At 41.3% G+C, this 138,325-nt stretch overlaps 15 protein-coding genes across 20 annotated transcripts; 8 read left to right on the top strand and 7 right to left on the bottom strand.

Moving 5' to 3' along the window:
* Window positions 1–3,906: 3,906 nt before the first annotated feature.
* LOC140378284 (B-cell lymphoma/leukemia 11A-like) lies at window positions 3,907–36,519 on the bottom strand. The gene is made up of 3 exons (XM_072464055.1): window positions 36,049–36,519; window positions 33,892–34,281; window positions 3,907–8,817 (listed from the first exon to the last, which is right to left on the bottom strand). Exons 1-3 carry the CDS (start codon window positions 36,101–36,103, stop codon window positions 6,845–6,847), a joined length of 2,418 nt encoding a protein of 805 aa, XP_072320156.1. The 5' UTR covers window positions 36,104–36,519; the 3' UTR covers window positions 3,907–6,844.
* Window positions 36,520–37,658: 1,139 nt separating this feature from the next.
* On the top strand, window positions 37,659–47,243 carry cep170ab (centrosomal protein 170Ab). Its single transcript, XM_072462591.1, has 19 exons — window positions 37,659–37,759; window positions 39,026–39,168; window positions 39,241–39,330; window positions 39,412–39,490; window positions 39,637–39,695; window positions 39,808–39,970; window positions 40,043–40,183; window positions 40,402–40,833; window positions 40,908–41,278; window positions 41,455–41,583; window positions 41,651–41,777; window positions 41,883–43,337; window positions 43,441–43,675; window positions 43,788–43,896; window positions 43,973–44,107; window positions 45,241–45,329; window positions 45,498–45,591; window positions 46,045–46,096; window positions 46,194–47,243. Exons 2-19 carry the CDS (start codon window positions 39,064–39,066, stop codon window positions 46,430–46,432), a joined length of 4,104 nt encoding a protein of 1,367 aa, XP_072318692.1. The 5' UTR covers window positions 37,659–37,759; window positions 39,026–39,063; the 3' UTR covers window positions 46,433–47,243.
* Window positions 47,244–49,158: 1,915 nt separating this feature from the next.
* pld5 (phospholipase D family member 5) lies at window positions 49,159–61,812 on the top strand. 3 transcript variants are annotated; one of them, XM_072462226.1, is made up of 10 exons: window positions 49,159–49,342; window positions 57,679–57,815; window positions 58,052–58,229; window positions 58,397–58,517; window positions 58,901–59,028; window positions 59,881–60,078; window positions 60,281–60,432; window positions 60,902–61,067; window positions 61,164–61,259; window positions 61,325–61,812. In XM_072462226.1, exons 1-10 carry the CDS (start codon window positions 49,184–49,186, stop codon window positions 61,559–61,561), a joined length of 1,572 nt encoding a protein of 523 aa, XP_072318327.1. In that variant the 5' UTR covers window positions 49,159–49,183; the 3' UTR covers window positions 61,562–61,812. The 3 variants fall into 3 exon arrangements, with proteins under 3 accessions (XP_072318327.1, XP_072318328.1, XP_072318329.1); XM_072462227.1 differs by having other exon boundaries at window positions 58,409–58,517; window positions 61,164–61,254; window positions 61,320–61,812; XM_072462228.1 differs by lacking the exon at window positions 49,159–49,342 and adding an exon at window positions 52,390–52,676 and having other exon boundaries at window positions 58,409–58,517; window positions 61,164–61,254; window positions 61,320–61,812.
* Window positions 54,757–56,432, bottom strand: LOC140377248 (E3 ubiquitin-protein ligase TRIM39-like). The gene is made up of 2 exons (XM_072462597.1): window positions 55,876–56,432; window positions 54,757–55,791 (listed from the first exon to the last, which is right to left on the bottom strand). Exons 1-2 carry the CDS (start codon window positions 56,430–56,432, stop codon window positions 54,870–54,872), a joined length of 1,479 nt encoding a protein of 492 aa, XP_072318698.1. The 3' UTR covers window positions 54,757–54,869.
* An 882-nt stretch (window positions 61,813–62,694) lies between the features above and the next one.
* ccdc88aa (coiled-coil domain containing 88Aa) lies at window positions 62,695–73,837 on the top strand. The gene is made up of 29 exons (XM_072462231.1): window positions 62,695–62,757; window positions 62,843–62,934; window positions 64,224–64,314; window positions 65,204–65,273; window positions 65,347–65,405; window positions 65,469–65,552; window positions 65,641–65,778; window positions 65,876–66,030; window positions 66,455–66,536; window positions 66,665–66,823; window positions 66,894–67,040; window positions 67,115–67,256; window positions 67,519–68,076; window positions 68,145–68,350; window positions 68,427–68,621; window positions 68,723–68,838; window positions 68,913–69,051; window positions 69,129–69,299; window positions 69,365–69,526; window positions 69,601–69,878; window positions 69,962–70,105; window positions 70,174–70,360; window positions 70,437–70,582; window positions 70,656–70,748; window positions 70,873–71,066; window positions 71,473–71,553; window positions 71,960–72,193; window positions 72,286–72,351; window positions 72,749–73,837. Exons 1-29 carry the CDS (start codon window positions 62,695–62,697, stop codon window positions 73,756–73,758), a joined length of 5,262 nt encoding a protein of 1,753 aa, XP_072318332.1. The 3' UTR covers window positions 73,759–73,837.
* A 544-nt stretch (window positions 73,838–74,381) lies between these two features.
* On the top strand, window positions 74,382–78,052 carry mettl26 (methyltransferase like 26). The gene is made up of 6 exons (XM_072462230.1): window positions 74,382–74,693; window positions 75,066–75,228; window positions 77,466–77,525; window positions 77,600–77,667; window positions 77,736–77,814; window positions 77,890–78,052. Exons 1-6 carry the CDS (start codon window positions 74,425–74,427, stop codon window positions 77,944–77,946), a joined length of 696 nt encoding a protein of 231 aa, XP_072318331.1. The 5' UTR covers window positions 74,382–74,424; the 3' UTR covers window positions 77,947–78,052.
* Window positions 78,053–78,137: 85 nt separating this feature from the next.
* Window positions 78,138–79,966, bottom strand: wfikkn1 (WAP, follistatin/kazal, immunoglobulin, kunitz and netrin domain containing 1). Its single transcript, XM_072463610.1, has 2 exons — window positions 79,721–79,966; window positions 78,138–79,643 (listed from the first exon to the last, which is right to left on the bottom strand). The coding sequence occupies exons 1-2, from the start codon at window positions 79,964–79,966 to the stop codon at window positions 78,138–78,140; spliced, it is 1,752 nt and encodes a 583-aa protein (XP_072319711.1).
* Window positions 79,967–81,818: 1,852 nt separating this feature from the next.
* Window positions 81,819–85,355, bottom strand: LOC140377844 (ras-related protein Rab-40C-like). Its single transcript, XM_072463452.1, has 6 exons — window positions 85,098–85,355; window positions 84,957–85,017; window positions 84,814–84,874; window positions 84,547–84,624; window positions 84,235–84,457; window positions 81,819–82,786 (listed from the first exon to the last, which is right to left on the bottom strand). The coding sequence occupies exons 1-6, from the start codon at window positions 85,249–85,251 to the stop codon at window positions 82,491–82,493; spliced, it is 873 nt and encodes a 290-aa protein (XP_072319553.1). The 5' UTR covers window positions 85,252–85,355; the 3' UTR covers window positions 81,819–82,490.
* A 671-nt stretch (window positions 85,356–86,026) lies between these two features.
* Window positions 86,027–87,925, top strand: zp3c (zona pellucida glycoprotein 3c). Its single transcript, XM_072463611.1, has 8 exons — window positions 86,027–86,546; window positions 86,613–86,719; window positions 86,786–86,889; window positions 87,050–87,224; window positions 87,287–87,410; window positions 87,484–87,572; window positions 87,653–87,729; window positions 87,795–87,925. The coding sequence occupies exons 1-8, from the start codon at window positions 86,043–86,045 to the stop codon at window positions 87,923–87,925; spliced, it is 1,311 nt and encodes a 436-aa protein (XP_072319712.1). The 5' UTR covers window positions 86,027–86,042.
* Window positions 87,926–88,307: 382 nt separating this feature from the next.
* LOC140377621 (inositol 1,4,5-trisphosphate receptor-interacting protein-like) lies at window positions 88,308–90,030 on the bottom strand. The gene has a single exon (XM_072463100.1). The coding sequence runs from the start codon at window positions 90,021–90,023 to the stop codon at window positions 88,323–88,325; it is 1,701 nt and encodes a 566-aa protein (XP_072319201.1). The 5' UTR covers window positions 90,024–90,030; the 3' UTR covers window positions 88,308–88,322.
* A 5,526-nt stretch (window positions 90,031–95,556) lies between these two features.
* calhm1b (calcium homeostasis modulator 1b) lies at window positions 95,557–98,032 on the top strand. The gene is made up of 2 exons (XM_072463092.1): window positions 95,557–96,137; window positions 97,383–98,032. Exons 1-2 carry the CDS (start codon window positions 95,583–95,585, stop codon window positions 97,887–97,889), a joined length of 1,062 nt encoding a protein of 353 aa, XP_072319193.1. The 5' UTR covers window positions 95,557–95,582; the 3' UTR covers window positions 97,890–98,032.
* A 992-nt stretch (window positions 98,033–99,024) lies between these two features.
* LOC140377658 (RING finger protein 122) lies at window positions 99,025–105,256 on the top strand. 4 transcript variants are annotated; one of them, XM_072463137.1, is made up of 7 exons: window positions 99,028–99,736; window positions 99,923–100,307; window positions 102,036–102,186; window positions 102,934–102,976; window positions 103,444–103,485; window positions 103,770–103,852; window positions 104,408–105,256. In XM_072463137.1, exons 2-7 carry the CDS (start codon window positions 100,283–100,285, stop codon window positions 104,526–104,528), a joined length of 465 nt encoding a protein of 154 aa, XP_072319238.1. In that variant the 5' UTR covers window positions 99,028–99,736; window positions 99,923–100,282; the 3' UTR covers window positions 104,529–105,256. The 4 variants fall into 4 exon arrangements, with proteins under 4 accessions (XP_072319240.1, XP_072319241.1, XP_072319238.1 ...); XM_072463138.1 differs by having other exon boundaries at window positions 99,028–99,227; window positions 99,311–100,307; XM_072463139.1 differs by lacking the exon at window positions 99,923–100,307 and having other exon boundaries at window positions 99,025–99,227.
* Window positions 105,257–105,324: 68 nt separating this feature from the next.
* Window positions 105,325–116,114, bottom strand: pdcd11 (programmed cell death 11). Its single transcript, XM_072463141.1, has 35 exons — window positions 115,885–116,114; window positions 115,625–115,771; window positions 115,370–115,540; window positions 115,135–115,296; window positions 114,942–115,062; window positions 114,683–114,858; window positions 114,300–114,407; window positions 114,023–114,232; window positions 113,819–113,943; window positions 113,680–113,740; window positions 113,457–113,603; window positions 113,119–113,370; window positions 112,912–113,037; window positions 112,620–112,814; window positions 112,300–112,470; window positions 112,004–112,217; window positions 111,757–111,906; window positions 111,580–111,692; window positions 110,973–111,472; window positions 110,833–110,895; window positions 110,662–110,755; window positions 110,497–110,586; window positions 110,318–110,420; window positions 110,071–110,245; window positions 109,911–109,967; window positions 109,717–109,839; window positions 108,408–108,530; window positions 107,839–108,001; window positions 107,564–107,674; window positions 107,344–107,484; window positions 107,028–107,278; window positions 106,247–106,415; window positions 106,015–106,168; window positions 105,721–105,886; window positions 105,325–105,646 (listed from the first exon to the last, which is right to left on the bottom strand). The coding sequence occupies exons 1-35, from the start codon at window positions 115,984–115,986 to the stop codon at window positions 105,475–105,477; spliced, it is 5,406 nt and encodes a 1,801-aa protein (XP_072319242.1). The 5' UTR covers window positions 115,987–116,114; the 3' UTR covers window positions 105,325–105,474.
* Window positions 116,115–116,241: 127 nt separating this feature from the next.
* On the top strand, window positions 116,242–117,494 carry atp5md (ATP synthase membrane subunit k). Its single transcript, XM_072462900.1, has 4 exons — window positions 116,242–116,349; window positions 117,050–117,145; window positions 117,223–117,319; window positions 117,392–117,494. Exons 2-3 carry the CDS (start codon window positions 117,062–117,064, stop codon window positions 117,310–117,312), a joined length of 174 nt encoding a protein of 57 aa, XP_072319001.1. The 5' UTR covers window positions 116,242–116,349; window positions 117,050–117,061; the 3' UTR covers window positions 117,313–117,319; window positions 117,392–117,494.
* Window positions 117,488–121,204, bottom strand: taf5 (TAF5 RNA polymerase II, TATA box binding protein (TBP)-associated factor). The gene is made up of 11 exons (XM_072462899.1): window positions 120,789–121,204; window positions 120,299–120,521; window positions 119,889–120,204; window positions 119,646–119,809; window positions 119,333–119,468; window positions 119,128–119,248; window positions 118,926–119,055; window positions 118,636–118,800; window positions 118,374–118,551; window positions 118,028–118,205; window positions 117,488–117,946 (listed from the first exon to the last, which is right to left on the bottom strand). The coding sequence occupies exons 1-11, from the start codon at window positions 121,198–121,200 to the stop codon at window positions 117,732–117,734; spliced, it is 2,238 nt and encodes a 745-aa protein (XP_072319000.1). The 5' UTR covers window positions 121,201–121,204; the 3' UTR covers window positions 117,488–117,731.
* Window positions 121,205–138,325: the final 17,121 nt, after the last annotated feature.

The raw sequence follows: 138,325 nt of genomic DNA on the forward strand, positions 1-138,325 counted from the left end.
CTCTCCTCAGACAGACACAGCTACCCTCCTGGACGTTTCCTTTCTGTTGGCCTGCCCCAACAAAGGTGCTCAGTCATGTGAAACCTAATCTCCAGTCCCCCCAAAACCTCACCTTTGACCCCTTCAGTCTTCACAGAGCCAAAGGGGGAAGGGAGCTAGGGGGCAGGAAAGGGAGGCTTTTGGAAAAGGTCACATTCCCGAAGACACTGCTGTGTACCCACGTGTGTGTGTGTGTGTGTGCAGTCCATTATGTGGTTTCTGCTCCGGCATCAGCATGTGCGTTTGATTCGACAGGAGAAGAGAATCGACCGTGCTATCAACAGCTTTGTAAAAGTTGGAACGTCATGTTGGAGGGGATTTTACAATATATCAACCACAAGTACGACATTCAATATTTAGCTGGCCAATTGGTATGTTTAAAAGTCAAAATGAACCTAAAACTAAGACCCAGTCTACACCCAGAAGTAAGAAGGGTTTAGCTGAGAAAAATAAATACGGACAACTCACTCCAGCGCTCTAAACCAGAACAGGACTATATCCCAAATCATCAATTACTTTTTTGTGACCTAATGGCTTAGCTTTTATGTCCTTCCAGTTGCACTCAATTATGTAGCTCAGAGGTGTGGACTTGCAAGTCGTGTTAGACTTTGATGACTTGAGACTTGAGGTCATAAAATGGACTACGACTTGTGATTTGTGACTCGACATGGACCTGAAGACCAGAGACACAGGACTTGACTTGAACTTGGAGCCCTGTGACTTTAGATGACATGATGTTGCTCCTTCAAAAATGAATGTGTATCTTTATAGTCATTACCCATGTTTGATTTGAAAACACATCTTAACTATTTCTTTGTCTGTGACCAAGACATTTTTTAACAACAAAATATTTAAAAATATGAGCTATATTCAGTCATTTTTTGATTGATTGAAAGGACTTGAAACTCAAAGCACAGGCCATATAGACTTGACTTGAACTTGTGGGTCACAGATTTGGGACTTGCAAGGACTTTGTCTCAACTTTGGCTTGAGTGTGCAATGCTAAGGTGTCTTGCTGAAGGACAATGAGAGTGGGTAGAGTGAAGAATCCATATTAAACACCTGTTCTCCATCAATCCAAGTTTAACTTAAAACCTGAATATACATTTTGACGGACAGATTATGTTAACTTTAATTTATAGAAGCTGATGGTAATTGTCATGTTAGACAGAAATGAAAAAGTATTTCCCTATACTGTTTCCAGAATCCCTTCAACAGGGAATCTGTGAGGTTTCTTCTCCCAACAATCTTAACACTAAAACTTGATATTGTGTTGTCTTGTTGGTGAGGGAGCGCATTGAGCCCTGAAGCATTGCAGTCTAATAGACAAAACACAGACTTTGTTTTTCAGCCGGGCCAGACCTGTAAGTCTTGTCTGGGCAGCGCTCTCCTCTTCAAATGCGTGTGTGTATGAAGCGCATGTGTGTGTGCGTATGTGTGTGAGCGGGTGTCAGCTGTCCAGGGTGATTAGTGCTTTTATATTGTTCCAAAGAGGCCGGACGAACGAGGGCCCCTCTTCACTGCGCTCGCACAGCTGCAGTCTGCCTCTCAAGCTCGTCCCTTCCTCGCTGAACTGTAACATGGATAGGATGATGGGGAATCACCAAACTATCCAAGGAACAGGGACGCTAATTCCAGGTGGTATGACAAGGACCATGCCGATCTCTAGCTTTAGATAATTGTATTTTGCTGGACACAATCTCAGTGGAAATAGAGGAGATATTACTCATATACTGTGCACAGATTTGTCTCTTCTGGGGGTCTTCATTGCCAATTATCAGTTATTCAGTTTGCAGTTAATTACATTTTTTCTAGATCAGATACTGAATAACGAATTTAACCTGGACGTAAACTGTAAACTATGACTTGAGCAAGAACCAAACCAACTGTAGAACAGGAAAACCAGGATTTATCTCTCCACTCATTGTGCCAGTTTTGTTTAAGGTGGCAAAGTATTAGAGATAATAATCATAAACATGGACATAATATCTGTATTTAAGTTAAAAGCAAATTCCACCATAGATTTATATCCTGTTCTCAGTTAAATTTGATGTTATGGGTAAGGTGGTGATGTCAGTGTGAACGTACGCAGAATAGCTTTTAGAACAGGCCAGAGTTTCTTATGATTTACATGCAGAAAAAGTGAAATCGGGGAATGATTGTTCTTGGACAGGATTTCCCAGGTCTCCCTGCTTAAACACACAGGCAAGTCAACAAGACAACATTGACAGAGAAGGAAAGAGGAGGGGGTTTTATCTGTTTGTGAACTAGTTTCGATTAGCATAATGAACTAATAAATTATTGCCCTTCAACAAGGGATCTTTGTATCCCCCTAAGACAAGGCCGAAATTAATTTTACAAATGAGCAAAAGGACAGTTATTCAGAGGATGACGGGAGATTTAAAGCCCCACATAACAAACTTGTTTCACTTTGTTGAAAGAGTGGTGACTGTTGCCTTATGACTTAAGGCCATATGGCCACACAAGGAGAGGAGGAAAGGGGCAGAGGACGCAGGCAAAGTCCAGCAGTCTGTTATGGGAAAACTGTCTGCAATGCCTGGGTTGTTTTTTGGCTAGATTTGTAGCTGGCCATTGTTGCTCTCTTGACATTGAACTTGGAGCAGTGAGAGGGGGCTGGTTGGGTCTCAAACATTGGTCGTGTTTTGCTGTCTGCGCCTCTCTCTCCCCACACCCTCCCTGAGCACACAGAGCACCCCCCACTTCCTCACAACTCGCCTTTATCTTAACTGTCAACACCTGGCCCGAGCAGGAACCTCTCTGTATCTGTGAACTTTAATCTGGCCCCGCTCAGCAAACAGCGCCAGGCTTGGACAAGAGAGCCATTAGTCTGTCATGTCGCCCTCAGTGCCTCCACAACACACCAGGAAATGGAGAAGAGAGAGGGTCAAGCAAAAATAGAGGAAACAAATTGAAATGTAAAAAAGAATAATATAAAGTTGCATACATCTTGAAGGAGTAAGAACATACCAAAATAATAAAGTTACCTAACAACCCTCGTAAACAGTGTTTGTTGTAGAGTCTGACAGCAGCAGGAAGGAAAGAGAGTGTCCTGCAGGGGGTGAGACTCATGGTCCAGCATAGATGTGAGTTTAGCCAGGACCCTCCTGTCCCCCACCTCCTGCACCGAGTCCAGAGCACAGCCCAGGACGGAGCTGGACTTCTTGATGACTTTGTCCAGCTTCCTCCTCTCCCTCTCTGTGATGCTGCTGCTCCAGCAGGCCACACCTACAGGAGGGCTGATGCCACCACAGAGTCACTCCAACAGACCTGAGTCTCCTCAAGAGGTAGAGCCGACTCAGTCCGATGATGGCAGAGTCATTAGAGAACTTCTGTGAGTTTTCACTTAGGTCTGCAGTGTAGAGGGTGAAGAGAAAGGGTGTGAGGAAGGTGCCCTGGGGCCCCCCACACTGCTGGCCTGGGTGTCAGATACACAGTCCCGGGCTCTCACAAACTCGGGTCAGTTTGTGCGTTAGTCCAGGATCCACTCCGCCAGGTCATAGTCCACTTAGTGACGTCCATGTATATGTTTTGTTACCTTCCAAATTTGCTTTGTAGTCAAAAAAAGATTATACAGATGAATCTATAGTGCACTGTCCTAAATTGAATAAAAATGTTGTGTCCTAATGGAACCCCACTCTTAATTAACTGTAATATTATGCATGTCCTTGGGTTCGTAACTAAATACTAAATAATTAAATGTTAATTTTGGCCTAAAAACTGAAATAAATGATTTGTTTTCCAAAAGTTTAAGAGAGAGTAATGTCTGCAGTTGAAGCATGTGGAGACCTGACACCACTAAAGTAAGTAAGTAAGGCAAGAATAAAGAACAAAAACATTCAAAATATATGTGTAATACTTCTTTTATTTGAGACAAAATGGCTGAGTGACAGAATAATGCAGACAAGAGCTGAAAATAGAGTGGTATCTCCATAACGGAAAATAACAACATTAAAAAGTCAAGCAACAACTCATTAAGATTGGTCAATGACCTTTGGTCATCAAACTGAAAGCCATCTGAGTGACAAAAGGAGTGGCCTGGTTCAGCTGTGCTCCGTTCACAACAGAGGACCGTGTGTGTGTGTGTTATAATAAATAATGTCGACCAATGATCAGTCAACTTCAAGTTCAGGACAAACAGATCACAGGATGAAACAATGTACCACAAAATTATTCGCAATGACTCCGTACCAAAATGTCTTTGCTTGTTCAGAATATGCCTTGCATATGAGATGTACCATCATTAATTACAAAGCACCTTGGTTTGTTTGGCAAAGAAATAAAATGTAAACGAAAATCAAACCATTTTTAGATTGAAGATGAATCGATTGCATATGACAAAAGTGTGTTTTTTTTTGTCTGAATGGCTGGAATGTTTTAGGTGAACAGTACAAAGTTGGCTACCAAGAAAACCCAACAATAGCTTGTGATACTGCATATAAAATGGCAGGAGAGAAAAATATATATAAAACAAACTAAACGATATGTACAACCACCTGTTTTCCCCTGGTGGGGTCACTCCAGTGGGACTGCCTGAGGAGGCCATCACATGACCTCTCACCCCTGGAGATCGCCACGATTTATTTTCAAAAACATACGTATTTTCAAGCATACAAAGTATTCACACTATATTATCCTGCCAAATTAAGAAAATATACGGTGGCAGCTTGTTGGGTTTTTTTTTCACTACAGAAAAAAGGATACATTGAAACCTTGAAAGAGTACAGGCAAACAGTAAAAAATACAGGCTCCAACATAAATACTATAAGTGCCTACACTAGTGAACATTAATTTCAAATACCATTCTAAATACAGAAAGTAGACCATAAATGTGATGGACCATAGGAACAGACAAACGTGTGCAGTTTCCTACGTCTTTAAGTTCTCTCTATATATTCATATATCATAAATCTCTTCCAAATTCAAATTTTATGTTCAACCTGAAGACGTGTGTATAGTAAAGGCAAATAAAGATGAGACATGTTCATTACAATTCATTACACTGTGAGCAAGTCAAGGCCATCACCAAGACAAGAAAGAAAAACAGCACTAAACAATTAAAAAAAAAAACTTAAATAATGATCTCCCCTAAAACAGACGTTTTCAAATCCACAACAAAAAGTACCAAATAAAGTCAATTTGTTATTCTGTACTGAGCGCTTGATGTCTATGAAGCAGGATATTTTTATGGCGTTCCTGCATTATACCATCATAAGCCAAGCTGGGGTTGGCTCAAGACAAACATGGCTGGCAATAGTTTCAAGTCTTCTTTTTCTATGTTTTGTATTTTCAAATGTAAAAGTAATGACACCACACTAATCTGTCAGCATGAGCAGGATTTCCCTTGAGCGTCCAACTGTAAACTGGGAACATTAAACAGTGCACATATTTAATACCAGATGTAAACCTGGTGTTCATTTATACTCAACCGGCTGTACCTCCGATTAGAGAGACAGATACAGAGACAGGCAGAGTCACAAGTGCTATCATTAGTAATGACAGGGATGGAGATTCAATATCAACATGAGGACTAGAGCTTTGCTGCTCGAACACAAATGAATGGATGAAAGTTTCAAACTAAACTCATTTTTTGACATTTGAAGTGGATTAGATTATTTCCAATAGGATTCAATATAGGAGTTATTTAAAATTCCTAATACTAAAACAGTAAAAGTAAGCGCTATAAGGATATAACAATTGAATTGTAAAGACACCAGGTTACCCCACACCACCCACGACCCTGACCCTCAACCCGAGCCCACCCCCAAAGAAACGGTCTAGCTTAGAGCAACTATAACCCACTGTGTGGTCTTCAAGTGACTGCTGCACCAATGCTGATGGGGGCGACACATACATTATACGGAGCTAATAAAAACAAAACTTTAATTTTCAAAGAGAAAAATTAAGAGCTTCATGTTGGTTAAATGACTCGTTAAATGAGTAACCAATAGGAACGGTACACTTGCACCAAAATGAAAACCTTAAAGAAAAGTTAACTACATTTTTGAGCATGTAATATGCAAGCAAACATAAAGAGGAGCAATGAGTCAGGCAGAAGATGATTCAACAGAGAAAAGAGAAATCACTGTTTAGTTTGAGCTGGTTCTGTTGCTCTGCTCAGACACTGTATGTTGGACAGGTGCTTGATGCAAGGACCTGCTTTTCACATGTACAAAGTGGCCTGTATTAATATATAGCTGAAACTCTCGAGCTTATAGCAAAAAGGAGGGTTAGCTAATTCAGGTAAAGGCACTCTCAGTTGTCATTTCACACCATATTGTTCATGTCATTGCAGTTTTGAAGAAACAAGTATTTTATGGCGCTAGTACCTAGCATCTAATAGGCAGCCCAATTTCATATAAAGGTATATATATCTCAATCTTGCATTGAAAATCTTTTACAAAGAACGTTTTAGTGTGACCCTGCTTTTTGATGTTTTGACTTGACACTATCCAATATGTAAAACACAAAACTGTACATGATATGTAAAACAGTATGCACTGTATGCAGCATGGGTTCTCATAACTATTTTTTTGTTGAGGAAAACAAAAGAATCAACAGCTACACTAATATAACCAAACCCACCAGCCAAGGACAATTTCTCTCTAAGTAGCCAAAACACACTGAGCATGCTGTCCAGTTACAAAAAATACAAAACATGTAAATTATTGCACAATAGAAAGGCTCACTGTACTGCCCCATTGATGGATCATGCATTCAGCTTGTCCAATCTGGGACGTTAACGGGGAAGTATATGTCCAACCCTGTCGCCCACTCCCCTCTTTGTCTACTCAGACTTAATGTCATTAGCCAGAGGCCGGTCGCTGTGCCACTTCTTCATGTGTTTCTCCAGAGTGCTGTAGACACTGAAAGGCATGTGGCAGATTTCACATTTGTACACATCTTTACCCATCTGTCCGTGGGTCTTCATGTGGCGCGTGAGCTTGGAACTCTGAGCACAGGCATAACTGCACAGTTCACACTTGTACGGCCGCTCTCCCGTGTGACTGCGCCTGTGCACTGTCAAGTTACTGCAGTTTTTAAAGACTTTGCCACAAAATTCACAAGTGTCACTGCGGCGACCATCTTTTGAGCTGGGCCTGCAGTTTCCACTGCCCCCGTGGGGCGTGCTGGCCCCACTGCCTGTGCCGCTGCGTCCTGAAGTGACACGCTCCCCATCCAGCTCACCAGGGGGAGTAGAGAACCGCAGACTGCCGTTCTCCGATGAGTGCTCGGAAGAAGAGGCAAAGGGCGATTGTCTTGAGTCCCCCCCTGAAAAGCTAAGGAAGGGGTCTTTGAGTTGTCTGGAGGCAGCGTATCCCGCTAACCACTGGGAGTAGACATTGTCGGTGTTGGGGATGGTGGGGGTGGGTGGGTCAATGTCTTTCTCCACTTTGATGCGTTTAGACAGAGGACTGAGAGAGCCAGGACTCACGCCTCCTAACAGTTTACGTGAAATACTTTCAACTGTTATTGGCCCAATTCCGTTCATGGGAGTAGTGGCTCCGTCCTCAGCCCGGTCAGACTCCATGGCTGAGTCCTCGTCTACCGGGTCCCGCAATGAGTTCCTGCGATGAGGGTGCAGAGCTTCACTGTTCTGGTGGTGCCGGGCCCCCTCCAGTCTCAGGGTGAACCGGTAGTCGTTTCTGTCATCACTTTCAGCAACACGTGGCTTACTCTCCATCTCGTCTTCCTCCTCCTCTTCTTCCTCCTCCTCTTCTTCCTCCTCCTCCTCTTCCTCCTCCTCTTCCTCCTCCTCCTCCTCCTCGTTTTCTCCATTCTCTGCAATCAAACCGTTGTTTTCATGCTTAAACTTGGCCACCACAGACTTGAGTGCATCTGTAGCACTGTTCATAATGTCACTGGTGCCGGGCTCAGGTGAACTGGTGGCAGACAGACCATCCTCAGACTTGGCATTCATCAGGGACTTGTTCTGGCAGTGGGTTTTCATGTGCCTCTTCAGTTTGCTGGCTTGGGTGCAGGCATGGTTACACAAGTGACACTTGAAGGGCTTCTCCCCAGTGTGGCTACGTCGGTGAACAATTAGGTTACTCTGGAACTTAAATGTCTTTCCACAAAACTCACAAGACTTCGCCTTTAGGGGAGTACCTGGTTGGACAGCATTGGAGCTGGCGTTGGGGGTGGAGTGGGATCCAGAAGGAGACTGCGAGGTGGACAGAGGAGGTGTGGCTGAGAACGGAGGCTTGGACCCAGGCTGGAAAGGTAAAAGACGTTGCATAGGGTTAGGTCTGTTTGGGGAAAGAGGTGGAGAAGCGCCGGCTGCGTTTCCAGCCAGCTCTCGCAGACGTCTGGAAAAGTCCATGGTTTGAGGAGGCTCGAGGGGCACAGAGTTTAGCCTCATTACTCTGTCGAAGGCGCTAGGATGGTGAGTGGCCAGTGCCAGGTCATCAGGGCTCAGGTGATGTCGAGGAGGAGGGCTGAATAAAGGTGGAGTTCTGGGGTAACGTCCCTCTCGAGGGGTGGAGGCAGAGTCCCGTCCTGAACCAGAACCTGGCATCCTCAGCAGACTGTACGGACTGCCTTCAGCCAAGTGGACAGCATGCATGGGAGGCTGAGATGAGGCACAGTCACCCCCCATCCCAGGAGCGGTGGCCACGCGTGGAGTGAGTGGGCTCCCTGGCTCACTCTCCAGGTAGATCCGAAAACCATGAGTGTTCTGTGCATGTTGGAGCAGGAACCAGGCACTGGTGAAGGGCTGCTTACACGTGGTGCAAGTGTAACTGCTGGGTTCATCTTTATCTGTGGGGCAAGAACACACAGAAGATATGTGTTATTTATTGTGACATTAAATGTTGTAATGTTCAGGTGTTTAGTATGACAAAAATACCTTTTTAGTATGTCTATATTTTTATTCAAATCAATATTCTATTCCATGTTATACCTCTTGCTTAAACACACATGCACAGTAAGTTATGTTTTATATTAAAAACAACCCCAACATAAGATTGAAAATAGCCAATTTGTCAGTGAGAGGGAAAGACTCACATAATTGCCTTTGAATGGCACTTATAAAGTGACCTGAGATTTGCCTCACAATGCCCACCTAATCTCATTAAACGCAGTCTTCCCTTTCTGGCACCTTGTTTACAGAATCAGAGAGGCTGAAGTGGGAAAAGTATCTGATACTGCATATTAATAGGGGGAGTTACATGTTAATAAATTGTCGAAGCATTTATCGTCAAAAACAGTAACGTCAAAAAAGACCTAAACTGTGTACTTATTGGTTAAATAAATATTGGTGTGTGCGTGTGTGTGTGTGTGTGTGTGTGTGTGCGTGCGTGCGTGCGTGTGCGTGTGTGCGTGTGTGTGCGTGCGTGCGTGTGCGTGCGTGTGTGTGTGTGTGTGTGTGTGTGTGCGTGTGTGTGCGTGTGTGTGCGTGCGTGCGTGTGTGTGTGTGTGTGTGTGTGCGTGCGTGCGTGTGTGTGTGTGTGCGTGTGCGTGCCTGCGTGCGTGTGTGTGTGTGTGTGTGCGTGCGTGCGTGTGTGTGTGTGTGTGTGCGTGTGGGAGGTTCGCAAAATGCATTTCAAGCATTACTTTTCTATTTCTGATATTTCATGCTTTATGGATTTATTTAAATCCTCTCGGGTGAATAGAAAAGGGGAAGGGGAAAGCAGAAGTGAGATATATGCAAAATACGAAGCATCCGTCACTTGCAAATGTGCTCCCTCTTTCATCTCTGGGCTTTATTATCCTTTCTTCTTTCTATTTCACTGGAGGGCATTTTTCTCGAGACATTTGTACACTGCACCTAAACCGGAGCTGCAGCGAGGAGGCAGCGCCAGCAGATTGTGTTTGTGTATGCACAATGCCTACAACACTAGATGGACAGCCGTGCATGTTTAAAGGCGGCGATGGCGAAAAGACAAAGAGGTGAAGACGCGGTATAGATGCTGAGGTCTGAAAATGGAGGAGTAGCAGATGAGCTGTCTACTGTTGTGCGCTTGTCCTTTCCATTGAGTGTCCACAGCCCCCTCCGAACCATCTTACTTAAAGACCAAATCGCAGCATAAAATGTGCACCCAATCAAATCTCCGCAAACCTTTTTCTCTTGACTGAAAAGAGTTGGAAGGGGGGTGTATACTAGTAAATTATGGATCATTACAATCTGCAAAAATTACAGTTAATTGCTGCCACCTGCAAGGGGCTTTGACCCACTATGGAATTTTTCCATCATAAAAAAGCCATTTGTCCGTACACGTTTTTGGTCTTGGTTTTCATAAGCACAAATAAAATGTGCCCACTACATTGGCTTTAGTTCAGTGTGTACAATACCATTATGCATGTGCTTAGAGGCTTGTTTCGCTCATAAAACTGCAATAATCACGCCCTTTCTCTTTTCATTTCTTCCTGTACACATTTCCTCGTCTTAATGGGCAGAAACAAAACACATACATATAAAGTGCAATACAGACTTTTTAGTTTTTGTATTTTGTAAAAGAGAAGTGAGAGATGCCAAAGGGGCAAACAGCTGTGTCCGTCAGAGAGAAGAAAGCACCAAGGCATTATGGAAGAAAAAGAAGTCGAAAGAGTGAATGAAGTGTAGCGTGAAGGAGACACTTCCTAATGACAACCTACCACATGTTTGAAGGATGCCACTGCCACCAAACAGCACTTCAAAGGCACTAGTCGATTCATTTTCTTACGTATCAAAAGCAGAGTGACCGCTTCTGTGTAATCACGTCCCATCTCCGGGCATTTGGCTAACTGTCCTCATGCCAAAGCAGAGGCAATAATTGTTATTCCTTTCCTGACAGGGGACAGGCTGATGGGCATCTACAGCCTGACCAAAGGATGCCCACTTTCACAACAATGCCAGAGAAGATATCTAAATAAGCCCACTATTGTCTGTAATAGCTATCCTCAAAGGAACGGAGAGACAGTTTTCCAAAGGCGAAAAAGACATTCTGACAAAGCGTTTGATGCTCTTGAAGGTTTTTTTTTTTTTCTTCCAGAGAGCAAAGAAAAAGAAAGAGTGATCTTGTACAAACTAGTCTGTCCTCTAATGGAATAAAGGACATCCACATGGTCTGGCCTTCCTGTTCTATAGTTCCCCTTTCTATGGCAAGTTTGAGCGCTAGGCCTAATGCTAGATCTCTAGGTTCCTTTGAAATAGGATCAGCAGTGACGAGAAGCCACAATGACAACCCGGCTGCCATTTCAGAGGGATGACTGAAAGAAGGGACTTTAGGGGAAGAGAGAGTATTGCAGGAGGTAGAGAAAAGCGGAGACCGAAGAGGACAGAGCTGATGGGGGATTCCTCTGTTGGAGAAAAGTAAAGACTCGGATAATCAGAACAGAGGGAAGACACGCAGCAGAGAATAGTAAAGGAATAGGGGGTTATAAAGACTTGTTCAAAGCCATTTCAGCACATTGCGGCACAAAGCGAAGCAGGGGGAGGCTATTACAGTGGCTAACAGAGAGAGATGTCAGGCAGAGAGAATATGATCTGGGTAGTGAGGAGAAAAGCTCACAAAAATCACAGGCAGACTCACAAAGGTCCTGAATCCATATAGGGTAGTACTCTGTAAGTTTATAACAGCACGGTCAAAGTGTTTGTCAAAGTTAAATTAGAAAGATAAATTATCCACTAATATAAAAATTTGAGTTTATTATTTATAGTGGCTCTTGCTTTGTATATATATTTGTTTTTAAATGTAATTGTGTGTAAGTGTGTTTGTTAAATGTTATTATTTGTTTTATTGGAATTGTCTGTATATCTTGTCTGTTTTCCTTTTTTGTTGTGTTAACAAGGCGCTCTTGCAAATTATAGCTTGCTCTCAAGGGCCCTTCCTATATAAATATAGGTTATAATAATAGTAAAAAAAATACTGCAAAGAGCGGATTTTTTTTTTAGGAAAAAAGTTACGTTGTAAACTTTTCTGCACTTTTGTGATTCATTATACAGACTTCACATTTGTCTAATAAGTGAAAACATGTTTTAACACATTTATGTTGGATTGACATAATATAGTGGGACTATTGCTATCGAGATACTAAGAAAATATATATTGAGACATTTTTTACTCAATATCGCCCACCTCTACTCACTAACACTAGTCAAGTGTTAAACAACAATCAAACAACTTTTTTTGAACAAACTTAACAAACTTCCTTGACCTTCATGTTTTGGTTTGTCCTTGAGCAGCCCATAACCCTTATATGTGGCTCTCTGTGATATTGGTCATTTAGCTAATGGAGGAACAAGCTAACAGGATTAGCTCGTGGTTCTTCCAACAGAAGAAGACGTGAAAAGGACAACACAAGGGGCGCACACAGGGGGACGCAGGATGTCACTATCCGTGCAAATATATCGGTCGCCCTGTGGCTCCCTCACACTACCTGAGAGATGATTATGCTAATAGCAGGTCTTTGCCAATATTCATAAGTGTTTATAGGTGTTGTACTGAGTGCTTTGGGAGGATGGAGGCTTGTCAATAGGATGGCTTTTGAGGATGCCTGGACCGCAACTGCAGTTAATGTGATTACGGCCCTATTTATGTCATTAGGGTATTCACAGTCAGGGATTGGACAGAGGTGAAGGATGAACGCAGGGGCTGGAGGAGAGGCAAGGGCTGGAGACAAGGCTGCACTTGATACAGACGGTAATGGTGAAGAAATTATAAAAGGGACTAAGTGGCTAAAGAGTGGCGCTACTCAGGACTGTGCAGTGTTCAGTGTTGAACAATTTGAATAATAATGATTTATTTTTTAAAAGCTTACATCACAAAAAAGTCACCTCAAAAGGTTGTACAGAAATGCAAAGTCACGACATAACAAGGAAGTACTCAATTTTAAAACATTCGTAAAAAAAATCAAAGTACCACGTATAAAAGTCTATTTTATATTAGATTTAGAGTAGGTGTTTGATGCTATTAAAGAGTAAAATGTGGTGATCTTCATAAAGAACTGATCATTTTCTGAATGTTTCCAGCTTTTTATATGTTTATTATTGTTTGTTCAAAGCCAGGACTTGACCTCAAAACCATCACGCAGGATGTCACCATGAATATGCTAAAATAACCCCTAAAACCATCCAGAAAGTACTTTTTTAGCCCTTTTCAAAAATATAGTGGAGTAGAAAGAACTGATACATGCTATCAGATGTAGTGAAGGAGAAGTATTAATTGTGAAATGTACTTAATACATACTAAAGGTTACAGTACGTTTACTTTTGTACTAGTTACTTTCCACCGATGCATTTCATTATATCAAGTTGCTCAAACTGTGCATAAACCTCCTTTAATTTTGATTGTAAATTGCACCTGATACCCATCTTTTCCACAATTTGGGTTAGGACTGACCACAATAAGCTTCCCCAAAGTGGCCTGTCAACTGATAATGCAATATTTAGATAAATAAATCTTGTTCTTGAGACAAAGCCGGTTGTTGGAAATACGGTTTACTGCACAAAGGGCAAGCAATAGAGAACAGGCCTAAATAACCTTTTGCTAGTTCCCAGTGTGGACCCCGGGCCTGTACAGCTCTGGCTAGTGTTTGAGTTAAACATTGCGCAATTGGATGAAGCTGACCACTATTACTGCACAAACTGTACAGGGAGACACTAAGTAGAAGTGCAGGCAAAGAGGAGGGGGGCAGATCTGCTGATAAAGACAGTGGTGGTCTTTAGGCGACTGTGCCCAGAATAAAGTACATTTCTGGCTGTAGCTTTGTCTCCAATTGGACTTTCTGACTTCTTACGTTTCCTGTTCCCTTCTCCTTGTACTGAAAGTCGATAAGAGCAACAGTGGAATGTAGGAGTCCACCTGAACCGCTAAGGAGCCATTACTGAGGTGTAAATGAATGCATTCTCCCAACACAATAGACAAACACTGTGTCTTTGTATGCTTGACCCAGATGTTTTGCAATATAGTCTTCTATGTAAAGTATGAATAGCACAGTTAGAGACCATTTATGGGAAAATCTGTTTCATGTGACAAATGTGAAATATTATGGTGAGCTATCAACCATAATTGATGTGAATGTAACTTATTTTTTTGAACATGTTATGTTCACTGACACAATGTAATTTTCCTGGAGCAGGAACCTTCACACACATTTTAAGGAAAATAAATGGCATGAACAATTCATAATTAATAGTTTGTAAAGAATGAGTCAGGCTCAATTAAGGGGTTAAGGTTTAAAATCAGGGTTGGTGTATTAATTTAAAAAATACTAAGCCTGAATCATTCTTAATAAACATTTGTTTATGATTTAAGTCTTGGTTTATGCTTTAATAAGAGATATTTTAGTTTTGCCTAGCTTTTATTTTCTAGTATATTTAATGCAGTGTGGTCAAACTGTGTTGGACTTGAGCGTATGTAAACATATAACACATAAGCAACTATCAATTAATAATCATGTGTGCTTTGTGTTTGCTTTTCTGTGTAACCCGCTTCTCTTTGATGTTTTCTCAAATAAACTGCGTTTGAACTGACCATCATATTGTGTATGCATTCTTCCATTTTCACTGACCGCATCTGGACACTTTGTGCTTGGCTGCAGACCTCACAATAATCCAGGCCAGTTGTGTTTTACATGTAGATCATTATTTCCTCTGTGCTTAGACCAGCAACACTGGGAGTCCGTATTCTTGTTGTTTCTCATCCCAACTAATGGTACAGTGAAGAGACCTCTGGGTATCTAAGCATAACCAGTCTAATTAAATGGGCCGATGCTTATGTAAGTATCCATAGAGATTATTTATTTACACAGGCTCTGCTTCATGGGATCACTAGCAGCTTAATGTGCAGTGAAGTGGGTATTTAATAAAGGACCCAAATCAAATAGTCCGTGTCAATTTTAGCTTGTGTCCAGGTACACGGACTTAATCAAACATGAGCTATTTTTGGAACCATGTCCCTGCTGGGAGTCTCTGTCTTCAGAGGGACAATGTCCAGAGTTCTGTCAAAGAAAGATATTTCAATTGAAAATAAACTATATAGATCAAAAATAAACTAAACTAAAATAATGATTTATATTAAATGTAGCATCAGAATTGCAGTATTTTTAAAGAAGATGGTATATAGTCGTATATAATCTATGACACCAGAGGACCATTATTTTATATGATCCAAAACGACTTGATAAAAGAAACAAGTCCACTGACTTCCTGTTAAAAACTATGGTGCGTCACTGTAAACGCCAACACAACAAAGCAACAAGCAGGAGATCCTTTTCTCCATTTGAGCCTAAATGTCTACGAAATGCTGGTGAATCCTATGTGTACTACAAATTAAGAAAAAAAAGGGTACAGTACAGTTAGTATAGAGCAGTGGGCGTGTATAGGGGGTAGGGGAAAATAGGCCTTTTTGGGGCAATGGAATGGATCAAAGAGAAGGAAAACTACTATAACACCACTTTAAAAGCCCTTAAAAGTAGTTTTTCGCTTAATGTGTGCCGTGTGAGTAGATATTGTGTACCAGGGCACACATTATGCAAAAAACTACTTTTAAGAGCTTTTAACCATGTTATATTAGTTTATCGTTTCAGAGTTGTATTTGGAGTGATTTATGTCTGTTTTGGACATTTTGTATTGTTTGTTATCTGTAAAATATGGATATTAATATGATGGCATTTAATATAAATATCTAACTATAATAAGTTCCAAGTTTTTGCCAAAACAGTTTTAATTTTTGGGCTGAAAAAATGATTTTAAATTTCAAAGAAATACAAGTTGAATGTTGAGATTACATGGACATGCTACAATACAATATTCTGATGCAAACAGTAGCTGTCTCTCCTCTGTGCATCTTCCTTGCCTGAAGTGCACGGACCAGATAGCCTCCACGAGACACGGGGCCAGCAGGCAGAGCCACACTATCTCTGCACAGCTCAGCTCATGACAGGCCCGCGTCCCGGCAGAAAGGATGGAGAGGGACCAGCGAGGTCGAGCAACAACGCATTTCTGCATAAATCTCCCCATAGATAGCATCAGGAAAGCAGAAACAGGGGAAAGAGGTGGGCAAGCGGCACAGGATGATAAGGCCCCGGGGCAAGGCATTCAACACTGTCAAAACTGTTTCATCTCTGCCTATTGGATGAGTGGAGCGCGTTATGAGCCTGCATACCATTTGCCAGGACAAGATCCAGCTTCACCAGAGCATACGCAGACCCTGATCTGACCTTCTTGCTTTAAAACCCACTCCTTGGGTTTTACAGGCAGCGAGGGAAATGGACAAGGCAGCCTGAAAATACGGCCATGGAGATTAGATGTTTGCATTTCAATCCCTCCAGAGCAGAGCCTTTGGAAAAGATTCAGCAAAGTCCCCCACAGTGAGTTTTAAATATGACTCGCTTTTCTATCGGCAGCCATTTAGACGCCTACAATAGAGGCAGTGTGGCTGGAGAGCTCTTGGTTACAGCAAGTGTTAATTGTTTTTGTGAATTAAACAAAAAACAATTGACTCTTTCTAATTTCAAGGTGAAACTACCCACTGAGCATACACAACATACATATTGAAGCACTTTGAATTGCCTTGTGTATGAAATGTGCTCTACAAATAAACTTGCCTTGCCTTACACAGTCAGAAACACAGAATTGAAACTCAAATGAGTAAAAGGCATTTATAGTTGTTCTTTACAATAAAAACACAAATAGTATTTCCGTTTTTTCCTAAATTATTATGTACTATATAAAATTGTCTCACACATTCATACCCTTTAGGCCAGATAATGTTTTTGTTCCTTATAAATTGATAAAATGCTCTTAACTTTATAACTTTATCTTGAATTCTTCAGAAAGAGAGAAAGATTTTAGCTTTCTCAAAAAACTCAGGCACAAAACAGGACTTAATCAGAATGATAATGTGTAAGTGGCCACAGGTCATATGATGGTTCATCTGAGCACAGCAGTAGTACATGTTCATAAACTAGACAAAAACTGCATTACATCAAGACATAACATTGATAACAGAAGCAGACTAGTTATTTTATTATTGTTCTTACATTGCACCGCTACTTGTTGGAACTGCCTATTTCTGCTTGGAAAGACAACTTGTGATGACCCTGACTGTTTGTTGCTCAACACATCTGCAATGTCCTGCCAGGCCCACAAGCAAGGCCCATCATTTAGATCACAGCGAACAAAGGCTGTTTTAAACATGCAGTTATTTTTCACTGTGTCCCAGCACCTCGGGGTGAAAGGACCAGGGCATGTGAGCTCAGGCCAACCATAGCAGCTCGTTCTGCATTGGGGCCGCGGGGCTTTATGGAGGGACAGTGCACTTTCAAACAGAAGGGCCAGTGTGTATGAGTATCCCGTGGCCCGGAGCTGTGGAGGCTGAGGGTTGAACACGCGTCCCTTCTGCTGTGTGTGACTGTGCGCGCGGCCTTCGAGTGGTTAAGGAAGCATCAATAGCTGGACTCTTTAGATTCACAGGGTATCTTTGGGTCAGATGTTCCAGCAAAATCCATCTTCCTTAGTTAAAAGTCATAACGCACAATCAAAGTTCTTTTCTCTGGCAAATAATTTCCTCTTAGCGTGAAACAATTAAAAATATTCTTTAATGGGGAATTTCCTATATGAATTTGTCTTATCTTTCAACGTCAGCGAGGCAATTTGTCAGCCACGGTACAGCGTAAAGGGATCTTTTTTTTTTTTTATCTATGGAGCTATAACAACATGTTTTAGGATAAGGAAGGGAAAGCGTAGAGTTTGGCATTATCTTTCTTTCTTTCTGGCTTCTCTAGACACATTACTGGTCACTGCTGACTCATTACATGGCAGAATACTTTGAGGTCGACATCATTTCTTTAAAAACTTGAAACTTGTACTGGTGAATACAAGACATTTTGTACCAAGCACTTAGCCACTAACCGTGAGACCTTTCTGCCCTCCCTCATTCCCTTCACCCAACCCTCCATTCCCAAAGCCATTATTAATTCATCGAGGAAAACAGTGCTAGGACACTTTTCTACTCGAAACGCTTTCCAAATCCTGATTAAAATTGCAAAATGGCCTCCTGTTCAGTCCTAATTCAACCCTTCAGGATGATCTGAGAGAAGCAAGGAGAACTCGACAGAGCACGGCACACAGTTTCCTACAAATGTTTCCTTTAGTCTGCTTCAATAACTGCATTAACTTCAGGTCACTAAAAACTAAAAGTGAGGAAAATTTGAATTGATTATATATATTTTTTAAGTATTGAGGAGTAAACGGGTAGTTATATTAAAGATCAACCGTTTATGTGCTTGGCAATGCTAGGATCAGCACTATACAGTTAATATATAGCTAATATAGATTATTGTTGCACATAAGTCAAATTCCATGTGTATGTCAATATGTTGTGACAGTTAACTTTGTGGCATTGTAAATCCCTATAAGAATAATGTTTAACGCAGCTGCCTGTTCTCAGCATATACCCATGCTGTCACTGGCCTGTTAAAATACTTCAAGTACAGCCCTCTAACGTATCTTCTCCCTGGAGGTGTGTCAGGAGCATGTATATAGGTCCTAGCATTAAAGAGCGTGATATTAATTAAGGTAAGCCAACCTGTAGGTTACTTTGTGCCCAGCTGTAGAGCATAAATCAGGCTTTTAACGAGGCTAGGGCCTAAGATCTCAAACCGTGCTGGAATGCTACCTGCACAGCCATGCCAAAAATCTGTCTGGGTCCAGGGCTCCTATAGATCACTATGTTTATAAGGGGGGCTATAGCCACCTACCCCGGGGATGGAAAGAGGGGGAGCGGCACAAGGAGTGCAGAGGGAGGGTGGCAAAAGGAGAGCAAGTGCTATTTCTACTGGGTCACTGGGTTTACCTTAATGCATTGTGTATGGAGCCTATATGCCTATATCTTTAATATATTATAAGCTTCATATGTGGGGGAGAAGAAAAAATTCCAAATCAGACAGTACCAAATTATAACAATACACAATAATAAATTCAGAATATACAATATACACAAATTCAGAAGCAAGGAAATTGCAAAAACAAAAAACCTGACAGACTAGTGACGACGTGTGAAGCTTGAGTTGAGGACTGGGTGAGTACGTGTGACAGAAGGATTTATTCTGGACAGCTGCAGAACAAGACACACACTGCTGGACCGACAGGTTGAACCCTAGCTTCAGTCCACCTCAGAGCCATCTTTTTTGCACAAAAAGCTCTGCGACTCAGACATTCCTCAACAGGCACTGGCCTGTTCATTTTCTAATAGAGCACCAGGAGTTTTGCAATTCAATAGCAGTGTCTGGACAGCTTAGCTGCTAAGTAGCAGCGTGAAGTGTGAAAATGTGGATTAATGACTTATTAAGTAAGAGCTGGAGCCAGATCTCCTCTGCATCACCTGAGGTTTAAGAGCCAGATGTTTGTGCATTTCAGACAATTAAACTGACTATAAAGATTTTACACAAGGAAATGCTGGAGTTTACTCTTTAAAAAATGCCCATAGAAGGGCAAACCTAGCTCTTTATGCTGATGCAGCCTAACATTCATTTTGTTAAATTTGTTGTACAGTATGCATGGTACAGGACATGTGTCCTCTTCTCATGTCTCTTATAGAGTGACAGGAATGCAGCTCCTTTCCCTGGCAGGGCAGACTCAGGTTCTCGGAGCTCCTGCTGTTTGGAAGGAGGCTGACACTGAGGTCACCAGGCCATCGAACCCAACGACTGCTTGTGTTGCATTCCCAGAAATGAACTTTGGGTTTGCACAAGGTCACACTGTAAAGCCCCTATAAAGCCCCTATAGGATCATTCCATACATGTCCAGCTGATCTGTTCTGGAGACTGTCCCAGAGGTGAAAGTGCCAGGGAGCACTTTAGATGGCCCGACGGCTATCTCCTGTACCTGACTCCTGCGCATAAAGACATAAAAAGATATGTTTGCTCTTAAAACACATGGCCTTTATTACTCTCGTCCGGTTTCATCACCTTCGCGGCACACAGAGTGCCGCTGATGAAAAGAGGAATTAAGGGCAGTGAGAGAACAAGGATATTATCTGGAGGGGAAGTGCAGTAGGAGCTGTCAAGAATGGTGTAAAAACTTTGGAGAGCTGAAGAAGAGAAAAACAAAAGCGCACTGGACAGCCTCACACTGCAGCGGCCCATTCTAGATTACATTAGAGGCAGCTGCTGCTTTGTGTGGTTTCATGGCCCATGCCCAAGAAAAAGCTGCTAAAATTTCACTTAATCTGCTGCAGAAACTCAAGTGTCTGTCAGCCACTCAAACACGGGGCCTAAAAGCACCCTCTCGGATAACTAAGGCAAAATATCTCTAATAACATCTCTCTCAGTGGATGTAGAAGCAGACATTTTGTACATGAAAAAAACTGTCCTCACTGAGGTCCACCGTCCTTCTGCTCCTCCTTTATCTCCACCTCCTGTTCATCCTTCCAAGTCATTAGCTTATTATGGTAATCACTAAAACTATGATGAGTGACCCGAAATTTCATTTAGCCTACTTTTAACACCAAATGACAACGCAGCTGGCACCATCAATTTATTACAATCAGCAGTCTACATTTTAGACTAATAACAAGATGTCCATAATTGCTCAAATGCGTTTGTTAAGTGCGACATTAGATAAAGTTCTACATTTTAATCACATTGAAATAATATGATTCTTATATTTGGTCATCCTTGTATGTAATAAAAAAAAAAACGGAAGCTATTAAGTGGAATCTGAACACTCTACAGCAGTAACTGACACAGAGGACCAAGGCTCAGAAGAGTTTAGACTCTGAGTGACTCACACATGTCTGTCCACTAAAGTGCAGCCTCTGAGCACAGATGAATGCAACACATTTATTTCACATTTAGAGTTTGAACTTAAGTGTATTTACAATGTTTAACAAGCTGCTTCTCCAGTAAAAAATGTAAATGAAAATGTATATTAGAATATATCAGAAGACAATTAGTGGTTAAATCTTAATACTTATTGTTTCTGTGAACTTAGGCACATATGAACTTTCAAATGTCAAATAGATAAATGAGTTCAGTTCAATTCAACATATTTTTGTAAAATCCAAAATCACAACAGCAGGGCTATACAAAGTTTTTGATTTAACCAATGAAGAAAATTAACCAAAATTCACAGGAATGGTCCCCTGTCCTTAGGCCCTCACACTCCACTGGACACTCATTACTTTACATCAAGCTACTATTCCCTCATTCACATACAGGATCTAAATTGCAATTTGAATGGCTGCAATTATCAGATTGCAAACTGTTTATGATTTATTTTTGCATCGATATTTGTTCAAATTAGTTTCTAGTATTGATACTAGTTATAGATCGATTAAAGACAGATTTTCAATACTTTTGACAACCCTAACCACTACTCATTAGATAATGTTAATGAGCGTACTTCAGTTTGTGTTTGAGTGACAGTTTGTGTTTCATTCCAGATTTAATTTCATAATTAATTTAATGCAACTTATTTAAAAAAGTATTGACATTGAGAAGCAAGACAGAAACACTAAGCGGCACTAATGAAGACATAGCTAACAGTGTTGGTGGGAGGAGGGGGGCAGGCGGGCCAGGGCAAATTAACCTTTTTAATTGGAGAGTAGTAGCCCTCTTTGGACCCTGCAGTTGGATCCAGAGTGCTGACAGATGATGCGAAGGAAATGGCAGGCCCATTACAGGCAATCTGGCCACGGCACTTGGCAGAGAGCAGCAGAACCAGAGCCTGGGGAGCGCGGGCCACGTCCAGCCCGGGAAGAAGCTGCCAGATCTGGGCACGCACTGGCACAGGAGGCAGGGCCCACCTCAATAAAGGTATAAATGGAGAACAGTTATCTTGGCACGTTGAACTGCAGGGTAAAGGCCTGTCATAAGGGCTTTCTAGTGTGATAATAAACCACTACCTGGACAAAAAAGAGAGGTTTGAATGAAAACCAGTTCTGCAGGTCTGAAAGTGAGACCCCTGTGCAATAGCACTTCTAATTTCGCTCAAGTTCATCATGTCTCTGCTATGAGGGAGAGATAGGTCGAGCATGGATAGTTGCAAAAGCTCTGTTTACGTCTGCCATAGGAAAAAAAACATCAAGGTCAGTGAGTCTTGCAGATACATTCAGCCTTAAGGAGACACCAGGACTTAGACAAAGCTCAAGACATGAAGTCATATGAAATGGCTCTTCTGTTCCACTTATTTCCAATGCCGAATTAGTATCTAATTTCAACACTAGTTTTAGTATCAATTATTATCTGATTTCCAATACTTTTGACAACCCTCCTTTCTGTACATTATATTTTGCGTTCTATAACATCATTTCAGTACTTATACAGAAAATAAATATTTCATATCATTTTTGCACCAAACCCCGCACTGCTATTTGAAGCAGTGTGGAATCATGCTGTGTGTGGTCACGGCTTAATCCTGTTTTACCAGACTCTCACCGTAACATCTCCACCAGGTCAATATAGTAGAGGGAATCGTTTTGTCTCCATACTTTCTGTGCATTTGCTGCATTCATTGTGAGACATGACCCACAAAGCAGACATGCACTTTTGCGTTGGCCATAAAAAGTAATACAATGGGTGTCTGCCTGTCTACAAACTGCTTATATATACACAGTTTACGCTTACAGAGCCTTATGTATTAACTCAGCCCTCATCTGCCACTGTCCTCTCACTTTCCCTTTGTAAGTGTCCATAAATGCACATACGCATACAGACCAGACACATGTCCGGAGAGAGCAGACTACCATCTGGGAGCAGTGGCCAGCTTTGTCTCAGGGGGTGAAAGCACAAGTGCGACCCCCTCTTCAGCACGCACACACAGGCACAGAAAGCATGCACAAGGCCCTAGCATCGGCCCCCGCCTGCCACCCCCCCTCCAACTGCTCCAAGTGTGAGAGCTCTTCTCATACAATCTGCACATATACATATGCAAATGTGCAGGGGGCATCGTCACACACACACACCAGCAATATATTTCACTGGCATTAGCTCCAAAGTAGCCACGCAGGATTTTTTGGAGAAGAAAACATGGTTCTGAGAAATAGAGCAGGAGCTGGAGGGCTGGAAGAAAGACCAAATAAGTGGGAAGATGAAAAGAAGAACCTTCTTTATAAATAACAAATTAATGTGAGCATGTGTGAAATACATGCAAAGCAAATGCAAATGGGATTGCATGCATTTACATGGGCCCACATATAAACATGCACACAGACACGCACAGATTCATTATCCATGTTTGCCCCCCAGCATGCGTGTTATAATCCAGAGAAGAGACTCTCTATTAATCAGCAGACGCTGCTGACACAAGATGCACCAGGAGTGTCTGAAACAAACTTCAGTTTGAGCAGGAGGTCCAGACAGCCCACATGACGCTCTCCAACCCATGATCAGTCTGTAATGATACATGTCACTGTGGGGCATGATCGATCTGCCAATAAATAATACAGCTGCAATTATGCCAAATATGATTATTTTTCCTAACAATATAACAATTTATAAAAGCTAAGGAAAACTAAATTTGTGTGGCAAATCAATTCAGATATGCATATCAAGCAAATCATTCTACATTGCCCCCACAATTGAATTAAAACAGAACAATTTAGGACAAACCGTGCGATTACTGTCGTATTTAATATTTTATACTCTCACACTATACTCTTCAGCCTCCTTAAATGCTAAGGTGACTCAGATGCAAAGTGTATGTGAGTGTATATTGATTATTTATAACTTTTTTCCTTGACTGATATAAACATTTTGACATTATATTCCTATTTCTGCCATACTATATCCCATGACCTTAGTATGCTTAGTAGGTCATGGGACGTAATGCACATAATGGACTTAGTCCATTATGTGCATCTTCCAGATCAAATTCTCTCCTCCCACTTTTCACAATTCTCATGTTTGCTGTAATGTTTTCAGAACACAATAGCAGACGCAATGTTAAGCTCATGTTGCCCCATCAAGAGTGGAGCAACACACAACTCTTCCCGCCCTGTTTACGACCGGATCCTTTCGTCGTTCCCTCCGTTCCCACGCTCTCTCGCTTCTCCTCCCTCTCCTCTGCATTGTCCTGCGGCCTAACAGGTTAGAGGTGCGCTCTGTTTCCTTGTCTTTAACAGTGGCCACAACAGCAGTGAGAGGAGAAAGAGCTTGTCTGTGAATCTGCTCTTAGGCCCGCCAGGCTAACCACTCTGAACTCATTCTGACACAGGTGAACCAGAAATGTGTCCTTCTTCGCCTCTGGACAGAAAGTGAGATGGTGGCGTTTGGTCCCCAGCGGGCAGGTATCAGAGGTGTGTGTGTGTGTGGTGTGTGTGTGTGTGTGTCTGTCTACCCAGACCTTTGAGGCCTGGACCATTGCCAAGTTCATCTGTTAATGGACAGCTACGAGAGGCCGGCCCTTCCCCCTCGCTCCCTCTGTTGTGTGTGTCTGAAACAGCCGCGCCTGCTCACGACCCCCCCTTAACCTCCCCAACCCCCAGCCAGGCCTGCCCAGATACAGACCCTTGCCTTCCCTTCGCCTGAAAGCTATATCATTCCCTTTCTCCCACCCACCTCCCCCTTCCCACTGCCCCCTTACACTATGTGCGTCTCCTATTCAAGATAAACACTGTGCTTCAAGTTCAGGGGACACCCAGGGACCCTTTAACAAAGCCATCTATCATGCTGTCTGTCCACAACTCCTCTGGCCATAGCGGACCATGCTGCTACTGCCGCTGCTGCCGCTGCTGCCGCCGCTGCCGCTGCTGCTGCTGCTGCTGCTGTGATGTCTCTCCACACTCACACAGAGTAGACACACACTTCAGCCTGCAGTTCAACAACTTGGATTTACTTTCAAAGTTTGTCAGTACAGTCTGCCCATCATGTCAGAAAACTGGAGAAAATAGACCCGTGCTTTCCTCCTAATAAAGCTTTTTTCTTCCTAAGCCCACAGCTCGAAAGCTCACAATGGTTTGGAGAGCAGGACTCCACTGACCCCTCACAGTCCCCTGAAGTCACACACTGCAGGATGATTAACCAAACTGTCAACAGCCTAATAGTCTGGGAATAAGAGACTGAAGGTCCAAGAACTCACTGTAAACACTAGACTTTATGAATGATATATTATGACTATGGGAGACAGCAAGAAACAGTGGTCTTGCAACATTTCAGCAGTAATAATTCACATCATTTTCTGTATAGTAAGTGCTACATGGACAGTATCTTCTTATAGGAAAACTCTGAGCTAAACTGTGCTATAAAAGTATACTTTTTAAATTTTCTTTTGGACTCTTAGTACAAAAAAAAAATAGAGCCCTAATTAGAGGTGGGCAATATATCAACATAATAAACATAAACATTGATAACATTATAAATGTTGTTTGAACAATGTTTTGAAGCGATGCAACATTTTAGTATCACGGGTATCGTTTTTGTCGATTGACGCAAAAAAGTTGTTGTTGAAAACATTTAAACAATGTATAAGATTACATTTCTGCACTTTTGTGAAAAGTTTTTTACAAACAATTCACATTTATCTGAAATGTGGACTGTTTCAGTCCCTTGTCCTCCTCTTTTGGGGTGTCCCTGTATGACACGCCCTCAGCAGCAGCAGCAGAGAGCGAGCAGCACCAAAGGCCCAGCAGCTGTCCTCTGTAGCCACTGTGAGAGGGAGGGGGGGAATGGCCTGTCGGTTTTAGCCCGCTAAATTATCCATTAGATGTTATCAAGTTGTAGCAGGGCGATGCCATTCTGCTAGGAGGCATCAATCTTTCATAAGTCCCAGGCATACAGGCGTACATTGGGATGCACTGGCAAGACCCTCCCCATCACTCCCAGCACTCCACCCAGCCAACACAGAGCACTGCACGCAAACTTGGACATGACCACACAGCCAAGAGGACAGTCAACAGATACACATGTACAAGACAGGTACACACAACTGCACTCAGCTGTACCTCGGCCCCAGGAAGCAAGCAAGTCTAACTTCCCTTTTAGAGACCGTTCAAAAACAAATCATTTGGAGCCACAAGATGATTTTGGTGTTTTTCTGGCCCTTGTGCTTCTTCTCCATTCTCTGTTTGCCTTGTCTTCATCACCGCCTCTCTGGCTTTACTCGGCCTGGCAGGCAGCAGGGGCAGACGTGTTCAGAAAGCACTCCGGTAATGGGCTAATCAAAAATGCAAAACAATTGGCAATTACCGCGTGGGGCCCTAATGGTCATTAGAATTTACAACAAGGTAATGAACTGAGAGTCAGCTCAGTGCATGCATATTCATAAAGCAATCAGGCCTTTGAAGATTAAAGAAGCGCTTCAAATTTAAATGAGGGTGCCAGCATGTTATCAGTGAGATTCAGCCTGCAAAAGTAAAGGGTGCCTGGGACAGGAGAGTGCATTTATGAGCCTGCGCGTGTGTGTCAGTGAACGTGTGTGTGTGTGGGCGGGTGTGTGTGTGTCAGTGAATGTGCGTGCATGCGTGTGTGTGTGTGTGTGTGTGTGTGTGTGTGCGTGTGTGTGTGTGTGTGTGTGTGTGTGTGTGTGTTTGTCTATGTGTGAGGGAGAAAAGAGGGTAGGGTCAGTTCGGTGCGGGAGGTGCAAGTATGTGTGTATTTATGCATGAATGCTCAAGTGATTGTGTTGGCTTGTGCCCGCATGCTTTCCGTGTAAGAATGAAAGCACAGAACTGTACACCACTAGCCTTGCATTGCCTCAAGTGATTCTAATACCCAATTTAAGACATTCTTAAAAAATGAATGAACAACCCTATCTCATGATCATCATTTAAGTGATGTGGGATTCAAATGTGAGATCAAATGTACAGTTAAGCTATTAGGCGGCAATGAGCTCTTAAACACAAAGCCCCCAAGGATTATGCCAACCTATTAGTACGCATGCATAAAGAACTACAGCAATGCAAGTCGGATATCTCACACATACACAACGCAAAGCTGCGAGTTTTCACAAGTGTAACGTCAGACGCTGGGGCCCGCTGCGACTCCCTATCTCTCTGGGCGCAGTGATAAGGCTGGCGAGACACAGCTGTAGTCGACCACCCACCCACATTACAAAAGGCACGCACGTATTCTGGCTCTATCGAACACACCCACAGACACCCGAGCAGTGAGAGGCCAAGCCCACTTCTGCAGAGGGCTGTGGCGAGACAGATAGTGCAGGACTAGATAGTGACCAGAGCCTGACGGGACGCCCTTGTCTCAGACGCTCTCCCATGGCCTCAGCGCTATCACTAAGACAAAGCAATACTGGCCTGCCACTGCACAGAGGACAGAATGCACAAGATTAGTCACAATACAAGTACAGGGTGAGAAGACTCTGAACTGATAAAAGTTTCATTGTGGGTAGTTTGTGGGAGCTTATTTGAAAGAAGAAATCTCAGAAAAATTTAAAAAAATATTTTGTTAATGTTGTATTGTGTGTATTTGTTAGTATATACATAACCACTTTACAATCAAACCGGCGGAGTCTACAGGGTTATAAAAGGGAGAACTGCAAAATAATGTATTCACACTGCTTTGTAGTCAGGTTGTTCTGGACTAGTTCTGCAAGATTAATTGGAATCGAATGAAAATCGTAGTTTGAATGGATGCAATTTGCAAATCGCCAAGACTGCCATTTTTTTCAAGTTCCATCATTTATTCCATTAACACCTTGTCTTATTGAAAACTGCACGCTCTGTAGTTTAGATCTGCATTCTGAAATTTGTCTTAATCTGTCAGCTCATATTTCACTAATTTTGTCAATTCTTCTGTGTTTAAGTTGTGATCTTTGAAAATTAAATTAAAACTACCACCGTATATTACTTTAGAGCACCACAGTACAACACAATACATTTTTAACTGGACAAACTGCTACTTATGTTTGTGTCCAATCACAAAGTGACTCAGAAGCGAACATGCAACTATATTTCTATTGGGGAAAAAATCATCTCTTTTGTTAATTTCTGGAAACTAAAGGTACAAGCTACAGCAAACCGCATTTAACACTTTTCACCAATACTAAATCAGGGTCAGAACTTTTCTACAACAAGAGTGATCTGGCAAGTAAACATACATAGTGCAAACCTATTAACAAATCTAAAGCATTGAAAGAGTATTTGAAAGACCCTTGTAATGTAACATTTCTACTCTATATTTCTCTGAACACCAACCATGTTCCACATACACTGTACATCTGCCACACTAACTTTCTCTGTCATCTTTGTTTGCCACTTTCTAAACTACAACTGTGTCAGAGCGACTTTCTTTCCCCCTGTTTCTTCCTATTCTGTCTAAAAATAAAGTCATTAACCTGCAGGTGGTGGAGCTGGTGCTGGCGTGACAGGCCCTGCCGCTGTCAGATGACCTGCTGCCCCTGTGATGTGACTGGCTGCCACACTATTGACAAGACGACAGCACAGACACGCTTAGCCACGAGGATACTTTTTCATCCTGCACCGCGCCGCTGTGGACAAACAAGCTTGTTTCTGTTGGGCAGCCTCATTTGACAGTACGAATTGAAAAGACTTTGGAAGTGTGTGTGTGTGTATGTGTGTGTGTGTGTGTGTGTGTGTGTGTGTGTGTGTGCGCTCCAAACTTGCTCTATAGCCAACTGCGAGTGAGTGAGAATGAGCTTGAGAGGATGTTGGAGGCTTTTAAGAGGTGTAGACATCTTAATGTGGCCAAAAAGTATGAGTTTTCAAGTCCCCAGAGATTACTAAGGGCGCTTTGAGGAGAAATGGGGACAGGGAGAGAAGGGAGAGAGGAAAATACAGATCATATGTTTCTGACAGATTTCATCAAGTCAAAACACACTGTGAGGCCACCACCGCAGTGCAACAAACACGAAACAAAAGGCAATTGGCATCAGTGTCTATGCATCCGAGGGGCATACAAAGAGCAGGTGTGTCTGTGTACTCTTGTGGGTAGGGTTAAGTGGGCGGACGCTGCTTGTGTTGTATGTGTGTGTTGTGAGCATACTTGGACTAGCCTCCACCTGAATGGCCCGAGGCGGTGGTACCAAGGCTGTTAGAAGACAAACAGACACACAGGAAGCACAAGCAGGAGCCCTGAGGACAGCTCACACACACTGCTGCATACCTGCCCTTAAGTACACACTGCCTGTCAGAGGCAGAGACAGGAGAAAAGACTGGACCTGGAGATCACAGCCAGACAAGTCAGCAGAGCCAAAGATCTATTTGAAAAATGTAAAGGGAGCAATTCCACTAAACAAAGCAAGTCAAATGCATTTCTACACTGCATCTGTACACTTATTTTTTGATTAAAAAGAAAATAAACTAATATTTTGAAAATGAAAGCTCTAAACTGGACTGCTGGTGTTCACTTTTAAGGTGGCCATAACAAATGACATCCAAACAAACTGAGACTATGTATCACCAAAACAAATCTTGCGTCTCCTTTTTGTAGTGTTAAACCGACTGACTTGGCAAAATGTTTGTACTTGTGTCCAGGCATGGGAGGGGCAGTACCAACAACTTCACAGGGAATTGGTCTAACTTACCAACTTTAAACTTTTCGATTTATAAGCATCGCAAAGATGTATAACTCTCTACCAATTCCCCATGTCTCTTGTAAGTTCAAGTACAACGCGACAAGCTTTGAGTTCACTTTTCTTCCTGTTGCTAAAAGCCAGACATAAACCTCCACCTCGCTATAACTTCTGCTTCCTGAATCCACAAAATCTCACTTTAGGGCTCAAATACTTCATACCTGCTAACACACAAAAACACATCAACGTTCAGAATATGTTTCCCTCTGGGCCGGGTCCTCTGTGCCAAGTCTGGCCTGGCATGGTCCACAGAGGGGTGTCCTGAGGCGAGGCCTGCCAAGTCAAAGAGCCTTTCATGTTCAGCCTGTAAGCCCAGGGTAGTAAAGCTTTAACAAACAGCCGATACATGCACACTCCTCTTTCTAAAACGCACACAGCATGGCTATAAACTGTTTAAGTGCTCCAAACCACACTCTCCACATATTCACATAGTTCAATGATGTAAACAGTGAACCCCGATTGCAGCCAGAGCCATTAAAGCTCAATTCAACAAGAAAGAAAACCTTGACCTGTTCCTCTACGCGGCTGACTTTTATGTGTGTTTATTTGGCTTCTGAAAAACAAAAATTTCCTTTATGAAAAATACATCCACACATCACTCAATAAAGAGCGGTGCAGCAAGCCAAAAATAGACTGATCTTATCACAGTCAAGCTCGACTGTAGGATCAAATTAGAATCAATTTAGCGGACAATGGGGTGCTTATGTAGAAAATATTAGCCAGTGTCCAATAATTGCAATAGCCAGCATCTGCGCCTTTTCAGTATCAATTAAAGTGATCACAGAAACAAAAGGCCCCCACCACAGGAGAAACCATATGCCAGAACTAAGACTGGCAATAGAAAGAAAAGAACAATATAGCTACCACAGAACCTCAACCCCCTCCGCTCACAGACTGGCCACACACTGCCCAGCCCCCCAGGTCTGCTCGGCCCGACACATATTCACCGTGTATATACTTATGAAAGCACGACGGAGGGGGGGTTCGGAGAAAGGTGGCACGGTGCCAATAAGGAGCCTGCTAAATACCTTTGTCTTCACTATAAACATGGACGAACAGAGGCAAGCCACTACAAGAAGAAATATTCGTCCAGTACAGTACAGTAAGTGTTGCACAGAAAAACGAGGAAAGGTGGTTAGCATAATCAACTCAGTATTGATTGGGAGCCCAGGTTACACCGAAGGTCGGAGTGGGAGTTTGTGGTGGATTTAAGCGGCAACAGTGGTCTAAAACGGTCCCTTACTAAAAAATGGATGTTATTGCTTAGAGTAAAGGCAGTAATATGATATATGTTAAAGTCAAAACAATAACATTCTACAACTACACTTCATGTCCCTTGATCACTTGTAAAAAAAATGAAATAATTCCAAAATGTGAAAAAAATACATCTGATTCTCACTAATCAACTTTCTTTCGGTATGAGTATGTATTTTATAGAAGTTTAGGCACTTAAGTAGACCCCCTTTTACCGTACATTGTGGTTTATGTGAGAAACTGTCATCTGCTCTTTTTTCTGGGCCATCCATAATCTGGAGACAAGCGCTGGTTCCCTATGCATATCTTAAATTGTTTATCATGCAAATGATGGCACACAGGCAGCTCTGCCCTCTTGTAACGGCCCAGGGCTCCAGACTGCAGCCCATAGCCCCAGCTGCAGCCACAAGGCCACCAGACGCAAGTAAGCCGCCCCAAAGAGGGAGTGAATAAACCCACGCCATCTTTACGTTCAAGCAAGCCTCACTAAATATGTAATGTATCCACATATGTAGTGTTTTAAAATGTAAGCATGCTGTTATTTGTATATAATAGTGCAAGGATGAGTGTTTTGAAGAGCGTGTAGTGTGTACCTAGGAGTGGGTGATATTGACAGAAATGTATATCTCTATGTTTTTTTTGTATTATCTCGATAACAATAATATTCAGACCGGATCATTATGTCGCTCCAACAGAAATGTGGAAAAAAACATTAGTTGGGGCAAAGGTGAGATGTTTCTAAAATAAATCATAAAAGTGCAGAATATCTTTTTATCAGCTCTTTTTGTTTTTACTAGAAAGAATTTACCCAATAATAAAATGTTTGCATATCTTCAAAGCAACACGTCACAATATTATCTAAATTCCGTTATATTTCCCACCTCCATGTGGGACCACCTCCATACCATAACATGGAAATATATTTGATATATAATGACTAAGTATGTCACTAGCTAAGTAAAAAAAAATTGAAAAATGGCAAATCAATTACTAAAATATGTTTTGGACAAGCACGCACAATTACAGGGTGGAATGAAAAATATATTTGCATTTAAGACTCAAATTTCTGAAAAATTATTTGGAACATATTTGGAGCTTAAATTATTGCCATTCCTTTATCGTATTGATATGAATTGTGTGTCCATTGATATTGAAATTAATTATAAGTTTGCAGTACATGGAGCAGCCCTAATGTGAATTAAGATGCATGTTGTTTGTGTCATCCTTGTACGGAGCGGGTGAGAGAACATGGCAGCAAACATATGGGCATCGGGGTGGCGTCCTGGCACCGCTACTCTGGATCCATCAATCTTGGCAATTGAAAAAAGAAAAAAAGAAAGTGGTGGGGGTGGTAATAGCTTTTTTGCATTTGACTGATTTGATCTATGTTGAAGCTGTATCTTATTTCTCCACAGCCTGCTAATCCAACACACTATTCATTTATTCATGAGCAAAATATGTGGTTGGAAATATAAAGTCTATAAATAAAAGCCTCCTTACAATGCTACTGACCTTATGATATCATGTGAACTGCTGATGATCTAAATGAGCTTGTTCAAACATCTGACAAGGCCGAGAGGCATAATAACCGGTGTGTGTGTGTGTATGTGTGTGTGTGTGTGTGTGTGTGTGTGTGTATGTGTGTGTGTGTGTGTGTGTGTATGTGTGTGTGTGTGTATGTGTGTATGTGTGTGTGTGTGTGTGTATGTGTGTGTGTGTGTGTGTGTGTGTGTGTGTGTGTGTATGTGTGTGTGTGTGTGTGTGTGTGTGTGTGTATGTGTGTGTGTGTGTGTGTATGTGTGTGTGTGTGTGTGTGTGTATGTGTGTGTGTGTGTGTGTGTGTGTGTGTATGTGTGTGTGTGTGTGTGTATGTGTGTGTGTGTGTGTGTGTGTGTGTGTGTGTATGTGTGTGTGTGTGTGTGTGTGTGTGTATGTGTGTGTGTGTGTGTGTGTGTGTGTGTATGTGTGTGTGTGTGTGTGTGTGTGTGTGTGTATGTGTGTGTGTGTGTGTGTGTGTGTGTGTGTATGTGTGTGTGTGTGTGTATGTGTGTGTGTGTGTGTATGTGTGTGTGTGTGTGTGTATGTGTGTGTGTGTGTGTGTGTGTGTATGTGTGTGTGTGTGTGTGTGTATGTATGTGTGTGTGTGTGTGTGTGTGTGTGTGTGCGCTTGTGTGTGTGTGTGTGTGTGTGTGTGTGTGTGTGTGTGTGTGTGTGTGTGTGTGTATGTATGTGTGTATGTGTGTGTGTGTGTGTGTGTGTGTATGTGTGTGTGTGTGTGTGTGTGCGTTTGCGTGTGTGCGCGTGTGTGTGAGGTCCAAGAAGTGCTAAATGAACTCATGAAAAGTGGTCATTCTATAACAGGATGCGAGCAAAACGTAGGGTTGTCCATCTTTAAAATGCCTGACAAATACAGCACAGAAAGGATCATTCTTCTCACACTCGGCTGGAAATTGCCTCGAATGAAATCAGAGCGGCCAGAACAATAACGGCTATTTGCCACATGATATTGGCTCAAGCTAGAATTAATAAACACTAAAATGGTGCTTTGTAAATCCGGTCATGAGGGAAGCGAGCCTGTTTGCGCTCCAGTGTCATTAAGCCCCAGTGGACGGCCGACAAGCACAGCAGCTCTTTACCGAGACCTTAATTACTCAAATCAAAGAAAAACACTGACAATTAGTGACTCCACAAATAAACGCCGCTTTCTTGACAGCTTGGTGTAATTACATTCTTTTCAATCTCTTTTTAATTTTAGCATCGGAGTGAGTGTTCGCAGGCACATATTTGCGGGAGCTGGAGATATGACAGGGTAATAAGCCAGGGAGGGATAGAGATAGGGCCCTCACTACCACATGAGAGAGACGGACGAGGCCACAGGATCGGAGCACATCTGTGAGGCAGCACCAAGACCAGCTATTTAGTTGCTCCTCTCTCGTAATCTCTCTTTGTTTGTCTATTTCCATGTCTGCAAATGTTTCCTTTTCTCACAATCATTTTCAGGGAGGCTGTTCTTCATGTGGTGGAGCATGGCTCGCTCTAAATGCGGTGTGTATTTCCTAACACTTGTTACCACCATTCTCTGATGCTGGCTCTTTCTTTCTGTTGTTTACCTGTTATGTGCTCTTGCTTGGGGATTATTCCTGGCAGCGGTGCGGCTAAACAATCCTCATGGCGTGGCGACACTTGAACAGCCACCTCCACGGGGTGGCATGCTCTCCTGGGGTGCAGCTGTGTCCGTGAGTGGGACGAGGACGTGGACATGGGCGAGGCGAGGGGGGAGGAGGGCGGCCTGTCCAGAGGTTTGTCTGCACACAGGCTCCCGTGGCACTGGCGTCTCTTATGCTCAATGAACAACAGGATGTCTGACAGGGGGAAGCGGGAATGACACTGGCCGCACGTGAGCAAGTCCTGGTCCCCTTTGAGAGGTTCACCCTGAGCCACTCCGAGCCTCGCGGAGTCCTGCGAGTCTTCATCTGGTGGGACGCCTGAGAGCGGTTCAGCTATGTGGATGAAAACAAAGCAGAAGTGAGAAAAGGCTACTCGGAATAATGTGTCAAATACAGCGTCAAGGAAATAAGGTCACACATTGTGAAGTGCAGAAAAACTTTTAGCACACTTCGATAAGGACTAACACAATGAGCTCGCAGGCAGCAGTCAAACGATTAAGTTGCTTGACCCTCTTTATTGTGCTGCCAATCTCGCTTTTTTAATGAACCTAACACCTCTGAGAATCAAAAAATAGATTCTAATTTGAGTTCAAGATGATTGGACCCCATTTCGTTAAAAGTGCTGGGATCTTATGAACCAAGGTTAGACATTGAGGGGTTGGATGTGGAGTAGGTCCCTGAAGTACACAGGAGGAGAGAGCAGAGGGAGAGTCTGGAGACGAGGAATATAGCTTCGGTGTAAATGGCATTGAGCAGCCGACTGGGATGCGGAGATAAGATGTGATGTATTCCCGCAGTCGGTTGGAGCTTTAATTCAGAATCAGGTCGGACGAGAAGTTTAGTGAGGGATGTGCTAGAGAGACCCGGCTCGGCAGCGTTAAAGATGAGGGAATTTTCTCCTATTTTACTCCTGCTTATCTCAAACCGGCTTTGACACAGAACGAGGCAAAGTGTCTAAAGAAGGGAAATATTTCCTTCAAAGTAATCTGACTTACACATTATTCATATTTATAATATTACAATACTTTGACGTTTAAAACATATAAAGTTAGATTTTTATGACAGTTACTGCTATTAAATAATCTGAATTGATCAACCACTGAATAAACTCTGAATGATAAAATAAGGGACAAAATATTTAAGATTACATACAAAATACACTAAAATACTAAATGAATCCTACCTAGAATATTTATTGAGCGTTCAAACTTGAATCTGTTTATATATTTCAAGTCCAGATAACTTCCCATGTTATAACGCATGAACATTATGGGGATCAAAATATAGAATTGCTGTTTGTGGCTGTGCTGTGTCTATCAGCATCAGTGGATCAAGTTCAAGTTCATAAGTGGGACATATAGCGTACACACAGTGCGCCCCCTACTGGCTGCACGGGTTCTGACGCGTGCACTGGACTACTACACATGTAGATACAAGCAGGAGACGCCACTGGCCCCGACACTGCTGCGGCATGAGCACAGAATCAAGACAAACACAGTGAGACACCAAAAGAACAAAACGGAAGAGGAATAATGAATAACTGAATAACTTTGCAAGACAAGACATTTCTCACTCCATGTGCACTTTCCAAACATAAACAGTTTCAAGAAGTAAGACTCACTCAGGAACTCGTAAAACCAAGAGATTTCCCTTTGGGGTTTTGTAAAGAAAAACGAAATAGATACAGTAACTTCTGCACTATGTCTATTATTGACTAGTAAAATAAATAATCACGTTTTATCTAAGTAACTTAAAAAACTATCACAAGTATTTCATGCGTAAACGTAACTGATGTTGGCACTATTAAACTTGTTGCCTAACATATTTAAATACATGTAAGTTATAAAGGTTCAGAAGAAGAGACCACCTTGTACCTTATACTCCAGTCTAAAGTTAAAGGCGTTCATAAAGGCAAAGGTCTCTGGCCCTAAAGAAGAGCCATTTCATAACCAAATCACCTCTGAGTGAGCCTTCTTTAAAACACAACATGTTCAATCTTTCTCTGTGGCCTCTGGTCAAGTAACACAGCAATAGAAGTAAGTTGCAAAGTTGCGGCACACGAGGAGAGCAGCAGCAGAGGTGCGTGGAGCGTCCACTTACGTGAAAAGTCCCGTGTGCTCAAGTGCTGGGGTTTGCCTTGCTTACGGCGAGACATGTTTGAAAAGCGCTGGCTTTTGAGCTGAGTTCACATTGGGAAATCCGTTCCTACGAGGGAAGACTCCAAGTCAAATATCTTCATTGATGCGAGTGACATCCAGAAGGTGTTGAAAAAGAGAAAGGAGAAACGTGGAAAGTGCGGCTCAGGCAGCGGGCGAGGCGCGCGTCTCTGTCCGTGCGGGGCTCCTCATGACTTTTTCGCAAAGACGGAGAGAGTGATGAGGGGATATATGGCAAAACCCCCTCAAAGAGCTGCAAGTTCAAGTGCGGACGTGACGTTCTTGCGAACTTGAACGACAGCAGACTGACGGACTGAGGCGCAGAAAACATGGGCAGGGCGAGAGCGGCCAGTGGGAGGGGGACGAGCCGCAATAAAAGCCAATGGACACTCATTATGGACTACCTATGGAAGGCAGAGGGAGAAACAGCACAGGGACCCCGAAGACACCAATGGACAGGGGGGGGGCAGGGGGCGGGGCCAAGGCAGAGAGAGAGAGACACACACAGAGAGAGAGAGAGAGAGAGAGAGAGAGAGAGAGAGAGAGAGAGAGAGCTTCATTCATACAGTGCCATAGCCATTATTATCAGGCCTACGATACTCATGTTAAGCAATCATATCACAAACACCAATACATCATTTACTACAGCTTTTAGGCAAAAGGTTAAGCTTAACTTTGGTCGTAACTCTAACCCTCTCTGTGGGTACCTGACAATTTAGCTCTTGAGTATCATCTTAATCACTTTCAGTCTGCTTGACTCCAACTTTAGGCGTACAAGGGGGAAACAGGCTTTGTTAGACAGGACAACTGAGCCTGAAATGGGGAGTAAATGCAGTAAATTGTCACGGAGCCGGGATTTGAACTCAATCTCAAAGAGCCTGGCAGTGGCATGTGTGCTGCCACTCTAACCACTAATATGCTGTTCCAAGCACTAATGACTTTACATTTTAGCGGGTATAATTACTTTAGAGCAGTTTACTCATCCCCTCACTTACAGCCTATAGTCATAAATCAATACTGTGGCGCCCTCTAGTGGTTTGTCTGAATGCAATTCCAACAGTGTGTGGTTTGGTCTCAGGCCTGTGGGTGGGTGCGTTATAGTTATAAAGTGACATTGGGCGTTTGAGTGAAGTCAGTTGCCTCAGCAATGGACCAAATCAAAATAGATATCTATCAAAATAGACTGTTTCAATATCTTCTATTGAAACAGTCTTAAAAAAGTTCTTCAAGTCAGGAAAATTCTGAAATCCATGAATAACCTCCCCCATCTAAAAATGATTGCCTGATTAGTATTGCTGACTACCAAACGCACAGGTTATGAATAGTTGAGAAATAATGTAGATTATTATAAAAGTCACACAACAAACACAGAAAAGCACAAAAGTTGAACAAACATTAAATTAGAATTGAAGTATTTAATCCGCTGATAAATAATAGCCTTCTTTAAGTTTTGTCTATCAATGCGTGTACAAATGTAAGAAAACAATCAACTATCATTACATAATAACATAATAACATATGTCTATTTCCCTACGTGAGCCCACAGCGCCACCGTGAGGCCAAGACGCGTCAGTGAAGACAAGGGCTGGGCAGCGCTGCTGGAGCAGAAGACAAACCCGCCTCATATCGGATGCTGAGAATCCATTTAGCGCTCGGTGAGTCGTGTTTATCAGATATTTCAGCTTCAATACGATCTGTTTCCGTCAGTATGCAGGCCTTTGTTTGTGGGAGTGATGGAGATGCAGAAGGAAGAAGATGCTTCCACTGCGAGGATGGATGTGCTTAGCCTAAACCATCACGAGAGGCTTGGTGTTTGGACTCTAGCAACCACAGGATTTAGTCTTTTTTTTTTACAACGTAACAAAGGCAATACACCTATACGTGGGTTTGTAAATTAGCTCTAATTACTTGGCCCATAAGAAGCGTTACGAGTCCTAAATCTACAGCAGCATCAGAGACGTGTAGCCTGTGTGTGTCATGCGTTTAAAGCCTAATCGTTTGACATAAATATCAATGATATGAGCGTTCAGCAATACACCGTGGTCAATGCGTTGCCAGTGTCATCGCCACGAACTGTTGTCATGTTTTAGTGCATTATTGAAAAGCGTTTGCCGGAGACATGGCCTAACCAGTCTCATTTTCCTTCTGTTATTGGCCCGATGCGCTTCAGTCCACTGCGCCTCGCACCATTCATGTGCTGTCATTGGCCCACGAGTGGACCCAAGTGCAAGATCCATGTTAGGTCAGCCGTAAACAGAAGATATAGGCCACTGGAAATAGTGATGGGTTTAATGCCTTGATCCAAATGTAAAAAAAGGAGGATGAAATGTCTGGTCCGATCATCGTGATTCTCACACAGGAAATATAAGCAAGTGTGTGTAATCAAACACAAGCACGTCTCCTATAGCTTAACCAGAGCGTGAGTCAGCAAGGCCTCCACACTGCTGTGTCTCAGCTGCTGGTGATGGAGGACAGGCTGTTGTTTTGCTCAAAGAAGCTCTTGTATGGGGCCTGTGTGCTTGATAATTCTGAAAACTGCATGGGAATCATATGAGCATATTTACAAGCAATGGATTATCATAAGAGACACATGATTCTGCTCTCTTTGTGCAAAGCAGTGAACTTTGTCTCATGAACAACTGTACAATGTGTGTGTGTGTGTGAGTGTGTATGTGTGTGTGTGTTTTATGTTGTCCTCCAGAGCATCCAATCAAATTACCCTCTTGATTCATTTTCTGTGTGTGTGTCCAATTGCCTTCATGTCAGTTTAAATGTATTACTTTTTCTGGTAAATGCTGTTGAGTCATTTAATTTGATTAATATAACTCAAAAAACTGTTGGTCCATTGGTTAGTTTGGGGCAAAGCAAAGCAGTGGACTGTTTATACAATTGCAGTGCTGAAATGTAATGTCCTTTTATAGCAGGATGTGTTTAGGTGAAAAGGTGAACTGAGGCAGAGATGAGTCTGACTTCCTGGTTCCTGGTGAGTGGAGGGGGGACGCGGCATCGTCTCCCCAGAGAGATGATATTTGTGGGACGGGATGACTGCGAACTTATGCTGCAGGTACAAAAAAAAAGAGAAAGAAAGGAATTTTACTTTTTTAATGGCAAATGACATTATATTTGTGTGCTTTAGTCACGCAGTGTGGACAAACAACATGCCGTCATCAACTACGAGTCTAATACGGATGAGCATAAAGTGAAAGATTTGGGCAGCTTAAATGGGGTGAGTCATACTTTTATTTTAAACCTACATTAATGTTTCATGTATACAATTATAGTCCAATGGGATCTTTCTGTTTTTCAGACTTTTGTCAATGATGTCAGAATACAGGAGCAAATCTACGTGACCTTAAAAATTGATGACAAGTTGCGATTTGGATATGATATCCTTTCAATAGTTGTAGTATTTATAGATTGTTCTAGTAATAGAATAGAAAGGAAAATGAACCTTAATAGCGTTGAATGTGTGTTGCACCTGGCTTTGTACATAATACATCAGACTATCAGTTTTGACATTAACTTGCCTCACATACCAACTTGTTTACTGTGGTCCGAGGAGAGATGCTGATTCCTGAGGAGGCTCTGAAGGTGAAGCCGCTGTTTCTTTGTGCAATGCATTTGGTGCATGTGAAACGAGTAACATTTGTTTATATCATTCAAAGTGAATACTGTATTTGAGCTTCTTATTTCTGCTTGTCAGCATGAGAAGTTGAGTAGTCAATTACAGCTTGGCCAAAAGAAGCTACCAGAAGTACAAGCACCACAAGCCCCCAAGTCTGAAGTGAAGGCAGCAGTGGCGGCGTCAGCTCCAGTGTGTGACGAGGCAAAGCTCCCTGAGGCCAACAAAGTCGAAGACAAAACCGGTGAAAATAGAAAAACAATTACAAGTTAAGCTTAATATGTCCACTGAAAACATGTGTTTTTACATGTTTTAGCTGCAGAGATGTCAGTGCTACATAGGGGCACCCCCCTCTACGGGCAGCCGGCCTGGTGGGGAGATGGAAGAGACCCTAATGAACCACACTCTGCTCACCCAGAGCAGAAAAACGACAGGAAAAGGGACAAGGCTGAACCAGGTCTCTGCACTTAGTTAGAAACCGAACATCTTGTAATTGGTCCACCTCAGTCACCAGGAAAAGTACTTTTTGTACTGGTTGTGTGTTTGGAAAAAAAATCAACAGAAAAGATCAAACCCCCCCCAAAAAAAAAAATACTGGAGAAATATCATGTGCGATATTAGTTTATTAAAGAGAAAACAGATAGTAGAGTTATTTTTAATATGTTTTTTTTACAGGCACAAGGAAACACATAGACCAAAAATCTGCCCAGCCGACAACATCCAGCCAGGATCCTAGTTATTATGAGATCCCTACAAAAGATCCATCTGCCGAGGGTGAAACTACTGGCCAAAATGACGCCAGTTCTTTAGCAGAACCCCTGCTCGGCCACGCATCCTTCACCATCGAGTTTGACCCAGGAGTGACCGGTAAAGTGACGGTTAAAGACAAAGTAGTCAAAGGAGGACAAGACACCAGAACACGCCCCAAAAGACCTGTCGGAGAGGACCTCAGTCCGCTGCAGACCGCAATGGTGGCTGCTGAAGTCAAAGTCGCAGACTGGTTAGCTCAAAATGAACTTCCATTGGCTCTCAAAGAAACTACAGCTCCAGAGGAGGATGGAGAGAGTGCAAAAAGTGATGTCCCTGTGCAATTGAGGAGTATTCAAGGTCTATGTTTGTGACTTGTGGGGTTATCAACTGTTGAGTTGAATTTAACGTTTTATTTATTTTATTCTGTTCAGGGAGTAAACATGAAGACGGCACGCAAAGCGACACTGAAAATGCTCTTGGAGAACAGCGCAGGGCCGCAGCACTAGAAGAGCGCTCGTGGGGGCTGTGGGGAGGACCAGGGGTGAAGTTTCGAGAAGGCCGGGCTAATGTACCAGAGGGGCTTTTTGCAGAAGAAGACAGCCCTGCACGCCGCAGAAAAGCTCCAAACTCTAAAGCTGTGAGTGGATTAGTGGAGAGGCGCCATGGCTCTGCACACCACCAACAAAGTGGACGTGATGAGTGCTATCGTCCGGGGGATGACTATAGCGACAGAGGGACCTATACCATTGGGATGGAACATGGAGCTCACGAAGAGGAAGAAGATAGGAAAAGGACTTATAAGGTTTGATGATCTAGCTACATCTACATGAATACATTACATTGTCCATATATTAATTAAGGTACCTTGTTAGGAATTATTTTGGTCAGGGTTTCTCTGTGTTTTGGAAATCACCATATTTGCTGTATCTAAATTTGTTTTTTGAGACAAATGTTGATTTCTTTGTGCTCATGGCCCAGGTGTTTGGTGCAGATGAGCAAGAGTCCATGTGCCTGTCCAGATTAGGAGGCTCTGAGCAAAGAGATCGCAGTAACTCTCAGCGGTCAGTTCCAGGAGAGAGGAGACGGGCTGGACGCATGGAGCCAGAGGTGCTTCACTGAAGACACGATTAAGGCACACCTAATATGACTGCATCTACTGACATTATATTTGCAGGTGTTGTCTGAGGATTTGATGGTTGGGGGGCCTCGCTGGGTTTCTCAGTGGGTAACACTGGCTGCCACTCACGTTCGAACTGACCCCGAGGGATCTGGGGGAGACAATCATGTAATGGTAGACAGAGGTACTTACATTTATTGCTTCTTTCTTTATTTCTAACTTCATATATGCTTGTACAAATTTACTGCAACTGCAAAACACATTCAACCCCTTTCTTTGGTTGTTCTAGCTGAAGTTTGTGAGTCAGGCCACTCATTTGCATCAACTGGCTACACAGAACGCAAAAGAAGAACTTTACCACAGCTGCCGGGGGAGGATATTGTCTTGGAGAGGCCGTCTGGTGTACGGATGGACATGGGGGAGAAACAAGACACTGAACTCCAAGAAAAGGAGAGCCAGGAAGAGAAGACAGTCTGTGGTAAGACTAGGAGTGGCCACAGCTCTGGAGGTGTGGGCAGTCATGGAGGAAGTCCCTGTCGGTCCTCACCTGCTAAGTCCCAGGACAGTGGAAGCGGGAGATCAGGACAGACGGGTGTACTGGCCAGGCTACCTCCACGTCCACTCAGTAGTGGTGAAAAGAGAACGGAGGTAGCACAGAGGAGGAAGCGGGATGATGAGAAGGCAAAAGAGAATGGTGGGAAGCCATTATTTAGACAGGAGAGTTTTACAGTGGAAAGGTCCAGCTCCAATGTACCTATTGAACTTATACCACGCATTGACAGCTGCACAAGTACAAGAATTAGCAAAGACACTGGCATTGACAATACCACGCTGCAAAAAGACACAGAAGCCGTTGCAGCATTTTTAGAAACCACTGTCTCAGACCAAGGAGATCCTCCCAGCCAGTCAATTGAAGGCTCCATGTCTCCGGAGTCAGATGTGGACACCACCAGCACGGTGAGTCAGGTTGAAGGAGCCAGGAGGGTGGTGCAGAAGAGGCGGGCTCTGGTGGGACAGGCGAGGGATAAAAATGCAGTCTGTTCATCAGGCAAAGGCCCCACTGCCAATCGTAACACATCAGAGAGGAAAAAGAACAGGACATCTGCGCCACAGCAACCCACTCGCCCATGGACCTCCTTAGACCTCACTGATGATGATGTCAACAGCAACTCACTTTTGTCTGACTCTCAGCCCATTTGTACTCAGGAGTCTCGAAGCTCCCATTCCAGAGCACACCCTGGAGGCACAACAGTAGGAGCTAGCACCAAGACTTGTTCTAGTAGATCCAAAACTACCACGGGACCTTCCAGTGCAGCAAGTAAAAACAGCAATGTCCCCAAGATCCGACCCACCAGAGCGTCACTGTTGAGACGAGCACGGCTAGGGGAATCCTCGGACACAGAGCCAGCTGACATGGACCGCATGTCTGTGGCCTCGGAGGCATCCACCGCCAGCTCCACGTCCCGAACTGGCATGGCAAAGAGAGGGATGTCCAGAATAGAAGCTCTAGCCCAGCCAAGGAGACCTAGGGGGGCATCCCCATCAGCTCAGAGTGACTCGGAGGCCACTGTCACCAAAAACCGACTGGGAGCCCGCAGTGCTGCTGGAGACCATGTATTAAGACATGGACTAAGGGCAGCCCATGTAACACAAGTATCTGGACCAAGAGCTCGAGCCAACAGTGCTTCTAAACTTCCAGACAAGACCAAAGGCCCTTCTTCATGTGGACATGCTACACCATCATGTAAGCATTAGTAAACTACATGTACTGTCAACAAGGATGTAAGCCAAGTATTTTGGAAAATAATTAGCCCTTTGCATTATTATATACACCTTTATGTCTTTAGCTGGCACCCGCTGGAGACGAATACCAGCAGAATATGCCTCAACGTCAGAGGATGAACACGGCTCAAACCGGCACACTTCCAGACAGGGACAGACTCAACCTCTTACTTCAACACGAGTGTCCCAACTGAGCGGGTCTGCTCCTCCGACTCCTGGCCTGTCTGCTCTAAAGCAGAACTCCAGAGAGCAGGACGAGTACATGAGAGACTGGACAGCTCACAGTGAGGAAATAGCCAGGTACATGCTAAAGTTTTACATATTTTTTATGAACTAAGGAAACATCCAAATAAGGATGTAATTAATGAATTAACAGAGCAGTTGGTATTGACTTCTATGGACTTTTGGCCAGAATTAGCCAGGATTTAGCCAAAGATCTAGCAATGCTAGCCAGAGAGATCCATGACGTGGCAGGAGAGATTGACTCGGTCAGCCCTGCAGCCACTGACCCTGGGGCTCGAGTAAGTTAAACATTATTCTGGGATTTGAAGCATCACTTCATTACTTACATTGCTAATGAGCGTTATTTGCCTCTAGCCGGATGAACGTGTATTTGACGACTCTGTTGATCCAGAAGGTGCCAAGGCCGAGTCTAATGGCCGTTCTGTGGAGCTCAGATCTAAAGGGGGCAGCTCGCGCTCCATCCGCCGCCAAACATGGAACAGGGAAGACGTGAGTATCTGCTCAGTAACATTGCTTTGTTGAGTGGGTCATTTTTAACATGATATAAAGTCAAATGGTGGGTGGGGTGTCCTTGCCCCAAGTGGAGGAGTTCAAGTATCTCGGGGTCTTGTTCACGAGTGAGGGAAGGATGGAGCGTGAGATCGACAGGCGGATCGGTGCAGCGGCTGCAGTGATGCAGTCGCTGCATCGGACCGTTGTGGTAAAGAGGGAGCTGAGCCGAAAGGCAAAGCTCTCAATTTACCGGTCGGTCTACGTTCCTACCCTCACCTATGGTCATGAGCTTTGGGTAGTGACCGAAAGAACAAGATCGCGGATACAAGCGGTCGAAATGAGTTTCCTCCGCCGTGTGGCTGGGCGCTCCCTTAGAGATAAGGTGAGGAGCTCGGCCACACGGGGGGAGCTCGGAGTAGAGCCGCTGCTCCTCCACGTCGAGAGGAGCCAGCTGAGGTGGCTCGGGCATCTGTTCCGGATGCCTCCTGGGCGCCTCCCTCGGGAGGTGTTTCAGGCATGTCCCACCGGGAAGAGGCCCCGGGGAAGACCCAGGACACGCTGGAGAGACTATGTCTCTCGGCTGGCCTGGGAACGCCTCGGGATCCCCCCGGAGGAGTTAGAGGAAGTGTCTGGGGAGAGGGAAGTCTGGGAGTCCCTGCTCAGACTGCTGCCCCCGCGACCCGGCCCCGGATAAAGCGGCAGAAGATGGATGGATGGATGGATAAAGTCAAATGGAAGTCCCATGACTCAGTTTTATTAGAGCATTGTGACTGTTTGGAGGGTCATTTGATTTAATAATAATCAGATTGCTCTGAGCTTTAACCAAAATATCTGCTGTGGTTTCGGAATCAGATGTTGTACTGTCATTTATATTTAAGACATTAAAGTCCTTAAAGTCCTGTTTTGAGGTGACAGAGAAAAGTCAATGTTATTTATTTAAGTGAAACAGTAGAATAGCACCATTGTTCCACTATTTGTGGATGTAAATAATAAAATTGTGGTCCGGCCCCTAACAACAGTCCTCAAAAAATCTGCCCACCTGGAAAATATAATTGAATAGCCCTGCACTAGAGGGGCACCCTGACCTATCAAATACAGTATACCACAATCCATTTGTGTTTGTTATTCAGGCAATACTAGACAGTTTACTGCTGACATCAGTGGCTCAACTGTCGACCAGAATACGCCAGTGTGTGGACAAGACAACCTGCAAAATCAGGTAGTGCTTTATTTATTGATATGATTCTTATTTCATAAAGCAGTTCATGTTGGCACATTAGTTTGTAACACAATAATAAGAACAGAAAGGACTAACCACCCTCGTATAGCCTATACGTTTATATGAGGTTTTCTTTAATCTATTTGTTTCTGACAATGTGGCCTCCAGGATCCTCTTCAAAGATAAAGAACGAAAATGGGATGAGATTGAGAGCAAATTACAATATGAACATGACTCTTTACTCCTGAAGACCTCCAACAAGGTATTGAGCTATTTCTTTATTCATTTTTTGCTACATTTATACACATCTTTGTAACCATAGCAGTGTCAGTTGCAGTGAAATACAATAGTCACTGACACCAGCTGCCTGGGTAATAAAGTACTTAAAATAATTCTTCTGGCTTGTCAGAATGTTTAGATTTCTTATTGAGATGTAGATGATGTGTTAATGGGGAAAATACATATTTGATATCCCTTACTATGATGATGGCACAAATTTGCTGTCCCTTTAAACAGAAGAGAAGTAAGTATAGCTGATATAATAGGAATAGGCTCATATTATCGCAGGACTCATAAAGCATTTGTGAGTGCACTGTGGCTGTAGTCCAGCACACTCTACAGAAGCACAGGGAGTAGCTGAGTTATGTGGAGTTTGAGCTATCACTCAATCATGTCCTCTGCCAGGATTCATTCTTTATTTATGTCCTTTTAACAGGAGATTTCAAATGTCATTCAAGACCTAAAGAAAGTCGAGAGGCAGCTACTTGGTATGAATATTGAGTAACAAATCCATGCTAAAATGTGTGTGTTTTGTTATGTATGTTTATGTATTCATTATTATTATGATTGTTTTCTTGTTTGCAGTCATAGATATGATGGTAGACCCGGATGGCACCCTAGATGCCCTGACCAGTTTGGGTTTGCCAAGTCCCCTGTGTGAGCCGAAGATCAGTCCCGGCATTCAACAGGGGGCAGTAGAGAGTCAAAAAGAGATACTTCCATCCAGTGCACTTTCAGGAGTTGAACTTTGTGGACACTCTGGTCAGGTTGAGGCAGGAGAACAGGACTCTGGGGTTCAGGCTGGCTCCGAGACCTTTACATAAAGTGAGAAGTTGATAGTTATTTGACCCTGAAACTATGGTAAGAAAAACTGAATCTTTTTTACTTTTGTCATAGTAAAGTCTTTGGATAATGAAAATTACAAATTTCTGTGAATTTTGGGTGTACGGAAAAGAAAAACCATTATGCAACATTACCCTTTATTTAGCTCAAGCACATTATTACCCCATTTACCATATTACATTTTCCTAGCGATAATACTACTGTTTTCCCAGCCCATATATTTGATCTTGTATTGTCTGTACAGAAGGCATATATGAAGGTGCACTGATGCAATGTTGGTTTAATCCAGACAACAAATATCATGATTAAGCTTTCAAATATTATGTTAAAAAAAATAACTGAAATCATCATGCAAATCATAACTTCAATGTAGCTCTCTCAGTATTTATTCTTCCAAATGTTCTGTCACAAGTGCCCAATATTAAAAAGTCCTTTAGAACAAGCCATGCACAGTGTGTGGACATTGGCTGTATGTTTATTTAGAACGTGTATGCTGATTACTAACCAATTTAAAGCCCAATTCTTCATACTTTGTGTCTATGTTGATGTTTTTGACCAAACAACTAACAAGGTAGTGTAGAGGTGTGGGACGCTGTACCACAGCATCTAGAGGCTGGATGTACTAGCGTCTCTAGACCTTTAATATTACCTCTTTTGATGCCAATCAAGGAAAAAAACATCAGTGTTGTTTTCCAATGTCTTGCCTCATACCGATGTTTACAAATGAATGTAACCCAGTCCCTCTCTACATTTTAGCCTATATATCTTTAATAAAGATTATCCTGCACTTCTTTTCAGCAGCCACTGAATTTTGAATTCAATTCTCTTTTCATAAACGTATGTATAGCTGAATGAATATATATGATATATACATATACACATAAATATATTTATATATATATATATATATACACTGTGTGTGTGTGTGTGTGTGTGTGTGTGTGTGTGTGTGTGTGTTATTACACAGGATACATTAGATTTTACAGACCGCACTACGAATGCCAATGCATTACTAATTGTAATAGTTTTATTTTTCTTCATCTGCTCTTCTTCCTAGATGCAAATGCATCTGTTGTACTTCTTCACTCTTGTAGCTGTGCTGTCCATCTAAATGTAAACTATTCTACTTTTATTTATTTTTTACTTAAAAAGTTAAACTTCACTGTTGCTCTCTGTGCTGCATTCCTGCTGCTACTTAATATTGTGTTTTCCTGTCCGAACATCCAGATTGTCAACATTAGTAGACACTAAAATAACCAAAAGAGCACAAATTAAGAAAAGTTTTGTTAAAGTCAATTGTCAGATGACACAGCATGTGCCCTGTGCAGTCTTCAGCATTATTTGATGATTTAGCAGCAGCGCGGTGCCAGACTTAGATGTATGATGCCAGTGTGGTACAAGGTCTATTTACATATGGTGTATCCCTTCATTGATGGGCCACTGCTGCTTATGGACATCAGGGAGTCGAGGAAAAAGCATGCCATGTCAGCAGAATCCACTCAAGGGTGTGGGAGAAATAGTGCACATGCAATAGTAGAATAAATAATCACACATTGAGTCTTCTTTGCTGGAGGTAAATGAAAAAACCCTGAAGTTATGTATGTTTTTGTTGTTGTAGTTGTGTAAACCATGTTTTCGTTGTAACTTTTAACTATAGATTTATATGGGACATTGTATTTTCAATGGCCGTTTTCTCAAAATGCCATTTTGCCATGGCCATAAAGATCACTCCTTAAAGTAGCATCCACATACAAAACAATTTCCTGTTCTTGTTCTTACTAAGCTTTGGACAAATCTTACAGATGAATTTGTTTACTCAAATACCAAATAAAATATTTGGATCCCCTCTGTTATTTTTTAATATGTAATATGTCTAATAGGCAAGAATTTTAAACCTGGCTATTACTTTTTCAGTAATATGTGCCAAATATTTGCAATGTTATACTACACATTAAAAACTTACATGATTAAAATAATAATTTTATATAATTTATATATATATATATATATATATATATATATATATATATATTTGGCATAAAATATGAATACAATTTGATAATATAGTAAAATGTAAATAAAATGTAATAAACTACATACAAAGTTTCAAATCAGCATTTTGCCTAAAACCATAACCAGTTTTGAACACACAGATGGTGTGTACGTGAGTGATTACTGTGGATACTAGCAGCCTCATTTGTCCATGGCAACAGAACTATGGAGAGTTAACGTAGAATGGAAAGAGAGACTTGATATTAGTAGTATTAGTAGGAGTAGTAGTTGTAGTAGGAGTAGTAGTAGTAGTAGTAGTAGTAGTAGTGTTGTTGTTTTTGATGTTGTTTTCATCACGGTGCCTTTCATGGCCAATGTAAAGGGTATCCTGAGGTGAAATCACTGTTTCTCTTTCACATTTGCACTCAGCATTCGAGCTGCAACTTGTAAATGGTGCATTTGAGTGTGAGAAAGTGCATCTCTTAACACTTTTCCCAAATCTGATTAACGTGCTTCACTTCCTGTATAGTGTCTGGCTTCTGCTGTCTCCTGTTGCACCTCCCTGCCCCGTCTAAAAGCTCACTGCTGCCAACCACATGCCCCTCCTTAACTGGCTCTGGAAACTATTCATGAGATGGATAAATGGCATGGATCCATAAAGTCAGAGACCAGGAGAGGCTGAGTCAGCTTGAGAAAATAACCACGCAACAGACTTACCAGCAAATCTTTCCCGGTCATCCATGGAGTTGTTTGAAGGTGCAAGATTTGGATTGCAAGTTCCTGATTCCCCAGCAGCTCCTGTATATGTGTGCCCAGTGAAAAGTAGCAGCTCCAGCACCATCCAGCAGCAGGGCTACTCTGCATCCATCTTCCTCAAACATAAAGAAAAACTGGAAAAGGTGAGCAAACGAGGATCAGGTATCTCACTCTCAGAGCATTGCAGTATGGATTTACTATGTGCAAATACCAAGCTGAGCAAAATGCCTGAATCTATAGAACATGGTGGAAAAAATTGAGTTGTTTATTTTGGGTTTAGTTTGTAAGTTTTGCCTAAACATTACTATGGGTAACCAAAGATTTTGAAAATTCTACAAACAGTTATATATTTCAGTCTTGTTCGTTTCAGATCGTTGTACAACCTTGAAATTCAATAGATCTGATTTTATTCATGCAATAATTTATTTTTCTCACCATGAAAGTAAATTGGCAACAAACATCACACATCCAACCAAATAGTTGCATGGTTTAATTTTCCAGGTTTTAATTATTTAGTCATTAATCTTTTTTTACAAATTAGTGGTGTGTAATGTTGTGTTTCTATTAGGAAATCCCAATTTTCCAAAACACTTCTTTGTTAGATCGGTCAAATGTTGAAACAAAATTACTTCAGGCCCATGTTTTGTTCCTCTGCTTAATTGAATTCAATAGATCTATTGGCTCAGAAAAAATACATGAATTATTTATCATAAACTCATTCCTCTCCTTTGTCACTGCTGTTTAGACCAAATGCTTTTACTTCTCTATCCCTACATGCTCTTTCAATCCCCGCTCCTATTGGCACTCGGCCCAGGCCTTTTCCCATGTCAGCCTTCACTCAGCACATATCACCCTGACACCGGTGTTGTGGCGAAAGCGCCCTGTGGATGCTCAGAGGCCTGCTGCTGTTGTAGTTCAGCTGTGAAGGTGAAAGCTCCACCTATGTCTCTTCACCTATACGTACAGTATCTGCGTCTGCGAGACCCTCACAGTGGCAGGGACAGAGAATCAGCATCCATCAATTGTAAATACAGTCATTCATGACAGCAAAGCTTTGGCCAGCGGTAGTTTATGCCCCTGACTTGAATCTGAATGTCCTCACAGGAGCTGTTGAAATCTGTTTAACTGGGCTCTTGTGACATTTAAAAGCGCAGTAAACTTAGTCATGTCCAAATCGGATCAACTCTAGAGGTCTTCAGTCACTGAAAATCATATACTCATGTCATGTTTTGATATATAAATGAGGTAACTACTGTAGTGTCAAAATGGTCAGAATCGTTGGACATACATATCAATTTGAAAAAATTTATTGACAATATTCTTAAGTTGAAATGTATTGCTTCATTATTATTATTATTATCATTATTTTTTAACATATTACATTTGGTATATTTCATTAATATTTGAGTAAACTAAATAGTTCCACCCTTTTAAAAAAATATATAAGATAAGATAAGATATTCCTTTATAAATCAAGTTTAGAATTAGATGTTAACAAATCCTTCATTACAAACCGTCCAAAACCTTAAGTACAAGGCATAAGGTGCTGCTTAAAGGGTGATCTTTCTGTCATTATTGAACTGAAGCTACCATGTTCCATATAAATCTATGAAAAATGAATAGGTTGATTGGACAATTGTATTTTTCAAGTGAACATTTTGAGAAATATTTTGCCTTTCTCACTTTAATTAAATGGTCCATAGAATAAATAAATAAATAGATGAATAAATAGATGAATAAATAGATGAATAAATAAATAAAAAGGAATAATAATTATTATTATTCATCCTTTTTTATTATTATCATTATGTACTGATTTTTAAAGTGGCAAACCTTTAAACAAATCAGCTTTCAAAACACGTCTTTAAAAAAGGTACATTAATTCAAAACATGTACAGTTGGTAAATTCCTCCAGCAAACTCAAAATCTGGAGATGGGTCTCTGGGTGATCCCCCAGCGATCACTGCTCCTGACAGGTGCCCCTGGAAGCACTGAAGGATGAGTCAAATGCAGAGGACAAATTTCCTTATGGGGACAGTAAAGGCAAATCTAATATTCTAATATGCTGATAACCCTTTTTACTGTGACAAACCTTAGCCTGAAACAAATCCTTTTTCAAAACAAATAAAGAAGGAAATAAAAGAACATTATTGCAAATCTGCTAAAGATATTTATTGCTTAGCCAGTGGGACGTTACCAGGAAGCCTGAATCACTGCAGAGAGCTCTTTTCATTACAACAAACTGTTATTGATGGCCACTTTTACTAAACAAGAGCTTTCCCATTCTAGTCCAGACAGAGTATACAAACACACCAACTCTAGAGAGGTTAAGTGTTGTAAGTCTTTACAACAAAAAAATAACATTGGCAATATATGCCAATTATACTCCATGATACTGTTTGTTACATCCATCCATAATAGACACACTGCTTCACTCCTCTTTTAGAAAGTGGACCTCTCCCTGTTCCTCTCTCTCGGAGGTTGACTTGTAGAGGTCACCTGCTGCCACAGCAGGTTTCACTGCTATGACTTTGTTGCACCATGAACAATTACTGTGTGGAATTTTAGGAGGTCATTACAAGTTTGTATAATTAAAGTATTCTAATAAAGATTACATTTTTGGATCAAGGCCAAAATCTCTGCAGTCACTTTGGTACACTATTTTAATAAGGCCGGTAATAAAAACAGCCATGCTTTTACCCGTTCTGTCTAAGTAGACGGTAATTCTTCTCATCTTCAGTGGTAGTCAGCTTCTACTGTTTCTTGCACATATCTCATTACATCCGCTGTTTCCCATCACATGCTGCCCTGACATACAGCACACACTCAGCGAAAGCTCTTCTGCTTACGCCATGAACATGTAAGCACTGGTGCATTTACTTTAACTACAACTTTTCCATTTATTTGTTTTAATTTAGACGCGCCGAAGTAAGCTTAGTCACATTCTGGTGTCTGTTTTTGTGCTCTGACAACTCTGACCTACTGTATAATGAGCACATACTACTGTGAAGCAGAACTTTACAGGAGCATTGTTAAGAAAACCGCCACCAGCCAGGGTTGTTAACCAGTTCTGAAGAGTTGAGACAAAAAAACAGATTAAAAAAAGATACAGAAAGATGAGAAAGAGAGAGGGAGGTGGTAAGTGAGGGGTGTGTCTGGCTTATAGCTATAGCTGTGTATTGGCTATTTGAACCAAAGGGGTTGGTCTGTCGCCGTCTTCGGCTTCTTAGCACTGTAGAGGAGAGCAGACAGTGAACACAGGCTACAGGGACAATACCAGGACAGGTTAGTGTCTGACTGCTGTAGGAGCTGTAAAATGAAGACAGAGTTTGAAAAGCGCAGAGCGGGACAGGCTGAGAGTCCATGGGGAGCGGTGGAGGCACAGGCGACAATGTAAGCTGACGTTTCACACCTGTCTGAAAAGTTCTAAGAGGAGCTGCTCCCATGGCAGGACCGGCGACGCAAGAGCCCTTGAAGGTGATGTTAGGGGTGTTCTGATTTCATTTCAGGCTGCATCTATGTTGAATAATGCAACATTTCCATATACTTCTATATGATGCATGTGCAATTTCTGAATTTCTGCGTAATGAGTTTATTTTTTTTATTGGTTTAAGCCAGTCTTTGATGGTGACTATGATAAATGATAAGTGTGTATCAGTGTAAATCAGAAAAATGACAAAAAAATAGATAAAGCCTTTGCAATGCATTCATAAGTCATGTATTATTGTGCTGTGGGTTCAGTCCTTGTTCCCAAATAATCTATCGGTTACAGTACATACATAATTAACTTTGCACCAGATCATCTGCTCTACTTGTATTTGTGTTGACATAAGCATGTGTCGTACACTGACCTGACATAGTCTGACAGCCTGCATCAAGATAAAAGTGTGATTGGAGTGCAGAGATCCATCCTCATGTCAAACACGGTCTGACTGGTAATATAATGCCAGCCCCATTGATTTAAAGTAAGCAAGATATAGGATCCCAATTATCTATGAATTGTGCTGACTTTTCATAGCCTAAGTTTTCTGCATGGAAGCATCTGCACGGAAGCATCTACTTTCACTACATGGTGCATTTTTTTCTGACTGATCAAACATAACAAAAGGAATAATGCCATGTTGACAGCTATACAGAAAGCAACAAAGCTAAGCAAGCAAGAATTTGACTGTGATAATATGCAAACAAAGGCAAAACTGTAAAAGCGTTTTCTGCAGTTTTAACTGAAATCAAAGCTCTTCAACCCAACAGAAAAAGATGCATTGTTGCATAATGCGTGTAACCTGTGCCTTTACTACATCAATGGTCAGTATACTATTCCTTATTGCTGCATCTTCCGCTACAGACAGTAATTATACTTTTTTGCAGTATGTTATTTCCCACCCCTGGCACAGAGGTCATAAAAGTCTTCTCAATATGGCTTAATGTCAGCAACAAAGCTGACAATATACTGTAGACTTCACTCTACACCAAAAGCTTTCCAATATGCCTTACAGTGGTGCTTTAGTGTGTGTCAATTTGCCTTCATTGAGGGAGCGTTCCACTTGAGTTGGCCCCTGTTCCAAGTCTAAAGTGGGATTTGTGAAAGCGGGAGGGTCTGTGCTCCAGACCTCAGCTGCAGCAGAGTTGTCAAATCAGTGGTCTCTGAGCTGGAATAGGACTGCTGTATTTGCTGTTGTTTTATTGATCGTACATTAAACCCCTTATCAATGGTATTGACTTGAGGACATCAGAGTTGGTGAGCTAATTGAGTGTCTGCTTATGATGTCATAAAGCAGACACTATACGTTATTGCTTTTTAGGATTGTAGGATTTTTGACACGTTTCCACTCCTTAACACTTTCACCGATTTCAACAAGTTACAACAAGTCCGATCACTTTCACCGTCTTATTGCTGCTGTTGCTTTTGACTTTTTTCAGTATTTGCTTATGGCTTCAGCCATTGTTCATTATCTAGTCATCTTGTTGAAGTCACGTTTCAGATGTTTCAGTTAGAGCTAAAAGATCTATGTTATAGTCACCAATTCATTCATTAACTAAAAGCGATTTGGAGGAAATTGACTCAATGTTTAGAAGTCCAAATTTAATTTAATTCTTTGCTTATTTATTTGTTTATTTATGTAATTTGTGAGTGTTATTTTTCTTCAGTTATTTGGTCTGACGCCTGAAAGTTTTTCTGAGGTTTGACTTTTTGTCATTATATGCACGAGGGACACACAGTCTCTATCTGCCTTGAATCTGAACACTTCATATGTGACAGAGCGGGCAGGAGCTCAGCGACAGAGGAGCGTCTTACACTGCTGCTCTGCGCCCAGGGCTCATCTCTGGTCTCTTCTGTTTCAGGTCAAAGGTGAAATGTCCAGAGAGAAAACTGAGCAGAAAGAAAAAAACATGTCTAACTTCAAGAAGATTTCAGATTGAGAGTTATTAAATAATCAGATTTATTGATATTTTGTTTGATCAAAACCGAGACTTGAAACCAAAACCCTCTCACAGGAGGTCACCATGAACAGGATTAAAATAAACCTTCAGACATTTCAAAAGAACTGAAAAAATAAAGAGATGATCTTTGTACTTTCAGTCCAAAATGGAGTAAAACGTATCCAGTTACATTTGACTGAAGTTCAGAACTTTTATTCTTGTTCTTAGTCACTTCTTGACTCTGAAAGTCTAAACTGCAGTGAGGACCAGAGGAGCAGAGTTTGAACCTTCCTCATTGTCCCAGGGATAGAAATATGGAAACAGTTTCTCCCTGAAGCAGCAGCCGCTGAAGGAGAAGAGAAGATCTGCAGAATCTGCATCATAAAAGGAGACCAGACCCTCACCATAGTCCACAAACACCCCGACCTTCTGAGGAGCTCGCTGCGGATACAGAGGGACAAGATGAACTGTACGAGCTATGTACCAATCTTTGTTTGTCAACATGATGCACCAGAATCCAGTTTTAGGATTCACAGTGATGTTTCCCTTCCTTTCGATGGACTCTTGGGCCACTCCTAAAGTCCACTTAGTTTTCCCTGTGACCTTAACCTCAAAGTAAAACCTGCCTGAGGAGAAACTCTGCTTTCCCAGAACACAAACACATCGATCAAACCTCAGAGGAGAATCTGGGAGCGTCTTCTTCACATCAGTGTGATGAACCTGTTTGAGATCTTCAGACAGAACGAGATGAGGATGAGCAGTGTCTGGATCCAGAGTGACGTCCACCACAAACAACTGCACTCTCAGTAGTTCTAATCTTGAAGACACTTCAGAGAGATGTTTCCCCAGCTCAGACAGAGCCCGGGCTGCACTGCCCTCACACGTCTCTGGCTCAAAGCTCACGCTGCTCCACTCCTTCAACCCAGCAGGGGGCGTGAGTGCAGGGCAGCGCTGTAGAAAGTGGAAGGGGTCTTGAGAGCGTGAGAGCCACTCCACCTCAGTGCTGCTGTTCTCCAGCTCACAGATCTCTTGTTCCAGCTGCTGCACCAGCTCCTGGGCTTGTTTGTGGCTCCGGCTCTGCTTCTCCTGCAGCTCCTCTAAGAACCGGTCCTGGCGCCTCTGAACAGACTGCATGAGATCAGTGAAGGCCTGCAGCCCCACAGCCCTCTCTCTGTGGACCTCTGTGTCACTGAGCTCCACACAGCACTGGATCTCCTGGACCTTCAGCCTCCTCTGCTCCACCATGTCAGAGGACCTGCTGCGCTCAAACGCCTCCTCCAGTGACAACAACTCATGGTTCTTGTGCTCTAGAAGGCCACACAGGGTACAGACACAGCTCTGGTCAGTGCCACAGAAGAGCTCCAGGGGGCGCTGGTGTTTGGGACAAATCATGTCTTCCAGGTTCTCCGCAGGCTCCATCAGCTGGTGTCTTTTCAGCCCAGAGACTGTGAGATGAGGCTGGAGGTGGGTCTCACAGAACGAGGACAGACAGACCAGGCAGGACTTCAGGGCCTTCAGCTTGGGCTCAGAACAGACGTCACATGACACCTCTCCAGACTTTGACTTCTCAGCCTCTAGTTTAAACTGAGAGACTATCTCCAACACCAAACAGTTGACTCTGAGCTCAGGTCTTCTGTCATAGCTGCTGTTACACAGAGGACATGTGCAGGGCCCCTCAGGGTCCCAGGCCTCACAGATGCAGCGTTTGCAGAAGTTGTGTCCACATGGAGTGGCCACTGGCTCAGAGAACACCTCCAGACACATGGAGCACCTCAACATCTCCTCAAAGCTCCTTTCTCTTCTGGAGGACATTTCTTCTTCTTCTTTTTCTTTTTCTTTTTCTTTTTCTTTTTCTTTTTCTATTTCTTTTTCTTCTTCTTCTTCTTCTTCTTCTTCTTCTTCTTCTTCTTCTTCTTCTTCTTCTTCTTCTTCTTCTTCTTCTTCTTTGTCCGCGCAATCGGCCAGATTCAATTATCTATTGTTGAGTTGTTGCTTGATGACATCATCAAAGAGTGACTGTAATAAAGCGGTCACTATTAGTTACCATGGACACAGTCTCTTCTTCTTATTATTATTATTATTATTATTATTATTATTATTATTATTAGTAGTAGTAGTAGTAGTAGTAGTAGTAGTAGTAGTAGTATTAGTAGTAGTAGTAGTAGTAGTAGTAGTAGTAGTAGTATTATTAGTAATTTTATTAGTAGTGTTTGTCGTGGGCTGCAACAATTACTCCAGTAAATAGATGGCAAAAAAGCGTTGATGATTATGTTGTTGCCTTGACGATTTGTTTAAGTTACATATTTAACTAGATAATGTGCAATGGATGAAGCCATTGTGTCTGCATTCTTGCGTAAAAGTACTACATGTGTGTAGTAAAGACTTTATTCTTGTTAAGCTCGAGCCATGGAATGGAATGTTCATTCCACGAAATGCTCGAGTCTATTGTTCTTCCCCTGGGGTCGCGGCGCCGGGCCGTGTGGATCCACGCGGCAAGCATCATTTTATTTGAGTTCGGGCTGAGCCGATCGCGTCTATGTCCCATGTGTGACTTTCATTGATGTTCCGGAGGTCAAAAATGCCCGAGTATGAACATGAAGAATAGGAATAATAGGAATAAGAAACCAGGGGAAGAACAATAGACTCGAGCATTCCATGGAATGAGCATGCCATTCCATTGCTCGAGTCTAACAAATCTTTACTACACAGATGTAGTACTTTTACACAAGAATGCATTATTTAGTTATTATCATGTTGTACGCCATTAAAAGTTCAATCCCTCATCAATGTTGTAAAAGAAGTTGAATTTCAACATATACATTTCACACTTTCTATCAGCTGATGTCTCAAAAGTATGCTGCACTAGCCAATGATTTAAGTATGAAGTATTTCAGTTTATAACTTCAGTTCACACTCTGTGCAGTAGTAAAAACGTGTAGAGCAGAATTCCCTCTGAAGCTAAGACCCCTAAATATGGTTCTGAATCATCTTCCTATATAATGTTTTTTAAATAAATGTTTGCACCAGATCTAGTTTTCTTTTCTTTTTTTCCTTTTAGACCCAACAAAAATGTATTGCTATTTTCGCCCTGGTCTGCTGCTTTGCTGTTCTGGTGGCTTTGTTCTTCTCATCCGTGGACATTTGGGGCGATAGTGAGGACGGTATCACGGAGGAGAACTGCAGCAGGAACTGTCGGTAAGAAAGCTGTAGATGTCCAGTTTACAAAGTGAGTTATCCCTTATGGGCTCACCATAAAAAATAAATATTGTTTGGGCATCATAGTTAAAAATATGGTACTGGCGAGTATAATAATACTAATAATCTTTAATACTGGTTTGGGCCGCCTTGTGAATGGGTTAATCCAGTCATATATTCATGGGTGCTTTAAACATCTGCTAAATTGTAGTTACATTTACCTTTGTTATATCCAGCACTGTTCTGGTGGAGAATATTCCTCGAGACCTCTTCGCCACCAATGCCAAGACAAGCGTGCCTCTGTCTGCTGGCTTCCACAAACTGCTGGATCTCGCAAAATACTCAATTGAAGTGGTGTCGCCTGTCTGGAACCTCAACTCCTGGGACACGGAAACCACCGGCTCTGTGAAGCAGGTACAAACTGTCATGCACAACAATTGTACTGGACATCTACGAGGCACAATCCAATTACTTTCTTCTAATGACTACATGTACCTAGTTTTAATTAGTCTAACTGAGATTGTATTGACCTTTAAAGTCATATTTGAAAATGACAATAAATTCAGTAATGCACGACACAGGTTTCTTCTCAGGGTCAGCTTTTGTTCCAGAGACTGATCGGACTCAAATCTCGAGGGGTTAAATTGAAGATTGCCAGCAGCCTGACTAACTCTGTTGAGCTGAAGACCTTGGTAGCACACGGTGAGTAACGTTTCTGCATTTCTGAACAGTGTTTGTGACTGTAGCCTTCGCTCCTAAACTGGGAGATTGATGCTATTTTCTAAGGGTGCACTGAAAAACAGGGTCTGAAACCTGATCTGGACGAGAATTAAACTAGGACTTGAACAGAACCAAATCAGGACTAAACCGGGATCAAAGTAGGATCAAACCTAGTGTAGGTGAGACAATAACAACAAAACTATCTCAAGATGATATTTGTCCTTCAGTTTAGACATTATCAGAAGTATTTGTAATATTAAACATACTTCCAGATTGGACAATTACTTTTTGTGCACTTTTGGGACAATGTACATTTCTGGCAACTAATTCTTTCAGGCCAATAATAGTGTCTCTGTGCATTGCAGGCGCAGAGGTTATTTTTGTTAATATGACAGCCTTCACCAGAGGGGGCCTGCATTCTTCATTTTGGATAGTGGACCGTAAGCACATATACATTGGGAGTGGCGACATGGACTGGCGGTCATTTGCTAAAGTAAGTACCACCATGCGTGTGTTGGAAATTCAAACTGAACTGAGATCATTTATAGAAAGGATTTTGCAATGTACAGTCAGCAGTGGTTTTAATTTGAGAGATTAGAGTGAGACAAAGGTGATTAAATGACATCCTTTGCACACCTACGGGGACTGATGAGCTGCACACAGTCTGAATACCGTCTATTACTTCAGTGCACACCTCTGAGCTTCTTCCTAATACGTAGTGGGGATGATTCAGGAGCTGTATCTACATTGCGCTAAAAAGACAAAAGGCACTTCACTTTGCATTTGCTATGTAATTCACAACAGTGGAGAGTATCTGGATGCATTTGCTGCAATATAATACCGACCTCTGTACGATGAAATGAATAAGGACGACAAGGAAAGAGTGTTGCAGTTCTTACATTAAAAGATGGGACAGTTTGATAGAGCAGAGGTTTTGAGAGTAGGTATTCTTTACATCTGAATACTGTGGTTCGTTTCCCACCTTGTCCAACCATGTATGGATGAGCCGTGTCAGTGATTGGCGGTGGTTGAAGAGGTGCAGATTGGCAGCCTCGCTTCTGTCAGCCTACCCCAGGGCAGCTGTGGCAATCCCAGGTGTGCAGAGAATAAATCATGGCTTTTGTGTGGCACTTTTTTCAAAGGCCTGTGAAACTCAAAGGCATTATTATTGTCATTGTCTTGAGCGTATAAAAATAGTTTGTGTTGTATGAGTATTTTTAGAAACCTTTGCTCACTATCCTTTTTTGTGTCTGAGTTGCTTCGCTTAATAAGCCACCTCGCTTTGTTTCTGTCAGCCATGCAACTTGATGCTTGATCAGCTGTTTTCTGTGCTGTCCCTTCACAGAGAAAAGAGCTCGGGGTGATGGTCTATAACTGCAGCTGTCTGGCTCTAGACCTCCACAGAGTCTTCGCGTTTTACTGGCAGCTCCACGAACGAGACTACGTTCCCACCATCTGGTCCAAGAGAGTCTCAGCCCTCTACAATAGACACGAGCCACTGGAGCTGCAACTCAATGAAACCGAAGCCACAACTTATGTTTCTGTGAGCAACTGCCTGATTAATATTCCTCATCAAACATACCTGAGAGTGTTAAAGTTAAAGTGCAATAATAATAACAATAATATTTTGTGGATGGTAAACAATTGCAAGTACAACGTGCCTGGAGGCTGAAGCTCTGTGTGATATACGTCGATGGCATCTAAAAATGATTCTGTCTTGTCTTTATGATTTATCCCTCATGCAGACCTCTCCTGAACTCTTCTGCTCTAAAGATCGAACCAAAGACATAGACGCCATATATCAAGTCATTCACAATGCAAAAACATTCATCTTCATCTCTGTGACAGACTACCTCCCGATAGTGAACAGGAAACTCAGAGGAAGCACAGTTACCAGGTATTTACAGTTATCAGACAGTTACAGTTATCTTTTTTTTGTTGTAATTCCTCAGTAATGTGCAAGAAATTGCCTGCAACACAAAAAGTCAATTCCTATAAAGTTAACAACAAACGTTAGCTCTTTTTGCAGCGTTATAATAGTTTTCCTATTGTATAGAAATGACAAAATAATAAATATTCTATTTTCACCTTTCTTCTCCGGTACTTTAAATCTTTGGTTATATCACCCACCTCTACCGTGAGGAGAGATTTGGATATTGTTGTCATATCTTAAAATACTTAGAAATAGATAATAAATCCAATCCTTTATGTCAGACCATTCCACAATATCAGCATACTTATAAAATCAGAACAGATTTAATCAATATGACATTTACCTGTTTCCTTACACAGTACTGAAGTCTCATGTTATCTGAACCCTCGTGATTGTGGTTAAAAATATTAAGTGACTAAAAGTTTCCCCTCAGGTACTGGTCTCTTATTGATGAGGTCATCAGAGAAGCTGTGGTGCTGCGAGGGGTCAAAGTTCGCATGCTTATTACTTACTGGGAAAAAACTCACCCTCTCACCTTCAACTTTGTCTCCTCACTGAAGTCGCTCTGTTTTCAACTTCACAACTGCTCCATGGATGTGGTACAGAAATCACACAAATAAGCAGAGCTCGGTCAGAAATTAGAGCATGACAGAAAAGGTAACAATAATAGTACTTGTTTTGTCTTTTCTATGCAGAGATTCTTTAGTCAAAAGGAAACAAAAGGGGACATCCCAGACCCTCTCAATCACAACAAATACATGGTGACAGATAACGCTTTATATATAGGTAAGCTATTAAATGATATACATTTCTTTGACTATTTAATGATTTTCACTGTGATCTTTTCATAGGAAACCATAACTGGGTAGGCAGTGAGTTTTCCGTCAATGCAGGAGTTGGCCTTGTAATCATGATGCAGAATAATCTCAAAAACAGAGGAAGGACAATCCTGGGCCAAGTCAGAGCTGCTTTTGACAGAGACTGGAGATCGCCTCATGCCAAAAGCCAACAGGGAAGCAATAATCAAAACAACATATACAGAGAAGGCTATTCAAAATGGCAGAGGGAAAATTATTCCAAACACCCCTTATGAGTATGAATGCATTACACTCCGATGCTCTGATATATAATGAAGTCGGTTGAATGTTTAACACTGGCAGTATATGGTGCATTTGCCTTATTCATAACCTACAGTATATTCTTTGATTGCAGTAGAACAATCAAGTATTATTGACATTGAATTTGTACTTATTAAAAAAGCATGCATGTAATATAATGTTGATGTATTCAATCATATGAACTGTACAAAATACCAAATTGTTCTGTTGTATGAATCAAAATAACCTTTCATCTATAAAACATATATTTGAATGAGTTGCTCTTTTCATTAGTTGGCAAAAAACAAAATCATCAATGCACTTTGCTCAAATTGTTGTAGGCTATAGGCATGATTATAAGGCTTAAGGGGAAAATAGGATGAAATTACTGTACAGTATAGGCCAAAAACATATTCAGATCCGGTCTGTCAATGGTACTAACCACTAGATGGCGATATAGGCTGATCTTTCAGTGTTGTTGGCGTTAAACCTTTGGACTAAACTACCATTATATTTGTTATAATATTATGGAGTAAAATTAATACTGACGTGGTTTCCATCCTCATCACCCCTTCTACAGTGCACGGAAGAGGGTTTGACGGAGGGGCCCCTGAGAACTGGGTGTGGGGGGACAGAAGCGGGACCATGATCTGCTTTTGCTGCGCTACAAAAAAAATGTTGCTGATGCAGTGGGCGGGGCTAACGTTGTCATAGTTACTTACAGATTAAAGGCGAAGAATGTCAGATAGGCTTTATAGTTTTATCATTTGGCTGGTGTTCCGCTAGTGTTGCGTTTGGATTTGCCACCGGGGGAAAAGTGTTTGTGCAAAGTGTGTCACGCAGACTCGTGAGGGCGGCGCAGGGGCCACGGCAGGGCCCCTCTGCAGATGAATCAGGAGCGGGACCACCTCGGGAGGATGCTGCTTATCAAACCTGAATCTTCCGCGGCAAAACATCAACACTTCGTACAACGTTAAATGGAGAGTTTAATATATTGAAAGGATATTCCGGGGGATTAAACACTAAATGGTTCTTGTTGAAGTGGATGGGGCGGTCGTGTCAGATCGGACTACCAAGGATCTATTCTGAAGACTACTTTACTTTTGTCATTCACTTCATCACTTCAGCCATGGAAAGTGGGGGTTTTCGACCCTGTCTGGATCAGTTTATGGCGAGCCCACTCGTCACTTGGGTAAGTTCTAGAGGATCAAATGCAGGCGTGGTGTGTAGGCTACAATAAGTGACTTTATCTAACTCCTATTGCTTTATTATTGTAGGTAAAGACATTTATGACCGAGGATCAAACTATGAGCTTTGACTTCGCTGTTCTGTTGGATGGAATGTTTCTGAATGACATCATGAATCAAATGTAAGTTGATAAAAACAATAAAAGATATAATTATAACAAATAGTAAAATAAGACATAATCCTAAGTTTAGAATTAATTTAGATATGGAACAGCAGGAGTGAAACAATGTAACAATATTGTAAATAATTAGGAAAGACTGCTACAGATTTGCCAGACTGTCAAGAAGCTATTTAAGAGATTATGATTTGGGGACCCTTATGTTCTTAAGGAATTACCCTCCAACATGACAGACTCATGCTCCCCTGACAGTCTGTCATGCCGCAAAGGTTCAGAGACAAAGTACACACAAACCCACACTTTTTGCTAACTGCAGTGACCTACATTCAGTATTTGTCAACATGGACATGCAAAAAAATGACAAATAAAAAGAGATGATTTTTATGAGAATGTGTGACCTAGTCTACAGTACGGTCTCATCCAAATAACTCTAATTGTAAAAACAATGTGCAAAAAGGAAGAGGCGGGATAATCTGTTGGATTGTGAGACCCTCTGGGATTATGTCTGTTTAGTGCTGCAGATGGGGGGGTCTGCTGGCACAGGAGGTGCATATTTTATGCCATGATGTTGTACCATTTAAACACTAAAGTGCTCAAACTGTTGCAGAATAATCTATCATAATTTTTACAACCTTTTTTATTTCATACAGGGAAACAAGCTTTTTTATTATTGTAATTTAACTTTTATTTAACAAGGAGAGTTCCATTGAATTGATATTAAAAACCTCAGCTGTAGATGATAAGAATCTGACTTTTAAACCTCACTCTGTTTGTCAACCTTTTATATAATTTTGTGTCTGTGAAATTACAACTATTTAAAAATATAATAATTCAGGGAAAATACTAATTCGCCCCCCCCCCCCCCCCCCCCCCAGAAGTGCTTCAACTACACCTCAGGACATGGTCAAAGTGAACAGGATTCATAATCTAAGTCTCCTTGTCTGCTGGCACTACTGTACATAATTCAAGTCATGATATTGTAGCATTTAAACCCTAAAGAGCTAAACTGTTGCAGAATAATCAATCACATTTTTTCCAATCACATGTGCAACAAACAGTAAGAACGTGACCCCTATTTTATGCAGGGAAAAAAACTTTTTTTTTTTAGAAATTGTATTCAACTTTGAGTTAACCAGGAGAGTTCCATTGAATTGAGATTAAACCCTCAGTTGTAGATGATACAAATTTGACATTTAAAACTCACTCTGTTTGTCAATCTTTTAAATAATGTTGGTCAAATTAATTCAGGGAAAATCCAATACACTATACTACAAATACACTTTTTTTTCCAGAAGTGCTTCAACTACACCTCAGGACATGGCCAAAGTGAACAGGATTCATAATCTAAGTCTCCTTGTCCAGCAGATCAAGACTCACTACCAGGTACAACAGTCAATACAGTTGAAGTGTTTAGTGTGTTTAAATTGATTTAATTGTTTATTACAAAACATATGAAGTTGTGGTAAGGTATACAGTTTGCTTACTTTACAAGAGGATATGCCATTCCTTGTCATGTGCATTTGTATCTGTTATTATAATGTAGCAGTATTGTAGGTATCATGAATTTTATCAAAGCGTGAGGTGCCTTGTGACTCCTTGAGATTTATTCATTCATTAATTTATTTATTTATTTATTTAGAGGACAGTGCATATTGACAGTTAAACTGGATAACATGAGGTTTCACAGTTACATACTGTATAACATAGCGAAACATTTCACACATTTGGTTTGTTTTGCTCAACAGCAAGACAAACAGTCCAGATATTGACACAAATATTAAAATTGGGTAAATAAATTATAATAAAGATATAATAGCACAGTGAAGCACAGGCAGCATAATATTTAGCAGAAAGCACAAGAGCTTTAGAGGCAGTGTTAGTATTTAAATCATAAAATGCAGAACATGGTTAAGCGGTATATAAAAAGATGCAGTATTTACAGGCACTTTAGTTAAATGGTGGGCAAGAGTATTTCATATTCAGTCAGTAGTTGGTGGCATTTTCATGGATTATCTAGTTCCTCTTAAGACATGTGTCCTCAATATTAACCGTGTTAACATCTGTGTTGTAGTGACATTCACATTAAAGCTGCTGTTAGGGAAACACAATGTTTTTGATAGATACTTTTGAGGGATTTGTCAAGCTTCTGCACCAAGTTCTGATTGTGATGCAGCTTTTCTGATTGTGAGCTGTGTTGCTGTACATTCTCTCGACCCTCATTTAATAACTTCATAGACCTTGTTTTTCCAACATCATATTTTATGTTCTCCAGGATCATCTTAAACAGTTAATCATGACCCCTTTGCCAAATGTGTTGCTGCTTATTAAGACTCCATATTGTGGTATGTTATTCTTTCCTTTAACATTTTTATCAAATAGTTCTATGTCCAAGACCAATGATTAATCCATTTACAGAACAAGCTCTGCAGGAAATGAAAAAGCTTTTGCTTCTACTTTTGGGATGTGCAGTCCAGGTAAACAGCAATTATGCATACATAAACGCACACATTTGTTGACACATTACTTCTTTTGTTTAGTGCGAGAATAAAGAGGACTATATCGAAAGGATCCAAAAACTAGAATTTGACACTAAAGCAGCTATAGCTGCACATATTCAAGAGGTAAGTATTTTTATATAAGAATACTGTCAATAAGAAGTCCTTATGCATTTAGCACTACAATATGTGTGACATTGTCCTTGTTTCTCAGTTGACCCACAGCCAGGAGAATGTCTTGGATCTGCTTTGGCTGGAGGTTCGAGAGGGGCAACCAGAACTAGAGTTTATAGCCAGGAAGATGGCTTTACACATCCGCAGCTTGCTAAATGAAAGAGACACATATTTTGAGGTATTATACAGAAAGTGTATTGAATATAGAGTGATATCTGTTAAATACACTTGTTATACTATGAATACATTTGTTGACTATGCATTCTTTGGCTCAGATCATCACAGAGCTAATGCAGGATTGGGACAGTGGCTGGAGTCCGCAGAGTTGCCCACAGAGCACCATTGAGCAGCAGCAGAGAGGGGCTCAGCAGCACCTGTCAGTGGAGCTGGCAGACTCCAAAGCTAAGATCAGAAGACTCAGACAGGAGCTGTAAGTAGACTGCACAGGAGATACCTTTGCTGGAGGCCTGAGTAATGATTTGAAATGCAGATGATATCGCTATTTAAAGTTTTTATTTTGTACATTACCAACGAGCTATAACTACATTCGGTTGTATTGAAGCATTTTTGAATTACCAAAAGACAATGAAAGGCAGGGATACTATCGGACAAGAGCTGGCCTGAGGGAGATTGGCCCACATTAGTGCATGCTTGGCAACTTCCATTGCAGAGCTCTACCACTGACCCATATTAGCACTGCATTTCTGCAGATACTGCACTGCCACAAAACACTAATCCGGTTCAATCCTCTTCCTTCTCTCTGTGTAAATATTGATGCTTCTTTGTATTTTATTATATGGCGAAGTCACAAACAAACATCGTTGTGTTTTCATTTTATTTTTATTTTTTTGCAGAGAAGAAAAAAGTGAACAGATGCTGGACTGCAGACATGAACTTGAGAACATAGCGACAGAGATGAAGAGGATCCAACAGGAGGTGAGGATGCACAAATCTAAAACAAACCAGGTTCAATTATTTTCAAAAGGCTGGATCACTAATAACACAAAGACAAAGATTGTCCACAATCATTTTAACTGTTAAACTTGCCCCTGTGTTTTTGTCAGAACTCCCAGCTGCTTGTGGATGCCCGTACAGCGCGTACATATCGGGATGAACTCGACTCCATGAGAGAGAGAGCCATTAGAGCAGACAAGCTTGAAAGTGAAGTAGGACGTTATAGAGATCAACTGCACAAAATGGACTTTTACAAGGCTAAAGTGGAGGTCAGAGCAGATCAAACACAAGGTTTTTGTGTAAAGAATGACAAATAAACAATGTTTTTTCTGTTTATAGGAGCTCAAGGAGGACAACAGGGTGTTACAAGAGACCAAAGAGGTCTTGGAGGAACAGCTGGAGGGTTGGAGGTCACGTTCTGATCAAATCCACCAACTTGAAAAGCAGTGTCTGCTGTTGAATGCTCGGGTTCATGACCTGGAGCAGGTCAGGCATCTACACACAGTAATGTTATTGCACTGTTCTGTCATGAAAAGTCTTGATAAAAAGTCTTGCTTCAGGAAAAAGAGGTTGACCAAAAGCGTATTGAGGATCTGCAGGAGGAGAACCTTGGTCTGTACATGGCCCAGAGGAGGAGCATGGAGGAGTCACAACACCTGGGTTGGGAACTAGAGCAACTGTCAATGACTGAAAACTGCCGGGGTAAGGGTTTGTAAGAGAGGGCACACAAATTATGTAAGAATTCTAATGCACGCATTCCTTCTTTTGTCTACTGTTACTGCTTTGTCCCAAAATGAGGTCACTTTGAGTGCTCTGCTAGTTTTCTGAAAATGTATATTGGATGTAATTAAAGCAGCAATACTAACTACTACTACTCACTAACTAACACAATTAAGTGATTCCACATGATTTAGTGGAGCATCTACAGGTTTCAATGTTTGAAAGGGTGTTGTGTGTGTTTAAGGTCCACTGAGTTTGGGTGAGGAGGTGAGTGAAAATACCCATAGCCGGATGCTAAAACTTGAAAAGGAGAACCAAAGTCTGTTGAGAACAATTGAAGAACTTAGAGCTGTCACAAGGAGCAATGAAGTAACCAAAGGATTACAATCACCAAACGTCCACTCAATAAACCATATGAAGAGGTCAACACAAGAGACATGGAATGGAGAAGAGAACTACTCTGAAGTTCACCCAGTCACATTGGAGCAGGTCCAAACTAAGATTTTTTTTACAGAAGGAACAGGTTTCCTCACACAGGAGAAAAGACTAATGGAAAATGAAGTTGGTGGCATGCATTCAGTAGAAGTGCATGAAAATTGTCAGAGTCCGCTGCTTTGTGTTGAGCCAGAGAGTGTTCACACTTCTGGCTCAAAGTACTCAAGTCCGAGTCATGCCAGCAGCATCTTCACTGCTCTGCCAACTCACTCCTCCTTTGCCAGCAAGCACACACAGCGACTGGAGGCCAAGTGCAGAAACCTGGACATAGTCAACCAGCATCTACAGACTGCATTAGACAACACTGGTAAGTCCTAGTAAGAGCTTGGATATGTTTTATATGAACATCTGACAATGGTTATGTCAATTCCTTAGATCAAAAGTTTCAGCGTCTAGAGGCAGAGGTTCAAGAGCTGGAGGCAGAAAATATAAGTTTGCAAGCCACTTTGGAAGAACTGCGCATATCTTTAAGAAGACTTGAGCAGCTAGAAACAGAAAAGTCAAGTCTTGAGCAAGAAAATACTGTTTTGGAGAGAGAGAAGAGACAGCTAGAAAAAGAAAACCGACGACTTCGCCAACAGGTTAGGAATCTTCATTTTAAAAAGACTAACAAGTAATAGAGTGCTTGATCAAGCAGATACATGTTTTACATTTCAGGTTGAAATCCAAGATGCAAATTTAGACCGCAGTAATGTCTGTATAGCCAGTCTGGAAAAGGAGAGCCGTTTTCATATCAAGGAGCTGGAGAATTTAAAGGAGACTGCTGAAAGAGTCAAATCCACTGAGAGAGAGAACAGAGAACTGAGCAAGCAAAGTGCAATCGACCAGAGGACACTGGCCACTCTCAGAGAGGTGAGACAAAGACGTCTGTCGACATCTTCTACTGATGTAATAAACACTATATGTAGAAGAGTATACAATAAGCGATAATCATATTAATGTGTTGGCCATAGGAACTAGTCAGCGAGAAGCTGAAGAATCAGCAAAAAGACAATGATTTGGAAAGGCTGACACGTGAGCTAGAGATGAATGATGCACAAGAGGAAGAACAAGATGCGCTTGATACAAAGTATGTCTTTTTACAAATAAAGCACAGTGCTATATTTCATAAATAGAGTAAGTTGATTTTTTTTCTTGCAGTAGGTTTCATATGTTGGAGTCTGAGCTTGAGTTGTCTCTGAAGAAGTCACTTCAGATTAAAGAAGAAAAGATGGAAGCACTAGAAGCTAGATTACAGGAATCTTCAACACTTAATCTGCAACTACGCCAGGAACTTAAAACTGTATGTTCACAATAACTCGGTTTTAAAAAGCCACACATAATTAAACCTGTAACAAGTGTTGTTTTTTCATTGTCCAGGTAAAGCTAAGATATGAGGCTCTGCAACAGAGGCTGGATGAAGAGTCCACATTAAGCTCTACATCCCCACAGGAAACAAGCAAGGCAATGAGTGAATGGCTACGTGAAAGTCAAGAGACAACTAAGGAGCTGCTAAAACTTAAAGATAGACTGATAAAAGTGGAGAGGAATGTAAGTGAGAATCATTTTATATTTTATTTTATTTTTCAGTGATTAACTGTCCATCTATAATTTAGAATGCAACGCTGGAGGCAGAGCGCCAGGGCATGCAGGCCCGTTTGAAGCAGCTGGACACTCAGTCCAACAGTCAGCAATCACAAATTCTTGCTCTACAAAGACAAGCTTCAGTGTTACAAGAGAACCACACTGCTCTGCAAACAAACAATGCAAAGCTGCAGGTGGTTATACTTAAGTGTACAACTAACATGTTTGTCCACTAAAGGCAGTAAATGAACAACCTGTTAACCTCCAGGTGGAGAAGTCTACTCTAAAATCCCAGGGTGCCTCTCTGCTGGCCCAAAATGCTCAACTGCAGCAGCAGCAGCAGAGGACAGAGAGCGAACGGGACGCTGCCATACATGAGCGTGAAGAACTGCGCTCAGTCCACGAACAGCTGTTACGAGATCATGAGAGACTTGCAGCCCTGCACGAGAGACAGGCTATGGAGTATGAGGCTTTGATGGGAAAACATGGATGTCTGAAAAAGGCACACCGCACTCTGGAACTGGAGAACCGCACTCTGCAAGACAGGTGAGGTCAAAACTCACATATTTGTCACACAAACAATTGGATTTACAGTATTTAAAAACATATGAATAATGGCATATTTTTAGGTACAACACGTTAGTACTGCAGCGGAATAAACTTGAAGAACTTGAGAAAACCGTGAAAGAAGAACAAGTGAAGATCTCAATGGAAAAAGAACAGCACAGGACAACAGCTGCTGAATGTTGCAGGCTCCGAGATGAGAAGGACTGGTGAGAAACATCTACTAATTACTTACAATTTCATAAATTGTTGATTTCCATCAATTATTTTCCCAAAGGCTCAACCAAACCTACCGTCAGCTTCTCAGTGATAATGAGTTGTTGACCTATGAACACAAAGAAGTTAAAGGTCAGCTCAATGAGGCCAAACTCGAGCACACTTGGCTACAGGCTGACTTCTCTAAACTTAAAAAAGAGTTTCAGGAATTGGATATTTCCTCCACCAAACTGAACAATCGGTGTGAGGTACATAGATACCAGTAGATGCAGTGTTCAGTTAGTGTCTAATTTGAATAAAGAGTGTTTAATAATTGTTTTATAGTTATTGGGCCAGCTGAAAGGCAACTTGGAGGAAGAGAATCGGCACCTGCTGAACCAGATTGAGACTCTTATGCTTCAAAACAGAACCTTGTTGGAGCAGACAATGGAAAGCAAAGATCTGTTTCACGTCGAGGAGAGACAGTACATGTGAGCCATTTAGACGCATTATTAATATTATCTATTCATTTTTCAACGTTTTATTTGCTTGTTCTCACTTCAGTGATAAACTAAATGATCTGAGAAGGCAGAAGGAAAAGCTTGAAGAGAAGATAATGGACCAGTACAAATTTTATGAACCATCAACTCCTCGAAGGTAAGCTTATGAGCTCATTAGTCTTTCTACAGACCAAACTACTTTGTCCTTTTTCTTACTGTGGGAGTTAGGTGCATGTTTGGAGTAATATTTATAGCAGGCAACGTGGTTTGTCTTTTTACAGGCGTGGAAATTGGATAACACTTAAACTGAGGAAGCTAATCAAATCTAGCAGTCGTGACAGTGGATCCGAACAACCTCCTTCGCCAACTCATCCTGGGACTGACCCTCACCTTCTCTGTCACGACAACAGCTCATTCTTGGATGGGGCGTCTTCATCACCAGCAGGTCACATGATGCTACCTCGTTGCAGCAGCAGTGAGTATGAGCTTCCAGGTTTTAATAGACCTGGTACAGCCTCCTCGTCTACTCAAGTCTACTACAAAAAACTATTGCAAAAAATACTACCTCAAAAAGAGATGTGAAGGCTAGTAAATTCAGCATCTGAATAATACATCACATCAGCTTTGCTCAACGACATTTATGAGATATACAAATCTTAAATATAAATCTATTTCATTTGGACCAGTGGTTAGTTTGTTGGTGAGTAAGTTACTATGTACATGGTTCTATTTAGATATACATAACGTTGCTTACAGTGTGTAATTTTCCTGAAACGTTTTGCCTTTGTCTTGTGTGTTTATATATTTCTCTGCCTGTTGTCTTTTCCCTCCCTGTCATTTGTCCTCCCCTCTCCACATCACATTTTTGTACTTGGAAATAGCCTCTCTCAAAATGTTTCCTCGTTTGAAGAAGAAGCTTAAGGACAAAGACAAAGCCAAGTCCATCTTTCGTCGTTCCATGTGTAAGGAACCACTATTAGCTTCTCATTCATTCACTTACTATTTCATTCTTGGCATTAGACATTTTAATAGTGTTGAATATGCTGTAAAGTATGGTAAGATAATTGTGTCATATATTCATATCTCAATACTTATTTCAAGTAGGTTTACAAGATTAATTGTCATAGTCACTAACACATTTCATAAAACTATAATTTCATTGCAAAGTAACAAATATGAAGCATACATTTTTAGGTCAGCATTATATTTCAGGTAAAGAATAGAGGTCAGAGTTTTACCGCATTGTTAAAGGACAAGTAGATTTGATGTCAACTTTTACTTTTCTCAAAATACAGTACATTTTTTAAAATATCTTGATTTTTTTTTACCCGATCCTCGTTAAATCTGTGCCTTGATCTTCCAATGTAGCCTTGAGTAGTTTAGTGCACCCCTCAGCCACGCTCAGAGATGAGAGGTGGTCAGGCAGCACGCGGATGCTCGACAGGTCAGATACAGAAATAAACGCGGAGGACACACTGACATCATCCTTTACAACATCCACCCTGTCCATCTTCAAACTTCATTCTACCAAATCAGAAACCCTTCATCCGTCCATTCACCACTCTGAGACTGCCCTTGATGTGTGTGATCTATGGGTGACAGGTAGATGACATGTTTATTTTGATATGCCACATGGAGTATAACTATTTTCATGAAATGTACTACTCATATGTTCATCCTATTCTGCCCTACAGATAAGGAGTCAAATGATAGTGCAGTGCCATCTGGAGTGGAAGATAACGAAGAGCTTCCAAACCACGGTAAATCTTCTATCTCATTTAGAGGATTCCAGCATCATACAGATGTATAACCAGTCCAGGAATTAGACTAAATCCATCAAATTGCAATCATGACCTTGTTTTATATTAATCTCTTCTGCTGACCAGACTGTCTAAAACAAAGATTAAGGGCTTACTTTTACTGCCCACTGGTGGTCACATGGTATATTACCAAGTACAGCCCAATGGGGAAAAAAACATTTTTTTCACACCATCCATACAATCCAGAGACAATCACACAATTAGACAGGAGCAAACCTGAACATGAGAAATGCTCAGGTTTGATCGGATTAAAGGCTGAATTGTGTAGCACATTGTGGGTCTTCATGTCTGTCATATTGTTAGTTACATGAATTTAAAAAAGTATTTTTCTTTCTAGATGCAAATGGCACTCAAAGCCGGGCCCAAAGTGAGAGCAGTGGAGAGTTCAGTGTGAGCCTTGATAATCAACCCTGGTCAAGTGGCAGCAGCCCAGTCCAACATCCACAACCACATCAAAGTTCTATTTCCATTCAACCTCCCACTGATGCTTCTACTCCACACCACGGCCACCTGCGTAAGTCTTCTGATGTTACGCCCAAAGACAAGAAAACGGATCTAGGACCAGCTCAGGATTTCTGGCTCACAAGAGGCAAAAGGAGCCTCAGAAGAGGTTCGAAAAACAAGTTTACACGCTGTCTGTCAGATGCAACAGACAGTGATAAAACTAACCAGGAGGAAAGAGAGACTGATTCAAAATCAGCTTCAGAAAACACTGTAACAACAAGAGTTGTGGCTTGCTCTCCTATCACAGTGTTGTATGTCCAAGGCAAATCATCTTCAATGTCTGGATGCCTAAACTGTTTCTCTGCACCGCTGGGTAAAGAGGGGAAACTTAGGGGGACCAAGTCCACGAAGAGCCTTCCTCGTGCCAGTGGTGTTTTATCAAAAGCACAGGGTTCATCCAGACGCTCAAGTGACAGTAGTGACTGCAGGGTAAAGCTTGATTCACTACCTGTCCAAGTTTCTGAGAGTACAACGGAGCAAGATAAAGCAAGTCTAACAAGACATTTAGATGTTGACGTGCACAATTGTGAGCCAGTTCCTCCAGTCAAACCTCCAAGAGACCCAGCTGCTGTTCCCACCGACCGCCCAAAATCCCCTGTGCAAGAGTCAGCTTTTGGATCAGCATTCACTTTTAAGTCAGTTTTCTCCAATACAATATTTAGTGACTCTGTCATCCAAACTGATATGGAACGATCTGAAAGCAAACAGACTTTCATAGAGCTAACTCAAGCTCTGATGGAAAATGGTCCAGGACAAATGTATGTCTGTAACAGCACACAACAAACACTGCTCAGTGTAGAAGGTGCAGGGGATCAATCTGTAGAAAGTACCCAAAAGCATTAAGTATTAGCATTAGGACATATCCCCATTCAAAAATATGTACAATTTTGTATTGAAGTGTTGACTTAATGGTTCTAAATTCTCATAACTCTTAAAAACATGGATTGTCTTGTAGTCAAAGATCTCTCTATGAAATAACAAGGCAATCAGCCCCCAATCCCGACACTGGTCTCAGGTTTTGTAGGTTTTTCTGTATAATGTCTAATTTATCCTATAATACTTGAACATCCTGGTATTTTTGTGTGAAATTACCTTGTGACAATCCTCACAATGTGCACTGTACGTTTTCCAGTTTTGTTCCTGTAAATTTTCTTTTTTTTAATTCTTTCAGAAAAGATTGTTTGCAATAAAGTTTCTTCTGGTGTTTACTAGTGGTTCCAAGGAACAATTTCTTCTCTTTTTATTTTATTTTTACAGTGTTAACGTGTGACCCGACACTACTGCAGTACTGCAGTATACTTTATCATAAATTGTTTTACAAAATAAAACAACAATGTATAATATAAAATACATCATTGTGAGCAGTATTGTACTGCCATTTCATTAGTTTTAGCAGGACGTTTTCTGCTAAAAGAAGAAGCAGCCCACTTAGAACTTAGGACCTCCCCGTGTTTTTATTGGACAATCAAACGTCACGTGGGCTAATACGGAAGCGAGTAAATTATTTGGATGTGCGTTGTTCTTGGACCGTTTTTGCTGAGCTTGAACCGCGCTATTCGTCAGTTTATCCTGGGTTTTGACAAGATGCTGAACGCCCCCGCAGCAGATCGAAACAAGGAGCCCATCCTGTCGGTCCTCCGGGAAAGCCTGGACCCCGGGAAACCTCTCCAGGCGCTCGAGATCTCCTCCGGTACCGGGCAGCACGTCACGCATTTCGCTCAAGGTTTGCGTAACATAGTCTGGCAACCCTCAGAGTATGACCATCAGTCTTTGGCCAGGTAAATGTTTTAATATAGGCTAATTCCCCTCTTGTCACAAATACGTACGCCACGGTGAAACTACCGTTGGCCATAATTTCAGGTTCCATTTAAAATACAAGAAAATACAGAGAAACGCTGGATAAAACAAGAATAGGGGAGAAGCTAGGCTACCACCAGGAACCCGGGATTCACTCGGGAGTAAACAAACAAAGCCCCAAAAACATGGTTGAATTGCGTTTTTAAGAAATGTGGATATAACTGTTAAAGAAAACCCATGACCCTTTCAAAACTAACGGTAGTGAGGGAACCCTTTCTAGATTTTTATTTTTTTTATTTTTAGGATTTGTGTGTGATTTGCCTTTTGACAAATGCCCTTTTGTTCCCTTTCAGTATAGAAGCGCACAGAGCTCACTACAGGCAGGCCAATGTGAAACCTGCCATTCACCTGGACGCTTCTTTGTCCCATGAGCACTGGGGGGACTTTCAACCAGAGAGCCTAGACCTGGTCCTGAACATCAACATGATCCACATCTCTCCTATGGCGTGCACGGAGGTGAGACTGTTGGGGACACTTTTTATTATAGTTATGATCTTCCCCTATAAATCCCATACTGTGAGGTGAGGCAGGAAGCAGGTTATTCCTTATTGTCTGTCTCCTCTCAGTTGACTTGATTAGCGGCTGAGAAATAAGGAAGTAAAATAAACATAATTGGACCCCAGTACTGCTGATAGATCCTTTTTGCATGGAAAAATATATAAGACAAATTCAAATATAGTAATTATGTATTTTGGAGTTTCTGCTGACTCGTTAATAGAGAGTAGAGAGCTTTTCACCACTGTCAATAGCAAAAACTGTGCACAGCTCTACTCTGGTGCAATATTGTGATGAAAAATCAAACCCTATAAGGCTGCATTCCTGGCAATAAATAGGACAGCAACAACGTAACATTTATTATGTCATCATTTCAGATGGTGGGCAGTGGCTTATATAACTCTATGGGAGATTCGCCTTTTTGAAATAAATATCCAAACTGAAAATCCACAAATGTTGAACCTTTTGATTTGTTGTGGATTGGCTTCATAAACTCTATTATATTAATGTTATGATGTACGACTATGACATCTTTGGTGTTGAGTAATGGCGCTACATTCTAAAGCAAGTGTGAAATTAAATACAAATAAATAGTTTTATGTATTTATCAACCTTTATTTTACCAGGTAGAACCCATTGAGATTGAGACCACTTTTTCAAGGGTGACCTGGGGCAAAGTGAAAATGTTGCTGCTCACAAAACTTTAAAACATGTACACATTTAAAAGTGACATTTAAGAAAAATAAAACAGAATTTACATTTAAAAGTACAGTAATTTTGTTGGATTCTCAGTCTTTGTTTTTTTAACTTGAGATACCAGTTCACGCACCCTAAATTTGATTGAAAGGAGTTCCAAGCTGCAGGAGCAGCTTAGGAGAAGGCTCGCTTACCCAATAGGTCCTCGCACGAGGTACCAACCAACAAGCCATTAATGTCTAGTGAGTGCAGGGAATAATGACCCTTCGCTCTCAGCACAGATAGGTCGGATCAAAACCACAAATGGATTTATATTTGAAAATCATTCAGTGAGTAACCATCCGAGCATTTAAAGAGGGGCCTTCATACAACAACCTGTTACAAATCCTAATGCACATACACAGTGTTTGTTAATGCCACAGCTAAACATCTGCAATCCCTAAAGAACATCACTATAATTCAATTAATATTCAAATGTAGCATATAACAGACATTTACAGGCGTGAAGCAGGATTTGTTTATTTCCAATCCAAACCAAGTTCATTAACGTAGTTAATTTATGAGGACAGAGAATCCTTTCAACTTTGTGCCAACTTTTTATTTTATGTGGTTGTGTCCAGTAATTACTAGGACTGTAGTCGACTAAATAAATGCTCTGTACATCATTTGATCAACTAAAAGGGAATGTGGTGTGGCAGTCTTTTTACCATCTGAAAAACATTGCCAAAATCAAAAATATAGTGTCAAAACCAGACTTGGAGAGACTTATCCTTGCGTTTGTCTCCAGTAGATTAGACTACTGTAACGGCCTGCTCACTGGCCTCTCCAAACGAGTTGTAAAACAGCTGCAGTACATCCAGAACGCTGCTGCTCGGGTCCTGACTAGAACCAGGAAGTACCATCACATTAGTCCTGTTCTCAGGTCTCTGCAGTGGCTCCTGTGGCTCAGAGAATAGACTTTAAAGCAGCTCTTCTTGTGTACAGGTCTCTCCATGGCCTAGCACCAAAGTACAAGCACTAACATGCCCAAGTACATGTTAGTGCTATATGAACCATCTCGGACTTTGAGGACCTCAGGGACCGGCCTCCTGCTGGTGCCCAGATTCAGGACTAAATGTGGGGAACCCTTTGAGACAGGCCCCTACACTGACTATGTTCAGGCTCAATGCCCTAGCGTCTTTGTTGTGTGTATGCAGCCCTAGTCAGTAAGATAGAAAACCAAAAAAGAAAACACTTTTTTTTTTTTTTTTAAAGTGTGGTTCTATCATTTTGAAACTGTATACCGTGTTTGACTTTTTGGGCCTGAACTAAATGTCTTAAAATATCAGCCATTTAGAGCTTTATTGTAAGTCTGTATAATACACTGGTCTAATGATTAATACACACAAAAATCGTGTCAAGCATGAATGCATTAATTCAAAGCCAGTCTGAGGGTATATACTTAATAAAAACATTGATTGTTATTAGCTGCTTTTCATATATAATCTATTCTTTTATTTCAGGGTTTATTCAGAGGAGCTGGAGCATTGCTGAAGCCACAAGGTCTTCTTCTGACGTATGGTGTAAGTGCATTTTGTCTTCATGCCTTAGACATCACATTAGTGGTATCATATTGTAATTGTTTCACCATTTCCAGCCTTATGCAGTGAATGGCAGGATAACGCCCCAGAGCAACGTTGACTTTGACCAGAGTTTACGGCAAAGGTACAGTATTGTATGTTATTTAAATTTGAGTGTGCAAGGCTCCTGTAAACTTGTGTTTTATTCCATAGAAATTCCGAGTGGGGTCTGAGAGATGTTGTGCTACTCAGATCTATTGCAGAAATAAATGGTTTATTCCTGGAGAAAATGGTAAAGTAAATACATTACATTATCGTGTTTAGAAAAGTGATACTGCAACTAACTTTTTTTTCCTTCACCATTTAGGTTGATATGCCTGCAAACAACAAGTGTCTTCTGTTCAGAAAGGAGAGTTTAGTATGAAGTATTTCATCTATTTGACGCAGGCTAGTGAATCTAGGCCTTACTTTAAATCTAAAAGCCATTTCATTACAATAACTTTTAATAAATCATGTTTTCATTAATAAAATGTTTGGGTTGAAACATTTATTCGTTTTTTTAAAAAAAAAAGGCATTTGCAAAATAATCACAATATCCAATCCATTCTAATCCTATTAACAGCCCTTTTTGACAACTACTTCTCGCAGCCTCTTAAGTCTGCGTTCTGTTATTGTTTTGACGTAGCTGTCTGACTGGATGATTGCCATGCCGTCCTGCACAACACCCATGACCAACAAAGGGGTTTCCTCCATTGTAATGTTTGGACATGGACAGCTCCAATCTATCTTTGCAATCGTTACTTCAAGATGTTTTGTGTTAAAAAAAGTTAAACCCATTTTTTCATCTCTTAGAACTTCTTCCAAACTAAATCGGGCCAACCCAGAGTCTAGATCCTCTACCAACTCTGTGAGACGTCCCACTATGGCAAAGTCACTTCGACACAAGCTGGGCACCATTTTCCCTTTCACCCGACAAGTCTTACAAGGTTTCTTTTTCCGCTGAGGGCAGTTTGCTTCACACTCTTTCTTGGATTGAAAGTTGTTGGCATTTCCATGACATCCACCATAGACAAAGGCCTGGCACTCCTTCATGATGGCATTCCAGGCCCATCGTGCCTCCCAAGATTTACAGGAACCTTGGACCGCAGGCAGGGAGCATATGCCCATCCCTTCTCGCTGGCAAGAGGCCTTGCACTCTTCGTAGGTCTCAAACCTATTGCGACTGTCTTCACAACCCCCATTGTTAAAGGCCAGACAGTTTCCTAATTTGCTGTCATAGTACCAGTCCACATGGCGCTCCCCACTGCACACCCGCTGGTCCACTTCAGCCAAACAGTCAGCCGGAGAGAAGGGACGACCCATGGGCATTTCAGGGTCTTCAGAGAAATCATCCTCTGCTCTGCGTATAACTGAGAGTGGGTAGTCTGCACGAAGCACTCCTGCAGAATTCCTTGCAATACAGGTGTAGATCCCTGTATCCCACACCTGAGCATTGTAAATGACGAGCTGTCCAATGTTAGTGATGACCACATTACCATACATTTGGTCCGGCCTCATGACCAGCCGCTCCCGTCGCTCAGTCTGCTTCTCCCATGTCACGTCAGGCCTGGGGATGCCTACTACATCACAGTGGAAGCTGACTGTGCCTCCCACATAAATGGACTGATGGTGTGGATTGGAGAAGAGGGTGGGGGGCAAGGGGTCCTCTTGTGAGGAGGTTGGAGTAGGATGGGCTGTTGTGTCCTGGGGCAGTGGACTGGTGTGAGGTCCAGCCAGATAGAAACGACAGGCCACCACAGTCAAAGTGACTCCCCGGATGCAGGCCTCTGCATCCATGTAGCAGCGGTTGAAATAAGTGAGTCCATCAGAGGCACAAGTAAAGTTTGGCTCCTTTTCACAGCGGTCCCGACACTTACAGATGGGCTGCCCGTCCCAGATATCACAGGTGGCACCCTGCTGGCTGCAGATGAAGCCATCACAGGTTGCTGTGGAGTTACTTTCACTTGAATTTCCAGCGCTTTGCCCGCCGGGCTGAGCTTGAGTTCCGTCAGAAAACCGTGCAGCCACACAGCTGTTCAGACCACACACGTTGGTGCAGCATTTTTCGAAGTCGGCACAGTCCTGCACAGGATGCACAAAACATGTTAAGACACAGGGACAGCATAAAATATACGATCTATTTAAAACGAATGGCTCACCTCGTCCACGTTGCACTCCCTTTCGCAGGTGCTTTGCGCATCAACCCAAAGATTAGAATTAAGTTTGTTTGGACAAAGTCCCTCGTGAGCAACTTTGTATTCTACCAAATCTGCCTGGCCTAGACCCGGATATTTTAAAATCAAAATGATAAGAAAATATATTCGCAGCCATCGTAATCTCTTCTCATACTTTTGAACGACTTCTTGGAGTTTTACCGGTTTTGTTAGTTTGTTAGTTTTTTTCATTGTTGCCTTCTTGAAAGATCCGTTCTCTTATGAAACCCATAACTTGGTTCTGGGGAAAAAAGAAGAAAAAAAAAACCACAACGTTGTAATATAGAGCCCAACTTCAGCGTAATGGATCAAATCGTCTGTAGTGCGCACAGAGAATGTGAGTCCAGTCGAGGTCTCGCGCCTGCCGCGTGCAGGAGCTCTAATTGAATAGATTACAAAACACAGGTGCTTTAGATAATTGTTATGTCCCAAACTGGTTCCTGTGGTTTGGCTCCTCTCTGGGCTGCAGACTGGAGCGAGAGTCCACAATGAGAGCGAGGGGCGCAACAGCAGCCTTTCACTGAATGAAAGGGCAGCCCTCTAACTGACCGCCCCCATGCCCGGCCAGAGGCTGAAACTTTGACGAAGCGGCACCGTGCACTCGGCAACTGGACAAACATAGTAAAAACATCAAAAGAAAAGGCGCGCCAGTTGTACACAGCCGCCCCACAACTGCGCGTCCAGGTGAAAACATCACTTCTAATGTCCAGAGCCACTACACAGATGCAAGATACACGTTTGAAGGGTCATATGGTGCTTTTCTTTCTTTAAAAATAAATACAATATTTTTTAAAAGACACTGTGTACGGGGATATCTCATTACAGAATGCCTAGTTCCTCAAGAATGTAAAACTGACCAGGAACGAGTAGCACTTGTTAAAGTCACCGCGGGGCGTGTCGAAACACGTCTTACAAAATGTTGTTTACGCCTTTCTTGTCTAGACGTCGCTCCTTTACCACGTCCCTTAGTCCCCTAGTCCCTTAGTCACACGTAGCTCGGAGATGCCGCGGTCAGGTGGGAACACATAAAGTACCACATTTTCAATAGTGTGCAAAACTTCATTGTCCCGACGCTGCTTTGAGGCGATGAGAATCCGCTCCCACATCTTTTCATTGGAAGTGACCTCACAACCTTTAAATGACTTTTGACCGAGCTGCATTCATGCGTCCCGGGTGTCCAAAAGTGCCCAAAGCCCAGAGAGAAACTAATCAATTCAGCACCCCCACTGGTACTAACCCGCACCGGACAGGACAAAGACAACACAGCTCTTCTACAATTCCCACGGTGACCTTGATGGAAGTTCAGATCAAAATATGAAAAACGAAGATGTAGTTTTGCTCTTTATTGTGGTGCCTTGCGTAAGACAATTTAAAATGAGGACAGCTGTCTGCTCCTGTTTTAATTTTAGGCCTTTTTTGGGCCCATTACTGGTACATAATCAGAGGTTATAAGTAGACGACAAACTGAGGCAATGTAAGCAGTTATAACATTGTGAATATGTTTTATCATAAACATATCAAAGTGTAGTCATAAGGTTCCTTTTGAAAAAAAAAAAAAGAGATGTTTCATGCAAAGGCCATTCTCAATCTGCGGAACTAGTCTGAGAACTAGATATTTATCCTACTGATATTAGCCCATTATCTGGAAGTGCCACCCAGTGGGTTGGGCTTACGCAGCACAGAGGATAAATATCTAGTTCTCACACCAGGTAAAGAGATTTAGAATGAACAAAACGTCTTGTTTGTTTTTTTCAAAACAGTGTGTAGATGACCACACTTGAATCTTTTTCAATGATGGAACACTTGAAGAACCCTGTTGGCCCCTGTCCAGGGTGAACCTAAGGCCAGGTCAGTGGGATAGGCTCCAGTCACCCGCAGCACCTAACGGGAACAAGCGGTAGAAAATGAATAGAAGAAAGAACGAAGAAGGAGGGTCTACACCAATATGCTTCACAAGTTATTTCAATTTTGGTATATTGTGGAAAAGACTAGAAGCAGCAATAAAAGCAAATATATATAATAACACTTGATTGTACAATAATAGTTGACTTTCTTTACCATACCATTTTAATCCCATCTATAACCTCAGGTCACTTACAAGATGAGTATAAAGTTACATTCATAAATACAAAATGTACATATCTTGAATAATAAGTATACAAGCACTCACTCACTGTCCAAGCACCCATCAAACACAAAAAGGTCATGTAAAATGTTGCCCTAATTAATGTGGGATGCAAAGTATGTATACTATTGAATATTAAGTTTTCCGGATGATCCTTCAGACTGGAATGCATTATTTATACAGATCATTTTCAAGAATCAAAGAAGAAATCACAATTTCACTTTTGTTACGCTTAGAATAAAAAAAACTCTGAATTCCTATCAAAAAGTAAACATTTTCCCATACCACAAGACAATGATCCCACACAAAATACATTCCACCAGCATATACATATATACAATAAAAAGCTAGCTTGTCCTTCCATGTAGTGTTATCACACAGGTTTCCCACCCAGAGACATCAGATCTGATCACAGGGGCCTCTTTATAGAGACTACGAGCAAAAAAGGCATCCACAAGATGGCACCAGCGAGCTGAACACTGTCATACAGGCGGCTGCTAATGTTTCTGGCTCTTGCCTGGTGGCCTTTTAAGGGCTACAACAATAATGCTGTTGATACGGACCAAATAAAGACTATGTATGTGTGTTTGCCTATGAAATCTTGCAATTTCCCTTGGATGATGAAGAAGAGTTCTTTGGTGGACTCTGTGGAGGTCTGAAAGATTTGGAGCGTTTTAAACTGTTGCCTTTGCTTGAACTGCCCCCTGATGATGCGCTGTTGGCCACAGAGTAAGAGCGTCCATGCATCATGACTGCATTCATGCCATTGGCCATTGAGAAGGACTTCAGGTGGGATTTGATCGCCACAGGGAGAGGCAGCTTATCTATGAGATGCACCGGTGTACATGACACAATAGAGCGGCAGCACAGATCTTGAAGGCTGAAAACTGCAAAACAAAGACATGAAAACAATTAGGCAGGCATGGGTCTTATGGGTGTTTGTGAACTCAAGCAGGCTCAAGACTCATTTTTAGACAATACAAGTAAAACAATGAAGAATATATTACAACTATGTATGAGCAATGCTTTATATACTGTAAATATGTATGCATTTTGAATTTTTATTTTTTAACCTTTATTCATTCATGTAGGTTACTTGAGAACCACTTCTCAATCAACCTCTCTGGATGTTATAATTAGAACCGGGAACAAACAAAGACCATAGAGTGAAAAAAATATATATGGTTCCAACCCATTCCAATTTACAATGACCAGGTGTAAGTACTGCATTCAAAAACACACACAAAAATTGTAATTTTAAGTCCAAGTACAAATAAAAAACACAAGGGATTTTTGAGTCACACACCTTTGTGTTATGATGCAAGTTTGAGGACTTTTTACCATTCAAAAGAAATTTTAGTTTTGAGTTATGAATTAGGTATTGAAAGGCCTGTGAAATAGATTTTTACTTAATTTGACCAAGAAGTTTTATTCCTGCTCCTTTTTGAGCAACTGTGCAAATTAACATGCTTTTTTGGTCTTGTATTTGAGGCTACATCGACTGTCAACAAGGAAGACCAATGTAAAAGATGAAGCTAAAGAGAAGAATTTATTAAAAAAAACATGTTTTTTCATTTAAATGTGCACATTTTGCATTTTCAGGTAATTACTGCATGGTCAGTGTCATAAAAAACTCTTCTCTCAGCACATGGCATGCTCATGAGTAGGTGTATACTTCAGAAAACATTTATTTGAGAAGTTGACAACTATTTCAATAATCTCCCTTATTATTAATTGCAATGGGCCTAATTTCTCAAAAATACAACACCTATAATGTATCCATCCATAACAGATATACTGATACAAGTTGTCAAACTTGAGAACTGCACGGTGAAAGTGGGTTGGACTGAGGCCACTATCAGACTTCACTCGAGTTGCTCTTGAGCGCTTGCCTGATCAGCCATTCCCGACACGTTTAGACAGACTACTTTACAAAACCGTGAGGGTCTGGGATCCAACCCAGTCGCTCCAATTTCCAAAGGGACCATGGTGGCTTACGAGGAAAGAATAAGAATAACACAGACTGAGAAACGTTACCCACTTCTGCCGAGTCAACAAGCGACGCACTAAACTCGGAACATTCAGAACAAAATCTATGACTTCATTTAGCTCAGATTTACAGAGATTTCTTCCACATTTGAGAGACACGTGACAAATTACCGTTTCTTTGGCGCCCCCCAATGGTCCAAATCCAGACCCTTCCACATTTTAACATAATGTGGGAGGGACTGGCTGGTCGGCAGGAGTCACCTTGAGACCAACGGCAGACCTGACCAGCGCTAGTGTGAAAACAACCATACAAATTATAACACAGTAATTGTAATAATGGGCTCACCTCTGTTAGGTTTCCAGAATTTCTCCATCCCATGCCTCATAAGCACTATCCGTGAAAGTTCTGTGAAGGACTCGATGACGTTGAAATTACACAGTGGACTGACCTCAAAAAAGGTCATACTGTTCTTTTCGGCATAGGCTCGAGCCTGCTCTGTTGGAACTTGGCGTTTGAAAGCCAGATGGAGGCGGTTCCCTACCAGAATCCTTGGTACACCGGGGGCATGCTGATGGACAAAGAAGAAGAACCAAACTTAGGCTAAGGGTTGAACAAGAACACTATTCTAAGTTTTTAAAAATAGAATTACATAATTACTTCATCAATTTCCCGGATCCATCGGTCAATGCCACCAAAAGACCATTCGTTTGTGATATCATACACAAGCAGAATTCCCTATGTTAAAAGCACAAATGTTAACAGGTTTATAGCTTGTTTAAGGATTTTCAATCTTATCTAGAATATGATCACAATCCTCTCTCAGGAGACATGGTCCCCAATCCAGATAGTCTAACCGCATCACAAAATCAAGCGGTCATAAAGAAGTCATCTGTAACTCGGGCAATGGGAAGCAATTCAACTCACTTGTGCCCCACGGGAGTATGATCTAAAAATGGTGCAGAATCTTCCTTGCCCAGATGTATCCCTGAGAAGTAAATTCACTCCATTAAATCAGTTTATAATGACCTTTTGGCAAACAATAACATTAGGCTTAAGTAGATACTCACCAGAGCTCTAATTTTACTCGTCTTCCATCAAGCAGGATGGTGGTGGTTTTGTAATCTATACCTGGGAATGAAATTACATAACTGTTGGGCATTTTTTTGCAGACATATTGTGGGAATCTGGTGATAAAAAACTGTACATACCGCTGCTGTAGGCATATGGCGATTCCACAGATCCATCTTGTAAACTGTCCAGGATTTCACCTTTGCCAACATCGCTGTCTCCCACCAATAAGAACTTCAGGAGATAATCGTAGCTCTTGACAGGACTACTTTGAGTCCCCATGATCCCACGCATTGGATCCAATTTTCTGAGAGCTCTGACAGCTCAATATAGACGCGCAAATGTGTACAAAATCTCCCAACAAATGCTTAAACTGGGTGAGGCTGATGTTAGCTACACACTCACTACTAACTATTATCTTAACTTATTGTGAATATCTACAGTTAAAATGTCACTATTTTGATCCAATCACAATAATTATAATATACATAGACAACGAAGCTCGCAATATTTCCATGACAGAAAAAAAAATCTAAACCCCCAGATGCTACTAGCGTACTAATGCTAGCTGTTTGTTTGGCAGGCGGGAGACGCACATCGTGATAGTAACAATGCCGCTATGATAAGACAAAGCAAGTGGCACCATAGTATACGGAATTCATCAGCTAAAAACTTCGCAAAGTATTGATCAGAATATATTCATATGAAAACCATAACTGAGTGAATAAAACCGTTCGTTGTGCGAAGTGTGGTGGTACTTCCTGGTCCTGGCACCCTAAACGACGTAACTTCCGGAAGAAAAAAAATTATATTTCTTATGTTTTACATATATGTATATATAAATCTATATATATATAGAGATATAAATGTATACATTGTTTTTTCATTTTAAAAGATGTGTAAAGTTTTTTGCATCATACACAAATACTTCGTCCAGTCACTAGATACGTCACTACTATGTCTTATCGGATTGGTTGTATTTGATTAGGATTTGCAACAGCTGTCAACTGCATGCCTCAAATTAAATAAAAGGTTTGACTTGACTTTTGGACGCAGGGTTTTTTTTTTACTAACAGGTTCAGAGAATGTCTTTCTGTCTTGCCAGAATTTTAGTGATAGGTTGTGCTCTTGCTAGTTGTAAAGGGCAAGAATTTAACAAGAATGCAGAAATAGAATGGGACAATATGTCAAAACTGACCAGGAAAGGGTCATCTGAACCATTGCCTAAAGCTTTCAAAAGTCATGTACTGCCTGATTTTAGAATGCTTCCAGACTTTGTTGTAGCGTCCTCAGCCATAGATCAGAAAGACCATTTCAAGCCTGAAACTGGTGTAAGGCCATTGCCGAATTCAGTTATGCCTTTATTGTTTCCTACTAGTACTGTGCCTCCCACAGAGTCCACCCAACCTAAGGTACTTGAAATGCTGTGCCACATTGACAGAATATATGTGAGAATTAGAAGAGATGTCTTTAAGACTTCAGACGCATACAAATATTTAAAATTGGGCTCTTGTGCTGTGAACCAAGCCACTCCAACTCATTATTACTTCCTGTACTTGCTGACGTCAGACTGTGATTTCATCAAAGAGGTTTGTGTGTTTCATTAATTATATTTGTCATATCCATAGTCTGGTCTAAGCATGCATGTTTTTCAGAGCAATGTGGATCATCTGACCATAAAAAATGTTGTTCACTATCTGCCAACCACACCAGTTGTAAGAGACCTGCTTTTTGATGTTCCTGTTCAATGCAACTATCAAAGGTAAGTGCCGTTGGTTATAAGCAAACTTTTACGTCTCTGTACTAGTTGTGACACTATCATTTGCAGGTTACTTCACTCCTACAAGGTTGGTTTACGCCCAAAGCTACTGAGAGGAACTTTGTTTAAATCCCTTAGAAGGAAACGTCCCATTCTACTCGTACCTCAAGATGGCAAGTATTATTGGATAATCTATAAACGATTTGTGGTTTTGGCTATGAAATGTGGGGTGAGAACATGTGTAATGTAAGGTTTTTAACTTTTTTTTTTTATTTATTTATTTATTTTTTTTAAAGGCACACTGAAACTTGTATTCCTACTTTTCCTTTTTAGAATTGGGCAATGTGATGACCAGGCCATATGTCATGGGAGAGGGCGTCTTCTTTGCAGCTAAACTTGCTGATGGCACACCAGCGGCTGCAGATGAAAGGATCTATATCAACAAGTGCTTCATAACGTCCTCCATTGTTCCTTCAAGTCCTAAATACACGATCATAGATAATTACGGGTAAGTGTTTGCAGTCCTGTGGAAGTTCACTTCAGGGGCTTTCATATGCTTTTCTTTAACAGCTGCATGGTGGATGGTAAAAAGTCTGTAGAGTCAAAGTTCCTCACTGGCTCGTCAAAGATGATTCAGAAATTTACAATAAATGCTTTCATTTTAACCGAACTGGCATCTACTTCAGGCACAAAGGTAAACCATATATGGAGGGCCTATGAACAAACGCTGGCAGTGAAATGTTTGACTTTAAAAAAATCTCTTGTAGCAACTCTACATGCACTGTGATGTATCTGTGGGAGCACAACCTCCAAATGATGGTCTCAAGGCTTGCAATTACAATCAAGGCACCCAAATGTGAGTTTTGATGAATAAAAAAAAAAAACTTCAAATTTGGCACATAATTTTTTTTTTTTTTTTTTTTTTTTATAAATTAGGTGGGATGAGTTGTACGGAGATGATACGGTGTGCTCTTGCTGTGACTCCACGTGCTCGCCGCTGCTGCGGAGCAGAGGTAATATTTCCTGTTTTCATATATCAAAAATTTATGTTTTGAACTGACTTTGTATATTTCATCAGCCAAAAGCAAAATGGTCACCAGTCAGCCATGGAAAGTGGACTTTGAGGATGACTTGACGATTAAACCACTTGATGCCAACTTTGGTTTCAAGGAAGACATTACCACGGAGAAAGGATGGGATGACTATTAAATGTGTTGTAGCAATTTAAACAGTCTTGTTTCATTTTGTACTTTATGCACCAAAGTTTATTTTAATTCACATTAACTTTCTCTTACACAGACATGCATAATGGTAAAGGCTGAAATTCAGTGCCCTTTAACAAAAAAACTAACCAGACCTTCTATATTTAAACTAAAAAAAAAATCTTTCCTCTAGGGCAGTCGCTCAGTTTTGAAGTATCACCTCAAATATTTGGATAAAACGAATTATCTGAACCATTAAATCTGGATAAAATTGGGGTTGGATAAAAGTTTGTTTATACCCAAAGGATGACCCCCAAAAAGATATTCCCAGAGGACACTGAGGGCATACCAGAACTGGCTCACTTTGAGAACTGCTCACATGTGTTAATTTTTTTTTTAAACTTCTATTTGGACTGTTCACTGGGTCTCCTTGGCTTGCCTAGGTAATCATTTATTAAAATCTGAGCATTTTTTAGCAATTCTACAAAATGCATCAAAGCATTTTGATGGATACACCTGTGCACCACTAAAGGATGGAAGAGATTCACAGGGTTTGACTTCACTAAATCTGCTGGGAGTTGGACAATCTCTGTAGCTCTAAGATTTCCAATCAGGACATGGATGAGATGCTTTGTTTTTAGGCTGTACATCATGAAGTCCAGTAAGTCTTTTAGTCTATTTGCTAAAAGGGAAGGTCTCCACTCGGACGGTGCCTTGGTCAACAACAGATGCATCAGACCGGTTTTGAAATGCAAATCCTTGAGGGCACTGCTTCCCGTGAACATTGCCTGCTTCTTGTGTAGAAAAAGAGCAATTTGTAGAATTTGAATATGACAGGAGTTGTCAGGCAAAACCTTGGCCATCTGATGCAAGAAAGTATCTTCATATTTGGACAGTGACAGAGACCAGGAAGTGTCCAAGGTTTTTGGAGAACATCTTGTGATGAAGAAATACGACTGACTGTCAAATCTAATAACTGGACTCATGGTGAAATGCATTTTTTCACCACTTCTAAAGCGAACGATCACTGCCCCGGGAATGTTAGAGTTATTAATGCAGACCTCAAACTCGTACTTGAATGCGATAAGTGACCATGCTTGCCTCAACTTGCTCTGGAACCACTTGCCCACTTCTGCTTTTGACAGATATTTCGAACCTTTTTTGCACAACTGTTCTTCAAAATCAACACTTTGCTTAATCGTGTGCCTCTCATTGTGAAGAAGACACACCACATCATCTGCCGCTCCCGAGGTCTGGCATGGGCAGCAATATTGAATTTGTGCATTTTTCCTAAGCTCTATCTGCCCACACATTTGCATATCCAGCAACACATCATCTGCTTTGTTACTGTACGAACAATTAAAAGTATACGGCTCGGGCGGAGTGAGGGGAACGACGACCTGCGCGTCTTCAAAAGCTGCTGTACCTATTGCCATGCTGTCGCCGCAAACATTCTTCATGGATTCGAGTAGATCACCTACAAATCCATCTAAAAACTCCTCTTCTCTATGCTTCTTATTATAGCCTGATTGTACACACTGAGAATAAAACATCTGCAAAGTGGTGCTATCTACGCTCAAATATTCAGCTGCATTTGCCCTTGAGATGGTTTTAGCTCCGTTTGATTCCAGATGGGAATTTCTTCTACATTTCCACAAAAAATGGATGAATGAAACGATTGAGAATGTTTTCCAGATAATCCAAAAGTAATCGCTGTTCAAGATAGATTCTGCGGGGGTTTCTTTACTGTGATTTTGTTTTTCAGTTGATTTCATACTTGGCACAATTTTAGAGTTATTATCTTGGTAAGACCATGTTTCAGTATCTGCTTGACCTCTTGTCGTCGTTAGTGGCAGGTCTGAATTCTCCAAATGAGTCTCCAAAAATAAGGCTTGTGCTGTTTTCTTCTCTTCTTGCAGACTTTGGAAATCACCCGCTGCTATTTCCTGGTTGAGTTTCTGTTCTTCCGTCGACAGCTTCTGCTCACGGTCTTGCATCCCAGACGTCACTAAGGCTTGATCCCAATCAACGACATCGTGGTCACTGTTGGGATACATCAGGAGGCCCAGAGCGACTACGAGCACTTGCAGAAATGTATCTTGCATCTTCGTTGTGATCTGTAAATGCCATTGAACGTTAACAGTAATACAGCCTCATTACCCATGATGCTAAACGTGAAATTACTGTAGGTGTATGCACTTCCTGCTACTTTAACTGTCCAACCACATGTATTAGTTTACATGGAAATCAGCAGAGTTGACTTACCCTAAGATACTGTTTGGATGATGATGGTGATGAATCTTTTTGTCACCGTTTGCCGACAGTGGACACGCTTAAGGTGCAATGGAGGATGCAGCTCTCACACCACTCTGTGAGAGCTTCCTATTTTAGAGGCAGTTGAAGGTTTTCTTTCGTCACCTATTTCCTGCATGTGCTCAGCTGTGACAATTCACTCAGAATTGCCATGGGTTTACTCAGAAGTAGAATGTAATGTAATAGATATGTATGTGGGTTTTTTGAGTGAAATATCACAATTTACATAACAGTGTAGGCAATTGTAGTTCAAAATGAGAAAAGGGCAAGTTTATTGATGAGCTGTGACAGTAATTTGAATATTATAAGATAAGATAAGATATTCCTTTATTGTCCCACATGGGGAAATTTCATTGGTGCAACGCAGGTAGATACAGAGGTAGATACAGAAGAACAGAACAGATAACCCATAGGAAGTCTGAAAAACACTTTCAGCAGAAGATCTCCTATAAATAAATAAAAACTCCCATAGACAAATGAATAAATAAATAAATACCATTGCATGTGATCCCGACAGTAATTGCACATGAATATGTGTCACGACAGCACATAGATTGCACATGAATTTCACAGTAATTGCACATGAATTGCACATGAATTTCAACAGCAATTGCACATATGACAGAATTGCACATCAGTATTAGGTTAGGTCAGTATTGCGAGTGTTCAGTACTAACAGTTTTTGTTATAAAGTCTGACAGCAGCAGGAAGGAAAGACCTACGGAACCTTTCCTTCACACATCGAGGGTGGATCAGTCTCTCACTGAAGCTGCTCTCCAGAGCGGAGAGAGTGTCCTGCAGGGGGTGACACTCATGGTCCAGCATAGATGTGAATCTAGCCAGGACCCTCCTGTCCCCCACCTCCTGCACCGAGTCCAGAGCACAGCCCAGGACGGAGCTGGACTTCTTGATGACTCTGTCCAGCCTCTTCCTCTCCCTCTCTGTGATGCTGCTGCTCCAGCAGGCCACACCGTACAGGAGGGCCGATGCCACCACAGAGTCGTAGAAGGTCTTCAGGAGTAGCCCTGTCACTCCAAAAGACCTGAGTCTCCTCAGGAGGTAGAGCCGACTCTGGCTCTTCCTGTACAGTGCGTCTGTGTTATGAGTCCAGTCCAGTTTGTGGTTCAGATGAACACCCATGTACTTGTATGAGTCCACTCTCTCAATGTCCCGTCCCTGGATGTTCACTGGTGAGGGGGCAGTGGGGTGGCGTCTGCGGAAATCCACCACCATCTCCTTGGTCTTCCCCGCGTTGATGAGGAGGTGGTTCCGCTGACACCAGTCCACAAAGTCCTGCGCCAGTCCTCTGTACTCCGCGTCATCGTCGTCCGTGATGAGTCCGATGATGGCAGAGTCGTCAGAGAACTTCTGCAGGACACAGCTGTCCGTGTCATGTCTGAAGTCTGCAGTGTAAAGGGTGAAGAGAAAGGGCGCGAGGACAGTGCCCTGGGGCGCCCCCACACTGCAGGTCCGAGTGTCAGACACACAGTTCCGGGCTCTCACAAACTGGGGTCGGTCTGTGAGGTAGTCCAGGATCCACTCTGCCAGGTCATACTCCACACCAGCCGTCTCCAGCTTGTCCCTCAGGAGCAGCGGCTGGATGGTGTTGAAGGCGCTGGAAAGATCGAAGAACAGAATCCTCACAGAGCTGCCAGGCTTTTCCAGGTGAGAGAAAGAGCGGTGCAGCAGGGAGATGACGGCGTCCTCCACTCCGATGCCAGACCGATATGCAAACTGCAGCGGGTCCATGGCTGAGCTCACGGTGGAGCGGAGGTGGTCCAGGACTAGCCGCTCCAGTGTCTTCATCAGGTGGGACGTGAGAGCCACTGGCCTGAAGCTGTTGAGGTCTTTGGGGCGCGGTGTCTTAGGCACAGGTACCAGACAGGAGGTCTTCCAGACCTGTGGTACCACCCTCAGCTTCAGGCTCATGTTGAAGACATGCTCCATCACTCCACACAGTTCATCTGCGCAGGACTTAAGGAGCCTGGGGCTGATGCCATCAGGTCCTGCTGCCTTCCTCACTTTAATCCTCTTCAGCTCACTCCTCACCTGTGCTGCTGTGACAGTCAGTGGTTGGCAGGGGGACCGTGTGCTGGGGGGATGGGTGAGTCCAGGCGAAGTGGGGAGCTGATGGTCCGGGGCAGATAAGCGAAGAGATTGTCCAGCTGTGGAAGAGGGAGCATGCAGCTGTGCAGGGGGAGGGGCGGGTGACCGATCAAACCTCAAGAAGTGAGCATTTAAATCATTCACCCACTGTAGATCCCCCTCTGTCTGGGCAGGGGGGATTTTGAAGCCCGAGATGGTTTTCAGGCTCCTCCACACCCCCTGAATGTTCTTCTGCTGCAGCTGCTCCTCCATCCTCCTCTTGTAGCCGGCCTCAGCCTGCCTGATCTTCCTCCTCAGCTCCTTCTGCACAGTCCTCAGCTCCTACTTGTTCCCTGACCTGAAGGCTCTCTTCTTCTCCTTCAACAGAGCCTTCAGTTCACGGTTAATCCATGGCTTGTTGTTTGGAAAACACCGCACCGTCCGGGAGGGAACAATGTTCTCAAAACAGAAGTTGATGTAGTCCGTGATGCACTCTGTGATGGTGTTGATGTCCTCCCCATGTGGGTCATAAAGCTCAGTCCAGACAGTGGTGCTGAAGCAGTCCCTCAGAGCCTCCTCGCTCTCAGCAGACCACATCCTCACCTCACGGGACACCACAGGCTGCCTGCGCACGATGGGTTCATACACAGGCCTCAGATGTACAAGGTTGTGGTCCGAGCTGCCCAGGGGAGGGAGGGGGGAAGAAGAATAAGCCTCCTTGGTGTTGGCAAAAAACAAGTCCAATGTTCTATTCTCTCTGGTGGGGCAGGTAACATACTGGGTGTATGTTGGTAGAACAGAAGAGGGAGAAGCGTGGTTAAAGTCACCAGAGATGAGGAAGAGAGCCTGTGGATGCTGTGTTTGCAGCCTACAAGTGCAGGAGAGCAGTGCTTCACAAGCATCTTCAGCATTGGCAGACGGGGCCACATAGACTGCGATCAAAATCACATGTGAGAACTCCCGGGGCAGATAATATGGCCTCATGCCAATAGCCAATAGTTCAATATCCTTGTTACATAGCTGCTCCTTCACTGTGCAGTGTTCTGGTTTGGACCAGCTCGTGTTCACATACACCGCCAGACCTCCACCTCTTTTCTTCAAGCATTCTCTCGTTCTGTCCGCCCGCAGCAGATGAAAATTGTCCAAACCTACAATAGAGTCTGGCATTTCTGCTGTTAACCAGGTCTCTGTGAAAATCAAGACGCTGCTGTCCCTATAAATCCTCTGGGACCGCATGAGGCTCGCTATTTCCGTCATTTTATTTTGAAGGGACTTCACGTTACCCATGACTACGGCGGGAACCGACTTCCTGTTTGTCCCTCTCTTCTCTCGGAGTTTACGTCCAGCCCGTCTGCCTCGTTGCGTTTTCCTTAGGATGTCCGCCGGGATAACGTGTAGCACTCATTCACTTAAACCTGTTTCAGTCAAGCCACTACTCAAATGACGAGTGATGGGTTGATAATGTATGTGCGGGAAGTAAACACGTTGCACTTTAGCACTTGAACTTTGAACGTGTAATACAATTGGAGCAAATGTAGGCGACTTCTCTCTACAACAAACACTAACGGGTTTGTTCAGCTAAAAGAGAACGAATGGAGCATTTCACTGGGTCAAAACTCTTATAGGGAATAATCTGCCCTTATGACAACCAAATATTAAAGGCTATCTATTGTTTTATGCATATTAAAGTTCTTGTTCTTTAGTATCTGAAGTACAAGTTGTCTTGTTTCTGCACTTTTAACAAGAGCAAATTGCCAGATTATAACGCTGACCTGAACTGAAGATGTTGATGTTATAACTAGTGTGAGTATTATTTGTAATTGCTCTATGAATGGAATTCCAGGAGTCCCTGCTTTTATCCTCTTTTAACTTCCAACTGGTTTGTCAAGCTTTCCCTTAATCAGTCGGTGCAGTTTGGAGTAAAACATTATAAATAGTGGTTTGCTGAAGTGCTTTATCTGTTCCTGAAAGAGATTTACTACCGGTAGTCGCCTCTCACACAACAACTTCAAACAAATGTTCAGCCCAGAGACATTTGAATGGTTTCAGGGTGATTTGCATGTTGAGATTGAGAACACATCTCTAGTCACGCTCACAAATGAAAAATAATCAGATTTAACAATAACAGGTAGGTAAAACAATAATAGTGTATGTTATGTTGTGCTTGGTTTCAGTTTTTGGTCAGTAAAAGTGTGCTTAATAGTATTTTGTTACATCACAATAACAGTGGCAGTGAAGGGAGGGGCCGCTGCAGATGATGTGGTCAGCTTTGAACCTCACAGAGAGTTTGAGAGAAACTCAGGAGTCCAGGCACAATTATCCGCAATAGTTCCAGACATATTACATTAGAAATTATTGAATTTTCTTCACTTCAATATTTTTGATCAACTTAGAGGTAAGTTGTATTTCATGCTGTAGTAATGGATGATAATTTTGTTATTCAATTCAGTAAATTCACATGTAAGAGCAACAAAACAATGAAGATGGCCTATCTGTATAGATTTTATGTTTTACTTGTGAATTGACTGATTAATTGACTGGTGTAAGTTGTTTATCAAGAACAGCATTTGACAAAAACTCCAAAGTCGTTGCCTTCATGCAAATGAAATTATTTTTCTGACCCCTCAGGTCAGCAAAATGACATCGAATGTTGTTATGTAATATTAAATGGACTTCTGTGGGGAAATGTAATGATATTTCATGTGTTAACAAACTGATAACAGAAACAAATCTGGGTAAACCAATTGTTGGGCCATGGCCCTAAAAGCAGCACCCAATGTATACAAAATATATTTTGAATTATTATAAGGCTTTGTACAGATTCTCTAGCCAACCCAAATGCTATTAGGGCTGTAATTTACTAATATTTATAGTTAACTAGTTATTTTATAGTTGAGCAGTTTTGTTTTTTCCCCCGATTAGTCAACTGGTCAAAGGATTATATCTATTGTACATTAAGACTTTTTAAACACATTATCAACCAATTAGAGGTTGACATGTGGTGACTGAGGGCTTTTCCATAACTAGAGAATATTTAGAATAGTGTATTGTTTTGATTTAATTATGCAGCTGTTATAAAGGTCTTTTGTACGTGACAAGTCTGAATACTTCAGATAACGATTACGCTTTCCAAAATATGACTACAATTATTTTGCATTGTCGACTGTAGTAACGATTAATCGATTAATTATGGCAGCCCTACTAACTAATACTATTTATATTACTTCATTGATATTATTTCCTTCAGATTTGTTTCACTTGACAAAATGGATAAGTTCCGGATGATGGTCCAGTTCCTTCAGTCCAACCAGGAGTCCTTCATGAGCGGCATCTGCAGCATCATGGCCCTGGCCAGTGCTCAGATGTACTCAGTCTTTGAGTTCAGCTGCCCCTGCATGCCCGAGTACAACTATGCCTACAGCATGATGCTACTCTTCGTGCCGCCCATATGGTTCTTCCTGCTGGGCTTTGTGATGAACAATAACGTGTCGGTGTTGACGGAGGAGTGGAGGAGGCCCACGGGCAGCCGGAGGAAAGATCCCACCATCCTGCGCTACATGTTCTGCTCCATCACCCAGAGGTCCCTGATCGCGCCCGCGGTCTGGTTTTCTGTCACTCTCATGCACGGCAAGAGTTTCCTTTGCGCGTTTAGCACCAGCCTCGACATCGACAGACTCGGGAACTTCAGCGTGTTCAGGGGGATTTCAGAAGTGGAGCGGGTCAAGTTACTGGCCAGGATCCCGTGCACTGACGATGTATATTTCGCGCAGCACGGCGAAATCAGGATGGTGGCGTCACGGTATATGAAGTGTATTTCACAGGTACACACGTTTTAACTTCTTTTCTATTCATTTAGTCCATTAGGCCTACCATAAATCCCAAAATATTTTAAAGGAAATCTATATTCAAACGGGTGGCCACCTGTTCATCTTTTGGTTGTTCTGTCCTCCCACATAAAATGTGGTTTCTGAAAAAACAATGACATTTCACATTTTTCTTGCAAATATAATAAAGAATTGTTACACCGGTACTAAATTAATATAATAGCCTAATGTGTGTGGCATTAGGCCATTTCTGTCACCTTTCAATATGTGTTTGGAGTAAATCACTAGAATATTATAGTTGACAGATTCCTGGTCTGCTTCGCCATGTTCATGCACAACTTTTACACTTATCTGAGGTGGTCAGTGTCACTCACTCTCTGGACAAACCACATGACCACGTGAAACCAACTCTCACTTCGCAAATTGGCTTGGCACATGAGTCTAGATATAGGCTGTCTCAGAAACACAAATCAAATTAAAAGATTCCACACTAAATGACTCACCAAGGGCATTTCCTCACTTCTGATATCAATTAGTCCACTGGAACTTCCCTAGGCCCTTTTTACCCTTGGGGGTGTTAAGTTAAATCTTGGGCTTTAGTTGGGGTTTCGATCTGTAATTGGTTGCTTTTACTTTTATAAAACTGGCAGAAAGCTACTCCTGTTATTTGTCCCAAGAAATGTAGTCTGTATAACATGGCAGCCGGCCTTAGATGCCTAGTGCACAAAGGTAGACTCTAAAGTAATAATTTACAATTGTAATAGGCATGTAAAGAATCATATTTGAATTATTCAGTGTAATAGTATGTATAGTTCCTAAATCCTTTGGGGAGCAACAGGTTGGAGACCCCGGTATAATATAAGTTACAATAAAGTGCTTATAACATTTTGGTCTTGCTTTTCAATTTTAAACATTTCAACATCCTCTCTGAGCTTAAATTAGAAAACACCTAAACATAATTAGGCCAATCTATGACTACAAGCAACTAGCATACTCAAGTTGGATGGTATTTTTGGCCCCCAGGAGAAAAGCGGAGGCCTGTCTGGGCTTGATCTTATGGTGCCATGTGCTTTGCTTATAGCAAGTCATGACAGAACTAACTGCAAAAATAATGACATATTAACATATCTTTATCAAAGCTCAGGACATAGGCCCATCAGTTGTCTTCCCAACGTCAGCTTATCAACAAGTTTAAAAAGAAGTGTCCATTTTCTCTCTCATGAAGCATTTTGTCCTCTGCAGTTCTGTGGATGGATGCTTCTGCTCATGATGACCTTCACCGCCTTCTTGATCCGGGGTATGCGGCCATGCTTTAACCAGGCTGCTTTCCTCAAGACTAAATATTGGTCCCACTACATCGATATCGAACGCAAGATGTTTGACGACACCTGTAAGGAGCATGCTAAGAGTTTTGCCAAAGTTTGTGTTCACCAGTATTTTGAAAGCATCAGTGGAGAGATGCGCAACTTCCACCAAAACCGCACGTATGGGAGAGATGACGAGGACCAAGAACAGGTGATTGGAGATGAAGAAAAACTGATGGGTATTAGAGCTCAGGAAGACATGAATAAAGTGTTGTGGAATTGGCACACTAGTAAACCAGCGCTGGCTCTGAGAAAGGACAAAATGGACACACAAAGCAATGGAGGAATGAATGGCTATGTAAATGGTGAAGCAAATGGCTTTTTGAATGGACACGCCTCTAATGTGGAGAAGAAAGAATGGGCCGTGTATTACAGCAAGGTTTGAGAGAAAGGACCTGCTGTTTACCTGCCAGGCAAGCACACAGATGGAGCTTACACTATTTATACTTGGTTCAGAGTAAAGGATTATAATACACATCATAGAGAATTCAGAATTTAACAACATTTATTATTTATGGATGTAGGGTAAAACGTGCTGTTGCACTTTGACATCCCTGCACAAAACAAAAATAAGCTGATCGAACGACTTTGATAGTTCAAAATATATTATTTGTATAATGGTTAGCTCCACATTTATTTACTATGTGGAGACACACGGCAAGAGACCTTTGTATTTCCTTGCTTGGTCTTGTTTGACATGTAAGACTTTTTTCAAGAGCTTAACAATCTCAACACAATTCACTTTTTATGGACTGACAAGCAGAAGGACTGATAGTATTCTTTATTATGGAGTAGGCTGTGGTTTTGCTTCCATTTCTGTGCTGTCACTGTGTGCTCACAAGAGGGCGTGCTCTCACTGAAAGCCCATCTTTTCCCATGACAACAATGACAATATAAACATGTATCAGCTGGATTTGAAAACACTCATCTCTGCATGCAGTGTAATAAAGTCTATATGTCCGTGCCTGTGCACAATCCAGCTGTTGCTCTGTATTCAGCAGTCATGTCATTATGGATAGGAGAGGCAAAGGTGGGTGGGGGTGAAATGGCATGAATCCCACTGAAGCCTCTCCCTCTCTCTGAGGATTAGTGGAGCAACACTCCCCTTGACCGTATCACCCAGTAGCCCAGCAGCTGCTCTCGGCTTCAGTGAGTTGGCAGCAGGACCTGCTGGTGTGGGGGTGTTTATTAAGTCTTTTAGTTTTTGATTAAATTTCTCCTTTAAAAAAAAAAAAAGTATATATAATTGTACCTGTCCAACGTTTAGTCCTCCTAGAGCACATTTAAAATAACACAAGCTGCATAAAAAGGCCTATAAGTTCCCTGACTTGTACTACATAGAATGTCTTTGTTTTGGGTGTGAGGACATCAGTCATGCACACTGCTCTGTACCTCGTCTCCCTCTCACATATACATGTGTGTGAGTGTTTGCACAGCAGCACATACACATCAACATGCTTGCAAGCGCCCTATTCGTCCGCGTCTGGCTCATTCTGCCCTCCTTCTGCCTACAGATTGGAGGACAGGGGTAGTGAGGGAGGGCTGAGAGAGAGGAGAGTTGCGAGGCAAAACGGCTGGTCACATGAGCACAGATCTGTTTACAAACCCAGAGCAGAGCAGAGCAAGGGGAGGACAGGAAAAACAGCTAACTGATTTCTCCCTGAGCACCATTATGGACAGAAAGAGAACGAAGGGAAGCCTGCCATGACAAAGCCAGCTGGAGGTGGGAGAGACTGAGCACGACACATGCAGACACACTCATGAACACACACCGCCTTTGTCTCTTCTTTTTTTTCTCAATTGAAGGAGCAGATGGTTAGAGGGAGAGTAGGATCCCCCTCCTCCCTTCTCAAACACACCGAGTGACTGACACACAAACATAGACCTGGAGAACACCAGCGCCAGCTTCAGGATTGTTGTTTTGGACTGCATGGAGCTGTCCTCACTTTGTCAGGCCTTTGAGGGAAGCACATCGTGGGCCTCTTCACTCTGGAGGAATAACCCCTGCAAGATTAGAGGACTGAGGGAGGAGACAGAGGAGACCAGAGGGGGATGAGACGTGAAAATCCCCCGTCAAAAAAGCTGCTTTGATGCGAGACAAAGCACAGACAAATGCCTGATAATTACCATCATTCTACAAGAACTGTCATCTCCAACTGTGATTGTTATTGAGCACAACAAGGGGACAGTATCACACAGTGGACACAAAGAGGCCTGTTTTCTGCTCTAAATGTAAGTATTTCCTGTCACTAAGGATATTGTTTTGTTGTGACATAGAAACTGAGCAAGATTCTGCTGTTGTTGTTGAATGACATACATGCAGCGAGTGAACAAAACAACCACTCTTCAGTCAACAAGATTTCTTTGTCTCTTCCTCTTCTCCATAATGATGATGACATCATTCTCACTGGGATCCAGGAGCACATGAGGTCTCCAGAACTGGTTCAAAACCTCAATCCCAAATCTCCCAATGTTTAATACGGACTAGTTAATCCTAGATTTGGGAATGCTGAGGCTGTAAAGAGTGCTGAGCCAACAAAAAATCCTTCAAAACCACCATCTCCTACTTTTCCAAAGGATTTGTGGAATCAGAAGAAAATCTTAAAAACTTGATGGCTGTTTTATGAAGGGACTGTGAGCCTAACAAAGGAGCAATCCACTTGAGGGTGACTGCATAAGGTTCGGTGTCCGGAGCGGCTGCCCACAAGCTTGGCCTCCATCCAGACTTTCTCCTCACAGAGCCCGAATTTACTGCTGCTGCCCTGGGAGTCAAATTTCATGCAACCATTCCAATGGTGTAACGGTAAGTAAGTAAGTGAATTTCTCTGCTGTCTGCCAAATACACAAGAGCAGTAGCCCACTTGTTTCCCATATTGAGACTTAGTTCCTGTTTATAGTGGATAAAGATCTGCATTATGGATGATTGCTACATTACTGAGAGTGAAGGCCTCTGTTTTGTGTTGTGATGGAGACATTTAAAAGTCTCAGCCAAGGTTGAGTTTGCAAAGTAGCATACATAACATATTAAACTTGTTTTGATCTGTTACGTAGCTTATGCTTAGACCCCCGCAAGTCATTCCTCTGGTGTTATTTCTCCAGCCCCCAGCAGCCATCCTGCCCATGCCCCCCACAGTCAGCAGGCTCTACTCATTCATCCCGTAAAAGACAGACAGATGCTTAGAGGCTGGCAAAGAGCATCCTCGCTGTGAATTAATAGGAGCACGTGTGGCTGTGGAAGTGGGGCTTCCTCTGTCATTGTTTTACCAAATGTCCCTTCTGTCCCCAGAGTTCATGCTGTTTATTATGCCCCGAACCCCTGCCACCTGCAAGACACACGGTCTGCATTAGCCATAGAGCCAGACAGACAGCACAGACACACATCCCCCCATATAACACACACACACAACTAGGGTAGACACACAAGCCTACCCTATAGGGCTGGAGGAACAGATGGTGGTGTGGCGGAAGTTCAGTCTGTCCTCCATGTTTGCCTTGTTCACAGCCAATTAACGCCCATCCAGAAGAGCCGCAATTGCCACCACAATGCGACTCAGAGCCAAACAACAGCCATTACCATTCAAACCGCCACATGAAAATCACTGTCACAAATGAGACAAGAGCAACACAAAGAAGTCAAATTACAGCACAGAAAGATTCCTATGCGGTTATTTAACACGACATAAATTACATAAAACTTTGTGTAAACGTATGCAATTGGTGAGTGTGACAAAACAACCCAGTAATATGTTTAAGTTACTTCTTGTCAGACTTTATCAACAGCAACTTTCATTCCTTCATTCATTCATTCATACCGCTTGTTCCTGTTGGGGTCACGGGTGAATTTTGGGCCTTAGACAGGGCCCAGCTCGCCCCAGGGTTCACACAGAGACACAGAGACACAGACAAACGTTCACTCTCACATTCATTCACCAGGGGCAATTTACAGCGGCTTATTTACCTAACACATACATGTCTTTGGACGGGTGGGAGGAAGCGGAGAACCCGGAGAGAACCCACGTTAACACAGGAAGGACATGCAGACTTCACCCAGAGAGACCAACAGCAACTTATTAATACGATTCTTGGCTTTAGAAGTGCATAGTTGTAAAATAGTAATGTGTTATTTGAACCAAAATTGTAGGCCTTGGCTCTTAGTAATAGTTAAACAATCTCTGAAAAAAAGGAGAGTATTAACATTAGTGAATCAGTTTTACATTTGACAGCATGAAAACAACACTGTAAACACACATTAAACCTGTAATAACACTGTAATAACACTGTAATAACACTGAGTAATAACACCCTTGTACTGTCGGCCTAGAGTTTCATTGTTCTTTTAAGGTGACGGACTGATGTTGTGAAGTAGATTAAGAAATAGATTTAGAAGATTCATTATGTTCATGTTAGCTTGCTCTAAATTAGGTCTAAAACAATGAACAAACAAACGTCATTAAACTGTGATAACCATGAGCTGTAGACTGAGTTTGTCCAAGTTAAAGTTGTGTTTGTGGCTTGTGTGTGCACGTGGCAGGGTGCCTCTGTGGTTTGGGTATTCAGCGCTCTGAACACTACTGCAGCATGACGGACATCTACCACCTCCCGCTCAATGTCTATGTCATTGTGCTGGGCATTGGCCTCTTCGTCTTCATGCTCAGCCTCATCTTCTGCTGCTACCTGTTCAGGTGAGGAGCCGTGACAGGCAGCGTGTGGACATCATGTGTGTGATTTAGGCAGAAGTGAAGCAGACACAGAAAAGTCTTGAGGGAAAACAGGATGTTGAGCAGGAAATGTGGCTGTGTTTTGTGAATGGAAAACAAAGTCGTGCAGCTTCTCTAGATCACAGTTTTAAAAGCACTCTCTAAATTGCCATCTATAAAAGAATGATTTATACATATTGATTTGATTGATTTATTAAGGCTTTCATTTATTTATAAAGTACTGCTGTCTCTGTGAGAAAATTGTATAGGTTAAATTGTATTGATGAGAATGCTGCAGCAACAATAAAGAGTAGGTCACTGGGTCAGAAATGCACTGAGAACAATAGAGGGCAATTCTGTGTCGTGGCACGCTGGAAAAGGGACTACGGTATTTGTATCACAATCCTAACTAGTGCTTATCTGTAGACATTTTCACTATAATACCTGTGTTTAGACACTTAAAAGCTATAGGCAAAATACATTTGATCAACAAATAATACATTTAAAATTGCATTAAGAACAATGGGACAAAAGGGGCAAGGAAGCAAAATATTGACTTATAGGTCTCGCTCAACAGAAATGTCACATAGTGCGTCTTTATAATGACTCATTTGAAATGAATCCAAAAATGACAGCTGAACCTCCACAAACATATCTGGAACTAGAACATAAAACATCTACAAACACTTGAGAGTAATAAAGATGTCTAAATATGCATTCTTTGTGCGTTAGGTTGAAACAACAAGGAACCAGAGAACAGTTCAGCTACAATGAGGTGAGTCCCTTCTCTCTCACTATGGCTCTCCAGGCTGGATATAAATACTATACGTCATGTCACTCTGTTAGTGTGCTAAACCCAATGCTGCTGTTTATAGACGACCTTGACTCTATCTGTGCACTATTACCTGTGCTACAATTTATCTGAGGCAAGTACTATCGAGTGCCAGCGCTCTGCTTGTGCACTGGGATGTGTTTTGGACAAGGTTAATGAACTGTCGTGCTGTAATATTCTGCCAAGGGCTTGGACATCACCCACCGGATTGAGCTATGAATGCAGTTAGATGTTCAAATAAAAAGCAAATTACAAATTGACACTGATCATTTTACTTGAGGACATCAACTGCATTTAAGTGTCCCACCATGCACTATAAATATCTTTCCAAGATAAAGTGGCTGACACATCATTCACGTCACCTCCCACAGCAGTCACTCATGATATTATTTCTCTTGTTTCTCCTCTAGGTGGTGCTAAAGGGAGCAAGTAAGAAATTGAGCCTTCTTGGAGTAAGTCACTGCACTGTATTTTATTTAAGTTTGTGAAAATGGTGCACATAGGTTGTTATTTCTGGTTTCTAAACTAGTCCAATGATTGAACCTCATACATTCAAATTCATCATAACAATTGCAAGTAATAGCAAGTATTTAAGTACTAATGCCACCTGTAAATCTTGCCCTGTAGTTATTTTTATTGAACCTTAATGCCTTGTGATCTGTTCTTATTGAACTTTAATGCCTTTTGTTTCGTGTTGATATCTGGTAATAACAAAATGATTGCTTTTTTCCTCCAGCAAACCTGTGCAGTGTGTCTGGAGGAGTTTAGGACCAGAGATGAACTTGGAGTGTGCCCATGCTCACATGCATTTCACAAGAAGTGAGTACTGAATGAACTAAGGGTGTTACATAGTTTTATTTCCTCCCTCTGGAGTGAATCCATGCCTAATTATAATTGTTAATTTAATCGTTTGCCATTGTCGTGAAGAGTTGCCCACTGTCTTGTGCAGTGTTTTTCAAACTGTGGTACTGTAGTGGAAAATAGGCCATGTCATGTCAAACCTATCTATGCTGTTTTTCTGTGTGCAGATGATAAATGTGAATATAAGAATATGGGTTACTGATAAATGTGGTCAGCAGTACACTTCCTTCATGTGGAGCACAAATTTCTCTGCAGTTCAAATATTTGCTGACTTCAAAGTCCATTTAATCCACATGTTTGTTCTTATTTGGGTTAGTCCTTTTGGAAGTTTGGAACTTTTATAGCAATTGTGTATTTCCATTTTAAACCCGGTTTGGCCCTAGTTTAGCCCTACATTAGGCTGGTTTAGGATAGCATTTGAAAACCACTGGTCCAGGGTGTATCTCATCCAGAGTTGTCATCTAACCTCTGACTTTAATAAGCAGATCCTTAACACTACTTTTGTATTTGCAGGTGCCTCCTTAAATGGCTGGAGATCCGCAGTGTGTGTCCCATGTGTAACAAGCCCATTATGCGGCTCCACACAGACGCTCCGCAGGGGGCTGAGGGACCGTTGGACCCAGAGGAGGTGTGAACTGAACTCTAGAGAGTGCAACATTGCCCTCCTCTGTGGATAATATATACACATTCAGAACTACCGTCAATGAAGAACCATGGTGTATTTGAAGACAGGAATTATTGATGATGGTCCTGCGGCCAGTTTGCTACAGACCTTTGAGCAATATGCCCAGACTGTGGAATTGAGACAGAATGATGCAGTTGGGAAGCGAGTAGATAAATAGGATGTTTTCATGAAAAATAAATGCTCCTAGTTCTACTTCCATGTTGCACGGTTCACAAATATCAAACAAAAAGGAAAGGAGCCACATTTAGAAAAAGCAGGAGAACCATTGCTATTGTCATGGGACGATTAGGACAGAATTGCCAGGGACAACACATCCTGGACAGTCCAATTACAGACGGTACGGATACCTCTAAAATCTCAGGGGTGTTACCAATAAACAGCCAGCACAACCATGTCCTTCTCTCCTTAGCGCTGTGCCACATATTCAGTACTGCCAATGTAGGTGCAACGATCATGCAATCAGAGTCGGCCATAGCCTCCGAACTGACCAAATCAAAGACCAGCGGGATCACAACTAGTAAAACCCAACCCGTAATATTGCAGATTGTGTCCAAAGGCCCTTTCCTTAAAAAGACTGATAGCAAACCTAGTCTTGCCTGTATGTATTGTACGTAAACGTGTCCCTATATATTGTTATTTTGTATTTGTTGCTTTTAAATAAAATGTTACGTATGGTATTGCAATTGTGTTGGGTTCATTCAAAAGGCAATTTAGGGTTTGGTGGATTTTATTTTAATGATTTCATTTTTTCCACCCAAAATAATAAAAAGAAAGTATGGGTTCATTAACAGTATTTAAAAGTGTTGTCACATAAAGCAATGGAGGATTTACAGTCTGTAGTTGTGTTTACTTTTTACAATCCAGGATATTGTATAGAGTCCTAAGTGAACACTCTTTAGCTGCTTGCTTCTGTGCCTTTGGATTCCACAAACTCCATGGCTTTTTCTTTGACTTTCTGGATGCTCTGAGCGGTGCCATGTTTCTTCTCATATTCCAGATAACGCTTGAAAAAGAACTTAATCTTCTTCACAGAAACACTCAGGTGAATCACACGGTCAAAAAGAACCCTGGGGGAAGACGCACACAAATTATTTATGATGTTTCAGTTTACTAACAGATCAGCAAAAGTATTTCAGCTGACCTGACTTCCTTCTGGGATCCATGTTTGACCATGAGATCGATGAACACGGACCAGAGGTCAGTGCGTTTTGGGTAACTGGTCAACACTTTGTCAAACATGGCGCTGCCCTTTTCGACGTCACCATAACGAAACTCCAGCTGAGCAAACTTAGCAATCACATCTACACCTGAAACACAGGGTAACAAGTTTGAAGTTACAGAAATGTGTTCCCCAGAAAAACTGTCAAGGCATTTGTTTATACAGAGTTTAAAAATGTCAGATAAAGATTTAGAACAAATTAGAGAATCTGCTTACTGTCTTTCGAATGCAGACTCTTAAGTGCCCTCTGGAGGAGAGCACTGGCAGCGTCGCTCTGTCCTTGTTGAAGCAGGAAGGTCCCATAGCTCAGCCAAACCGCTTTATTTTGACGAAACTTTTTGACCATCGTTTTATAGAGCGCATCAGCCTCCTGGACAGATGAAAGCCATTATTACAGACAACTGAACATCATCTCGTCAAAATAACATTCATAAATGCTGAGTGGAACCTTGGCCTTGTCAGACTTGGCGTAGAGGTCTGCAAGCTGCTGGTAAACAGGCATGGGCTCACAGAACTGCAGCGCTCGCTCAAACACTTTCTTCAGGCTCTCCTCTGTGCCGTACATGTTCTCCAGGTTAAGGAGGGCCACCCATACGTTCAGTTTCTCCTGCTCTTCCCTAAAAACACAGTCAGGACAGCCATTCACAGATAATAGTAAGTAAGAGTAAATTTCACCACCCAGGCATAAACTTATGATGTTTGGTATGTTAAATCATGTTATCTGAAGGGGGTTTATTAATATTTGACTGATCACCACATCTTTTGGTCTACAAAGCCTTGGTAATTGAGAAAGGTATTATTTATTCCGCACCGCCAGTCGCACTTCCAGTCAAGCGGGAACTCCATTAATTTAAATGGAAAATGAGGCAAAAGTCTCGCCACTAAAATATGCATTAAAGTAAGAGTTATTTGTGGAAAATGTCCAATGTTCATGCGACCAACAAGTCGACAATAAACAGATTCTCTGGGCGGCCCGAAAACGTTTTTTTAGTCCGTTTAGATCTTACTTTCTCTCGAGGTCGGCAGCCCAATGTTAACTAATACAATCAGATTACGTCAGGCGGCGCCCGGACGGGCTTCCGGAATAACGTGAAGTCAGGATTGGGATTATGATGTTTCTAACAGTGCCCATTCCATTGACTAACATTGGACCTACTATGAAACACTCCTGGAGCAATGAGTGATCTCTTCAACTTAAGGTTGCATGTTTTGCACTACATATAGTATACCTGAAGGAGATTGTTTTGAGAGCCCTCTCGGCCACAGCACGGGCTTGTTCGATCTGTGTGGCCTGTAGATGGTGAGCCATGTATTGCAGCCAGAGCAGAGAGCTGTTTGGTGAAGCCAACAGTAGACGCTCAAATGCAGCGCCATCCTCCGGCCTCAGGTTTGGGTTCATGAGCTCAATCTCTCGTTTCATCAGCGCCTTCTCAGCGTCCTTCTTTCCCTGCTCAAGCTCATGCCGCGTCTTCTTTTTTGACTAAAAAATACCATTCTTTAAAAACCTATTTGGTTATGATAATCTTTTAAAATGTTTGTTCCTACTTTGCTGCTTGTATCTTGGTCTTCTCCATCACTGGAATCCCCGTTATGATCTACAGAGACTGGCTTCAGGGAACTAAGTCCAACATCCCAAGAAAATCCCCCTACCACTTGTAACCTGGCCTGTCCCGCAGACGATTTACCCTGTTACATCAGAAAAACAATGTTAATAATTTAAACAATACAATTTAATACCTTCTGTGGAAAATGAATATTTACTTACAGGAGCAGGTTTGGTCTCATTTTCTTCCTCTCTGAAGTACACTTCCACGCCACTGTCACTGTCATCCACCTTGGATTTTTTGGATTTGATCTTTTTAGTTTGAGTCTCTTTCTATAAAAATAAATAAGGGGGTTATTTTTTATTGATTTTACACACAACATTAATATCAGCAGCTATTTACTGCCCAGTGTGCTGTACTTCCCTGATATTCGATCAGAGGCAGAATAAATGTGCATTTACTCAAAAGTACAAATTCATCCAGTAAAGGGCGTTACCTGCTGACTATCTGACAGCCTGCGTTTTCTCTTCATATTGTGTTTCTCCTTCTTCTCTCCCACGAGCCGCAGTGGCAAACCCAGCGATTCGGGAAGGACATCCGCCTTCCCGGTGTCCACTGGGAGCAGAGAGAGGTCAACCAACTCCCCCTTTTTGTCAATACTGCGGATAACAAAAAGGCACAGCATTAGAGCAAGTATGAAAAAAACAGAAGGACAGTATTGATCCTTTTTAGACTGTACATGAAAACAAACCATCAGCACTACACAAAGAGAAAAACAAAAAGGTGCACCCTTGAGAATTGTATTTCACAGTGTACATTTATATGGCTGAATATGGGTCTTTCATAGTTAAAGTGTTGTTTTAAAACAAACCAAAAAACTTCAAATAATCAAAATACTTTGCTTTGTATGAAGTAAAAAATAATTTGTTTTTGCAGAAGACACTAGGAAATGTGGGTAAAGCAACCTATTTCCAATAGATTCACTGCGACACCTGGCATTTCCAGTGGAACTTAATTTACAGCAGCAATGCAAACACAGGTGAAGGAACAGCGCCTCATGTGTACCTGAGAATTTGAGTGGTGAGAACAGTGTTGGGAGGCAGATGATCTGCAAGAATCTTGTGGCTGGAAATAAAGTACTGTGTTGACTTCTGAAGTTGGGCTCTTCCTGTGATTCTTCTGGATAATCTAGATATGGAAATGAACAAGGTTTTAAACAACACACAAATAAATGTAGTTAAGTATGTAACTTTCCATTTCTCATTGTGATTGAACATTGAATGGTACATATCTGGAAGCTATTCATTGTTCAATGTTTTGTTGTTTGTGTTGCATCGAATCACCAGGACAAGTTCCTATGTTTGTGAATTTTGTTCATTGAAAATCGCAATAAACCTTGTCCCGGTTCTGGTTCTAAACTGCCCCTTTGAGGTGATAACGTTCTAGGAAGGAACACTTATGGTTGCACAACCTAAAAACTCCTCATGTACCCAATATTGGTTTTGACTTGAAAAAAAATCCTCTGAAGACTGGGCTGAGCAAAATAATATGTCTGTTTGCCGTAACCCGACCGACCCAGTGTGAAACTAGCCGACTGAATTTTTTTTTAATCAGCATTTTGTTGAAAAAACATCAAATTCTTTTATTTTTCAATTATTTTGCCGACTCACCGACCGGACTTCCCTAAACTACCGTGTCAAACATTTTTATCTATCACTTGTTATCCTATCTTTCATCCTTATAGCAACGCGCAACGCATGTGCGTCTGCATAGTCAGTCCCTCACATGCGTTTGTAACGAAACAGACCGCGAGTTAATGACGACAAATTGTCTTAAACAAGTGGGTCTGCCTCTGTCGGCGCCACTCAAGTGTCCATAGGACATGCGAGGCTCTGTCAGGGTGTTTTACGCAATGCATTCTGGGATTGACACACGCCCAGTAGCGTCATCACAACAAACATGGCGGCGCCCGTGTCCCCTGCATGTTCCCCTCGCTCGCCTTCGCTACCAAAATAAAGGATAGTGGCGTACAAAATGTCGATTGAAATGTCTTAAAATCGTGAGATTTAGTCTCATGATCGGGTTGATAGAGACGTTTTCTGTCATTAACTGTTGAAGCCTGACCCCTGGTTGTCACTCAGTCAAAAAATGGCAAAATTTTATCGTTTTTTTTGCCTTCAAAGTAAAAAAAATAAGAATTTGCCTACCGAGGAGCCACTTGAAAAATGTTGACTCGGGTTACAGCAAACAGACAATTTATTTGGGGTAGCCCTGTGCACCATGTTTATATACATATTTTAAAATCATGTTTTTGTATTTTAGAATAGGCAATAAGACCGAAAACATTTTAAAAATTAACAGATGTGGAGCTTGCCTGATGAAAACTCCATGTTCAATGACCGTCTTGACGTAGCCCCTAATGATCTGTCCAGGTTCCAGACTGTCCAAAGACAAGACCTCGGTGTCCTTCACAGATTTTTTCTGACCGGGGTTTATTCTGGAAAAGAAAATATTAAAACTAAAAATACAGCTCACAGAATGTCCAATTTGCAGTTTGTCTTTTCTTACCTCGACTGACGCAAAGACAAATGCCATTTGCCATTTTCACATCCCAAGAGGTAACATCTGAGAAGAATAAGTGTAGAGTAAACAAGTGTCAAATAGTTTTATGTCATGCATAATTACAGAGTAAAATGTATAAAAGGTATAAAGCCCATCATTCACTGACTTGATGAGCTGGTCTTTGCTGTAGGATTCAAGAGTGTTGTGTTTGTAGGCGTCTGAGAGATCAGTAACAGCCACTGTTCCTGAACCACCAAAAGGAAGTTTGACCTGGAGACCGTGGGGCAGCACATTTGTCACCACTCCCACACAAACACCGTCTTTCGCAAGTTCATATGATCCTGCAAACGGAGTCAAATCAGTAACATTGTATTTTACCAACTGAAAGTGTGAATGGAAAGCATTCATCTTACCTGTGAGTGACAACACAAATCGCTGTGGTTTAAGGCTCACATCTACAACCTTTGCTTGGACCGCTTGGCCAAGTTTGTACAGTTTCTCTGGGTGACCAGCATCCTAAAAATGTAGGTCTATGTTATATTCTCATTTAATTAAAGTACATCAGATGCATTTAGCTATTCAACTACAGTACCTTCGGGTCAGTGATTATGGCAAGAAGTTCAACTGTTCCTGTAATATTAGGGTCTGTGGTAATTTCCAGTGACTTCTTATCTGGATGAAACTAGAAAAACAACAAATCTTCATTAAAAAAATAATAAAAAATTGTATATAAATGGGTAACTGCATCTCAACATACCTTTGAAACAAAGCATGTGATTTCTTCCCCAACGGAATAGCTGCCAAGTTTTTCCTTAGCTATGACTGGTTTGAAATCACTGGCTTCAAGTTTGCTAAAAGAGAGGGAAGAATGTAAACTGAAGTGCACACTTTCAACAGATTCAAAACACTGGGCTGAATATATGCTTACTTTGGAATTAGTGTGAGCTCAGGACAATTGAATTTGAACTTCGGATGTGAAAAAGGCAAGAATCTGATAAATTGACACATGATATTATGAAGTACAACAGTTAAGTTTTGAGTTAAAAATGCATCATGGTTGGTACGTACCTGTGACTTGTGATCTCCCTTCCTCCTATAACCCTGGCAGTGACCTTACTGCCTACTTTAATGGTGGACGTAGGAAAAGACCCTCGTCCGATCTGGTCCAGCTCTAACACTTCAGACACGTGAACACTGCCCAGTATTCCATTCTCCAGTGTGATCTGAATACATGTGGGCTTCACTGAACGCACTGTACCTCGCACAATATCTCCAAAACAGTTTCCCTTTGTTGCCGTTTGGGTCTCAGAGATAGTGCGTTGGCGCTTGTCTGGATTACGCTCCCAAGACACCAAGGGCAGCCCTTGCAATGCCTCACAAGTCCGATCGATCACCTCCACATAAAAGGTCATTCCGGGTTTCAACCTCTCTGCATCATGAAGTACAACTTCATTTAAATGGCTGCGAGTTTGTATGATCGCCAGTTGTGCAGTATCCCCTAGTGAGATAACGGCAAAGTCTTTCTCGACAAACTGCACAGTTGAAGCATATTTTGCACCTTCAGTTAACTGGTAAAAACAAAATGGACATGTATTACACTATGGAAATTGATTATCCAAAAATGTATCTATAATCAAAATCAGGTTTTGATTTGCAAAATAAAATCACAACTCACAGATTTCTTCTTTGACAATAGTCTAGGGAGGATGGAAACATGGACATGAGCAGATAAGATGTCTACAAAAAGCACGACCGCTGTCACTTTTTGTCCAGGTGATAAATTTAGACCTGAAACAGAATAATGTAACCCATTTAAATAATCTAAATCAATTTAATACTATTGACTTCATACCAATAAAATGGTTCTTGGTGGCCATTATTGTAGCACTAATTAGCCCATCTGATTTAAAGGTGGCATGGGTGTCCACCACAGAATCCACTGTCAGCTTCACTTTTTGCCCAATAGTTAGGTTTGACAGCTGATGTTGTAGATCGCAGTTTTCTAAATGATGGAGACAAGACGAGAAAAGAAAAAAGAGAGTAAACGTAAATATATTCAGAATTTGTATTTACAAATCTTTATTTGGTCAAATCCTTACCTTTCAGGGACAACATTTCAGTCACAGCCCGTCTCTCTTGCAGGCCATTGGTCAGCCTGGTCAGTTGGTCTCCCACAGGCGATATGACCTCTGACATCTTCAGGGTCACCAGAAACCGACGCTTTTCCTCATCAATGTTTGTTACTTTGGCAATCACAGTCTGGCCTAGTTCAAATGGTGTTGTCGCATCTGGAATAAATTTTTCTGTCATGGCCTGGAAAGTGAAGCATAAGGTAAATGGTAATATCTTTAGTGCGACTGTAATCATGTGACAAGTACAAACATTTTGTACTTACAGATTTGGGTGAAAGACCAACAAGGCCATAGGGGAACTCAACGAAGACGCCATAGGCCATTATGTTCTTAATCCAACCAAATAGCTGCAATCCCACCGTTATCTCTGAGAAATCTTTGGCCAAAATTCCTTCTTCTAAAGCCCATTTTATGGTTGGTTTCTTGGTTAGAGTCTAAAAAGGACGTGCTGAGGAAAATTAATCTGTTTTGTCACTGTAGCCCCTCGAGGCAACTGCTGTTGTGATTTTGGGCTTTACAAAATTAAATTAAATTGAACCCATAAGTTATAAGTTAGTAATAGGTAAGAGTAGATTAAGGATACAATATTCTGTTTGTTCTTGTAGAAACAAACAAGGTTGGAGATGGTGTCTCCCTCCTGCAGACTCTCCCACAGCAAAGGCCCATTGGACAAGTGATCAGTGAGGTGCATTGTGGGCAGCACAGCTGGGATTTCATCAGGTAAAATGGCGACTTCAAACCCACGGACAAGCTTTTTCAGCACGCGAGCATCCACTTTCTAAAAGCCATACCACAAACAGGGGGAAATTAAAATGTAATGAGTTGAAATGGAATATTAAAGTATTGAGTTTCTGTATTGTATTTAATGCTTATACCTTTCCAACATCACATTCAAAGTCCGACTTGAGAGGTTCTTCGACATTTCCCTCCACTGCAGCTTTGAATGAGAGCACCAATTTCTCATTCTCAACGTCACAATGAAGAACTTTGATCTTTACTACCTGAAACAAAAACTAATTGTTACAGGAAAAGAATACCATACTTCAATGGCTCAATAAAAAAAAAAAAAAGTATTTCCAAACCTGTCCAACATAGAAGACCTCCTCTGGGCTGACAATAGATTCACAGCTGAGCTCATTTAGAGGAACAAGTCCCTTAACATTGTTGAAGAAACGAACAATGCAGCCAAAGTTTTTGACGCACACAATATAGCCATGAGAGACACGTCCCGGGCGGGCATCGGAATAGCTCAGGAACAGAGGCAAGGAGCTTTCAATCAAAGCCTTTTTTCTAGTTAGAGACAGCTTCCTGTTTTCTGCATCTACAGATAACACCTACAAAAAAGAGAGAAACCTATGATATACAAATCTGTATAATGGACATGATGAAACCTTTATATTTAGTACCGAACAACACTGACCCGACATTTAACTTTCATGCCCCCCGTGTACTTCTTCTCTGGATTCCTCAGCACAATATCCGACAGATGGGTCCGAGGCACCAGGCCTTTAATGTGGTCCGAAAGATGGACAATCATTCCATGTTCAAATAGCACTGACACTGTCCCCTGGAAACAAGAGGTAGAAAAATAATGTAAAAAGAGGTCTAGAAATTAGAAAAAGAAAAACTATTGAGATTCTTACCTCTACAATTTGACCAGGATGAATGTCATGATATCTAAAAAATGGCTTCTTAATTACACTCCTAAAAAATGTAGTATTAAAAAGTCAATGAGTCTGACAAAGAAGATTAGCAAAATACATTATGAAAAGAAAATCATACTCGCGTAAAGAGGCAAAATAAATCTGGTCTATCAGGCAAAAATCCAGAATCCTACAGGTGTGTTCCGTCTTGGCCAGAGTTCTGTTCTCATTGGCTGTAGCACTCTGTTCCTTCATGTGGTTTTTCTGTTCAATAAACGATAGACAATTCACAAAGTTTTCAAATGTGTTAAATGTTTTGAAGTCTAATTTCTGTCTGACTTACATGGACAAACGCTTGCGTTTTGTTTGGCAACTCTAATACACCCCCAGAGGCGTGATGCAGAACAGTCATCTTGCAGTTCTCCACAACTTGACCAATCTGTATACCACTTGGATGAGCGGTGTGAACCCGGGCCCCAGGTAGAAGGTAGCTATGAAGGCTCAACCCTACCAAACGAGTGGATGGATCCACATACAGAACACAGGCGCGCACCTAAACCCCCCAAACATGATTTTAGTTTAGGGTTAAACTTCAATGAGATGTAATAAATTCAGCCCACCTCATCTCCTTCCTTGTAGTGCGATGCCTTCTCTGGCTCCATGTGGAGAAAGTCTACCTGACCACTGAAGTTAGACAGAAACTTTACAAATAGTCCATGTTTGGTGACCTGCAAAAAAAAAATTAAAAATTACAAATTACTGCGTTACATACAGAATAATGTCTGCGTAAGCATTCCCTTTGGATAATTACCAATTAATAACCAAAACCGCTTTACATGATATTAATAATTCCCCCCATACATACTCGTTGATGGAGGTAAGTTCCAAATGTTGTCACAGCTGCCCTGGGGTTGGCTGACAATCTGCATCCATGTCTTCCATTCCAGTACAAACCCAACCCAACACTGCTTAGCTTCCAGATGAGATGGGGAATTTGTTTTACCTTATTAATGGTTGCTTTGACGAGAAGCCCAGGCAGTATGTTTGTGAGGGTCCAGCCTTGGTCTGCTTCTGCAAATGCCTGAGTGATGGTCTTCGGAATAATGGAAAGCTGCACCACACGGCCTTCATTTTTTACTTTCTCCACTAATGAAGTCACATACTGTCCCACATTTAACTCTGTGTACAAGTCAAATGCATTACATATCATTTTCAAAAAGATAGTTCACTAATATACTGCAAGTTATTTTTTAAGGCCGAACCTTCGGGATTGTTGTGTTTGTCCTTTACGGCATTCTTGGGAAGGAAAGCTTTACTTCCCGAGACTCCAATGTCAATAATATATCCGTGGTCCTCTACACTCTCTACAAATCCACTTAAAACCTGAAATAAAAAAGGAAAAAAAACTGTAACGTGTTCCGTTTTTAGAATTGTAAGAGGTGTATTTTGACTTACCATGCCAGTTTTTACAGAACTTGAGGCAAGCAACTTGTTAACCATTTTGGGATTGACGGAAAGCTGAATGCTCAGTGATCCCTCTTTAGTCAAGTCAATTTTGGCTATAACACATCTGATAACCATGCCGGGGATAAACAGATGTGGCAAAGACAAAAAATCCTACAGACAAAAATCATTAGTAAGGTAAAACAAAAAAAACGTTAAATATGCAATGCCATAATTGCCATTTTACCTCTGTTAAAGCTTCATCCGAGTTGAGGTGCTCAGTGAGTAACTTGGTGTATGAATCACTAATGTTTTTGATGCTGAGGAAACCTTTAAGGCCACAGGTCAGACTAACGGTCATTTCAAAATCAGTCACCTCTTTCACACAACCCAGGAACAGCATGCCTTCCTTCAGATTCTGAAACAAAATAAGTTATTAAAAATAGATTAGTACCATAATCAAGACAGATGCAAGACCTAAACCCAAAATTAACAGTTTTACCTTGATGTGAAGAATCTCCACAAGGTTGCCAGCAGCATTGAGCTTCAAAGCATCATCTTGGCCTTTACCAGTTTTGATGTTTTTAATCTTTTTGCCATCGTCTTTGTCACCCCCTTTTCTTTTCTTCGTTTCTGATTGTTCACTTGACTGCAGGAGGAAAGTAAATGAGTGCTTTTCCAACTTACAAACACGTAACAACAAGGTAGATTTTAAGATGTAAACATTCATTGTTGGTGAAATTCGTTTAACGCGCATCTTACTTGGAAGAGATTGTCTACTTCTGATCTTTGAACCACAATTTGACTTTCCGTGGGTTTTTTGGCTGTTCCTCCACGTGGAAAGTCCTCCTCCATTGATGCCATGATTCCGTAAAGTTTCGCACAGGTAAATCGTGTAAGAAAATAGAAATAATCTTAATCTCAGAAATGTGGATATCTCACTCACATGTTTTAGAAACACGCCATGATTCCGGAAATAAAACTGATGAGAGGCTTTTCAATAACGGACCAATCACGAGCAAGAAAAACATGATGGACAATTTAAGAACCAATTAAAATTATCGTTGCTCTTTAAATGGGCGTGTTTTTATGACTGACAGGCTTTTGGACCAATAGTGGCAGAGAATTGGTGTCTTTGGTTGCGGGACTTCCTGTTTCACTATAGCATTGCGGCCTCTGTTGAAGGGCACTGTCTAGTTCCGATTGCTCCGGGGTCGTGTGCTAAAGGTGAGATTTTGCACCTCATTAGGTGTTTATTTGTACTATATTCAATGAAACTGCACGTAGATAATGCTTGTCATGTGTGGAGATTATCGTCATGTTGATCTTTTCATTTAATTTCACTGGACTTTACCCGAAAGCTAACCTTGATGCAATGAGCTAACGAGTTGGCTAAACTTGAACACATTGGTTTCCTGCAGGAATTAAAGAAATCCAGCTACATGTTTCCCCATGATAATACTCACAAAGTTATTCATTGTGACAGTGATTTATGAAGTGTTACGTTGCCACTTAAGACTGAACCATTTTAATTGCAGTTAGATGTTGCGACGTGTTTAAAAAGGATTGCACGTTTTGAATACAAGAACATTAACAAAAATAATAATCAAATATTAACTGATAAAATAATAAAGGTCTCCCGTGTATTTCAGAACACTGAAAGTAGTAGTCTTATGTCTACCTTTTTTATTTGTATTAACTTTATTTTCAGGAGATTTGGTAGGCCTAGAATAGAATATACATTTACCACTGCATTTGAGGAGTGTCCTGACCCACAGGTTGAGAACTACTAATCTAATAACTACAAATCGAAATAATCATTTGCGCCAACTCAAATTGCGATTTTGATTTGATGGTGATGTATTGTGCAGTCCTACTCTCGAGTTATTGTCATTGCACTTATTCCTTCTATTTCTTGTCCCACTAGAACCGATCGATCATGGGAGGGCACGACACAGGAAGCCACCAGTTTACTGGGATGGCCAAGTACTTCAATGCATACACAATTATTGGAAGGAGGAATGTATGTGTTTTCCTGTACTTAAATCTACTTTGTGTACATACAATATAAGTGCTTAATGTGTTTTTTTTTCTCCTCAGTGTGTGTTGGCAACATATGCTACACTTTTAGGAATTGGCCTCTTTTTCAAACTCAAACCCAAGAAGGCGGCGGCAATTGCGGAAAAGTAGAATGATGGTAACATTATTGTAGAAATTAGCGCTTTATTTCCAGTGTTATATTCCTGATCTCATTTCTTTTTAATTTCAGATACCCCATTTGATCATTTCCCTCGAGCTGGCTTTGCTTGTAACAAATTCACAATGTTTGGTTTCCCTGTTAATAAAGAAAATGTATGCAAAAACATAGAAAACACCTTTTTATTTACAGTATTTTTCTGTATAAAACATTAGTCTTGTTAGCTGTACTCATGGCAGTAAACACGTTTAAAAAGATTCCTTAACATGGCACTTAAAATACCTATTAGTCTTGCCATCTTTTCACATTATTCAATTTATCATTTGATTTTACAGCTTAAATGTGTTTTATGGACCAAGTAATAAGAAATAGCTGCTTATTGTCAGGCTTTGAACATGTTTTAACAGTGTCTTTAAGGATTATAGGCTCCTGCAGCAAGCAGCAGATTTCTTCTTGTGAAGTGAAGGTGAATTACTGGTGTAGATTTGCTTGTGTATGTGCCAAGCAAAAGTTCTTGGGAGTTATCTTGCAGATGAATGTGCCCTGTAGTAGCTGTGAAGTCATCCGTTTCTAGGTCATCAAACGCTTTCAGTGAGTCCCAGAGGCGAACTGTATTATCCATAGATCCTAAAACAAACAATCAGGGGTTAGATTACTAATTACAGTACTAATATTTGCTTTACCCAATGATAAAAGAAAAACCTGCACCTGATGCCAGAAGCTCTCCATCTCTGCTAAACCGTAGTGAATAGATTGTCTCAGAGTGACCTTTTAACTCGCCCACCATTATTCCATGGCCGATGTCCCAAAGAAGAACTCTACCATCTGTTGCTCCCGAAGCCAGAAACTTCCCATTTGGAGAGAAAGCCAGTGCATGTATAGGTCCCTGAAAAGAGGTGAAAATGTCACTTAACTACAAATCAAGTGCACTGGAGCCTAAGTTCAGTGTTATAAATCCGAATACATCTCATTGCACTGTTGGATGTGTGTAAACTTGACAAGTAATTCAGGTTAGGTTTAAAAGCAAGAACACTAAATTGTGGGAATCTTTGACCTTGTGTCCAGTAAAAATTCGAACACAGTTTCCATTCACCACATCCCAAAGGCGAATTGTGCGGTCAGACGATCCAGTGGCCACATAGTTTGAGTTTGGATGGAAGCGTGTGCACGTGACATCAGCCAAGTGACCAGCAAATATCCGCAGAGGCTGGTAGTGGTCGGTTGCCCACAAACTGCAGGTAAAAAGGGTTGGACGTCACTATTTCTGGTCAGACCAAATGGTTATTTTAACCTTAAAAGGTTGCAGGAGTACTTGCCGAGCTACTCTGTCATGTCCTCCAGAGATGAAGTAATACCCATGAGGGGAAAACTGAGTATCCCATACAGGGTAGTTGTGACCTTTGTAGCCCACCAGACATGTAAATGTATGAAGACTCCACAGTCTGATTGTCCCATCCTCAGAACTCGACAAAAGATAATTTCTGAAGGTATTTATAACAACATTGTTAAAATAAAGTTTTCAGAGATGTACTTGATAATAGTTGCAAAAGTAATGCTGCTGCTTTTAGTGTGTACAGTACAGCAAAACTTTGTGGTGTGGTTTTACCTGTCTGGACTGAAGCTGATGCCATACACTGGGCCACTGTGTCCATAGAGGATCTTTGACTCACTGGCAGTTTTTTCATCCATGATCCTCTCCAGCACGTCGTCTGACTCCTTATCAATCAGGTTTAAGTCTGATGATAAAAAATACATTTTAAAACATATCCAAAGAATAGGATAGGGGACAAGTGCTAAAGTAAACATACCTGCTGCAGACTTGACCTTGCGGAGCTTCTTTGGTGTGACACTCCACACCCGTACTGTAGAGTCAGCAAAGCCACCAGCGATTAAACTGGAGTCATCTGTGAAGTCCACTGCAGTCAGACCCTGAGGGAATAAACAAGGAAATTATATGTCAGAGAGGATACTCATGCACAATCCTTTTAGTCATATGATTTGTTTATGCCTTACCTGATAAGCATTCAGAAAGGAATAAAAACAAATGGAGGGGAGTATTTCAGGCCCAAGACGAATTCTTTTAGTGGACTCTTTCATATACATAATCTTGTCTAGTTTGTCTGAGTCCTTAAGCTCTGGCAAAGGTATCCTGAAAATCAGAAAACAATTATGGTCAGTGACAGTTGATTTTCTAGATAGAATGATGAAACTGTTCCCTAACTATTGTAAACTGTGAAGAGGCCAGCAGATGGCATTATAACACATTCATTATTCATAGACTCATGAAGTACTTCAACTTTAAATGACAAAAATATGATTCTGATACCTTGTTTGAGTAGGTGCATTCGGGTCCTGCTTTTTGCTCTTGGACCCTAAACTATCTTTCTTGGGTTTCTTTTTCTTGGGTTTTCCCTCTTCATTTTCAGCCTCCTCATCCTCATCATCAAGAGGCAGTTCAATTTCTGGTTCCTTCAGTAATCCATAATATACCTGTTGAATTTGAATAGAAATATGAATTGGGAATCAAATTGCAACTATTAAGAAATCGGAACATATTTAAAGTGTCTACCTTGGACTTATTGGCATCTCGTTTTGCCTCACCAGCTAAACTTCCAGACATGGCATCAATTTGACTCTTGCTACGTGGCATGCCATCAAAAATATCAATGTAAAGATGCTCTTGGATGATATTCCAGATTTGATTATTCTGTCGCTCCTGTAGGTGTCTTTTCAAAAGCTGATATGAGTCACGTGAAATGCGCAGAACAAACTTGCTGGTGCGAAAGTCCATCAGAGTCTCATTTCCCCTCATGTGTTCTCTTTTGGACAGACTGGACAGAACTCTGAGGTCATTTTCATAGTAACACTCCTGATCCCCACTAAACCTGGAATGCAAAAATAACACATTTAAAGGATTACTTCTTTTGTCTCTTGTTTAGGAAGTTATCAAATGTAATCACAACAAAAATTTGGAGTTACCTTTGAAAAAATGACTTGGCCTCATTTTCATGATTGTTGTACACCAGCTCCAGATACATATGAACGAATAGTGGGTAAAAGACTTGGGACAGCTCTGCTCGGTGACAGTCCAAAACAGTTTCTATGAACTTTTTAAGGTCACTGTAGTAAACCGCATATAAACTTGGGTCTCCTTGTTGGGTGTAGGCTGACAGGACAACACTCACATCAGGCTGATCACAAGCTGAAGACAATGGAGAAAACATCAATGATCAGACTGTTATGAGTAGAGTATATGGACTTTAAGAGAAACTATACAAAAGCTGATACATATTTCATTATTGTAAGTATATAGAACCTGCAATAGTAAATGCATGTTATTACATATCTGTGTCAAGTTAAATTATATATCAATGTTGCAAAATGTTCACAACTTCAAATACAAATAAAGAGTGCTTTGACAAATAAAAGTCTAAGTCCCTGCAGCGTGAAAGAAGCTAAAGTTTGGGACCTTTTGTTGGCGCCTGGACCCCGGACACAGACACGGTCACTCGGCTGAGCAGAGCGCTCGCATCTCCACCTTCAAGTCCGCCAGCAGATGCACCAGGACCGGTACCAGAGCCATCAGCGCCTTTGACATCCAGTAGACCCTCAGGTAAACCAGCTTCACGGCGTAAAATCTCGACGGACTCGCTCAAGTTGTTCTTTCTGAGGAATTGCAGAACTGCGAGCAAGGTTTGTTGCTCCTCCGCGGTCCCCACGGAGGTTTTGGTGGCTCCAGACGGAGCATTAGCGCCGGGCGAGTTAGAGACGGGTTTTGCGTCGTTTGCATTATTGCTATTTCCACATACATCACTGGATGGATCTGTTTTTGTGTCCTTCTCTTCCTCTGAATCCGCCAGACCACCTTGTACGGCCGCCATTTTAAAAATGAATTGCGCATGCGCGAAAGAACAAAAAGGAACGCCGACAATGCAAGATGTGTGTAGCTGATTGGACAATACTACTCAGGCCTCGCCTCTTTCTCCTGTGCAAAACTTTCCTTTGGAAAGAAATATGTCGGCGTAATCCCTCATTCGTCCACAGAACAGTATTAATATCGGAGTTCTCGATCTAAATTCTTTTATTGACAATGACTCTTGGATGAGAGTCGAAACGTCTATTTTTTCAAACTGAGATGACTTGATGACTACAACTGAAGCTTTTTCTACTTTGGAAAGAATCCAATCAAACTGCACGTGGCTGAAGTTCATTTTTTATTCAGAATTGTTGGCCTATTTAGTAACAATTGCTCTAATGTTTGTTTTTTGTCTTTTCTGTTCATGCAGGCTTTCCTGCATAAAGTACTTGCCAGAAATAGCTACTTAGCCATGAAGGTCCTACCTGGTACAAAAAAAATATGAAAAAAAAAAAATAAAAAAAAAAAATATATATATATATATATATAAATGGAATATATAGTAAATATATATAGAATATATATAAATCCAAGTTTTCATAATTTGGTGTGTACAAATGGCTCCTTTGTTTCTAAGTTCTTGCAGTTAATGGGGCGTCCAGTAGGGGGCGCTCCAGTCTTTGCATTATAGTGTGCTTTATGATGTCACCTGTATTCCTTTCCTTTCTGCTGCCCAAGTGCACTCCTGCCTTTGTACGGCGACGTCTGTGGATGAAGTTAAGGAGAATTTGACGGGAGTTACGGTGGTGGACGCTAGGCGGTTGAAGGTGACCCGGTTTGGGGTAAGATGTGACAGCTTGTCGGTAATGGTAACACTTGAAGGGAGGTGCCTGCCTAGTAAGGTGTTCATTGGGTACATGTGCTATAGCGTCATGTTCCGCCGCCCCTGCGTTGCTTTAAGTGCCAGCGCTTTGGGCATATTGCAGCGGTCTGTAGAGGGAGGCAAAGATGTGGTAAATGTGCAGGAGATCACGAGTATGGGAAGTGTGACGTGGGTGCAAAACTGAAGTGCTGTAACTGTGGGGAAGAACATAGCTCTGCCTACGGGGGATGCAGGTTTAGCAAAAGAGCTGCTGAGGTGCAGAAAATAAAGGTCTCTCAAGGTATATCCTATGCAGATGCAGTCAAGAAAGTTTCAAGTAACGAGTTTAGAGTAAATACAGAGAGAGGAGCCAGCGCTGCTCCCAGCCAGGGCGAAATGAGAAAGGCCAGCGTAGCTCCCAAGAAGTGTGAAGGTTTCAAGGGTGGAGGTCCCAGGTGTGCAGGTTCCAGAATTAATGAGAATACCCTGGTTGTGGATAGAGAGGATTTTGTACTCTTTATGGTGGATGTTGTAAACTGTGCTGCTCAGACTCAAAGCAGAACTGAAAGGATCAGGATCATTGCTAAAGCTGCAGGGAGATTCCTTGGAACAAAGGAGCTTGATTGGGCAGATATAGAAAACAGGCTAAAGGCGCTAAATGGGAGTCGGAGTGATGGGGGTCTGCTTGTGGGGAGTCAGAGTGATCAGAGTGACAATGGGGTGGGGGTGGTCTCCTGTCCTCGCCCAGTCTCGTAGACGCACAGCTACCAAGCGGCGACATCAGTGGACATATTAAAGCCTATAGAATGAAGCCTGAAGAATAAAGCTGTACGGTGGAAGCACCGAATGTCAAAGAAGGAGAGGAAGATGAAGAAGAGTCTCCCTGGAATAAAGCCGGTTGGTCTCTGAAACAACAACAACTATTCTAGTCACAAAGACATATCATGACCTCATGGGCTTTGTAACACCAAACCAATGGAAGGAGTACTTTTACGGACTACGACAGAGTCTGAGGACTACGACAAAGTCTGAGGAATAAAGTCTGGCGGTAATGCAACACTTGGATGCCAACCGCCATAAAACAACAACAACAACAGCATGATAGTTGGCTTTGTGACATCTATAGGCATTATGACATCACAGGTGCTTTATGACATCACCTGTGGCGAGGTATATGCGGCGGTACGAGTCCGCTAGGATGACGAATCAGATAAGATAATCCTTTATTGTCCACACATGGGGAAGTTTCATTGATAGCAGTCTGTGTGTACGTGTGAGAACCAAATAAAGCTCCAGAACTTGTCGTGCCTCCTCATCATTTACATCAATCTGAATAGCCATCCTGGCCTTAACTAGTGCTCTGGCCGGCACTCCTGAGCAGTGACATCTGCACACATGAACCAGCACCTTACAGTCCACACAGTCCAGAGTTATCTCTCCAACATGGTGATTGGCCTGTTGCTTGCTCATGCTCTACTTTCTTGTACCACAAGATGGCACTTTCCTTCCTTATCATTTCTGCAGTAGGGCAGCCAGTATTGCTCTGGGAAACAATAACCAGAACTAATGTCAAAATTGATGACAATTACACTATGGCATTTATATTTATATTATTGTTTTACTACATAATATTGCTAGACAGCAAGGCTGACATTTCGCTTTAGTCAGGTATCTAATGTGAGCTAAACCTGGAAGAGCTTTTTTTTTTTTTTTTTCATTAATCCCCAGACCTCTTGTACAAAACGGGACAAAACACTTACTATTTCGTTTCTATGCCTCATATTTTATGTGCAACTGGTAGAACTTGCACTTGAGAGGCTGCACATGTCTGAGCCGCATTCACTTTGCATTCTGCTGAGGCTTGACTTTTGCCTCAGGAGTTGACACACCTTCTCCCCACAGCCCTGGCGATGTGCCCATAAATCGCTGACTCTGGTGGTTGTGGGTCAGCACAACTTATGTTTTCATGTGGAAAGCATTGTCAGAAGGCATCATGTTTCTTGTTAATTTATAGTTATGGACTATATGTCAGACAAGTGTTTTCATACATTACGGATATTTAGGCATTTCTGTTTAGGCTTTAGAATGAAAATTATGGCTATTCCAATTCCATTTAGTGTACAGAACATTACTGTCCCATATGCATTCAAGTATATACCTTGCAAATTAAGTATTGCGATAGAAGCAATGTTCATTTTGTAACACTGGTGCAGTTCTTGCTTTTGATGGAGGAGAGATATGGGTGGGGTCGACTGCCTGCAGAGACATAAATGTTTAGCAGCGTCACAGCGCAGCGTCACAGCGCAGCGTCACAGTACCACAGTCACAGCTCGTGTCCTGGCATCAGAGTAGAAAGTGATTAGAATACTAAGCTACACATATACTTACATACAATTGGGTTCTATGTATTTCAGTAACAACCACAAAATGTAAGAGCTAATGCATAAGATTAAATACAGTTTTAAATTGATGCTTTCTATTGTTTATTATCAATAATTTTCAGTGAGTTTTTGGTGCCTAAACCTCTCTAATTTATTGCCTTTTAACTCAAATATTTTACTGTGTTACTAAAAAAATATATGCATTAACTCTAGTTTGTCGAGAGAGGTGGACCGGCTGGTGTCCTGATGCATTGAAGATGATCGTGGACTTCAGGAAAGTCACAGCCCCCCAACCCCCCCTCCCTATCACAGACTCCCCCATAAACTCTGTAGACTCCTTCCGCTTCCTTGGCACCACCATCACTCAGGACCTCAAGTGGGAGCTCCCTCATCAAGGCTCAGAAGAGGATGTACTTCCTTTCGGCAACTGAGGAAAGCCAATCTGCCAGTGGAGATGATGGTGCAGTTCTACACGGTCATCATTGAGTATATCCTCACCTCCTCCATCACCATGTGGTACGCTGGAGCCACAGCCAGGAACAAACAGAGACTACAGCGCATTGTGTGCTCTGCTGAGAAGGTGATCGGCTGCGGACTTCAATCTCTGCAGGACCTGTATGTCTCCAGGGCTCTGGGACGTGCAGGTCGGATCACAGCAAACCTTTCTCACCCTGGAAACGGGCTATTTGAGCCACTCCCCTCAGGCAGGAGGCCACTCCCCTCAGACAGGAGGCCACTCCCCTCAGACAGGAGGCTACGGTCCATCTGGACCAGAACCTCCCGCCACAAGAACAGTTTCTTTCCCCCTGCCGGACTCATGAACACTTCTTAAACACCTGTCACTTTAACTAATTTAGTTAATAACTCGCTGTACTGCTCACTTTCTGCACTAAATCTGCAATTTAACTGTACATTTTGTGTACATCGTAAGCCTGTTTTTATTTTTGTCTTATAGTAGATTTATATTGTTTCTCTTTAATGCATGCCCTTTTTGATTTTATAGACAGTATGTTGTTTTTTTATTGTTCATTGTTTTATGTTGCACCGAATCACCAAAGTAAGTTCCTATGTTTGTGAATTTTTTTCATTGGTAATGGCAGTATCTCTTCTCTGATTTTGATTCTGAGGTGTGAAGACGAGAGATGCTTTTCTTCTTTTTCACACCTGACTGATGGGTGTCTTCAGCTTCAGCTCTTTTGTGTGGCGCCCCCCTCCCTCTCTTTCTCTTTCCCTCTTCTTCTGTCGCTTAGTTTCAGGGTGTGGCTTCATCATGTGGCTTTGTCAAGAGCTGAAATTAGTCTAAAACTACACATTTTACATGGATTACATTTGTATTGATCTAAGACAATGTACGGATCAGCGTTTCTAAGGCTTCGGAAAATATCATTATGCTTAAAAATGTGAAATTTGAACTCTTTGTGTCATTGAATCGAATAGAAAAATGGTGCCAAGCCAAAATAGTGATTAATGAAGAGTAGAGTAGAGGAAAACCTAAAAAAAAATAAAAATTATTGGATAGTGTGCCAGTGAGTGCGTACCTGCTTTTATTTATAGATGTGTTAATGTATCTGCCGAACTACAGTCTTCTTATTACATAACTAGTCCAGTGAATATTAGGCTCCCTTCACAATAAACCACGTTTTTCCAGGGAAACCCATGCAGCCATGTGTGTCTGTGTGTGCACGTTACCTGCACGTCTTAAACGGACAGCGCCCACTTGACTTTGAGCTTGGAACGGTGAGAAGAATGCTGCAGAACCCCCTGCTGAGACGCAACAGTGTGAGAGGCAGAAAATGCCCAGAGAAATGAGGAAAGATGGAGATTGAAGGGAAAATACGTTTTGTGGGAAGAAGGAGCGAAAGTGGGTGGGGCCACTCATGGGAAAACGTAACAAGACGAGAAAGGATAGATCTTATTCATCTGGAAAGACAGTATTTAAAGACTGGAATAGTGAAGAGATGATCACAACCGGGTGAAAAGACGGCTAAAGGCAGGAGCACATGTTTTCCAAATTTCAAACTACAAATGCAAATAAACTAAACTAAAACAAAGGATGGCGTGGAGGTTAAGAGGTGTGGGAGGCGTATATAGTATTTGTTGGATCCAAAGATATATGTAATGAAGGTTTATTGTGAGGTTACTTTTTACATGCGTCCTGGTGCATTTGAGGCTAGTGCTGCTGCTGCTGCTGCTGCTGCTGCTGCTGCTGCTGCTGCTGCTGCTGCTGCTGCTGCTGCTGCTGCTGCTGCTGCTGCTGCTGCTGCTGCTGCTGCTGCTGCTGCTGCTGCTGCTGCTGCTGCCCATCCAAGCAAGATAATGGGTGTGAAGGAGGCAGGGCTGTGGCACCAGAGCTCTCCACTTTGGTGAAGGGGAAATGTGGGGAGTCTGCATTATTCAGCACTGACCTAACAGGAGACAGGGATCTGCACGCACTGGCCATAAAGAACTCTGTACAGAGGCATTTTTGAAGCATTCCCCCAAGTAATGATACTTGATATTCCTCTTTTGTTATCCCCAGTAAATATTATAAGTCAAGAGCCACATTTTCCCATCATATTCTTATTGGAAATATCCACAAGGAAACTCCACCAATCTATCAGTGAAAAGACCATCCAAGTTGCCATCATAGAAAACTATCTCCAGGTTGTAATTTTATCGTTGAATATTGTAGGCCTACAGAATGCTTTCAACTCAAATCAAAAAGAGCGTAAACTGCAGCAATTCTCTGATAAGAAGGCAACAGCTCACTTAAATTATGTGTTGTAAAAAGTAAATGTATACTTAAGGTTAAAGTGCACCTGGTTCCCGTGTATTTCTGATTATGATTGTGTAACATTTGAAAACGAAAAGTTGAAAATTACAGAAAGTAGGAAGCAATTTACAGGTACGTGCAACTGACACGATTTTCTGACCGTTTAAACATCATTTGACAAAATAAACTTGTGGTCAGGTATTTTTAATTGTCAAATCATAACTATTGTGTAATTTATATGGATTTTGCCTCTTGTTTACAGTCTGGTTGCTAGGTAACGGTTAGAATATTACATTTGTCACATCTGCAGCTCATGTCCAACCAGAAAGTAAAATTATAAATGTCACCAAAAAAATTGGCAACAACACAATTATTTTCACTACATTTTAGTGAAATGTGTAACTCACTCTAACATACCTTTATAGTGGTTAAAACAGGAGCAGGCCATTTATGTTTTATGTAAATGTACTGTAAATATATGCATGAAATGCATTGTCACTCCATTGCAGCTGGTGCCTCATTTATATCAGACATACCCAGGGAACAGTCTGTTATCTCAATGATCTTATTAAAATATGTCAATTTTACTCACTTCTCTGCTCTGCTAGTTCTGCTCCCGCCCACGTATTTCCTGTCAGAGGAGATGTAACTGGCTTTTAAGTAGACTTCAGACCCCCAGCAGGTTTGTCACACTACAACATTGTTTCTTTATTACCATAAATAATGCAAGGCGCATACAAAACTAATAAGGCTGCGCAGCACAGCGAGGAGACATTACAGCTCACACAGAGAATATAATGCTCTGAACTGTGGTGATTCTGCAGAATCGCTACTTTTGCTAATCTCAGTAATTGTCAATCAACTTTAAGACTAGAATATTCACAAGTGCATTTCAATCCCCCTCAAAAGGCTTGTGGACTAAATTAGCCCTTGTTCACACATGCACACATGGACAGCTGCTGTAAGGGCAAGATAAAAGGATGGCCACCAATTTGCCAAAGGTCACAGCTGAGGTACATACTAAAGAATGTTATCAGGAAAATCAATATTTATCATTTGCAACCATTGGCAACACAAATGCATAATTACAGGTTTGGAAATGTGTTTACTAGTTTGAATATGTGTGATTGTGTTTTTGAATGAAAAGGAAGTATTTACTTATTTTTTACCACGGTATAAGCCATTTTATTTTATTTTTAATAAACGTTGATGTCCACATTAGTGTTACATTGCTTCGCCCACTCTGTGTCACATTGGCAAGCAGTCTCCTCAAAGGAGGTCTAGGACAAACACTGATGGATAAGATCGCTCTCTAAAATAGAGACAAGCAGCTTTGACAAATTCCTGAGAGGCACCTTTCTATTGTAGGTTATCTGTTCATTATTGATCTGCCTTGAGCCGACTGTCATCAAGGAGGGATCTCTAGTACTCCAAAAAGAATCAGGGTAATAAGGCAGTTAAATACTGCTGTTGTGTGTGTTAGACAACAGCAATAAAAAAAAAAAACACTTCTTCCCATGTTTCTTTTATTAAAGAAAAGCACTTATTAGACCAATCTCCACAATATAGTCACATATGTCTCTGTATGTGTTTTTGCTTAAGAACCGCATGCGATGGAGTGGTCTGGATGGATTCCTTTGTTCACCCGTGTCATGGGCGGGTGGTCTGTGGTCTGGATGGGAGTATCCTCTGAGGATTAACGCCAAGACGACACACAGATGTGACATGAAACAATTATGTACACTTTCCCCAAGCAACTGCACCCGCCATATTCAAGGAAATAAAAGTTAATATATGTAATTCAGAGTGGTCATGATGCTGACAGTCTGACAGCCATGACACACACAGAGAATTTCCCCTTTCTGTCATGAGAAATCATCGCAGTGTGTTTTTGATTTTTGCCTTTGCCTTTGTGCCGGTCAAAATATAAGTATTAAGATCAGTCCCCAAAAGGATACTTAAATCAATATTCAAATTTGCAGACAAACATGGCAAATGTTTGCTGTCAAGGGAAAACTCAACAGAGGAAATTGAACATTTAAATGTATATGCAAGGATTAGGGCTGTCACAGTATAACAATTTAGCCTTACAAATATTGAGTGACAAAAACAACCCACTTTTGTATCTTTAACAACGGACCCTGTCTCGTCTGGCCCCTCCCTAGATTTAGCTTTTGCTAAACTAATTGTCCCAGACAAAACTCAACCAAAGCTTTTAGTGTTAAAACTGGCTCTTGGTCAGTGGTTCGGTGCACCAGGCTCTTCCTGGACTTTACAGTGCCGCCTGACAATCTGACCAGCGTGTGTTCTGATCCTCTCCCCAGGCACCTGCCATGAGCTGCGCTTGGACACCAGCACAATGGGCTATTGTGTCGAGCGGAATTATTTACATGTTCCATTGTCCTTGAGTCTAAATAGTAGTTTTAGAATTGTATAGAATTTCTCTAAAGAAAGACCATTTATAGAAATTTAAAGGTGATATTTTCAGGCTATCCGTCAAATAGTAATAGTAAGTAGAATCACAAAGACATAACAGAAATCACAAATCACAAAACAGTTTAAGACATAAAAGAGAAGAGTGCGAAGAAAATCATTTCTGTCATTTGCCCAGCTAAACAAAACAGTTTTTAGCTTTGATTTGAACATTGTCACATCTTCATGAAGACTGATCCAGATTTTAGCTGTTAATATTCCTCAAGTTTGTGCCCAATTTTGTATATAGATGTATTTTTTGGACTACAGATTGAATACACAATCATTACGTTGTAGTTCTCATGATTTAATATTGTGACCCGTTTAATCACGATCATTGATCAACCAAATAATCTTCATCTACGTCATTAGCTAGGATTTAATAACAATTGTCAATGCATGTCAATTAACAATTTTCCTGTTCAAAAAATTGCACAGTGTCATTTCATTGATAGTCATCCATGCCAGTGTTAATATCCAGTGATGTGTGTGTGTGTCTATTAGATTTACAGCATTCTGACTGAGCTCATGCTTTTGTTTTGATCTGGTCTTTGATTATAGGGTGTTTATAAGTGCCTATAGATCTCCGTCAATGCTCACAACTGCAGATATAAACACAGAAACACAGCATTAATTACAACCACTCTCCAACCAACGACATGTTTCACTGCCTCTGCGGCCACTCCATTGTACAAGCTCAATAATTTAATGCTTAGTCAGTGAGATGCTGCCTCTACCGCGGTCTTCAAAAATCACTTGGCTATTTATTACAGAGAGCTAATGAAACGCTGAGTGTTTTGGACCAATCAATAGCTGTCTATGCATGTACAATGACATAGTATCAGCTCCGGGGCAGGCCGCCAGCAGGTGCAGGAAAACTCCAGTCAGCACTTTGGAGAGGGAGGTGAGTGAGAGCGAAATGAAGAGCTTTCACTGCGAACACACAAACTGGAGGTGAAGGGATGCACTGTGGGTTTATGTGCTTTTGCCATGTTGTAGTGCAGCAAAAAAGGGTGGAGCCAACGAGTGCAGCAGATAAGAGATCTTGAGGCTGGTTTGAGGCAGCGGCAGCCTGAGCGAAGTGGGGAAAAATGTGCAGGACTGTCCAGAGATTTGTCTCGTTAAAATGTTACTTGACACCTCTTCTGGAAGGGTCAATAAATGTTCAATAGTATTACATGTCAAATTATTATATCAGGCGTCATAATAAGATGGTCCTATGTATTTTGCAATGTTCATGCATGTAATGTCTACACGCTGTCAAACAATGACATTGCACAAGGTGGACTTATCAGCAATTGCCTGTTTTCCCTGTTTTCCCTTGTCACCGCTGTAATGTCCTGACTTCAATTCATAATTGGGTTTCCAAGGTCCCTAACACACAACACACCCCCACAATGGATGCTTTTGATAAATTAGGAAGTTTCATTAGAAAGACTGGTTTTATGTGTAATCTGTTCTCATAATGCGCCCCACTATTGTTAACAATTATGTTCTACTGACAGTCTTGGGAAATCAGTTGTGTCGTAAAGCCATCCATAACTGCTCTAACATTTACAGTTATTTCTTATCATTACCCTGCACTCACCCATTTGAGAAAAGGCCCTGTTGAAGGACTTTGCTAACCATTATATTTCTGTCGACATCAAGGTTGAAGATTGCTGGTCAAAAAGGCTCAAGAAAGAAAGGTGCTGACCCAATCACACTCACAAGACAACAACACCGTCACTATCAAAGGGTGAAGGTAACAAGCAGTAATAGAGGAATATAACATTACACAGGTGGAAAACCTTTGTTTTTGTGTTTTTGGTAACTCTTTGAATATAGGTTCCTTTCATATAGGCCTGGCTACCGGTAGTTCCGGTTGCTGTAAAATTGTGGATTTTCAAATAAAACAAAATAAAAAGATCTCACAGCAAAGAGCGAATTAAAGATGGATAATCACTCTCAGCATGTTATAACTTTTACGTACGTTTATGTCACCGGAGGAAACCTACGTGTTTAAAAAAGTGTTTTTGTCTCAAAGATAAAAGCTAACATACATTAACTTAAATATAAAACAGAGAAACTTGATAAAAGTACAAAGTTCAGTTTTTTGTAAGTATGTTAGCATTGGCTTAGAGACAAAAAACACTTACCGTACTTTTATAAACATGTAGAAATGAAGTATTTACATAGTACGCAAATGTTAATGTCTAAACATGCTGCCTGTGATTATCTATGTTTAACTTGCTCTCCGCTTTGTGTTGATTAATTGTTGATTTATTCTAGTGAGACTTAGCAAATTTCCCATAAAGAATGAATGAAGCAGGAAGTGGAGCTTTTTGGTCATTTACGCAAAACAATTCAATTAATCTATATGTTATCCTCCCTGCTTGCTTTTTGGAAATTCAAACTCCAGAATATAATTTCCATGGATAAATCTGCAATATAATAAGTGTTGTGTTTGATGGAAAAACCTAGCATTTTACTTACGGTATATGTATATATACATTAAAAATAGCTCATTATCTGATGTGTTGGATTTTATTAGAGGGTGACTAAACATTCTTTTTATTTTTGTTTTGTTTTCAAAAGAAAAGCCAAGAACCAAAACTGGTAAATAATACTTTAATGATCAAAAAAGATAATCAATGGGGGAAAAAATCTGAAATCTCGAAATGCAAAACTAAAATGAGCCACAGGCGAGAGGACAACGACAATGCACCAACAAAGGACAAACAGAACCTTGGCTTAAATGCACTGAGAAATAAGGAACAGGTGAAATACTTAAGGGAGGCAATCAACAGACGGGAAGTAAAACTGAAAAACAAGGTCAATTGACACTTTGCCAAGGATATGAAAAGGGTAAAAATGTAAAACAATAAGTACATAAAGAAAACAATGAAGCAAATCTGTATCTATGACACATGTGGTACAGATCTATCTCAAAACTGTACCTTTTGTACCTTTGAGTAACTAACTCGAGTTGTAACTATAGTTATATATTATAAATTCTTACTAATATATTTTTCTTGCTTTAATGATTTTGACGTCCACAATCCTCCAAAACATTTTAAAGGATTTGAAACATTTTAAGAGCTCCCTGTTCTCCTGTTAGAGAGAAACACTGCACTAAAACAAAACACAACAAAGCAATATTAACGGAACTATTGATGATACTGCAGCAAATCCCCTTCCCCAGACATCACTGTGTCACTGTTAGCTCTGAAATCTGTCTCTGCCATCTTGACCATTGTAAAGAGATAATCAATCTAAAACTAGCGCAGCATCACCTTCGTCCAATAACACAGACCTTCCCCCTCTCCCCTGCCTCTCGCCCCTCACCCTCACCTGCTCTGCTCACTCACTGTTTGAAGACTATGTAGGTTGCAGGATGTGAGGGTTGTGTCAATATGGCCGCCTCTGGAGACAGGTAATCTTTTTTTCTCGTGGCCTGACTGCGTGCGGCGCTCAGTAAGAGATGTGTAGGGGCTGAAAAAAGCCCCCCTTCCCTTTTCTTCCGGGACTGCAGCCTGGACAGCTCAACCGGATGCTGTCCAGTGGTTTAAATGGGTCTCTCACCATGGCAAACACAAAGGCTATAGCTTCAAAGGAGGTTATAGTTCACTGGTGCACAAACACATCTTCGGATAGGAGTCAGGAAGGGGGAAAAAATGGTAGAACACTACAGAATAAAAGTAGTATTTTAGTTGTTTATTTCAAATACAGAGAAAGTTAAACATTATGAAATTATTTGTTGATTACAGCTTGCCGACTTTTCTTGTAATAGAGTGATGTATCAGATTCGTAACAATAAAGAACAATTAAGGGCTTTTAATGTCACTATGGCTTTAATGCTAGCATGTCCATAATAATAAGATAAACTTAAGTCACTTACATATTTATGGCATCCATGTGCTGCATTGCACACAATCAAGTCATAGCCAGATATTGTACATAATAGTTTTGTAGCCTTATATGTTCTTCTGTGTTAGATTTAAGTAATTTATCATGTTTTTTTTTATTGCATGTTGCTATTTGCGTTGCTACATTGCATTTTCCCCTTGTCAGATGAATAAAGGTTCTTAATTTCTCTTAAACAAGCTGATCTTAAAACATTTTAACACAAGGGGACTGTGGATGTAAATTAGCCTATGTCTAACTCTGGTACAATGCATCAAATGGCAACATTTATGTTCTAATTGTACGTGGTCCCCTTTTAAAATAAATAAATAACAATGATAATAATAAAAATGAAGCATCCTCCAGTTATGATGCAGTTTTGTTCTTAAAATCATACCATCTAAAATCAAGACCTAAAATACCAATCTAGACACACAGATTAAGATATATCCTCAGTAATTTAGCAATGTCAGCCTTGTCAGAACAAATTATTTATCTGAAATGAACCACACCCCCCTTTAAAAAAACACATCGCTCTAAACCCCCTCCCCTTTCCCATCACACATAGACATAAGACGAGATTTGTCTGCTTAACATATCTGTAAACAAAAGAGCTCAGTAACATTTCCGCATGTATCATACTCATAATGATTGCAACATCCTCAGTATTTTTGTAGATTCATCAGTAAAATAATATGATACAAGGCTGTATTTGAGCTATTTAGTCTTCACCAAATGTATGTCCAAAAGAAACAATCATTATCATAATTTTCTGGATCTGGGACTTGCAAGAATACATATTGCTGCAATAATTCAATACATCTAACGTTACAGTCAGTTTAGGACGTTAACTAGTGTTGCAATCAGTGTCTGAAAAGCATTAACTTTATTATGCAACGCTAATTAACATACATTTGTGAGATCCTTTATTGTGTGGTCCTGAGAGGCTCAAGATTAATAGTCTAGCTTTGACCTTCAATGCTTCACACCTGTTCAGGAAATTACTAGTCAATATGCCCTTCTCTAATTACGTCTAGTGTGAGCTAAAAATATAATCTTTTCATAACTTGATCATTGAGAAATATATTTGGAAATCAAGCTGTAATAGCTTCAATCTGTCCAGACTCCAGCGCAGTATTATGCAGCCAGACTCTGACAAATTCATTTAAATATTTTATTACTACAGCACACAAAAAAATGAAGGTCCGATAATATGCTCCTGACTGGATCTAATATTTCATGTGATCTTTTAAAAGAAAGAGCTACAGGCAGAATCAGAGATACTGAGGATGTGACGCAGGAGAAAGAGAATTATTAACAAGGAAAAAGCATCTATAGTTCTGCATTTTGTTTGACACATCTTTATGGTAGGATCAGTACATTATCTCTCATTTCATCCTTCAATTACATTTTTTTTCTATTTCTCAATCAAGACACGGTCGATTGAAAGGCAAGTTTGAATTAGCCAGCTGCTGCACACATAAGAATGTGGGGGAAATGTCTAATTAGTGGTATTTCAAGGTTACTATTCTTTCAGTGGTGGAAGAAATACTCAAGTTTGTTGTAAGTACAGATACAGTACTCACAGTAAGTAAATATTTTGAAGTACAGGTTAAAAATGTACTTCAAGAGTAAAAAGTAAAAGTCTTTCACACAGATTTTGTGATCTATTAAAGTGTTAAATCATTTTAAATCAAGGTAGGAATTAGAAAACAATTCTTTTGTTTTGATTTCTCCCATAATTTATTTACCTCTCATCAGAGCACCAATGATACATAGGCTTCCAATTGTCTCTGTATTCGTCTTCATCCTATTGTTTTCTATGTATATATCATGCATATGTATTACTTCTAGAACATTGTCATTTTGTGTGTTTTCAGTTTTTAACCTTGTGTTTAACACTCTGATGATCTAGATGCACATTGTGGTTGTCTGGTCCTTTCTTTTCCACTGGAATGGGTCATGTGGAAGTATCGTCACTGGTGATAGTTTGGGATGACTATAATTGTTCATTAATCTTTAATCCTGAATCCCATTCACACAAGCTAATAACCCCACACCGTTTTATCAGTTCTGATGCTGTGATCAATAGGTAGTCTTGTGATACAGAAATTACATCATCTTCCCTCACTTCCTTTGTGGAATAATGCCTCTAATATTGAAGCCGTCATAGAGCCCTCCCATCAAACACTGCAGTGGGGCTGCGAGTTTAGGCAAGCCATTATAAGTACAACCTCATTTTATGTAGAACTAGGGAAAGATATTTTTCTGAAATTATTGGAAGCTGCATTAACAACTCGCGTGTCTTGTTTGCCACAGTAAACAGATGAACAAACCCTCCAGCTGAGCTGTCGTTAGAACTTATTTCCACATCCACGTGTAATGAGTTTGCATTATTGTTTAATGACAAAGTTCAGGGCATTAAAAATGCTATAAATTCCACAATGTGAAAAATGACCCTAAAACCACCAAGACACTTAGAGCTAACTCACTTTGCACCTGTAACTGACAAAACTGTCCAGGAGATCTTCACCAGTCGATGTGTTACCCACCAGATGTCTAAAGTCTGTGCTGAACAGTTTATTAGCACCATTCACTCACATAGTCAACATGTCGCTTCAATCTGGAACATTTCCAATGTCTTTGAAAACTGCGGTCATAAAGCCTCTCCTAAAGAAGAGCAGTCTTGATGTCTCAGTACTGAGTAATTACCGGCCCATTTCTAATCTGCCATTTTGGGGCAAAGTCCTTGAAAAGGTTGTCTACCAGCTCACGGATTTCCTCAGACAAGACGGAAATCATCAAGAGAAAGTGTTAGTGGTCACCTCCAGAGTCTCGATCTAAAACCTACAAATCAATTTAGAAATTTGTGAGTAATAATGGACTCAGACTTGAACTTTAACAGCCACGTCAAATCAATAACATCAGCAGCTTTTTACCATCTAAAAAACATTGCCAAATTCAAAAATATAGTGTCAAAACCAGATTTAGAGAGACTTATCCATGCGTTTGTCTCCAGTAGATTAGACTACTGTAACGGCCTGCTCACTGGCCTCTCCAAACGAGCTGTAAAACAGCTGCAGTACATCCAGAACGCTGCTGCTCCTGAGTAGAACCATAGACTTTAAAGCAGCTCTGCTTGTGTACAAGTCTCTCCATGGCCTAGCACCAAAGCACATCTTGGGCATGTTAGTGCCATATGAACCATCTCAGACTCTGAGGACCTCAGGGACCGGCCTCCTGCTGGTGCCAGAGTCAGGACAAAACATGGGGAATCTGCGTTTCAGTTTTATGCAGCTAAAATCTGGAACAGTCTTCCTGAAGATGTGAGACAGGCTTCTACTCTGACAATGTTCAAATCTAAGATAAAAACAGTTTTGTTTCACTGTGCATATGACTGAGAGGATTTTATTTGCACTTTTCTCTTTTATGTCTTAAACTGTTTTGTGATTTTGGTCATGTCTTTGTGATTTTGTATATATGTCTTTGTGTGTGTGAAGCACTTTGAATTAACTTGTGCATGAAATGTGCTCTACAAATAAACTTGTCTTGCATTGCCAACGTCAGTATACCATGCAGCTATGATTTCATTGGGCTCTGATGGAGTCAAGATATTGGAGAGATATTTCCATTAAAACTGGCACAAAATATATTTAAAGTAATAATGTGATAAATTTGTAGAATCATCTGCCAATTTAAAGTGTTTGAAGTAATTTCCTATTCAAATGTGTTGGAGGAAAAAACTGAAACTGAAGTGATAATCAGAACAATTGATAATTGTATTTGGCTACAGGAGCAGCAGATTAGTCTAATTCTCTATCCATTTATGATATTACCCTGTCTATCTGTCTGTCTGTCCCCCTCTCCTCCAGATGAGGATCCCCCTACCGTCACCATGGCGATACCTGGCCTGGGACATCACTCTGCTGTAGTTCAGTGCTTGTGTCCGTTTTAATTTTACTCTGTCTTTCTTTCTGCTTTGTTTGGCTGATTATGAGTGGGTTAAGCATCGTGTCAATCACCAAAGTAGTTTTATCTGATATATTATATATATATATATATATATATATATATATATTATATACATTAAAATACATGTTGTAACATATTCCATTACATGGTCGTGATTTTGATAAAGAACTGTGCTGATCTTTGGTCAACAGTAGCAATTCAGATAAATTGTTTGCCCACAGCTAGAACTTGAACAAGCAGATTTTCACCATGAACACGCTAAAATAACTCTTCAAACCATGAAAAGTACTTTCTACTTTTGGTAGCAGTATCTACTGAAAAACTGAAAATGTACTTCAGTAAATTACTTAAGTGCAGTACTTTACTTTATTTATTGAGGTCTCAAAGCAAATTGAAACCAAAATTCAGTGTTTTATAAACATAATGTTGCAGAGTTATTAAATAAGAAACACAAATACATTGAGTTCCCTTCTGTTTTAATGCTGAATAAATGTGAGGATCTTGTGACTGTGGCTGTCTCAGGTATACTCCATAAGGCTTCAACTTTTTTAAGTGTTCTACAAATGAAAACCTTCCACAGAACCACAAAAGATGTCTGTGTTGTATATTTCTGATATTCTGACATTTTGTAAGGTCACCCCTCCATCACATCCTCTCATCTCTAAAGGTCACAGTCATGAAAGTGCTGGTGCTGGTTGTAATATGTGCCAAAGTGGTTTCTTTCTGCAGAAGGTTGTTTGGGACACATCCCCTGCGGTTGTTCCGCGGCTCCTGTGTGGCCTCTTCCAAAATAACGAGTCCCAATAGAACAAATGTTTAACACCAG

This window comes from Eucyclogobius newberryi, unplaced genomic scaffold (assembly GCF_026437365.1).
Source record: "Eucyclogobius newberryi isolate DKJ021-1_F unplaced genomic scaffold, fEucNew1.0.hap1 SCAF_4, whole genome shotgun sequence".
NCBI classification, from domain to species: domain Eukaryota; kingdom Metazoa; phylum Chordata; class Actinopteri; order Gobiiformes; family Gobiidae; genus Eucyclogobius; species Eucyclogobius newberryi.

Excerpts from the sequence above, each read along its gene's own strand:
- wfikkn1 (XM_072463610.1), bottom strand. The coding sequence starts at position 79,966 with ATGAAAAAAACTAACAAACTAACAAAACCGGTAAAACTCCAAGAAGTC. Across the intron at positions 79,644-79,720 it reads GGGAGTGCAACGTGGACGAG|GACTGTGCCGACTTCGAAAA; the intron begins GTGAGCCATTCG and ends CATCCTGTGCAG.
- atp5md (XM_072462900.1), top strand. The coding sequence starts at position 117,062 with ATGGGAGGGCACGACACAGGAAGCCACCAGTTTACTGGGATGGCCAAG. Across the intron at positions 117,146-117,222 it reads CAATTATTGGAAGGAGGAAT|TGTGTGTTGGCAACATATGC; the intron begins GTATGTGTTTTC and ends TTTTCTCCTCAG.
- ccdc88aa (XM_072462231.1), top strand. The coding sequence starts at position 62,695 with ATGGAAAGTGGGGGTTTTCGACCCTGTCTGGATCAGTTTATGGCGAGC. Across the intron at positions 68,077-68,144 it reads GACTGCATTAGACAACACTG|ATCAAAAGTTTCAGCGTCTA; the intron begins GTAAGTCCTAGT and ends TCAATTCCTTAG. Across the intron at positions 71,067-71,472 it reads GCTACCTCGTTGCAGCAGCA|CCTCTCTCAAAATGTTTCCT; the intron begins GTGAGTATGAGC and ends ACTTGGAAATAG.
- taf5 (XM_072462899.1), bottom strand. The coding sequence starts at position 121,200 with ATGGCGGCCGTACAAGGTGGTCTGGCGGATTCAGAGGAAGAGAAGGAC. Across the intron at positions 120,205-120,298 it reads GCCAAGTCATTTTTTCAAAG|GTTTAGTGGGGATCAGGAGT; the intron begins GTAACTCCAAAT and ends TTTGCATTCCAG. Across the intron at positions 118,552-118,635 it reads GGACATGACAGAGTAGCTCG|TTTGTGGGCAACCGACCACT; the intron begins GCAAGTACTCCT and ends TTTTACCTGCAG.
- LOC140377844 (XM_072463452.1), bottom strand. The coding sequence starts at position 85,251 with ATGCGTGGGATCATGGGGACTCAAAGTAGTCCTGTCAAGAGCTACGAT. Across the intron at positions 84,875-84,956 it reads CGAGTAAAATTAGAGCTCTG|GGATACATCTGGGCAAGGAA; the intron begins GTGAGTATCTAC and ends TTTACTTCTCAG. Across the intron at positions 82,787-84,234 it reads ATTCTGGAAACCTAACAGAG|TTTTCAGCCTTCAAGATCTG; the intron begins GTGAGCCCATTA and ends TTTGTTTTGCAG.
- calhm1b (XM_072463092.1), top strand. The coding sequence starts at position 95,583 with ATGGATAAGTTCCGGATGATGGTCCAGTTCCTTCAGTCCAACCAGGAG. Across the intron at positions 96,138-97,382 it reads ATATGAAGTGTATTTCACAG|TTCTGTGGATGGATGCTTCT; the intron begins GTACACACGTTT and ends TGTCCTCTGCAG.
- zp3c (XM_072463611.1), top strand. The coding sequence starts at position 86,043 with ATGTCTTTCTGTCTTGCCAGAATTTTAGTGATAGGTTGTGCTCTTGCT. Across the intron at positions 87,411-87,483 it reads CATCTACTTCAGGCACAAAG|CAACTCTACATGCACTGTGA; the intron begins GTAAACCATATA and ends AATCTCTTGTAG. Across the intron at positions 87,573-87,652 it reads TACAATCAAGGCACCCAAAT|GTGGGATGAGTTGTACGGAG; the intron begins GTGAGTTTTGAT and ends TTTATAAATTAG.
- LOC140377658 (XM_072463137.1), top strand. The coding sequence starts at position 100,283 with ATGCAACCATTCCAATGGTGTAACG. Across the intron at positions 100,308-102,035 it reads ACCATTCCAATGGTGTAACG|GGTGCCTCTGTGGTTTGGGT; the intron begins GTAAGTAAGTAA and ends TGCACGTGGCAG. Across the intron at positions 102,977-103,443 it reads AACAGTTCAGCTACAATGAG|GTGGTGCTAAAGGGAGCAAG; the intron begins GTGAGTCCCTTC and ends TTTCTCCTCTAG.
- LOC140378284 (XM_072464055.1), bottom strand. The coding sequence starts at position 36,103 with ATGTCTCGCCGTAAGCAAGGCAAACCCCAGCACTTGAGCACACGGGAC. Across the intron at positions 34,282-36,048 it reads GAGCACACGGGACTTTTCAC|CTGAACCGCTCTCAGGCGTC; the intron begins GTAAGTGGACGC and ends TCATCCACATAG. Across the intron at positions 8,818-33,891 it reads CAAGCAAGAGCACATAACAG|ATAAAGATGAACCCAGCAGT; the intron begins GTAAACAACAGA and ends CTTGCCCCACAG.
- mettl26 (XM_072462230.1), top strand. The coding sequence starts at position 74,425 with ATGTGCGTTGTTCTTGGACCGTTTTTGCTGAGCTTGAACCGCGCTATT. Across the intron at positions 74,694-75,065 it reads GACCATCAGTCTTTGGCCAG|TATAGAAGCGCACAGAGCTC; the intron begins GTAAATGTTTTA and ends GTTCCCTTTCAG. Across the intron at positions 77,815-77,889 it reads GTTTATTCCTGGAGAAAATG|GTTGATATGCCTGCAAACAA; the intron begins GTAAAGTAAATA and ends TTCACCATTTAG.
- pld5 (XM_072462226.1), top strand. The coding sequence starts at position 49,184 with ATGGAGTTGTTTGAAGGTGCAAGATTTGGATTGCAAGTTCCTGATTCC. Across the intron at positions 60,079-60,280 it reads AAGCCACAACTTATGTTTCT|ACCTCTCCTGAACTCTTCTG; the intron begins GTGAGCAACTGC and ends TCCCTCATGCAG. Across the intron at positions 61,068-61,163 it reads ACAACTGCTCCATGGATGTG|AGATTCTTTAGTCAAAAGGA; the intron begins GTACAGAAATCA and ends TTTTCTATGCAG.
- LOC140377248 (XM_072462597.1), bottom strand. The coding sequence starts at position 56,432 with ATGTCCTCCAGAAGAGAAAGGAGCTTTGAGGAGATGTTGAGGTGCTCC. Across the intron at positions 55,792-55,875 it reads GAGGCGTTTGAGCGCAGCAG|AGAGAGGGCTGTGGGGCTGC; the intron begins GTCCTCTGACAT and ends AGAGGTCCACAG.
- LOC140377621 (XM_072463100.1), bottom strand. The coding sequence starts at position 90,023 with ATGCAAGATACATTTCTGCAAGTGCTCGTAGTCGCTCTGGGCCTCCTG.
- cep170ab (XM_072462591.1), top strand. The coding sequence starts at position 39,064 with ATGAGTCTGACTTCCTGGTTCCTGGTGAGTGGAGGGGGGACGCGGCAT. Across the intron at positions 39,491-39,636 it reads CAAGTTGCGATTTGGATATG|ATACCAACTTGTTTACTGTG; the intron begins ATATCCTTTCAA and ends AACTTGCCTCAC. Across the intron at positions 40,834-40,907 it reads GCAATTGAGGAGTATTCAAG|GGAGTAAACATGAAGACGGC; the intron begins GTCTATGTTTGT and ends TATTCTGTTCAG.
- pdcd11 (XM_072463141.1), bottom strand. The coding sequence starts at position 115,986 with ATGGCATCAATGGAGGAGGACTTTCCACGTGGAGGAACAGCCAAAAAA. Across the intron at positions 114,859-114,941 it reads CAAACACAACAATCCCGAAG|AGTTAAATGTGGGACAGTAT; the intron begins GTTCGGCCTTAA and ends ACTTGTACACAG. Across the intron at positions 114,408-114,682 it reads TCAAAGCAACCATTAATAAG|GTCACCAAACATGGACTATT; the intron begins GTAAAACAAATT and ends TTTTTTTTGCAG.